General features: G+C 41.1%; 4 protein-coding genes across 5 annotated transcripts in view; all 4 read right to left on the bottom strand.

The window, feature by feature from the left end:
- The window catches only part of gas1a (growth arrest-specific 1a), a 2,278-nt gene extending 847 nt beyond the window's left edge, over window positions 1-1,431 (bottom strand). The window contains exon 1 of the mRNA XM_070965505.1: window positions 1-1,431. This exon is cut by the window's left edge and continues 847 nt beyond it. Within this exon, the coding sequence (XP_070821606.1) occupies window positions 80-865 (786 nt within the window). The 5' untranslated portion in view covers window positions 866-1,431 and the 3' untranslated portion in view covers window positions 1-79.
- Window positions 1,432-63,055: 61,624 nt separating this feature from the next.
- LOC139332178 (serine/threonine-protein kinase pim-1-like) lies at window positions 63,056-64,198 on the bottom strand. The gene has a single exon (XM_070963910.1). The coding sequence runs from the start codon at window positions 64,196-64,198 to the stop codon at window positions 63,056-63,058; it is 1,143 nt and encodes a 380-aa protein (XP_070820011.1).
- Window positions 64,199-66,199: 2,001 nt separating this feature from the next.
- LOC139332179 (zinc finger protein Xfin-like) lies at window positions 66,200-103,963 on the bottom strand. Its single transcript, XM_070963911.1, is given in 13 exon segments — window positions 66,200-68,077; window positions 68,459-69,323; window positions 70,059-70,267; window positions 84,876-84,978; window positions 84,981-85,772; window positions 85,930-86,125; window positions 87,265-87,393; window positions 88,264-88,377; window positions 88,380-89,279; window positions 94,231-95,033; window positions 102,317-103,134; window positions 103,136-103,628; window positions 103,792-103,963. Coding segments are annotated over 13 exon segments (6,735 nt in total). The 3' UTR covers window positions 66,200-66,936.
- A 721-nt stretch (window positions 103,964-104,684) lies between these two features.
- Window positions 104,685-121,674, bottom strand: LOC139332032 (zinc finger protein 664-like). Of its 2 annotated transcripts, XM_070963710.1 has the most exons (4): window positions 121,382-121,674; window positions 120,325-121,218; window positions 120,157-120,240; window positions 104,685-105,707 (listed from the first exon to the last, which is right to left on the bottom strand). In XM_070963710.1, the coding sequence occupies exons 1-4, from the start codon at window positions 121,551-121,553 to the stop codon at window positions 105,655-105,657; spliced, it is 1,203 nt and encodes a 400-aa protein (XP_070819811.1). In that variant the 5' UTR covers window positions 121,554-121,674; the 3' UTR covers window positions 104,685-105,654. The 2 variants fall into 2 exon arrangements, with proteins under 2 accessions (XP_070819811.1, XP_070819810.1); XM_070963709.1 differs by lacking the exon at window positions 104,685-105,707 and having other exon boundaries at window positions 111,097-120,240.
- Between the last annotated feature and the right edge of the window lie 4,718 nt (window positions 121,675-126,392).

Genomic DNA, 126,392 nt, shown 5'->3' on the forward strand with positions numbered 1-126,392 from the left:
GAAGCAGGTCAATGGGTGACAAAAGTTTAGGTTGCCTTTTATCCGGACAATAGTCGGGGCAGATTATGAACCCGGCGACTTATGTGAGGAGCAATACAGCCAAAATGGATGCCAACAGGGTCAAAACACCGGGGGCTGGTGAGAGAAAGGCTCCGCTCTCCGGCTCCCCTGTACAGTCCGGATCCGCGGAGTCGTCATCTTCTGCATCTAGGTCGTCGTCGACCCCGCTGCCTTCCTCCGTCACGGGGGAGTCGAAGCACAGCGCCTTCATGCTGCTCTTGACAAACTCACAGATGGCCCTCTCCGTCCCGTCGCACATGCAAGTGTCCAGCTGCTGACCCTTGGGGATTTTACGCATGTTCGCGATCACATTCCGGCAGGCGTTCGTGCAGATCGCCCCGCTGAAAAGTTTCCCGCAGTGGTTCAAATAATCGTGCATGGCGGAGCTGCACTGCTGGTCCCTCTCGCATTGGCGCCGAGCTTCGGTGCAGCCGGTGCTCGTAGTCCTGGGCAGGCAGGGCTCGATGGCCCGTTTGGTGCTAGTGCACAGCGGATCGTGCGCGCAGCTGCAGTCCTCCAGGGCTGGCCCGTTTTTGGTGAGATTGAGCTGGACGAGCGAGGAGATGCAGTGGCTGGGACACTTCTTCCTCTCCCCGGTCAGCACGGGGCCGCATGCGCGCGTATAGTGTTCGTATGCGTAATTGCAATCGGGCTCGGCTTGGCAGTTCATGATGGCTTGCCAGCAAATGAGCCGCCGACCATGAGACGGCGAGGCCACGGATAAGTAGCCAAAAAACAAAAGCACGCAACCAAGAGGCAAAACAGATCTACAGACGCTCGGAGCCGATGCGCCAGAGCCTGCCATAGTTTTGGCTGCAAGAAACTGTAGAACTCACAACAGGGTCATATGTAAAACTTCAACACCACTTCCATGGATAGTGTCCTCACTGGAGAGTCTTTATTTATTCCGAGGCAGATGGTGTGTGATAGGCCCGTGTGTGGGCGTTCAACAGGCTGGCACTGCGCTGTGTAATCCCGGCTCCATAAACCCGTCAGCACTGATCCAGTTGAGCCGGATTCTTGAGCGAACCTCCCGTTATCCATACATAATGGGGGCGACCGCTACAATAGAAACTGATCGGAGTAAAAGAGACACCAAAGGAAAAGTTTTTCACAAGTTTCGGAGAGTTTCTGCAGTGGCTCATTCCATCGCAGCGGCTCTGAGTTCACGCAACAAACTGCCTCCAGCTCAGCGATTCCCTCTTGCGTCCTCCCTGCAAGCGGATCTCCACCAAAAAGCGAAGTCGGACAAGAGCCGACAGTCCTCTGCCGGACTGCGCTGGATCATTTAGAAGTCCTTGTGCGCACAGGAGTGCAAACAAATAGTGCATGGGGAAAAACAACAACCCTTGTGGGTCGCAAAGTGGTCCTCTACTCTCGTCCCTTTGAGCATTTGTCTTTCTGTTCCTCGGCCCCCTCTCCACACATTAGTGAGGTGCTTCTCATTGGTTGGCCACTTGTTGTGGGTTCGTACGTAGCGATGGGCGGGAGCTGAGGGAAGAAGATGGTCTTGAGAAATACAAGGTGAGGTGAGTGTGCCGGAGAGAAGATTTAATGGAGAGAAGTCCTCCCTGTATATTATCCGAGGAGCTGATTCTGTGAAGCTTGCTATGCTCACAGACCTTTTTAAAATCATATTGTACGCGTGATAGTGAGGTTTATTGTTCATATTTGTTTGTTATGATCACCAGTTTTGGTTCATAATTTTCATTTTCAATATTACTAAACACATTCCCATGACTTCTTTTGCCTTATGACATGTAGGATAACAGAAGCTGTGAAGGTTTATTTAAATACAACCATGTTTTTAATGTACAAATATTGTATTTATATTTATATGTTATGTTTATTTTTTGAGGAGTAGTCTATGGAATAAAGTGTTGGAGAGTAGTGAGCAGTCTCCCCTCTTTATTATCCAGAAAACTGGTTATATCCATGTTTTTGGCTACATTTCTTCATGTAAAAGTATGTAATAATATAGTTTTATGGGAAAATGGAAGGTTTTCATGAACCACGTCCGTACTAGATATTAGTTATTGATTCATAATGCTTAATTTACAATCATACAACAATCCCCATTACCTTGAAATATAAAAAAGAAGCTTTATAGGTCTTGGTATTTTGGGGGTATTTTTCTTTAGTCAAAGGTGGAGAGCTAACAGAAAATGGGTGGAGACGAAGGGGCAACAAACATTCCCGCGTGGAATCGAACTGGGGATGTCACAATCACAGCATGTGATGTATTTGAAACACGTTTTTCATGCTGTAATGTCCTGTAGATAATTGATAATGACACTGTGACTGCACTGCCGTAAAAAAATAAATTGAACCACACAACTTCCTGCCCGCAGTGCTAATGATCTGTGCTGCATCCTCACTGATAATTTAATCATCCACATCCTATTAACTCTTCCTCAGCAGAGCAGTTGAGTACAAATTAATTGTGCTGTAACAGGGCACTCAGTGAACATCACTTAATATAATCACTCATTAAGGCTAACTTGACTCATATTATTGCAGTACATCATACCCTGTCAAGTGTTAAGCCGGTGAATCAGAGCACTGGCACTTTCCTTTGCTTTAACATGTGGTCTGACATTAATCCTGCCCAGAGTAGTCATGTTAATGTCCATTTAACCCAAATGGGTTCAACCCCGGTTACAGTATATTGTTGACTCAGTGAGTTTTACTCTGATTTACTGATGACTTTCCACTTAACCAAATTTTCCTCAACCAGTTTGTGTTTTTTTCCATCTCCACTGTTAGCTTTCAACAGCTTAACAGTGTGAAACAAGTGTCAATATGTCAATAGTTAGTAAATGTGGGCTGACAGAGAGTGAAGCTGCAGTTTTTCCAGGATGTATTTCCCTCCGCATGAAAATCATGATATCTTGACACAGCCTTGCAGTCTGGTCACTTGTGGATATCTGTGGCAAAATTAGAAACTTCTGCGTCCTCTGATTTCTCACCGCATCAGTATTGAATAATTCTGCAAAGTTAGTTCTTCATGGGTTTAAGCAAATTGTCACAGAGCAGCAAATTGAGCCCAGGGAAGCAAACTCCTTTGCAAATGTCAGTTTTTGCAGTGTTAAAATAGCTTTACTATCATTTATAATGAAAGGAAAACACACATCTGTTGGTTGTGATTCAGCAAGTTCAGGTCATAAAACATAAACCGTAACTTTGTCTCTCACAGGTCTGAATCATAGTTTACTGGCGTCTGGTTTTGGGAGTGAGCATTTGCAGGTTTACTGGTTTTGACTGGACTGACTTCAACCACAGCAATGAAAAAAACACATTCTTAAAATCTCTTTCTGACTGCAACTAACAATTACTATTAATCAATTATTTGTATCTATAAAATGTCAGAAACTCATGAAAAGTGCTCATCATAGTTTGCTAAAGACCACGTTTATACTGTATTCAAATGTATTTGTTTCATCCTAACTGCCCAAAACTCAACAACATTCAGATGAGTGTCATCGAAAACTACAAAAAAACCCAGCAAATCTTCATTTTTGAGAAGCTGAAACCAGACATATTTTGATTTTTTTTAACAATTATCTGTATTATTCAGGCCAATCTACAGTGAATCTCATGTAAACATCCTTAATCACGGAGACAAGCTGAGCTTGTTGATGCTGCCAACATTAATCTGCCACTACAACCACAAACTTTCAATCTTAAAGTATGAAAAACTAGAATAGCGGACCAGGTTGCTGACAAACAAAGTTGAAGTCTTTATTTTTCTGATGCTTTTTCTCTGACCATCGAAAAGGTCAGTAAAAACACCTTGTTGGTTTTAGACACAGCTTTGACTTTACAGCTTCTTTCCAAGAGATTAGATACCTCCCTGGACCTCATCATCAAAATGACACATGAGCGTGTGTGTGTGGGTGTGAGTAAAATGATAGCCCACATGTTGACACATGAGCGAGAGGAGGCAGTTTAGTTCTTGAGGCTTGATGTGGATGAGGGAGTCAAGGGAAGAGAGCAGCGAGGGCACAAAGGCTGTTTGTGTTTCAAACAGCATTCTGAACTCAGGAATGTACCTTTAGGCCACAGCCGTGAGCTTCCCACTGCAAACAATGCACTCAATGTCAGTTACGGCTGGCTAGCACAGACGCTGCTGGCGCTACTCCAAGGTCCCAACTCGTCGAAAATGATGGATACAGGGAACTCAATACCTCAGGAGTCCCTCTCCTGCTTTCCCTCCAGCACAAAGAATGGAAACACTGTGTGCTGCAACAAAAAGATCTCCAAACACCAACATCTTCACTGTTTCAAGTGCTTTTAGCACAACTGTAATATGAAACAGAGGCAACATCATTCAAGTGAGGCATTCAGTCATTCATTCATCTTTTCATATGGGTGTGAATAAAGCAGCAACATTGCCTTTCAGTGTCCATAATAATTAGCATATTTTCAAAATGGATTAAGTCAAGACTTCTAGGAGAAAGAAAAGGCCCCCTCATCAACCACATAAAATATCTTTCATCCCAAACACTTAACAGAAAAAAAAAAGGGGGGGGGGAGATGATTGAATTATCCAACACTTTTGTCTTTGCCAACAGCTGTACGCTTAAACCAGATGTGCTGCACTGAGAGTGGAGTGTCGTTACTTTAAAGGGCTCAATTAAACCCCAGTTCTTGCCGCAACAGTCCAATTAAGGGACAAACATAATGATATTAAAACCATCTCCTGCTGGTGTTCAGGGAGCTTTTCCAGGTTCAGTAACGTTTAGTGGAGAGCATCTGACCCAGACATGGAGTGAAGCGGCTGAAACAAAAACTATATTTTGCCTAATCATTGCCAACAGGTATTACGTAAACTCTCCATTGTCGTGTTTTTTGTCTTTATTTTGACATGTGTCACGGTTTCATTATTGCATAAAACTAGTAAATTAAACAGACAAAAGCACTGCAAATTGATGTGTGTGAAAATCTTATCACATGTTCATTTAATAGAGACTGCACCATCAGCATGAAAGTGGCAAAAAATAAATAAATAAAAATCCTTCACACTGCCCATCACTTATACTCCCTTTTTTAAATTATGTTTTGGTATTTTACCTGCTGAAGGTCTGAGGATCCAAGCGTTTATACACTGAGTCCCAGTTATCAACAGGTTTGTTCCATTCTTTCACTTCAGAGTCTGACTTAAACGCACAGTATGTCATTTCTGCCTATAGGGGTCTCTGAAACAAAACGATGAAAACAGATGACATAATTTGATGATGTTGTGAAGTGGAGTGGGATCATGGGAGTTGTTGTCTTCATTGTTAAATAATCACTACTCTCAATGAAAATCTATGTGCTGGGACTCAGGCAGAAATGCTGGCGTTGAGAGAGTGTATTAAAGTCTTATTCACGTTCGTCAACGTCCTTCCTCCCTCTCTGCAGTATCATCTGATGTTTCCTGTGTTGCGATCAAATGAAATGCACGTTACCTTGAATAAAATGACAAATTTCTCTGAGTTTGAAGACAGCAAAATACATAACATAGGTTGAGTGGATATTAGCGTTACGTATTGTGCATTTAAAGTTTAAGTTTGTTATTTTAAGCGGTTGAAAACTGGATTATGACTTCTACAAAACACTAAATTACTGCCATTAAAAACCTTTCTGGAGATTTTTTCAGTGTAAAGAGGGCTGTGTTGTGAGGATTTCATCAGCAACTGAGCTGAATCCCAGCAGAGCGGGTCAGCGGCAGTGGGCCTGCACTGTGCTGTCCGAAAAAGGAAATATCGGGATACAGGAAATGAGTTGGCAGGAACTATCCATTCAAATTGCTTCCTCTTTGGGATTTCAGAGAAGCGATAATGGCAAGTGATAAGTTATTTGGAACAGAACCAAACAAGATTAAGCATTAATTTCCTTCCTTATGTCTGCCTATTAATTTGCCAGGGATTTGTGTTGATTTGTTCAGTTTGCAGCCGCAGAGTGATGCACAAGTGATTACAACCGTACAAGTTGCCAGATAATGGCAGAAAGCCATAAATAAACCACCTACTTTTAGCATTTCTAGAGTGCTATGGTTGTAATTCATGAATCCCTGGAAATACGGGACAGTATTAAAGGCAAAATCCCCTGCAGTACTAAACAAATAGTGTCCCCAAAGATGACAACATTGAGATAATGCAGTTTTCAGGGAATAAACACAATTTACTTTTCTTAAAAATAAATCAGTCACACAAACTGCTAGTTTCAGGGAGCAGTACGTTCAAACCTCCTTTCCTGTTGTGGTTTAAAGTAACTATACACAGTGGGTGGATCCCTTCTTCCAAATCCTGCTAAATGGGTAAAATGTTAAATTAAGTGTTATGGGGCGCATGTTCCTTTAATCAGTAAGATTAAAGTCATCCATCATGTCAAGGAGGCACCGATCCTGCTGATCCTTTTAGCATGGTCCACTGCACTGTAATTTCTACAAGATTCAACATGATCTGACCCACACATTTAGTCTACCACCAAAAGAGGAGATAAGCCGTGTCAAAATAATTATCATAAGTTTGGCCACTTCGGTCTGGTGCAGCCAGTCATAGTTTATATAAACCAGTAATTTGTGCTTCTCAGTAACACTTAATATGCATATGTAGCATTTTCTTGATGATATTATACAAAGTCACATCCATAAACTGAATTACTGAAAGAACGTATGAATCAGTGTAAAGATTCAAGAACTCAAACTGTGGATTTACAGACAAACTTTCATTTTTTTCATTTTAAAAGAAACTAAAACTGCAAAATCTCTAAAAGTGGTATAGAAGAAAAGACAGTCAATAATAACTAAACATGACAACCTCGAAAAGAAATGAGTTGCGATGTCTGGTGGCGCTGATCATGAACCACAACAACCCAGGTTAACTGAAGTTTTCTTTCCCTCGTGTTCTGCCATAAAACAGATTTTGCTTTTGGTGGCTCTAAATCGGCACCTTGAGGCCAGTGTGCAACAAGTAACTTTCATTTTTCCTGGATGACAACCTCCCCTGTCTGTTCCAGGTGTTTGCTGACAGAAGGATAGTTGTATTATTCCCTCCTGACATCTTCACACACCAGCCACACCACTAAGCTACAAACCAAGCAGCTGTTTGGGTGTTGGTGGTAGGGATCACAAATGGCAACAAGGGCTTTGACTGCTTTACACCGATCAGGCTCTCAGTGGTAAAGATGTTTCATCCTCTTCCCGTGTATGTCCTCTGTGGAACCCTGGGATTGTCAGGCCCATCATTTGAACCTCTGAAACAGGCAGACACCCTGACTATGAACCTCTCATCTTGGCCCTCATGTTCACTTCTAGTAAACCAACAGTGAAGTCCATTAGGGGTGGAGCATGTGCTTTTAGAACTGTAATTACATCCAGGTAACTTCTGCAGCATTCACCCCAACAGACCTCTATGAATCTCTCCACGGCTTACACACACCACATATCACACGAGCAGCTGTTGCAACACGTGCTGCTCAGCCATCAGCGTGCATGAGCGGCTGTTTATACAGGCCTGAAGGCCTTTCATATCACTGCAGACAAACACCAGCACATATGGACCGACCAATAAAGACCTAACCCCCGACACAGGCATATGACCTTAATCTCCCAAACATGGAATGCAGCAAGGAAGAATTTAACAATATAAAAACCCAACAAAGCAAATGTTCCCATAATCACTTTGACCACAAGTGCTAAACATTCCTGATCTGCTGCTGATGAAAGGTTCAGCTTCGTTATCGAGGGTGACAGAGACTTGTGACAGGCCACACTTTCTCAATGCAAACCAGTCATAATGGAAAGTTTCTTTTTGGCTATTTTGTCAGACAAATTACAAGAAATACTGATGGTATAATAATGGTTGGACTGAGTACTGTTTGCATTTTTTTCAATAGCACTGCAAATGCAGTTCTTGAGTTCTGGGTGAATACCAAAAGGATACCTTTTAAATATCTTAGTTTGAGGAATTGAAACACATTTTTCTACAACACCTTTTTTTTTCCCAGTAAACAAACTTCATGAACTTGTCATTGCATGAGCATTCAATGTTGCCGCAACACAAGCAGCTGTGCAAGAACTGAAGTAAGAACATTTCCAGAATTACACCAGGAGCTATCTGATAAAAGAATGACTGAAAAGACTAAATATCCGATCAAACATTCAACTTTCAAGTCTTGGCAACTCTTGAAACTTGATATTATGGGCCCATTTCAGTTGGTACTCAAGAAGTATTGGGGTTCAATACCCAGCCCTACATGACACGACAGCATTTATAGTGTTTTTACGTTGTGTTAAGCTATATCTTTATGACAGTCTCAGTATCCCACAAATTGTGTTCATACTAGACGATTCTACAGGTCACGATTTATGTTCGGTGCCAAAGTTCAGCGCCCTTGCAGGAAGTAACATGTCCCATATGTAGCAAGGCAGAAAGCAAGGCTGTGGAGGTTGGGGTGGTGGGTGTGCATATGGCACATTAGGCTTCATTCAGGAGACCAGTCTGTTTTCCACCCACAATTAATGTTAGCGTCAAAATTTCAATTTGTCCACTACTTTTGATACTTACTTATTCTGGTTTGTAAAACCAATGACATTCCCATCATCTTCAACAATAATTCACCTGCTAAACATCAGCATGTTAGCATTGTTCTTGTGAGCACAATGATGTCAGCACCACAGTGCCTAAATAACTGTGTGTGTGTGTGATCTTTCCATAATCGTAAACCTGCAGTATGAACTTTTGTAATTTAGGACACTAAATTGGAAATAAATAAAGGATACGCACTTCACTGAACTTCTCTGGAACATTTACGTTACCCTGCCTTTGAGTACACATTTGATTGGCTATGTAAACAACAGAATACACAGCAGAATGCCACCAGTCCATGGCTTTCAAACGGGTGTCCCAGAACCCCCTGCAGTGTTTTGGCATGCCTCCAAACCTTCGAGTACCAATTTAAGAGATTAGACCCAGAAAATGCACACAAGACCAAGACAAATGGTCACCACTAGATCTCCCCCCAGCCAACCTCTGGCATCACAGTCTGCTATAGAGACGTCAAGTAGTGCAGGAGGGAATGTGAAACCCTAGTATGTTCCTCCATTTGGCACGTTCCTGAGGCTCCAACACAGTTATGAGGCCACTTCATAGGAGTGTAAACTGTGTATTTAAAAAGCCGTCATTGTGGGACTAACACTGGCCCTGGTGTAGGCTGTTAGAATAACTGAATGACACAATGGTTTCTTTTCTAAATAAACAGATGTGGGTAGGCTGTTAAAACCTTCATTTTTTTCTCTTCCTCTTCATCTTCTTGTCCCCTCCTCCATCCCATCTGTAAGTGGCCTGACACACACACACACACACTCTTGCTCACTCTCACTGCCTCTCTCTCTCTTTCTCTCTCTCTCTCTCTCTCCCTCCCTCCCTCCGTCCACATGTCTAATAAAGGCAAAGGGCTGATTTCCTCCTGCAGCTGTTCAGTACAGATGGGCCTCTATTCCAGCCTCCACGGTGAAGTGATATTGGTCGTCTGCACAGGCTGATTAATTGCGTGTCATTCTTAACTCCTCCAAGACCACTGCCCCTCTGCAGTCCCCCAAAGCGCCCCCAGTCCCCCAGTCCCCCCCCTCCTCCTCCTCCTCCTCCCACGCTGCACATGGAGGAAATGAACTCACCACAGTCCTGCTGGCACTGGACTCCTATCAAATCTAATTCTCAATGAAAGATTGTTGTGGTATTTGAAAAAAGACTGAGGCCAGTCCAAATAATAATAACTCATAAGATCTGTGGAGAGCTAATAAAAATCAGCTCAACTCACAATTAGAGTAATAACGTGATGTATTTTTCACTTATCTCTGATCACTGAAGTTTCAGCATTGTGTGCGTTTGTTGATTTAAAAGGTTGGTCTCTAATCCTCTTGTAACCAAAAATAAATGTGCTTCATATTATTATAAGAAACAATCGTGGCTTGTTTGCTGTAAACAAATAACTACTTCTATAGTTTCAAAAGAAACACAATTTGCCACAGAAACTCAAATGTTATTAATAGAAATCTGATTAAATGACTTGTGGAGTATCGCTCAGTCTGTATGAATTAAGGTGATCCCAAGAACAGCAAGAGCATCACAACTTTGCATTAATATACTACCAAAAGGAGGCTAAAAGTGTTGACAGTGAACGTTACTGCGAATACTTCTTAAATGAGAGCCGTCTCCAGCAAAAGATCAGGAAGTAGAGGAGTTACAAACATGGAAACAACAAAGGTCTGGAGTTAGAAAAATTTGCTTTCATACCTCAGTAGATTAGTCAATTTAAGAGAAAATAATCATGTCAAGCATCACCGTAACCTGTGTCAAGACCACCACAGCAAACACAAAGATAAGGCCCATGTTGGGTTCTGAACTCTCCAACTAAATTGTGACTACAGTGTAGAATATCAAAGAATGAAAGCTAAAATATGGACAGAGTCTTACACCTTATTTCCTTATTTAGAAAAAAAGCTATTTTAGTGAAGGTGTTGGATTGTTTTTGTACATTTAAGTAAACTATCATACTGGAAGTGGTATTAAAATTTGGAGAATTTTTTGGGGATTGAGATTTTCATTATCTGAATGATAGAGGGTGTTGTTTGTTGTACAGATTATAAACAATTGTGATTTGGAATTTGGGGGTATATAAATTAAACCGATTCCCTTGACTTGATTTTTTTTACTAAGCAACACTTTGCTGTTGCTGCTGTCAATCAGCTGGTATCCAACATTTAAAACCAGTGGATGTGTAAGACTGACACAAAGCTTGCATTTGAGCAGTAAGCAATATCCAGTTCTGTCGTAGCACTTTATGGCCCGTTGAAAGCTATGGCCTCTGCTGTGGGGCCATTTTTAGAGAGTTTGAACAAAAGCAAAAAGACTTCAAATAAGAAGCTGGTGCTTTTAATGGAATAAAACTTTGTGAGGTCATTTTGTTTTGGAACTGGGGAAAATTTGGCTTTAATGGAAAAACACATTGTAAGCTTGAGAGCAAACTAAAATTTGATCAAGCCAACTAAATGTGCTTATGAAACCTAAGCTGGAAGAGTGTTTTTAAAACAATTCAACCACTGTTTGCCAATGTCCCCAACAAAGCAGTGCAGGAGTGCATTCCCAGCTGGTTCTGCTGTGCTGATAAGGCAGCGCGGCTGCCTGGTGACCAAATAAAAAGCACATGTCTGACATAGCATCAGAGATGCATCAATCCTCCATGAACTCTTGACTCCGAGAGGATTACTGTGGAAAAGAATGATGTGACCAATCCACGTTATGTACTTTGAAGAAACACAGGCGCCATTTTGGAGTGTCAGCTTCCAGAAAACGTTTTCAAAATGTGCATTTGCAGCTTTTCTATTCAAATGTATGTACATGCATAGGGTAGCATTTACCCTTTGTTTGAACTGTAAAACCACAAATATGTAATGTTTAAAGGTGCAATATCATATATATATATACTTGCTAATCCTTTCTGACAGATAAAGAGGTTGATTGGTAACAGGTGATAGTATCATGATTGGGTATGAAAGGAGCATCCTGGAAAGGCTCAGTCAGTCACAAGTAAGGATGGACAGAGGTTCACCACTTTGTGAACACACATGATTGTGAACACTTCATAAAACCGTTGTCAGTAAACACAGTTCATTTGTAAATGACTGCATTGATAACACAACTCTGCCTGTCTGTAATCTTGTGTCTACATGCCTGCATACATGTCACATTGTTCTTATCCACTCCCCCGTCCATTTGGTCAAAGCAGGCTTTTGAAGGCTGATCAATGCACTTTTGGTTGCATATTTTTTGCCGTGGGCACGGTCACTGCTGAGCTGAGTTGCGGCTATCTGAAGGAAGTCATAGCAACAACAAGAATATCAGAAAGCAGTAAAACATGAATGCTGAGCCAAACGTGTGAAGACAAGACCCGCTGAGCAAAAAACACCCTGAACACAAGGATTGCGTCTTCACCTTCACCTTCGGTCAGCTTTATGGATGCCAATCGCCTTTGCCTCAGGCTAGATGGTGTTTCAATGAAGACAGCACATCAAGTTGACAGACAAGTGTAATGGGCAAGAGCTGAGGGAGGGGAGAGCAGGATTAACTGAATCAAAAGGCAGAAAGTTGATGTGAACCAGAACTTCCAACACAACTTATTGTTCACTTTGGGGTCTGATTCTGAAAAAATTTGTACAGATATCAAGAAGTCTAAAATCTTAACTGAATCAATCAAGCGGAGCATTATTGTTTTGGCCTGAGGACACAAGTGATGATGTTTTTGTTAACGTGCCAGACATACAGTAACTGATCATCAAAAAAAGACGACAGTTTATTTGTCAGGGTGAACTATTCGCTGCCTGCCATAGAATAAGTGTGGCAGCCACTGTTAGGTCTCAAGAATATTAACAAACAAATCATAACACCAGACTCAGAGAAGATTATTTTCTCCCAAAGACCAAAATATATGTTAATAATATGTATTTACTGACTGAAAACTCTGCCAAACTTGGAACACATGGACTCTAATTGAAATAATTTGAAAATATAGTAATGAATGACGTGTCAAGTCATGGCTTCTACAATCAGTAGATTTTTAAAGAAGTATGTAATGTAATGTTCTTGGCAAACAGAGGTTTTAATATGACCCATTTGGTCCGCTCAAATGTGTGTCGCATGTGTGTGCAATGTGTTTCCAGTGTCTGAAATTAGCTTGTTAAATCATTTCACAAAGACAAGTTCATTGTCATCATTGTGCAATCAGGACAAAAATGATTCATGATAAGGTGCATTCACAGCTGCTACATCTCGATGACTGTGAATTTTTCTGCTCTTAGGACTCACTCATGGTTTTATCGCTCGGTGCAGGAAGGCAGGCTTTCCAACATTTTCCTCCTGAGTGAGAATCTGAAGTTGCAAATGTTAAACAAGAGCCGTCTCGGTGCTGATGTTTTGCCACAACATACCCCATCAGTGTCTGCTTTCAGCTGATAACAGCCAGGCAGTAACTCTAGTGGGGCCCCAGATGGTTTTGGACAGATTCATCACAACTAACACCCCGGGTCAGCCGCAGGTAATCCATCAGGGCGCTCAGCTAATTCAGCAGTGTAAGGTAGGAGCAAAATAAGTCTGCCCGACTTTTTCCTCCATCGGGGTTACGACTCCATTGACACAATTTCTGACTTCTTCCAAGTGTGTAGCTCTGTGTGCATCGTCAGAGCTGGACTGTGCACAGGCCGTGCACTGATATAACACGGATCATGAGAATCTGTGATACTCTCACCTTGAAGGTTGTGGTGCACAGGAGAGTACACACACACACGCACGCACGCACGCACGCACGCACGCACGCACGCACGCACGCACGCACGCACAGGATGACATGTTTCTCCGACATCCATTAACTCCTGGGAGGAAAAGCTCTCACTCCATGACTGTGCTGTCTGATGTGGAGCTCGACTTAAATCACAGGAGAAACTGATGTCAGTAAACCAGTCAAGGGTCTGATTACTAAGCACTCTGAGGAACTGTTACCATGGCAGCTCACAGCTAACTAAATACATTTACTCATGTACTCTGCTTGATTACAATTTTGAGGTACTTGAGCATTTTCATTTCATGCTACTTTATACTTTCACTTTCTCATATTTGAGAGGGAAATATTGTACTTTCTACTCCACTACATTTATCTAACAGCTTTAGTTACTGGTTACTTTTAAGATGAAGATATGGCACAATGGGTAATATAACAAGCTTTAAAAATACAACTCATTGTTAAAAATTCAACCAGCGGTGTACAACCTTCCTGGCTTCTGCTGTCTTACAAAAAGCAACGTGTAGTCTGGGTCACATTTCAGATGTTCGTGGGTTAACAAATTCACCAAATCCAAATTTTTTCCCCCTAAACCTCTCACATGGTTTCATTTCGATCAATGTTCAAATGATCCAATATCTCATCAAAAAACAAAATTTCAACAAAAGTCTAAAAACTGAAAACAGATTTGTGTATCAGAACTTTCTTCTCTTCCATTAATCATCTCATCTGCTGTCCCAGCGTAATAAAACTGAATAGGAAGTAATTTGAACAAGCTGCATGTCCAGCGAAACCAGTAACATGATGCTCACATATTGATGCTTCAGTATTAATAACCTCATTATGTCACATGTAATTATATATCAGTCAGAGGGACCAAACCTGTACTTTTACTTTAATATTTTAACCACATTTTGCAGCTTAAACCTATGTACTTTTACTTTAGTAGGATTTTGTGCTGTTCTTTTTTACTTGTAATGGAATACTTTTGCTGTCTTGGTATTTTTACTTACATAAAGGATCTGAATACTTCAGCACCACTGCTGCTGTCATACAAATCACACAGCATGCAATAACTTCTCGAAATAATTAGGCATCAGTCCAATCTAGGAAAAAGTGGCAGTGAACAGCCACTGGCATTGCTGGGACCTAATTACACTGATGTTAAAAAAAAAAAAAAAAGCTCTAACAAACCATATCAAAACTACTAAGAGGAAACTTTTGCTATGTCTTCGAAATGCACTCTGTAATGCTGCATTGCAAAGATATTGTTAACATAAACACAACATGTGGCTCATTATCCATCTCCTTCAAAACATCTGTAGGCCAAGAAAACGAATTACTTCATATCCCACATTGGCGCTTTGAGATTCTCATTAGAATAATTGCTACAATGGTTTATGTTTGTTTGGTTTACGCTGCATAAACAAGTAATAAGTCAAGTGGAATTCACCGCTAATTTAACATTGATCTGCAGGAAGGGGAAGCTCTGGATAGTGACGCTTGAAGAGTAGTTATTACAAATATTTCTTGGCCAATAATTTCCATGACCCTGAAACCAGTCAAGTCTGAATAAACATCTGATATTTATATATATTTCTGATATCAGTGATCAGTGATAAGTTTAAATTGCCATAAGTCAGTGGTCTGAATTTATGGTGCAGATTCGAGCTCTGCAGTCCTTAAACACCTGTTGCCTGTCAGCATGATTGTCCAACACTACGTTAATTCAGATGCATAATAATAAGCCTTGGTGGAGGTATGAGGGCTCTCAAGTTATTTCAAGTGTTGCAAATGGTTTGATTATTCAGCTTCAGTAAAATCCAGGCTTGTTTGATTAGGGAGTCAATACCTTTTATACACAAAAAGTGAACTGTTGCCCGTGTCTGGGGGGTAAAACACACTAGGTCTTAAAATTAAGTCAGTGAGCTCTTAAAATAACCATTAAGACTATTAAAAGTAAATCAAACACCACATAAAAGCTAAATTAGGAGTAAGGGAATGTGTTTAGTCTTCCTCAGAGAGTTGGAAACAATGTAGAAGGTTCTGGCTTCTTCACTGAAACAGAAGAACAGAGGGCATCAGTAGGCACCACTTGTTCACAATATTTGGGAATCTTCACTTCAGCTTGCACAAGCTTCAGTTTTCACAAGCCAAAGCTCCGACAAATTGAAGAAAATACGTTCAAAATGGTCATTTTTCTATATATCAACTGAACGTCATAAAATCTGGGCTCAAAAACTCTATTGAACTTTAGATAATGTCTCAGCACTGTGGCTTTCAGCTTCACAGAACCGAATAAATTGGTGCAAGCAAAATTCAACACACCTCACTTACAGATCATAAATAAAGTGAATTCAACTTGATTGCAACGTGAGAGGTATGTTGATCAGTTTCAGTCAATGCTCTGAGCTTGTCCCTCTTGGCTGTTTGGTTTTTGCTGATTCACTTCCAATCCAGGTGTGCACACGTGATTCCTCCCAGTGTCTCTTTGTGTTCAAAGGCGGGTGTGTCCGGCTGTGGGGGCCAAGAGTTTACAACCTTGTCTCCTGCCATTTTCTGTTGCCTCACACCGTTAGCCTATGGTAGGAATGTGAGCGTGGATGTGCTCTGGCTTGCCTTTTATGACCCCTGGGTGCCTGCTAACCCAATCACCTCTCCAAACCTAAGTGCAAATGTTTTGTAGGGAGATGTTCACTCTTTTAAACAAAGCAAAATTCCACTGTAGATATTAATGTCGGTCAAGAATGCCTATCCAGACAGATAGCAAAGAAAAATGTGTCTAATTTCAGAGATTGCACAATGGAGACAGAAAATAACTGTGAGGCCACATCTCCACTCTATTACATACCATATCCATCACCACAAGGGACATGGAGGCGAAGGGGACATTTGGCATAATCACGGTCATTTCCTGGATCCAGCCATGCACCCTGGCTGTCTCTGTATGGAGTCTGGCAGTCTGGGCCCATACAGACAGTGCAAACACAGGCAAACACACTCATCCATCCAGCACACAGCAGACCTCTGATCCATCTGCGACAGCAGCCGAACAATCTGCTCCTTCTTCTGGCCTTCCCTGTCCAGGCATACTTGCTGTGGCAGTCTGTCCGCCCCGAATGAAGATAAAGGAGAACACCAGAGCCCGATTTATCAGTCAACATTGAACTATCTGAAAGTCCCCTGCACAGATGGCTGGATAACGTCAACTTGAAGACCTTTCTCTCCCCCTGCTGATTTCTTTTATCTACCTCCTCCAGACCTGAGAATACTCAAGAGCTCTAATGATAAGCGTGGAGTTTCAAAGTTAGAACGCGATGACCAAAAAAGCGGGTCTCTGTGTCTCCTGTTATCACTGCAGTAAGGCTAACCATGCACATTTAGACTGCTGTAGAAGTTACGATAGCAACTGTAAAAATAAGAGGGCAGTTTCCATTTCGTAAAAGCTTGAAGCTTGTGACGCTGTGGAAAACATAAATAAAACAGAATGTGATAACGTGCTAAGGTTTGCTAAGGTTCAGTCATTCACGAGCAAGGATGGAGTGAGGCTCACCACTTTGACATGATTGTCTAAATGATATTAACATAATACAGTTCGTTTCAAAGCTGTTTTGGACTTGAGGCTGCTGATGCCTAAGACCGACCTTTGGCCTCAAAAATATCAGGCGCTCCAAAGCCAAGCTAGTAAAATTAGAGGGCAGAAACACAGCTGCTCTCTCAGCTAATAAAGTTATTAGCGACGTTTCGAACAAACCTGGCATTAGTCAGTGTGTTTGTTTGAAGATACCTTGACAAAGGTGTTGACGTCAGTTAGTCTTTGAGAATGTCAGTGAAAGTCACTTTACAAACTCATGCCATTTATGAGTTCTGTGACTTTCTTCTTAAGCTTGGATTTAAAGCAGTATTAATTATAGGATTTATTTAGAGTTGATCGATCCATCTACTTGTTGAGTACAACAAAAGCAGGCCAAAGGAAATTTGGTGACACCAGCACAACAACAGTGTGCAGAGACCCACTGACATGCAATCCAAACAGGATCTTACATAAAGGGTAAAATGACACCGCAAGACACAATGTCTATGGTTTGCGCTAGTTCTCATTGTCTTTTCAAATCCTCTACTCTCCTGCCAAGTTAAATGCTTTGCTGATCACATTAAGCATAAGTGCTTTTCTTGTCTGTCAGCACAGCTCAACCCACAAACACATGATAAAAAACATAAGTGATATTATCTGTAACTGGCATCAAATGTTCTTTCCAGAGGTGTTGTAATGTAACGTCTGAACCCCCTTCAACCTCAAACCTCAAACATGTTTTGACAAATCTGGCATGTAGCGACAGTTGTTGTTTTGTTTTTTAGAAGTATGCAGACGCTGATAACTGTCAAAACTTAATCAGTGTAATCTTCTTGATGAAATAAGCTAAGAAAAAACTAGGGGTGAAACGGGTGAAATGTCACTATGTCTCGATGGACAGCAGATGTAGAGTTCATGTGTGTTTGATTTGATTTAATGAATGCATGCTTACAGGGCAACTTTTTGGTCCACCAGCTTGCAAGAGAGCAGAACTGCACCATCCAAACGAATTTCCAGCATGCTTTGTCTGCATGTTTACCATAATGTTTGAAACAACTGCGGCTTTACTTCAGCTACACAGACTGACAGTTTCCTCCTCACACGGAAAAGTCTGGTCTTTGAATCTTTGATATCAAATTATCCAGCACACTCAGGTCTTATCATTAAAGCATTTTCTCGGGTTGAGTAAGCCTCTTCACAGAGGAAGAACGACACCCGGGCTATGCTTTGAACTTGAGATAACATGGCCTCCACATGGTGTGTGTTAAGGAAGTGCTTTTGTGTGCGTGTGAGTGAGTGTGTGTGCATTTGCATTTTCACATCAAAGTAAAATTAGGCATATTGAACATTTGGCCCTGAGAATCTGCAGAGTACTCTGACTTTCCTGAATGTTTTTCTCTTGCAGGCACCTTGGAACACAATTAAGAGGAGAGTATTTAAATGTTCAGCTACAGATGTTAAACATCAGCGCGCTCACATGACTAAAAATCTACAAAAACATTAACCAATTTACCACATCATGATACCATTTCTCTTGATTGCAAGACTCCACTCAGGCACAAATTTATTCCAGTTTCATGTTAGTTGTTCTTGTTGTACATGTTTAGGGCGTCCAGAGGACAAATTCTCCACAGCGAGGTCTGGAGAGTCCAGAGGATTCCTTCTAAGTGGCCTGATTTTTCCATCAGGCTCCACTCAAGTCTCTGATTGGAGTTTGGGGACAAGCAAGACCTGATTTACACATCCTCCAGTTCCCCCACCCACTCCCTCCTTTACCCGACAAGAGCAGCTGCACCTCATGACAGATAGGCCATGTCATCTCCAAAATTCCTGCAGCGCTGCCCTGCTCTCAGCATTTCTGTCAACACTCAATATGACGTTCTAATTTTACCAAGGCTGGCACGCCCATGCACCCTGAGTCGTATGTATATGCTCAGTTGTATAGCTAGGCTCTTGGCAACATGCACCAGTGGTAGAAAGTAAATAAGTAAATAAACTGTACTGTACTGAAGTGCCATCTTGAAGTACTTCAATATTAACATTTTCTTCTATTTCATGCATCTTATCCACTACATTTTAGAGGGAAATGCTGTACTTTTACTTCACTACATTTATTTGGAAACTACAGTTACAAGTTACTCTATAGATAAAGTTTTTCTGGACTATCTTCAGAATTTGATATACTGCTACTACTATGGAAAATACTGAATTTTGAATACAGTACTTTTACTTGTCCTTTTGAGTGTTTTTATACTGTGGTATTTCTACTTTTATCTATGTAAAAGATCTAAATACTTTTCCTTCTACTGCCACATATACACACAAACCAAAAATGGGTAAACTGATACAATCAGAACAAAAGAAAGGACTTGCTCTTATATGTGGATGGTGGAGGCAGTATATGCTGACAGAAAATATATATTTTGGTAAGAGACTGGTGTTGTAGCTCTCACTCTAAGTTGGGATCAGTCAGACACAGCATCCAATGCACAGCCATACACAAACCAATGCGGGCCCTCCAAGGTCTTGTTAAGGCCATGGAATGAGCTGCACAGGCCTCTGGGTAATGGACTGGGGATGTGCTGGAAGGAAACTCAAGCCTTCTTGCCATTCCAGGCAGAGCACAGCAGGCCATGCTCAGTATCAATGACAAAAGCAGACAGGCAGCAAGCACTGATGCATAAAACATGAGTCTGAGAAAGTTAGCACAACTGAGTCAATTATCATTTTTTGAGGAACATGGGATGCTGCAGCAGAACGTCTAAATTAGCATTTGGTAAACCACATAATAACCCCATATATATACACCAGTAAGTTGTCATTATTCGAGCAATGCTAATGTGAACATTCTCATCCTTCCTTTGGCTTAATGTGACATCACTGCGCACTCTAACTCTGATGGGAGACAAAGGTACACAGACAGCACTGAGCCAGACTCCATACAGTTTATCAATTAAAAAAATCACTGAGGAAAACCGAATTTCATACAATGTTATTTACTGAAAGATGACTTTCCAAAGGAGTGTTAACTCTAAGAAAAACACATCTAAATAAGCATGTAGTCAAACTACTGTGTAGTCCACAAAGATACAACAGTTTTGTATAAATTCAGACAAGGCCAAGGAGTTGTTTTGGTTGAAACCATATGGGACTCATTTGCGAGGGAACTTCTGGCATCGATTCTAGAGCCTGGTTTTGATGTTCAGATAGGCACCGTACACATTTCGGTCAACATGAAACTATTCCAAGATAAATGTGTCGCTGTCGCTGTAACCGTGAGGAAAATTCCAAACCTAAACCATACACGCATTTAAGTGACTTTTATTTCTTTTTTCCGTACTTCCACACAGAAATGCAGGGAGTTCGCCTGTTCCATATTTTCTAATAACTACAGGCTACGTCCATAAAAAACAAATGTCAGTTTCTTGTCTAGAAAGTCAAGCTCAGCTTTTTATGGAGAGATATTCCAGGAATTAGATTCCATTTAAAAAAAGTGTAAAAACAATAGCGTCCATAAAGTTACCGTAAACGTTTCTCAGTTCAGCTTTAACAGGCAGATTTGTGTCTGCTTTTCTCTCCTGCTTGGATCAAATTGGTTGAGGGGCCTGTTTAGGGAGAACTTGGGCTACAGCAGGGACCAACACAAGGTTCAACTCAAAAACTCTTCTGTTGCATCAGCTTTTCATGCAGTTGCATCAAATTCTGGAAAAAATAAGGTGCCTTGAGAGTGAGAAGCTTCCCAAAACAAGGAACGCTGGGATGTCTGGCTGAACTAACCTGCGACCTCTGAGACAGAGAGCCAAAAGAATATCTGTGAGAGCTCAATGGATTACAGTTTTCAGTCAAAAGTAAGAGTTCAGCTATTTGATTTAAATAGTCTTTTGGGACTGTATCATCTTAAAAAAATATATGTTCTCCTTCACACAACTTCAAGCATCAACTGCAATGAACAAGAGATGGACTGTTATCCCCCCAGCTCCTAATACTTTAAAAATAACCTGATAAATGAAAAACAACATACTGCTGCCATTGGTTGTTTAGTTTTTTTCTGTATGGGATTTTTTTTAACAATGTTCTCACAACGAAAACAAAAGCACAGTGTGGAGTATCGGTCCCTTGAGCAGCCAAATTTAGTGGTCGCCCAATCCGACTCCCACAGCTTAAATGTGTAGTACAACAAAATGTACAACATAAAGTACATGAAATTGCCGCTGATTACGGCTCAACTAATCATTCATATAATGCTGTTCTTTGACAGCAGTACAAAATGGTTGTGTTCTTGTGATCTGGTGTGTTGTCCTTGAAACATGAGTCAGGCCCTCGCCACGTTCGCCAAAATGTGATTACAATCTAAGCAACCATGAGAACAACATTTGCTTTAGATGCACAGTAAATTAAAAGCACACACACACACAGACACATATAGTAACATGCAGACACTGTGGCACCAAAACACAAAACGCTGCACCAGTATGTAGCTCACCCTTTCACCTCCAGCACCTCTGACACTACCAGTACGGCCCTGGCGTAGGAGACTGGAGAGGAAAACTAGATTAAGGATTGTACCATTCTCAAATTTCCACTGGCTGACTTTAAAGGCGGCAGCAGGCCACAACTACCTTTACCCTTCAGTAAGTGGTTTCTTGGCACACAAAGGGAAAGCCATTTTAGCCATCAGTTTAATCTGGTGGTTTTTCTGGAAACTAATGCATTGAACTTTACCTTTTAACGCTGTGGTTTGTCTGTGGATCTGTGTCCTAGATGATTAATCTACAAGTTTGCAAAATCATGCCATCCTGCAGTTGTGAGCATGTAACCGTCATCACCAAGACAGCAGCATCAGTAGTTAAAGGGGAACTGATTTTACACATCAAAGTGTGTTTACAGATCTTAGGGAGTGCTACGCATATGTGGGAAAATAAAAAAAGATGTATAAATCTTGTGAGGCTCCAGAGGGAGTTGCATGAAATCTGATCAATTGTGACTTCAGTCAGCATCGGCTGGGCTGGTTTGAAAATGAAATAAATGTGGTGGCGTGGAGTTAGAAAGAAGTGATCTTGTAGCCCGCTCCTCATCTCTGCTTAAGGCTCGCGGCTCCATTAGCTGCCACTTGCATAACACACCTGCATTTCTGACCGAACAGTCAGCAGTCGAGTTTTGGGTAATGTAAGCGCAGGTTGATGACACATTTTGAACTGTTCAGTAATAGTCTTTTTTATCATAATAAACAAAATGAGGTCTTCATTATTAATAAAAGATGATTTCATCTTTTCTTGTGAAACAGCTGACTGACATATAGTTTAGCATATAGCATAACAAATAACTGCAGATATCATGAAGAGGTTTTCACCAAGAACAGTCTATCACGTTTTATGAGAGAGAGCCCACAACCCCATGTTAGAAATAACAAGTTACAGTAAATGTAATAATAAATTGGCTTTGGAGCAGGAAATTTGAGAGTGCTTTCAAGTGCAGGTATTACATTTAATTCAGTGCTTGGAGACAGAAGAGCAGTTGAAAAGCCTGCTGGAATTTCTTCACCTCAGCTGAATTTGACAGACTCAAATCTCTCTCTTTCTTTTTACTTATGCAACCTGAAGACACCAGGAACAAGGCTTTTTCTTTGAACAGTAAGCATGCTCTAGCTTCTTCTCCTGCAGCTCTTGACTCTTTCAACCTGTCACTTCAGTCTACCAGCAGCTGCACGCCCGCATGGAGCCGCCTCCATGAGAGATCCACTGCCTGCATCCATCAGACAGACAGAAAGATTGAGGATGCGGTCCAGGGTGGAAGGAACCGCAGGTTAGGTTTCACATTCACATATTGATCAGAGGAGATATAGCAGAGGATCACTAACAGGCGCTGAGACCCCCACTTTTACAAACTCACACTACTCTATTAAAGAACGAGGCCAGAGTTATTCTGTTTTTGTTATCATTCTTCCGACTGAAGACCTAACTAGCAGGTCACAACTACATAATTGGATTTTTAATGCTATTGTATGTAGTTTTTACCAAACAATGGAGATCGCTGTAGAATAGGAAATGCACGCATGAATTTGTCTATCCTACAGGCTTCCATAGAGATGAATGGGAAGTGGAGCAAATACGTAAGGTGAGCATACCTTTACTATTAACAAAGAGAGGGACAAAATATCTATAGAGGAATATATGGTATCACTTCTTCTTGCGATTCTTTTACACTGCCAGCAAATTCCGATATTTTTAATAAAACATGCAGGCGCTCTAAACACACTCCCCTGCCAATCTGACTAAAGTTCCAGTCAGTGTGAGTGTGTGCATGTGTGTGTTTTTGTTTGTTACAGAGGCTCTAAGCTACACATATTGTTTCATCAGTTGTCAAATTTTGTGACATTGACACCACAGTGGAGTGAATAAATACATAATTCCTGCTTTCTGCCTTTTCGGGGATGTTCTTTCTTCCTGTTACACTGACATGATGTATAACAGATGATTGTCTTGCAGTGCATCAAGTATTGCAGGATTGCTTTAGTGTTGTTATCATGTGCAGTGTATCGTGAGGTACTCTGGGATTCCCACTCCTAACAACACCAGGATGGTTCACATGGGGTCAACTCAAAATAAACTTCGTCATGATGAAGGAACATGTCAGTCAGTGCAGCAGTGTGGCTCACTGATGTGTTTTTAATAGTTTCATGGACAACAGTGCAGCTCTATGGCACAGAGAAACAAAGTATCAGGCTTCGGCTACACAGCCAATTACAGAAACAATTCATCAGTGGTTTTGGTCTTTTCATGGGATTTGCTGACAACACGAAAACCATAGGCTGATGTGTTATTGTGTCTAAAACAACCAAAGTTCCCCTTTGTCTGTGGCCAATTTGCCTTTAGGGAGGTGAGAAGATGGAAGAATCTGTTGCACCTTTTATCATTTCACATTCATAATTTCAAAGTAAGAGCCAAATACTTGAAGGGAAATGGGATACCTTCACTTCTGGTGGTGACAGCTGGTCAGAGAGAGAGAGAGATCAGGGTGTGTGTGTGTGTGTGTGTGTGAGGGAGAGAGGATGCAGCTGCAGCATAGCTATATGATGGTAGGGGTCCAGAAGCAGATGGGGGCTTCAGAATGCACTGCAACACGATAGCCATTTTGAAATACCCACATATCTTTTAAAAATAAATAAATAAATAAAATCACCTTCTGTACCCAGAGTCTTGAACAAAACAACCAAAGAAAATACGCAAAGCCCTTATTTATTCAAGTTCTGGATCTGGTGTTTTTAAGCTCATACATCAGGAGGACATTTTCTCGCCTTTTAGAACCATTTCCTGCGCACAGTAAACATCTTTAACTTTAGAACTTTATCGCATCATGACAAGAAAAGATACAGATGTAGTTTGTGTCTTTCTGTAAAGAAATCTGAGCTTCCTGTGACTAGAGGCATCAGCTGATTATGGAGACCTGTAGTCCACGATTTGAATCCTGCTTTTGTCCAAAGGCTTCAGGTTTGAAATGACTGATGAGCTTTGGCATCTGAATGGAAGGAAACCTAATATTAGGAATGCCTCCCCCCTCCATAAAGCATCCCCCCTCCCCCTCTCTCTGCCCTGAGGACTTTTAGCCTATACCTCCTGAGGCCTCACTCTAATAATATAATATGTAATATCTACCAGTCATGGATTGTCAGTCTGTGAAGAGTGATCTGTAAGAGGTCGTTCCCTAATTACTAAAATCTGCTGTTGAGTCAAAGCTGAGCAGAAACTTTTGGAAGATTGGAATTTTATTTTTCAGCTATTCGATTATACTGGGTCTGCTATACTTATTATACCAGCTATTGAATTTACTAACACCACAAATCCAGGCAATTTCCATGAAGTCTGTAACAAGCATACTGAAACAATGCAACAGCACTAAAATCTTATGCATTTATAATTACACAATATTCTGAATTACAGAGTCTCAAATTGCCCTCTACAGCACCAGCACAGGCCTCAGTAGGGTTAAACAGATGTTACAGGCTGAAAGTGATAAAGGAGAAAGCTTTCTTGCTGCCCTGGATGTGACCAAGACCTGCTGTCCCCCGAGGAGGTCAAACCCATGAGGCCGGGACCCCAGAAACTCACAAGAATGCCATCAGTCTTCTGCCAAATCTGTTTGATTACTTCTCTACTGTTCTCATGTTTGTCTTGCGTGACAGCCCTGGGAAAAATGAAAACAACACTGACTGCATTATGATCCAGTGTGAAATATTGCAGGATTTCAGCTGACACGACACATCATCTGCAGCCCCACAGATCCTCAGGCCTAATAATCTAGTTACTTCATAGCATAGCAGTAATGCCAGGTTTTCAGCCAGCTCACCATGTGCTCAACTACACAGATACTGTCCAATTTTCTCACGTTCATGTTATCAGCTCAAGTTCAATTGCAATACTGGGTTGACAGCTCATAAACTCATAAACATAAAGTACAAATCAGTACTTTGGATAAGAACAAGCACCAATAGGAACATTAATCTTACTACCAAAGTGACCTCCAGCAATACCCCAACAAACCTGTACTCATCATTAGTCTTCATTGAACTACCTGAACATTTTATATCGAAGTACACATATTCAACCTTAGTATAATTGCTTTAGCACACATATTAGTAGCATATTGGCTCTTTATCAGTCATTGTAAAGCCGTTATTAATTCATATTTTACAAGTACTATTAAGAGTTTTCCCACAATAACCTAATTGATTGTGAGTAGGGAAGTTGTTGTATATGAATTGTGATTTTAATAACCTAACACTAACCCTTAAAAATCCTAACTCCTTAATTTCCAGAATAAGGAATTAGTAAGTACTTTATAATGACTAAAGAAGAGCTAATATGTTAGTGTATGAATCTAATGATGTTATGTGGTTCATGGACACTGCAAAGACATCTATTCAGAAGCAGGATTTGCATTTTTACTCTCTTCAGATGTTTTTTATTCAAAATTCCTATGTGTGTGAAAGAACATTACAAAACACACTCCAATTCATATATACTAAAGGATGTTTAAGCAAATAAACATATTTCTCAAAATGTCAAACAAAATGTAAATTTCAACATTTGTCAGCGGACAGTAGTTCTGGGCTCATGGACTCAATCGAGTCTCTGCTGGTTGCTTGGCAACCAAACAAGTTACGGTGCCTAATAATAATAATAATAATAACAATAATAATAATAATAATAACAATAATCCAGCTCGTCTCTAATAAAACCACAACTTATTGTTTTTATATCTTGATTCAAAGTGAGCTTTAGAGGTGCTGAAGACTGAGCCAGGCTAGCCATTTCCCCCAGCTTCAAGTCTTTATGCTAAGCTAAGCTAATCAGCAGCGGCTTTATATTCAACTGATATACATGAAAATGGTATCAATCTTCTCATCTAGCGATCAGCAAGAAAGCTAATAAGCTTCTTTTTTTTTTTAAAGTCATACTATTCCTTTAAATCAAATTTTCTAACATCTTATCTTTCTACAATCCCAAAACCTCCTTTAATGATGAAGAATATGAGCTAATAAATGCTTTCTTTACTTCACCTTACTCTCTGGTGCAACAGCATGTAAATCCTCCTATATGTTACCTGAGTCTGGACATGAGTTACAGCAGCTATAATGTGTTGGCTGTTTCACTTTTATCACTCCAATTATAGTTAAAAACATGACGCCTGCATAAGTGCCTGTTTGAATTTTCCCTGGTCAGGGGAAACGGAGCAGAGGGAGGAGGGCCGCAGAGGGAAAGGAACACTCTACATTGTGAAGTGAGGGTTTATGAAGAGCCTATCCCCCCAGCAGGAGATGTTTTATTAGTGGTGTTTAAATGACCAGCTTGTTAAACATCAAGCGGCAGGCGGGTAGCCAGGCGGCTGTGGCCTCAGGATCCGCTGCACTGCTACATCGCTGGCTATTTTCACCCTCTTCAGAGCTTTATTTGACATGCTAGTGTGCAGACAGGGTTGTTTCGAGACACAATAATCACTTTTAACTTGAGCTGAAACACTAGATCCCCACCTGTGAGTGGGAGTTAGGACTCGGGTGGTCCTGGGATATTCAGTGTCTCCACAATGTCAGAGAAAAAGGCAGACCAGGAAAGAGAGGTTAGATAAATAAGAAGGCCCTCCCGAAGTCTTGATGATATTAATACCTCGATGTGGCGGAGAATCAACCGAAAAACCCCTCATGGATGTTCATTTGCACAGAAAAAGCCAGAGATAAACGTTTTGGTTTTTTTTTATGATCAAATGAAAAGCCCATTTTTAAATTTAAATGTAAGACATGATGTGATTCCTTTGCTTGAAGGTCATGGGAGCACATGAACACTAAATGATCCCCGGAGATGAGGGCTGCAGTCATGGAAAATACGGGACATTAACTGTGCTCTTTGATGATGATGGCACAGATGGAACATGAGGAAATGGGAAAAGGCAAGCTATCGCCCTTAAATGTCGATTCATTTTAGGGTTATTGCTGATTACGTCCTCTCATTTCTCTCAGTTTAGATCCCTCCTGAAAACATTTAACGTCTGCACCATTTTAATTTCGATGCCAGAAAAAAAAAATAAAAAATTTCAAGGAAAGAAAAGCATCACGAACATTATTTATCATTAGCTTCAATTAAAATGAATTAGACAAACTTTGCAGCAATTAAAGCTTGGGAAAACTGGCCTGTAGGAAACTGTATTAGACATTCTTCACGATTTTCTGACAGTTTATCAACCAAATAATTAATAGATAAAACAACTAGGAGATTAACTGAAAATGACAACAATCCATTGTTGATGTTGAAGTCAATTTGATGAAATAATTATACATCATTTTCCGGTGATTTGCCCTCTTTTAGTTGAATTTTCTGCACTTCTGCTGAGGTCATGACCCTTCCTGCTGGCTATACCCACACAAGATCCCATGTATTCTATAGATGAGTCCAACATAACAGCATAAATGCTCATATTTTGACATGTGTGACAAATGCAGATTCCCTTGATTTATTTGCATACACATCCTCCTAAACTGCAGAGACAGTAAGGAGCATCAGAGGCTGTGCAACAGAGCATGTAAGGAGATTATTCTGCACTCTGTGCTGTCAGGGACTTGCCAGGAAAACAAAACTTATTGCAGTATCAAAGATGCTGCACCAAATCACTTCCCATCCCACTGACTGTCAGTCAGAAGAGGAGGATTCTGCTTGCATAAAAGGTGCTGAAGACAGAATATTTTCCAGGCTTTTTCTCTGTCTCAATTTCAAGTGTTATTCTTCAGTGATTGAATTATTCTACCCTCTGCAGGGCTGCTGGAGGGGTGAATGTGAGGACTTCTCTGGCTGAAGACAGAAAATTGGCCCAGGATCCAAATTTTAAGCTTAACTCAAACTAGAACACCTTCACCTTTTTGCTGTAGGTGTCAAATAAAAGTAGAATTCAGTCAGTAGTGCCCTGAGGGGTTAAGCTTGCTGACTTTCAGTCAAGTACAGCATCCCTTGCCCGCAATGAGGCAGCTTTAAATTCTCAAAGCAGGTGAACACATGCAATGAGAATGATTCAAGCTCTTATTCATCCCTCTCTACTTATTTTATTATTCTGATTCTCATATGACTCTCAGCAATAAAGCTGGAGTGTAATGCATCTGATGTCTGCAGTGACCACTTGTTGCCATCAATGTATCTATGTTTAAAAGGTGACCTGGAGAATGAGGCTATGAAGAAAAGGTCAGTGGTTTATCAGTCTGATATAAAGTACTCATACAACATTCACACAGACAAGAATAGCATTGCCATTCTGTTGATAAGTACACAAGCAATAGACCTCGAAGCTTTTCCAGAAACAGACCACTCAAACTCACAGAAGACAACTTATCTCTGCAGTAACTCAAACAACACACTAGATTTAGAAACCTTATTATCAAATCCACCTGCAACAGTCTAAATAAACCTCCGTATTGGATTGTTGGTGCGCCAAGCACGCTTGCAGGTCCTTTGGGCCCTGGTTACACTAAACAGAGGTGAACTGTTCGTCAAAACTGTTATTGATATATTATCACCGTTTTCCACGTCCCAGCATGCAGTAACTCCAGGTTTTATTCTTTGAATGTATTATGAATTGTCTTCACCTGAGCTTTCTCCTGACTTTCTCTGTGGTATACAAATAAAGGAAGAGTTTGACCCGAGTAAATAACCACAGTGTTGGGAAGAGCATGAGAGCAGAGACCACATTTCAATATGGCGGGTAATTGGTGACTATAAGGAGAAGTTAATCATTGAACTAAGTTGTTGGGTCAGTCATAACCCAGTCAGCTGCCAAAGGGTCTGCTCACCCAAGTTACAAAGGAAAAAAAAGTGGTTTCACATCTAACCTGTTACTTGCTACGGTTCAATCTGGTGTGTTTAGTCAGTTCATAAGTTTTGTTTGAGCTGGTGTGAATTTTGTCAGTCAAACCCTGACGAGGACTAAACAACTGGACCAAGACTACTGGAAAAGGAGGGTCTCTTATACAATTAAAAAATGTTTGACATGCAATCTGAACAAGATGTTGTACAAGATGCTCCTTTTTCGTCCCGTTTCTACATTCCCATCTCATTATTCATTAACACGCTGTTGGTTTGCAGTCTAATAATATTAATGATGCTCAGAAGTTGAAGGTTTGTGTGACAGCAGAGAACATATATACACACGTCACAAGCATTAAAATGCTGCATGACCAGCTGTCACCAGAATTTTTAAAAATACAGTTACAGGTTGGGAGATGTGTCCAAATGTCCAAAAGGTGTAAGTGCATTGATTTTAAGGAGGTGTTGTGTTTTGTTACAGGAGTCAGGTGTACTACACTTAAAAGCAGTTCAGACCGAGCTTGCGCACTGTGAAGCAGAGCATGCCTGATGAAGGCCATCTGAGACACAAAGCAGATCTAAGAGGTAAAATGCTGAATTTCCAGGAAAGATTTCATGGCTAAAATGATGCCAGTGATCACAGTTCTCTTGGAGAGAATGCCACCCAAACCTAAGATATAAAATACAATAATCATCACCGGCACATGTAGCCTTACTTTACATGCCACTGACACTGGAGTTCCTTTAGTTCTGAAAAACATTATAGTTATTATCAAAGTCCAGCTAAAACCTGCTTCTGAGGTCCTGCTTTCCCTCCCTTTCTGATCTTCCTATAATTTGTCTTTTTCTTACAACAATGATGTGACTTTTTCTTTTACAGGAACATAAGCAGGCTTTTATCAGGCTCTCGCTGACCCGTCCACTTGATAGATTTGATTTTGATCCTGCAAGAATTGTCCGGCGTGGTTGTCCAGACTGCCTGTGATTTATCTGGTGTCTCTAGATTAAACAGTGTACACTCCTGGAAGCCTTAGAGACAAGCTGTGCTCTGAACAATTTCAAATGTAAATACAACCTGACTATGAAAATCTATCTTTGAGCTTCAAGGGTTCATTTTGTTCTCACAGCAAACAAGGGCAGGGAGCAGAAGTCAGATGATTGACTGCAGGGAATCAAGCGAAAAACTTAGATAGGAGTTTGAGAAAGTTTTGCAAGCCTGAAAAAAACTGGGCTTCAAACCAGGAGAGTGTGCAAAATGCACAATTATGCAAACAAAAGCATATACGATAATCGGATAATTCAAACAGTGTGAAAAGAGAGCAAACAACTGGTTCAACGTGGAGTCTAAACAGAACAAGCTGAACAAATTCTCCTGTACTGTGATTATATTCTATTAACCCCAGCCTGTTTTCTCTGTAAGAGACAGCGTTGAGAGCAAATGCTGGCAGCACAGACACACTGCTGTATTAATGATCCACTGGGGAGTGGTTTGAGTCCAGAACATATTTCATGAGCTAGAAGAATGAGTGCTGAGGTTTCTGGTTTGGGGTCATCTGAAGAGTCAAGACCAAACATCCCTCGCAGAGTCCCCACAGGAAGTCATCGCTAGGAGTTCAATTAGGGAGAGGAAGCCCCAGTTTTTGCTCTGAGAGTCTTCCTGTCCAAAAGATAGCATTAGCATCTCTATCTTGGGTGAGAATGTCAAACGACATCTGGTTGATTCGGTGACATGAGCTGGAAAACAGTGGTGAAGCTGACAATAGACGCGTAGTCCCGAGAGTCAGACTGAAAATGTGCTTTACATGGTCTGTGAACATGAAGATAACAACAGAGCTGCTGTGCCAACACAACATCTGAGTTTTAGCAGTGATACCACAATTACATATTTTTTGATACCTCACAGGGGAATAAAAGATTGTCTTTTATTCAGCAAAATAAGTCAAACTTCTCAAATGCATCATGTAAGAACTTTGCCAGAAACACAGAAATCAGGATAAGGGAAAAGTTGATCCATTGATAAATGCAAACAAAGTGCAGCGGAAACAGACAAATCAATCGTGAAGTAAAGCACGAGACTTAAGCGTCCATTGGTGAGATGAGAAATGGGGACAGACAAAAACCTCAGGTCTGTCTGGAGCGATGAGGAGACTGGAACATTCCTTAAATTAATACATGAAACAAACAAATGCCACACTTCCATCATGTTTTCCATACTGTTTTTGTTCAATTGCGCCACTGACTGTTTATCTCAATACGCCCACCTCCTCTATCCGCATGACAGTAGTGAATGGAAATGCATGTCTTGCATTTTCTGTTCGAGATTTTCTGGAAATTGGGTTAAAATTTGTGCCTGGATACACACGTCGGTCCATGGGTTATTTTGAATGGACACACAGTGTGATGCACTCTGGTGTAGTAGAGGGCAAGGAATTTAAAGAGCCAGTTGGGTACCTCAACCCCGACTACATTATACCATCGAGGGCCACTGTGACTGAACACACTGAAAAACACTTTGAGGAGAAGGACGAGCTTCAAGTCAAGATTGCCAAGAGAGGCAGCCCAGCTCTGATCACCGACTGCTGTCACTTCATCAGTGCTGACTGGGAGCAAGGTTTATATTGGTAATCCTGGTAATTAACATTTTTTACCTGGAAAATCATCATAGTTTGACATATTAAGTCCCTGTAGTCAGAATGTCCAGCACAAATAAATCCAGAATTAGATGAAAATATTCTGGCTCTACACGCCGTTTCTAATTCCCCTGCTGCTTCTCTCTCGCTCTTCGCCTGATTTGGTGAATCAAAGGTTTCTTTTGACCAAACCAGAGATGGTGGTGATGGCTAGAATAGTGTTTCTGTTGACTTTTACAAAGATAAAATTACTGTTTCTGCAAATGGAGTCTGGTGGCTTTGGCGAGAGCGATATAGCGACTGTTTCTGGCTTAACAAAAAGGATCTTACTCTTTAACTAACGGTCTATCTCCGCAGCACCTATTTTCCATAATGTTGTCTGACACTTATTATAACAATCTGAGCCTGTCAATGACAAAAACAAACACTTTTGGTGGACGGACATTGATGGTGTGCAATCATTGGAGGGATTACATTGCAGCCCATTTTGCGGCTGCTGGCTGCAGTGCTCTCAATACTGGATGAATTTCAAAACTTGTTGTCCCCATTAGTCACTTGGACTTAAAAACATGGGAAAATATGGTCCATAAAGACAAATAACATTTGATGAGAATTTCTCCCATTTGTACGGAACATTTGTCCAGGACTCATGGCCAGGCAACGGAAACCCTGATTGGGAGATGCAGTCCAGCCTGCTGCTCAGCTCAAAATGAACTGGTTGGTCACCAGTTAATGGGTGTGGGGCTACTGAAAGCAAAATTAACCAGAACTGACATTCCTGGTTCCAACATTATCGACGATCAATGGAGGTGACGTAATTCGAAAGCATCTCAACGTTATCAGCCTGTTCCTAAGGGCTCACAGTGACACTTTATAACAGGCGTCTCAAACTCATTCCACAAAGGGCCGTGTGGCTGCAGGTTTGTCCTCCAACCAATCAAGAGCATGCAGTCTGACCAATCAGCTGTCTAAAGACTGAGATCAGCTAATGAAATGAGTCAAGTTTGGTGTGCTGCTGCTTGGTTGGAAAGAAAACCTCCAGCCACTCGGCCCTCTGTGGAATGAGTTTGAGACCTGTGCTTTATAACTACTAAACACCGTTCTGAAACAGATCACAACTTTTAAATATAACTTTCCAAGTCTGTGTGTCTCCAACTGTGATGACTTTTACGTGACCGCTTACTCACAAAGCTGAGAGATGTATGTTTACATGTTGAGGAGTTTGGCGTTAGCACCAAGCGGGCTCCTGCTCCAGCTGACTGTTTATGATCACTCTGGAGACCAACCACCTTCGACCGACATCAATTCAGGCAAGAGAGACACAACCACCATGTGTGAGTGTTCTCTTACTGTAAATATTTCCTTAGCTGTCGGCTGCCCTCCCTGCCCACACTCCCATGTTGAATAGGTGTGGGCTCAGACAGATTTAGACATTGCAGGTTTAACTTGTCAGTTAGAGAGTAAGTGCTTGCTCAGCAAAAGTATGTCTTTATACAGGAGGAGAAGTTCATCTGGCAAAAAAACGTGTGCTTTTATAACCCCGATTCAGCAAAAGTTAGAACGTCTAAATGTAAATAAAAACAGAATGCAGTCATTTGCAAATGTACTATGTTCAGCAACAACGGTTTTACAAAGTGTTCCTGAGCCCATGTAGTAATCTCCTTTGTACAATCATGTGTTCACAAAGTGGTGAACCTCGCTCCTATCTTGTGAACAACTGAGCCTTTCCAGGATGCTCCTTTCATCCCCAATCATGATACTATCACCTGTTACCAGCGAGCCTGTTTACCTGTGAAATGTTCCAAACAGGTGTTTTTGGAGGATTGCACAACTTTCTCAGTCTTTTGTTGCTTTGTTTGAAACATGTTGCTCCATCAAATTCAGAATAAGTAGACATTTACAAAAATCAAACATCAAATATATTGTCTTTGTACTGTTTTCAGTTGAAAAACAGCACAAAAAAGGATTAGCAAACTATCACATTGTGTTTCATTTATGTTTTACACAACATCCCAACTTGTACGTTCAGACTCGAGTCAACTTTGGCAAAAACCTGCAACCATTCTGATAATCAAGTCTTCGACAAAACAAAACATTTTAAGTACATAAACAATCACCAGTTGCAGTCCTCAAGGCTTCAATTCATTTCCCTTTATGTGTTTTTAGTACTAGATGCTTAAGAAATAGTTTCTGCGTTTGCCTCAAAGCCCCATTTACAGCAGTAATATGAGAACACATGACATGATTTATGCTGAATTGTAGGAGGGAGGATACATTGAAAAAACTTCTCTGGAAAATACAGAAAAATTGTCCAAGATATTCATTATCAGATCACTGACTCATGGTTTTCTCTCAAATGTGATGATAGCAGTTTAAACTTTAAGGACACAGTCATGTTATGGGGTCTGGAGCTGGTTTACTGGATCAAATTAAGAGTACCAGAATGGGATGGGTGAGCGTCCCCAGAATCGAATGTTTCCTGTGTTTCATTTCATTTCACAAAAGCAAACACAAGCATGACTAATCACAGGGCAGCCTCACTTTTCTCTTTTTCTTTTTCCACACATTTGGAGACTTTGTGCGATTTATCTTCCAAAACTGTGACGGTGTGACAAAAACACTATTTCTTCTTCCCATCCAGAAAATAATGAGTGACCATAACACATTCATTGGGTTCAGAAATGGATTTTTTCACAATAAATAATTAGTTGCTATGGCTATGCTGAAGGGAAAATATGATGTTGCTCCATTGGAATGTCTCCTCCATGTCCTGCCAAATCTGAGCTGGAAACACTTAGTAGGGAACCTGTGTGTACTAGGAACCGCTAATAATTTGCTTAAGGGAACCCACATCTGGTCAGATGGCTGAGGCAGAGGTTAAGAGTGTCGAAACTGGGCTGCTGCTCCTTGCCAGTTGCAGGCTGAGAGTAGGGCTTAATGTTAAACAAAAATCTTAACTACAGGAAATAGGCCTGTTATCATAATATAACCATTTGCCTTGGCTGACAACCAGGCTAAAATTGCTCCTTGTTTACTATTTTTGAGTAGGGCCAAAAGTTTATGGACAGATAAATGATAAATCCTTAGCAGAGCAACTGCAGTCGCTGAGCTGTTTGTTTTTAGTATCATGGCCAAAAAGTTGTACAAATACATGGAACAAGTGCGAAAAAAGGCAAGTTTGTTTACACAGCGATCAGCTTTGTTTGAGGGCTTAGATGATAATCCGAAGGGTTCCGCCCTTTGAGCTACTGAACACTGACGAGTGCTCAGACACCTCACAACCTCTTGCAACAGCAAGAAAGAGAAGAAAACACAGAAAAGTGCTTAGACGTTACAATCTGGCTGGAAGACGACTGAAAGTAATTAAACAACATGAGGATGGAGATGTTTTTCAGTCTCCAGAGGTTGTTTGTTGGGGTTTTAAGGTAAAGGTGTCACTCATTTTTTCCACCTATCTACATGAATAACTGATAAAGAAGACAAGAGGAGATGAACAGATGATCAAAAGAGAAGGGATTCTTGGCAAGGAATTTGTATTTTAGCATCCTGGATGAAAGCCGGTGTGAATTTTGGCCTCGAGGGTCTCACCTGTGCTCTCCAGACTCTGTTAAACTTTGCCGATGCAGCATTCCTGCCACTCGCATAACCTTCAAGTCTTTTAAGCAATATATTAACTCACAGCGACAGCATTGCACACTTTGACTTAACGTGAAAACGACTTCTATAATCCCCTCTGAAAGACCCTTTCAGACGATGGCAGCAGGACCTGAGCAGCTCACTGGCGACCAGGAACAAGCCTCAAATCAGTGCAGTGTTTTGGCAGCACGCCCTGCCCTGCGCTGATGGAATCAGTGTTTTGGTTCCTGCGTCAGGGTGTAGTTTTCCATGAGAAATAGGGTGAACCACATCCATATGAATTGCCGCATATTTGAGGTTATTAAAGGAGGAGCTTAGCGGGCTGTGCTGGCACGCTGCTCCTCTGCTCTGCGTATGATAAAGTTTTAGGACCCCGGGACAGCACGGCACCCTTGTTACAGCAGCAGACCCGCTGAGAGAGGCCTAAAGTAAAAAGAAAAGAGCAGCTGGGAACACTTAAAATCAAAGCTAGCATATTTAGTTTTTCCAACAGCAAAGTAAAGGTCTTTTCACTTCTATCGTTATAATATCAGCTTTTTTATGCTCTTCTTAAATGTGAGCAGTGGTTGGTTCACTCACTTTGTTTTGTGTTTCGCCTGCCAAGGAAAAGTTATTTTCATGAAGTCCCACAGAAATTTAAAGGTAATGAGTTTGGAGCGGGACTGATAGGAAATAAGAAACACAATTTACTGTCACGAGAATAAAAACCTCTCAGAAAGAGCACATGGACAAACGATGGCCAAAATTCCTCCTGATTTAGCCATTTGTATAGTCAGCACGGTTTTGAAGCAACTTGGTTTAGATTCTTTCAAAACCTAAAGTGTGATTATGTAGCTTTTGTAGCTTCCTCTTATGTTATGACCAGTTGCTTATGGTGGCTAAAGCTAGCTAACGTTAGCAAACTTTTGATTTCCCTATTCTTTACTCAGATCCCCGTTAGCTTGGTTGCTAGTCTCCCTGGGGTTCACACAAAAAGAGAGCAATATAAAGATAGCAATCAAAGCTGTGTAGATGTGAATTATTATAATATCTTTAGTGCAATGGCGATCTTTCAGTGAGAGACTCATCTCATCCCACCAAACTGCAAGACTGAACGCCACAGGAAATCATTCCTGCCTGTGGCCATCAGACTGCACAACTCCTCCCTCTGACTTTTTCACTGCCTGTTAGATCACTCACAGTTCACTGTTGATCATATTCAATTTACAAAGCACATCCTTCTGTATATACTCTGTTTATTTGTCACAACAGATCACAACTTGTATGTGAAAGGGGATGCTCGTAGTGACAAAACCTCAGATAATTATTACCCAACTCTGCAGTTCCCTGCAGCTCTGCGCAGTTTTAGCATCTTTTAGCTCATTTTCATTTTCCAGGTCACAAGTTTATTATTTTGTTTCACTCACATTAAAGAAAATTTTGCTTGCAGAAGGCAGCTGTTTTCAGAGGAAAAGCTGATGACTAAGCTACCTGCTAAAGTTAATGACTGGCTGCATAACAAAAAGAGAAAAAAGAGCCATATATCTCAGGAAATGGTGGAGACCAAAATCAGAGCTAAAAGGAGAGTGAACATTGGACAGAAACTCCAAACATAGCAAATGTTTCTGTATTTTTTGGATGTGAGAGCAGGCAGCTGTACATTAACAAGCTCCCTATATCAACTTAAATCGTAACAATTATGTCAATGATGTTATCACAGCTTGTTTCTACTGGCCCCAAATGGTCAAAAATTCAGTTATTGTTGTAACTCAACTAGTGGCCTCGACAGCAAGTTCAGCAAAAGATACATTTTCATCAAACAAGATGTGAACTACACAGAAACGCAGCATAAATCTTCAAGAGAAAAGCAAGAGCATAAAAGAAAAAGCGGGTATTGTATGCAGTGTTTTGCCTTCCTATCAATTACATCAACACACTGTGTAGACAACTCCAGAGGGATATAATTAATGTCTCGGGCCAACAAAAAACAGATGTAATTCTGTTCATAAAGAGGCCAACATGCAACCTTTACCAGTGTATTACTGTGAAACTATTTGCTTCAGGCACTGCAACATGCTTATTTTCTTTTAACAAGGATTTCTGGGCTCATGAGTCTCTCATATCTAAGCAGTGAAACACAAAGGGGAGAAAACTAGACCGACAATGAAGAAAGGTGACATTTACTATAAAAGCTGGGACACTACAGGTATGAAAGGAAAGTTGGACCTTCACTTGTAGGAAAGACCTGATTCTCGTCATTTTGCTGGATTTGGAGCTGGCGTGTTTCAGCAGAAAAACAAGATGAAAAAAAAGTGAAAGAGAGAGGAGAGGCAATCATGAGGACAAACCTTTGACATAAATGTCAGGCCATGCATACCCTAGAAGTGTTTCATTTGAGCACCATTAAAAAAAGTTCTTTGTGAAAACAGAAGAGTCAACAAGCGACAACACAATTTGCACCTAATGAAGGCAGGAGTTCCTCTTTTGGGTCCTCTGACTTTTGTTTACAGCAGCAGCTTATCAAACTAAGTAGAGTGTGTTACATTTTGTTAGGATCTCATTAATACCCAGCTATCTATTAAAACTAGAGTAAATGTTATAAAGCACAGTGCTGTGAAGGCAAAAAGATTAGACTATGGAGCCAGGCACACATAAAATTCATAGTATTACAGTTTTAAAAAACTACTTTTGTGATAATGAGCACATTAATACGTTCTAAGATTATACATCAACGCATGCAATCAGTTTTTTGCCATTGCATGCAGCTTTTGCCACCAGATTTACCAATCATGGTCAGATGTCTCTTGGGTTTATAGACTAAGCATGTCTGTCTCAGCAACATTACGCTCAAGTGTGCTCTGCATTTCCCAAACACAAAAATGACCACTGACTTCTGCAGGGTTGACAGCCAGCTTTCCAGCTTTTTGTTTCTGGTCACTCTGACTAACTTGATGAGTCACTTTTAAATAGGAAAATCTAGCAGTTCTCTTTGAGGTTTACAATCATTTTTAATGAGAAAGCTGTTGTGAAGTCAAAAGTTATTGAAACTAATTCTCCAGTACAAACTCCTTTATATGGGGTCATTGCATGCAAAGACAGGATTTTATGTGGGACAAACCAAGGAAACGGCATCATTATGGAATAAATCTGTGCTAACTTTACTTGATTCTATACGTTGCTTTTAATGTTTTAACAGACAGGCTTGTCCAGGTGTCTGTAGTTACTGCATTTTGTTGATATTTTAAAGCTATAAAAGCATTTTTTATGCTAAAATTGGTTCCACTTTTATCACAACAAAGTAATATTTTGTTTTCAGGGTGGGACAGGTACAAGTCTGCGTGAGACAAACCAGTAGGTTTTTGTCTGCAGGCCTATCTTAACCATCTGAGGGAACCTAAAGCAGGGGGCCGTACCCAAATCTACAGACTCTTGTCGGAGTTCATTTCCCCTAAACCTCCTCCTCTCAATGAAGTCCAGATGTTGTGCAGAAGAAAGTGAATTTTAAGGGGTGGAGGGGCGCTGGCAGTTGGGGAAGGTTTTTTTTTTTTTTTTTGCACAGTATGTGTAATGTAAGTATGTCGCCTACCTAAAAAGCTGCATAGGCCCCTTACATTTGGCAAGACGCCAAGGTCTTGCTGAGACATTTTGTCCTTAATGTTTTAAACAAATAGTAAAATTCACAATTCAGCTGTAAAACCAGCTGAATTATTTACATTTACAATAAACGCAAAAGTAGAATATACAGTCGATACAGCTAAAATAGCTGTAACCAAGAGCAAGTCTACACATATTATACGATTGCCAATACAGTTCAAGTAACAGCCAGCATCGAAACTATTCCAAGTCTAATGAAGTCCTGACTTGCACATCTTTGGCACAGAAAGTCCACAATTCTCAGAACCCTCAAATTCAAATAGTAGGTCATGCAAACAAGCAGAGGAGGTGTTTCAGATCTAGCGACTGTGTGTGGTCCGCCTCACTGGAATAACCTGAGGTAATGAAGTCACGACTGGAAGAAATATTCTCCTCTCTATTTTTAATAAATATCAAATCCTTCTTGCCTGAGGGCCAGATGAAAAGAAGCCTCAACCTAGTGTTCCTCTTGGCTCGGAATATAGTGGCAGCCCCCATGCAAGATTCTCACACGCAGGGAATCAAACGAAAAAATGCATGAAATGCGATTACTGTTGCTGCAGTTTCTACGAAGTCTGCATGCAAATGTATCTAAAAGTAAAGCACACTGAGATGTTTCTACTCTTGCACACAAGTCAACTCAAAGTGTGCACTTGGTCATTACATTACTCCATCATCTGTTAAGTATGTTTTTGCTTTCAGCTACTTGTGGTTTGTTTTTCTTTCAAATATGAATGAGGCTGATGTGAGAAATTAGTGTTTTACCATGAACTTCCCTGACCCCTCATCAGATCTATTAAGGCATCCCTCAAACTGCTCTAAGCACCGCTATCCCCAAACCAGTCTGACTCCTAGCTGCAAATCATGGTTTCATGCTCACCACTCTTTAGCCTGACTCACTCGACCAGGACTGCAGACTCATTGTTTGCTTTCCTTCCTGGTAGCGGCACACGTCGGCTACCGCGCATGACATTGGCAGCAGATGTGGCGGGGCCCAGAAAAAATAAACTGGCCGACGATGATGCCATCCGCAGAAGCTAAATATTGACTTAGCGACCTGTAATCAGATTCACACACATGACAGAATGGAAATAAACAGCAACATTTGCCCGTGTCGCCTCTGCCGACCCTCCCACCACAACACAGGAACCCCAGCTCGCTGGGAAAAACCAGCCGCCTGAGGCTCTCAGCTCAGCCGATCTGGTAATGAGAACTTGCCTGTGACGCCAAGGGGTGGGAATAAGAAAATAGGAGACATATTATGATGTATAATTAGTTGTGTGACAGGCCTACCAGCTCTAAAATCAAGCTTTGGAGTGAAAGCTTTGGAGTGGGCTCCCCTTGGGCTCCTAAATTTCTTCTCAAAATAGAATTTAACTTAAAAACTCAACTTGGGATTTTAAGGAAAAGGCTGACTTTTGAAGATGAAGTGATCGAGTCCACAATCATGCTGTGCACTGCAGCTTGATTTTGACATTTTAATGCGCAACAACAAATGAGACAAACCAGTTTTCATATTGGATGCAGTTGGAGTTTAGATCCTAGGTTTCTATATTTGACTGAAATTAATGTAGGCCGTTTAAGCGATAACCTTTCTCCACATCTGTTTATAAGATCAATGTTAATCCAAGCATCTGTTTATCTGCCCGAGTCACAGTGATGGCTCATCTTCTACAGAGAGAGAAAACATTAAGCCTGCATTCTCTGAGCTCTATAAATTAAGGCTCCAAATAAAAGACCTTCATGTGGTTGGAATCTGGAGATTAGACAATGGTCGTAAATCAGGCACATCTGGGGTGCAATAAATCTGTCGTTCTATCTTTGGGCTCATCTCACTCGGGGTCCCGTTTACCAGGATTTGAAGAGCTCACAGTGCAGATAGAGGGATCACTTTGGGAGGGGATTTTCTCGTGCAGTTGTTGTATTGTTCATCCATGAAAATCACTTTTTGCTATGGATCAGCATGTACTTGGAATCAAATTGTCCATGAATTTCATTACTTAGATACTTACATTTGGTTCCAAGGATTATTTTGGCTCACAACAAGGGTTTTGCTTTTCACTGATCTGCAAAAAGGCACATGATTGATTCAGTGGTGACTCATGCAGCTTCATAGTTTGAACTGAAAACTTCTAGAAAGTCCCACCTTGTGTGTTGTATCTTAGAGTTATATCCCAAAATTTTCGTGACTCTGAATTATGAGTGCACCCGCCGCCATAGTTGCAGGACATGGTTATCATACTCAGTCATTTATGTGTGAAAATTGTGTTTTACAGGATTTTTAAAACATGCAACACTATCACGTTTAAGACATGAGTCATTTCTCAACACACACAACCACTCCCTTCTTTATGCATTGAAATATGTAATCCCTTCATTATCATAAAATGATGTGTTTTATCTTGGATTCAGAATACTATTGAATACATTATTGTATCATTATGTTGCTGAAGACAAAGCTTTGATCAAGCCGTAGTCACATCTATATTTGAGTTCCACGCATAATTATAATTTCTCTCCATGTCTCCCTGGCTTATTTGCAGCAGATGTTTGGGAATTGATTCTGTATTATACACCAAACCATCTGTTATTCATTCACTCTATACTTGTTTTGTTTTCTATGAATTGAACACGCTCAAAATGAATGTTCAGAATCTTTTATCACTTGCCAGTGGACCAAGCTAATGAGGGATATGAAAGCTTTTGCCGAGTTTCATGTTTTGGAGCACTAAAGCCTTCAGCCACATGCTTTTGTAGCCTTATATGTAAATATATATATATATATATATATATATACACACACACACACATATATATATACATATATGTATCTGAAGTCATCAAGCTGAAGTACTGGAGGAGGATAAATCAATGCTGAAGTCAAAAAGATGTCCATTTTTACCGCATAAAAGAGTTGGCGGCATGAGACCACACCAAACTGGTGTGGAGTTTTTCCAATCCAAACCATACTTTTTCACACAAGTTTGAAACGCTCCTTGTTCCAACCGTCTCACAAGCACTTGAATATACCGGGAACCACAGTCTGCAAATTCAAGCAACAACTCCAACTACATCAAAAAGAATACATGGCGTCCACTGTGATGTTTTATGTATCTCAAGCAAGTTTCAAGTCTCTGCAAGTGGATTTGGATTCTGTGCAGACATGAACTGAAGCTATTGGCTGCCCTTTTCTGTAAGATGCTCACGGTATACAGGCTTGTTTTAGATGCTGTGTTTCAGACAAGACGTGGCTTGTAAAGCTGTGTAGCCTTAGCATCCAGTATTGTTCTCACGGTATTTGTGCAGAGGGAAAACAAGTGGCCATTTTTTAATTTTGACTCAGACAGTTCAGGGTTATGATCTGAATCATCAAACTCAAGGGGGCAGCCGTAACGAAACACTACACCAGCATGCAACAGGCATAAGTCATGGAAACGCCCAAAATGTCTATTGCCAAGGTAAAACTCACACACATTCAGACTTGTGGGCAATTTAGGGTCATTCATTCTAATACTGTACATCCGCTGATAGTGGGAGGAAACCGGATGAAATTCATAACAGACAAGGAGAAAATTCTGCATGAAGAAAATACAAAGATTGTGATCAGACAGATATAAGCATGGGCATGAGACCACTGCATTGGAGCAGCAGTGGTGCCAATTATTTGTACTATTTGTACATTTTTAAAGAAGTAACATGCAAAAGCTATCTCACTAGCATTGTAACAAACTTAATGGTGATCAGCTACAGCTTAAACTTACTATGGAAATATATCGTAAAGTACTGCAGATGTTACTTTTCCCAAATAGTCAAAATAGCAGGTTTTGAACCAGACCCAGGTAAGATGGCTGCCATATGGCCCCATTTGTGTGTGGGAATGTGTTTTGACATTTGTTCTCTATTGTTAAGATCTAAATGGACTATCCAAACGTTGCCTTTTATTTCAGTAGGAGTCTGTAATTGTCGGATGCCTGGATAAACTGTCAGCTTAGACCAATTTCTTCCCCAGCCATCTGGACCATTCACGATTTGGCCCATTAGTCCCCCTTCAATGACTGCACATTTTTGGCCTCCCTACACAGGAGAGGAGATAGCGGCTCGGATGACGCCGAAGGTAATCACAGGAACTCGAATGAGCCCCTGCCATTGGTGCACGGAGCAGACTGATAAGTTGAACAAAATGCACATTGGAGGTTGAGGAGGAGATTTTATTCAAGGCCAGGCTAATTGCGGCTGATTGCCAGGCGGATTGGTGGATCGCTGGCTAATCAAGATGGCAGCAAATTGATTAAACCCTGGCCAGTCCTTTGAATGAGGGCCTGTCCCCTCCAAGTTACAATACTCTATCATGGAAAAAAAAAATCAGCAATCAGGATAGAAACTCAATTGTTTCATGAGAAATGTGTGTCATGTTTGTATACATGCATCTTTTTGGTCTGTTTTGTGATAGCAAAGCATATAGAGGACACGCTTTGAACAAAAAACACAAGAAAATATTGAGTGAAATGACTAACGGACATAACGGATTTATATCAATACAATATTTAGTATGGATCACATGGTAATAATCCATACTGAATATTGTATTGCTATGGTTTCATAGGCCATGATGCATAAGAAATGTAGCACTACATAACAAAAGTATCCTATTTTATACACCTGTATATGACACTTTATCAGACAATAACTATTTAAATCTAATCCTACAGATATCTCCGCATTCCTGCATGGTATGATTGCATTCAGTCTGTAAAACAACAAGGTTTTCCCTGCTAGAGATGCAGTTCACAAGAAGTGCTATTGTGTCATCTACACTGTGTAATATGAACTGTGCAAAATGTCTTAAAACATTTTCATCACCAGCCTTGAATGAAAACTGCACGTGGGAACAGTCCCTCTTTTTCAGCTACTTCATGCTTCCTCGACACCCTGAAGTTGTTGCCTATGATAACTTTTGAGGATGTTAGATGGTTTATGTGCTTCAGCTCTTCCTGGCTTTCCTGCTGGTTTGTCACCAGCCGGGTGCGTAAAGGCAGCTGTGGGGAAGCGGAGGTGAAATCCACAAGTCATAAATCCTCCTCAGTTCACTTGCTGTTTGCTTAGTGACACTTCTTCAAAGAGAACCCCTGTCTTCAAATGAACATGTCAAATTCACTAACACAGGTTTGGCTTATCCAGCTGTTTAAAGTGTTAAAGTGTTACTTTATTAATGATTAATGAAATGACAAAACAGTGGACTCATACAGTTATCAGTATTGAATCCTGTAATTCTGATTGCTGAAAATCAGCCAGAGAATGTCATAGGCACCTTGTCTACATTTGCCATCTCATCTAACTCATTTCCTACGGAGCTTTACTCAAATGAAACTCTCCACTTGCCTCTGGCAGAGGGAATAACGCGGAGTAGTTTATGTTGGCTACTGCAGAATGCAACCGTAACAAGGAATCACCAGAACGTTCAAACACAATAAACAACAGCATTTATAGGTATTTTGGTAATTATAGCTATTGTCTAGCTAAACGAATTCAGCAACAGCAATTAACTTCTGTTTATTTGAACAAAAAAAATATCTGAAATCTGAAAAAGTAGAAGAAACACCCCCTGGAGTTGAGAAGAACTGTAGAGATGGGTGACAATTCTCTGTGGGTTCATAACTATGAGTGACACCTTTCACATTTGCTGCTGTCTCCATTGTTAATATTAATACGAAGGGGCTTTTTTCCTTTCTGCTGACCCAAACACCTTACTGTAGGGCAAAGGGGTTTCGGTTCCTGAAAGAAGACAGATGGGGAAGCAGAGACAGAGCAGTGGCCTTTTGAAAATTACATCTAGATGTCACATAAACAGATTTCAGCTCCAACCGCTCCATTGTCTCTCATAGCTGCACTCCAGTCAACACTTGTGGTGATTTTTGTGGATTTTATCCCTCATTTTCACAATGAAGCCATACAGTTGAATAAATTCAATAATGCATCTAACGGAGATTTGTCTTGGGTGAATTTAAATCCACCCTATTTCCATTTGGACAGAACTGTCAGAGATACAATAGCGTCAGAGATGAGCGATGGCAAACTGTTGTTTACTCTTTAGTTTTCTTCAAGGCACTAAGAAAATGCCAACAAGGTTTCTATTGTGAAAGAACAGACGTCCTTTGTGTGCCCTGCCACTGAGTTCTGTGTTTCCATAGCCCTGTGCTCTCCACCCTCTAAATCATATAATATTCCTAAATTACAATGACATGTGCTGGATAGGGTTTCTCCTCTTTCAGACATTTCTGTCAGAGCATCTTAAAGTTCTGTCTTAGTCAGGAAATCTGAGCCCTGCTCCACAGGCAGCTCAACACTGAAGACAATGGCTTTTAGTAATTTGCTGGTTTGAAGAGGCCTAGTATAAAAGCCATAGAAAACTTAGGTCTCACAGAAAAGGGACACTTGCATTTGATTTTTGAATTTGGTATATTTCTGGTGCTGGCAGCATCCAACATTGATTTAATCAGTCAACCAGAATAACAAGACAAAGAGTCTGCAGCCATTGAGGCTATACTTTTGGACAGCAGTGCTTTGATGTGACTGCTATTGTCAGCATGCTGCTATGTTCACAATAACAATGCTAACATGCTGAGGTTCGACAGCTGTAATGTTTACCACCATCTTAGTTTAGCATGCCACCATTTGCTAACAAGCACAAAACACAAATTCCAGCTGGCACTGATGGGAATGACATTGGTTTTGCAAGTATTTAAACCAACACAGTAGAAAAATTAAGAGTTTAACCTGATGATGCCGGTACAGGGAAAATGTAGATATGACAATCCATCAAATAGCTGTTGAGACATTTCATTCAAAACCACAGATGCTAACCTCATAGGGACGCTGGGGAAAAAGTCTGGAGATCACCAAAGTCAGTAAGATTTATCATGTGGGCACCATGAATGTCTGTACCAAACATTATGGGAACCCATGCCATAGTTAGATATTTCAGTTGACCAATAGGAGGACATTGCTCACGAACTAACATGGCTGAAATGAGAATGAATGTCTACAAGTTGCCAGAACACAATATTTTCATGTGCACATTTGTGGGTTTTACTTGCCTGCAATTCCTGTGCATTAATATCTCGACAGAAATGCAGTCTGTTGTAATTCCCTCCCTCCTTCTTTTACTCTTCCCTCTGCAGCTCTGCCTTCCCCCCTCTCCTCCTCTCCTATTGGTTGTCAGAGACATGTCTGTGGTTCTGTGGGATCCTCCCATGTAAACAGGCATGTTTTACCGCCAGCAGACTGCCAAAACCCCTCAATTTGTCACTTCCCCAAGTCAGTTAGTGTTTTGCGGCTTGCAAGGTGCTAGGAAAGGTACTTCAAGGGGAAACCTCAGGCAAAGTGAGGCCAGAGATGGAAGAGATGTGGTCGGTGGCTTGTGCTGTTTTGTAGGTGTGCTGAAAGTATAAACCACCAGAGTGCCTCCAACAGAAACCAATACAACCTTCATCTGTTTACACTTCAGACTATGTTTTAGCTTGACAGATGTTAGTTCTTAGCGAATTAGACCATCAGGTCGTCATATTACTTGCAGTGCAGCTAAACTGTGTAACCGATGGTCACTGGCAGGCTCTGCACATCCAGAACTTGGCATCTGCCTGGTCTGAACCACAAGCCCTCCATTCATTAACAGCACGTGGCCGTGGAAGGTTAATATGCAAGGTGCAGAGGTTGAACAGTGAAGACTGGTACTTCATGTGCTTCAGTATCAAAGTCACAGAGTCAAGAGTGTAAAAAAGTGTCAGAGAAACACACACAACATCAGTCTCATACTACAGTCCTACAAAATGAAGGAACTTATGTCAACATGTTCCTTCTGTAATACATTTTCCTTCCAAATGTCATCCGTCAACACTCGCTTCAGTCAACATTATTCACTGCTACTTCAGTGAGGATCCTGGTGGATAAAATACCTGTTCTGTACACTTTGTCTTCAAAGATGATCAGTCATAGGGCCACAACATAATAGCAGTAGATCAGTCATTTCATTATTTATCTATAATGACTTTAACAGAAGAGGTCCCTTTTGACATGGGAGCTAATGGCAATGTCGATGTTTTCTACTGAGCTGAAACCAATCAGCTGAATCAGAATCTGAATCAGAATCAGAATTCCTTTATTGATCCCTGAGGGGAAATTGTTTTTGTTGCAGGTGCTCCTTACAAGAATAGAATTAGAATAAACAAAGTATTTATACTGAGAATATATCTAGAAAACAAAATATACAACAAAATATTATCAATAATAATATCAGTATAAACATGTGTGATATAGCAGGCAGTGAAAAGTCCAAGGGCCATTCAGAGGGAGGAGTTGTAAAGTCTGATGGCCACAGGCAGGAATGATTTCCTGTGGCGTTTAGTCTTGCATTTTGGTGGGATGAGTCTCTGACTGAAAGTACTCTTGTGTCCGACCAGCACATCATGAAGTGGGTGTGAGACATTGTCCAAGACAGTCCATAGCTTAGTCAGCATCCTCCTCTCTGACTCCACCGTCAGAGGGTCACACTCCAGTCCCACAACATCACCGGCCTTGCGGATCAGTTTGTTGAGTCTGTTGGCGTCTGCCAATGACAGAAAATGAACTTGCAAGAATTGCAATATTCAAATGATGGTCATTTTTTTAAGCGAAAACTTCAAAACATCACTGGTTTCAAGTTTAAAATGTGCCTATTCGGTCTTCTGTGAGAGTAAAATGAATATATTTTGGTTTTGGACTGTTGGTCAGACAAAAGCCTTTCTGGAAAAGTTGTGATAGGCATTATTCTTGCTATTTCTCATATTTCTGGAACAATGAATCTGTTTATCATCTTTGCTTTAACATTAAACTCTCAAAGCTGAACATATTTGAATATACTTGTATTCTTTTTATGGAATAAAAACTGCAAGATTAACATTAAAAACAACTCTTAGATAAGTGTTTGTACGCTGCATAACAACATGTAGCTGGCAGCAGTTGAACAGCTGGGGGAAATGATTGGGAATCAACACTTGCTGACTTTATTATAATGAAGTTTAGCAAAAGCCATATTTGTACCATCTGGATGCATTTATTGGTACTGTAAGTAGGGAAATGGTGCAATAGCATTTTAAAATTTCAAATTCAATATCCAATCCACTTACACTCCAAATCCTGAGGAATGTGTTATAGAATCGCATGACCTTTATTTTACAGCAGTTGCATGTAGCTCAAGGCTAAAACAGCTACAACTCAAAGATGTCTAATGACCTCTTATTGGGCAATATTAGACATATGACATAAGAAAAACAGTTTGGTACATATAGAGAACACTAACTAGAGCTGGACGATATGGTTGAAATCAATCATGCTTCCTACATACATGAAAACAGAAGGTAGGCACAGGTACAGAAGGGCAAAAATGAGATAAATCACATGTAACTCGATTAAGTCTGCAGCTAACAATTATTTTCCTTATGAATAAATCTGTTGATTGTTGATCATTTTATCTATAAAGTGTCCGAAAAAGTAAAACATGTCCTTCAGCTCTCCAGAATTTTGGCATTCTGGCATTTTTGCTCATCAGTCAACAAGCTGTTTCAGCTCTAACTGAATAAACGGCCAACTGGAGATATAAGGTTACGGCCCAAAGAGCATGAGAGCAAAACAGAGGGAGAGAGAGAGAGAAAGCAGTTTGCAACAGTTCGGAGCGTACCAAAAAGGAAAAAGCGGGGAGGAAACACAAGGCGATAGAGCAGAGGGCAGATGGTATGTGTGACTGTGAGAAAGAGTGTGTGTGAAGAGACGGGAGTGAAGCAAGTGAGGAGACCTGTACTGGTCTCATGGCTAACACAGATATCAGCAGGAGGCCAGCACGTGTTTTCTTCAGCTTGGCTACTCCCCCTCCTCTTTCTTCCTCCCCCTCGGTGTCCCCTTGACCCCTCCACTCCTTCACCTTGCAGGTGTTAATCATCTGACACACACTCCTCTCTTTCTCTCCCCTGCTATCTCTATCGTCTTTTACTTCTTCGCTCCTCTGTGGTTCAGTCTCTCTCTCTCTCTCTCTCTCTCTCTCTCTCTCTCTCTCTCCCTCTCTCCCTCTCTCTCTGTGTGTCTTTGTCACTCATCTGTTTCTTGGTGCATCTGGCAAACATGCTCTGTGGAAAGGCAACAGACAAGTAATGGGAGAAATGTGTGTGTGTGTGTGTGTGTGTGTGTGTGTGTGTGTGTGTGTGTGTGTGTGTGTGTGTGTGTTGTGCGGGGGCGGCTGTGCACATCTGCATGCGTGCGCACATGCACAAATGACAAAGACAACTGTGCGTCTTCGTCAACTAAATCCCATCTGAGAGTATTTTCATATGAGCTTTTGGTTCTGTACCGACACTGAACTGACAGCCACAAAACCACTGACAGTTGAGTCTCTAAGCTGTCCAACGAGGACTGCTGAAATCTCTCAATATGCACCAACATACACATAATATCATGGACATACTCTGCATTTCAAAAGCTCGCAAAGACGCCTGGTGGTTAGAGAGGCTGTAATGTGATGATCACAAATTTGATCCCCTTGACAGAAAGTGTACCCATCTGTCTCACCATCATAATGGTTTATAAGATTAGCTTTTCACATTTCATATCTTATGCTGCTCATCTCATTTTCAGGTTGCAGGCGCAGGTTGGAGTGTTTCTGCCAACACAAACGTCCGTATTCGATGACCTGGGACTGAGAACAGGTCGCATGTGTCCTCGTCCGCTGTGCCTGAAAACGTGTCCAACTTCGCTTCCCTTCCACACAGTGTTCCACAGGGGCACAGGGTCAAACCAGAACACAGAAAAAGCCCAGGAGCCTCCTGGAGATATCTGGAGAATGCCGAACATGGCCGACAAATGAAGACACAGCTGCACTCGTCTGAGAGCTCCCAGTCTCTCAGGAACGTGGAGTTATGAGGCCGCTCACACACGACTCTGTTTGCTTAGTCTCTGACACGGAAAGACAACCAACACGAGAGATGGGAAGACAGCGAGAGAGAGAGAGAGAGAGAGAGAGAGAGAGAAAGGAGGAAAAGAGAGGAGAGGGGTGGGATGAGAGTGGGTGGGAGAAAGGCTGATGGTAATGTGGAGAGATCAAAGTTAGCACAAAGACAGATCCCATAAAGAAACGCTAATACCAGGAAGATATTGGAAGGACGTTGCTGTTACTGGAATACTCCAACACCCCGCAGGCTCCCGAACACATGATCAGTCTGGACTGGTTTCACGACAACTGGAAGTCAGACACTGTCAATGTGATGCGTCCCTTCAGAGAAACATTAACAAACACAAAAATCAGCCACTTTATTCATTATAATCTGTGGCCACAAGGGTGTTTGGGCTTCTTTCTTGTGATTGCAAACAGAGTCATTTGTCTCTTAAAAGAAAGCAAAGCGCAGTCCTATTCCAAGACCAACAACAATATGCATTTTGAGAAGGAAAACCATTTCACAAATTCTTGCGAACTTTCTTGAGAAAATGCCTGTTTCAAAAATTTCTTTTCAGATTGATTCGGTCCAAACTCCTCCATGTTTTACAGCTGAAGCTTTTCCTTTCAGCGGCCAATTCCAGTCTTTCATGAGATGTCAGAGCTCATGCTGCAGCCCTTTTTAGATATTATTTTGTGTTTTTCCAGTGGGTGTAACTCACTTGGAAACAAAATGGCACAAAAATGTGATCCCATCGCCACATTTTATTATATAATTTGATGCATTTTATTGTTCTGCTCTCTGACGAGATTCCAAACTTGGTTTTTGTCTGTGAACTGTAAGATTCAAGCAGTGTTTTGCTTGTTTGACTCATTCACTGCAAAGTACATATACTTTCGCTGCCGGTGACCTTGTGTGCTGTAGTATTTTAGATATCTTTTCTTCCACAACAGCAGCCCCTATAATTGCATCAACATGCTGAGGTGAAGTCACTTTGGCAACAATAAATGCACGCATGACACCAACAGTGACAATTAACTCAAGTAGGGCTGCAGCTCACAATTACTTTCAATCTTGGATAATCTTCAGATTGTTATCTCAGTCAATTCACTGTTCAGTCACTGAAATTTCACAAACTCGTAAAAAGGCCCTCTACGCTTCCAACAGTCCAGGTCTGACTGAAGATATTCAGTTTCCTGTCCTATATCACAAGGAAAAGCTGCAAATTCAGATATTTGACAAGCTGGAATCAGCAAATGTTTGGCATTTTTTGCTTGAAAAATACTTGATGTTTGATTAATCAATTAATTTTCCGTCAATCAACTAATCATGGCTCTCAAATAAGTTGATTTTCATATTGTAAAGGACACAAATGGCTTCCTGGAAGATATAAAAATTACATTAAAAAAAATCAAAAACAACAGAAGGCTTAAGAAAATGACCAAGATTAATGTATACATGTGGATTTATATTAGATTAGTATTATTTACAGAAAGGTGCAGGTGTAACATACTACTACAGCATAAGTGATGCTAAATCTTACAGAATGAACAGTGTTGTTGACAGTGGAGAGCAGTGATTGTTATATATGTATCTATGTGTACAGTATGTATATGCACAATACAACATCAAAGATGAGATACACAGGTGAAGTGGGCAGAGATGGAAAGGGAGTGCATATATATAGATATAGATATAGATAGATAGATAGATAGATAGATAGATAGATAGATAGATAGATAGATAGATAGATAGATAGATAGATAGATAGATAGATAGATATAGATATAGATATAGATAGATAGAATATATACAGTTGGTTATTTGTACATATAAGGAAGAGCAAACATGAAAAGTGCTGAGACAGTGGAGAAATGATCCCAATAATGTGCAGCGCTAATGACACATACGTGCATGCACGCACACACACACACACACACACACACACACACACACACACACACACACACACACACACACACACACACACACACACACACACACACACACACACACACACACACACACACAGTTGAAACAGCTGGCCAAGCTAAACCTGTATCAGTGAAGGCAACAAGTTCATATGAAGACAGGGGTTCTCTTTGAAGTCGTGTCACTCGATCAGTGAGCCAACACCATTGTGAGGAGAGGAAGATTTATGACCCCTCCAGCTCACCTCTGCTTTCCCACAGCTGCTTTAACACTATCTGCAGGAGCCCAGCCAGACCAGCTCATCCAAAGAACACTACTTTTTAAAGCAGTAAGTGGGATGCGTTACACAATCATTAAAAATGATGCGTATGAGTACTGAATCAAGTTTTGTGTCGCTTGTATGTTTCTTCATATCTGTACATGGTAAATCTAGAATAATCAGCTTTCTTTGATGCTTTTTTTTCCTCATGCAGGTATGCTTTGAGTATAAAACCCGAACTTAACTTGTTCTGAGTTTGAATCCTGATCCTGGTGACAAACTGACCACATGCCGTATGGGGAAACTTGAGCTTTAGATTCAGGGTGAGGCAGTTATGGCCCAATCAGCCAGTGAACTGGTGCCCCCTGCTGGATATGAGCAGCTACTCGTTATTGGCAGCTACAACTGTGTTCACAACTGAGATTTTGATAATTTCTGGTACGACTGGAAGTTATCACCCACAATCTACATCAAGACCAACCATAATGTTTCCCCTGATAAGTATAAATGTAACAACGATCATTGTCTCATACATCAGTTTATGCGTTTTCTATGTCTTGTTGGTCTCATGTTTGCTTTTTATTCACAGTATGACTTAAATATAGTGGACTGTTGACTGGTTGAACTAATTTATATGTCATTAGTTGTTGTATTCATTTGTCATGGACATTTGTAGAAAATTGCCATAAGAGTTCAATTAGGCCAGAAAGAGATTCATTATCTGATTAATTGAATTTATTATCTAGTTCTGCTCTCTGTGTCATATTTTTTGCCTTGTGCTCCTTCTCAACTCTCTGATGGAGGAATAACTGTCCTGCTGTGATCAGAACAGAACAGCACTTGCTTCCTTCCTACGAGGTCATCTTTTCAACTATTACCTCGTGTCACGTCATGTCAAAAGTTTCCATAAAACTCCCCTCTCACAGTTCTTAAAATATTATGCTGAGGTCATGGGAATATTGTGAGAGAAATATTGCCTTTGCAACTGTACTCCTTTTAATACTTCGGCTGTAAATTTGGCAAAGCAGCAACAAAAGCCTGTCCTGTTGTTGTGCTGATTATGAGGTGGTCCGGATAACGGCATCAGTTTAAAGCCTGAAGCGTAAAAGCACTGGAGGTCTGTGAAGCAGACCGAGAAATAGAGTGAATTCAAGGACCATCACATGTATGCATAACCCCATTAAATAAAGGCAGAATTACATAGGTAGAGAAGGCCTTTGACATGTAAAAAATAGAAAATCTGAAACACCTCTCAATAGTATGTTGCCCAGTAAAGCATCACCTTTAACTATGACCTCAGTAATGAACATAATTTAGTTTGCACATTTCCAGCAATGTCATCAAAAACCGAACATTGTGTGCTTCGTAAAGACAGATGTTATGGCAGAACAGCTGTATTAAATTGCATTAGATTGTTCCAAGTGGTCAAATTACCCAATCCTAACTCCACACAAAAGGCCTCAGTCGGAGCTAGGGCTGCAAAATGCCAAGAATATTCAAGGTGGAAACTTTTCCGGGGAATGAACAGGAACTTATGAGAAATAAGAGGAAATAACATGAATAAAATGGAAATACTGGGGTTGTTTGCTCAGGCTGTATTAACCATGTGATATGCAGATATCAACAAACCTTTTTAAGCAGTCATAATTAAAAACATTTCTCGCATAAACTAATAAAACAACAATTGAGTTGAGTTGAACTTCAACTGAGTTGACACATTTAACAAGAATGAATGGAAAGAGAATACTTATAATTCCTCAGTTAGCATCCTACATCAAGCTACATCCCACATAATAACAGCTAGTTAGCAAAAAGTAGCAGAGGATGTTAGCTAAGCTAAGTTACAAACAAAGCACTTTGCTTTAAGCTTCTATCTGGTGGTTAATCATAAAAAAATGTAAAATATTTTCACTCCAGTAATAAAATCAAGTTTGATTGACAGCCTGTAGTCCTGTGGCTCAGACAGTGCAGCAGTGTTGGCAGCGCTGTGGGCTGCGCACGTGGTGGAAGAATGCACTGTGCATGCAGAGGCTTGTGATTTTACTGAATTTCTATTTAATGGGATCTTGACATTTGTATTAATTGTACATGTGATGAAAGAGTGCACTGCTGAATTCAGCGCATGGTTAGAGTTTAATTAAATGGGCACACTTTTATCCAAAACATGCCTAGTATTTCTTGTTTTTTGTGTATTTTCCCAAAAACTAAGCTCAAAATTACAGAATTATCAAACTTAATTTCCCTTGCAAATTTTCTGGTTCTTCAAATTTCACTCTGCAACCCTAGTCAGAGCATGTAGAGCCATTTATTGTGGCTCAAACAAAGTAGATTTCTCCCCAGATATGAGGACATGCATTTCTGGTGTGTGTTAGAGTGAGACTTTTCTTTTCTTTTGCACAGTTTAAAATGCAGCACTGGTTCAGAACACGATACAGCCAACAGTGTATGATCGATCGTTTCAGGCATATGAATCATCAAACCTCCTGCCAACATCCACTGCACACCTGTCTCTCCACATTCACGTGCTTTTTAGACACAAAAGGCAACATGTACCCAAAAAAATCCCACATCCTGTGATAATTAGAGCTCAGTTTTTCAAAACACGCATAACTTCTTACACAAAAACACAAACAAACAAAGCCAAAGCAAAACTGGGGTCTCAAAATTGCTACGTTTGTAACCATTAAATTACAAAGTAACATTATAGTTTATACAGCTATAAAAACATAATTATGCACTGTGGCTTTATGAATACTGCGGTTTTCCAAATTAGGTCTCTTAGAAAAGCTAAATACCTTTCTGTTAATTTGTTCCCTTTTCTCATGCCTTTGATTTGGCCACTGCGGTGAGATAAACGTTTATAAATCACGGGGTTAGCAAGTGAGACACTTTCTGTGAGCACACAAGCGTGTCGGGCCAGAACGAATATGGTTTTGATTTGCAGTGCAAGCCAGTGCTCCAGCCAATGCTAATCACCAGGGAAAGCTTGTGAAAACCATGATGGATTTCACAGACAGGGTTTTTGAGCTCAGGGTTTCATCACAAATCCATTTAAGCTTTTATGTAATTTGGTTAAATATACAGAATCCTTTTTATCTTTTTATGTGTCCATTTCAGACCCACTAGCCTGTTGGAAAGTATGATATAGATGGGGAAATTCCCATTGAAATAGACCTATTTTATGCAACCTAAACTCTGCTGTGTGTGTATCTACATGTGTGTGTGAATAAGAGAAAGAGTGAGGCTGATGCTGACTGACAGAGTGGACAGAAGGTAAAGGTAAAGCTAGGCAATGTCTGAGTTTAGCACTGCAGTGTTTGCTTTAAGGGGCTCTGCTGGCACCAGTGAGACAACGCCTCTGCTTTTAATCCTTACCGCTGCCCAATTCTATTTCCACAGTGTTAACCAGAAAAAATAATTTGCTGAAAAACAGATCGTCAGCCAGACAATATGCATAGTGACAGGCCGCTCCAGCCTGCTGAGCTTAATGAGAACGGAGATGGAGAGACTGATGTTGTTAATGAGACCAAGGAGTCACGTTTTCTGACCTGATGCCTGAAGATTTGGGCTCTAATCCATCACATTCACACCTTGCTGATCAATCCCAATTTGTCACTCACATCTGAAGATGTAGAGAAGAATATGCCACTGAGTTCTGACTAAACTGAAGCATTTGCTCTATGCTACAGAAAGATCATGGCTGTAGTCTCAGCTGCTGTCATTTAGGCTTGAAACTTGATGTCTTGGTGCATTATGGAGGATACGCCTTTTTCTGGAAGATCTTCCCTAAATATCATACTCATAATCTATTAATAGGAAACTTTACAAGCAAGAGGCACAAAGAGCTTTACGGTGTCACAATGAAATGACTTAACATGTGATGTCGGCTTTTAAGACAAGTGCATCAGATAAAAGCAGCACAATTATACAAACATAGTAAAGAAATATGAAATAGAATTAAAACATTTATACGCAACCGAAGCAAAAGCCAAAAGACTGAAATGTGTGAAAGGATGAAAAGCCATTCTGAGATAAGACATAGAGACAGTGTCTCTATGGCTGCAGGCCAGCAGATAAAAGATAATAATCCCCCCTCAAAGGGAACATAGACGCACAGACTACAGGTGCGTGCTGGTGTAATGCTTTCACAGCAGCAGGAGCAGCAGGTGTTTGCAGCAGTGTTACATCACAGCGCACACAGGAGCAGAGCAGCAACGGAACCAAACATAAAGAAATGTGAAGTAAGCGTGCAGCAGCAGATCAGAACATACGAGCAGCAAACAATGATCAACATGCACATTCAAACTCACATGAAATCACAGCACGTGGAAGGCAATGTCCTCTCATTTAAGTGCATGAAGAAGTCGAGAGTGGCTGAATGTAACAGCAGCGTAGCAGAAGATTGAGGTTATTATATGAAGTGTGGCTACCCATCCAGTGTGTAAGAACAGCCATGTTTACTTTCCTCTGAAGTCAATATTAAAGGGAAGTAATTCTGTGAATGCATTGTGTGCGAGGAAAATCATATTTGTTAAAACCAAAATTAGAGGCCTAAAAGCCTATACACACCCAGGTTTGCAGTGAGACAGTGGGTAAGCCCCAAAAATCAGCATGGGAGGAAACATTCCACAAAACCAAACAGCATCTACTCTCTGAACAGCTTATCCTACAATCCTACATACTCCGACATGTGGATTCACCACTATGTCAATCAACAGCATGAAAGCACCATCCAGTTGCCAAATAACAACCAAAGTAAGAACAATCTCACCCCAAGAAATTCGTTCCCATAAATAAATACACAGCCACTGAACATACAGGCAGCAGACAGGCGGCAGCCTTAAAGCAGCAGATGCCCAGAAAGTGAACATAATCAAGTTTGCATTACACATCCTACAGCATGAGCAGCCCCATACTGTAGTTTACAATACTGTCACGTCAAGGCCACAAAAAGTGGCTGAACAGAGCCAGGCCACGGACTCAGTACCTGCATATGAACACACAAGCAAACCCTTACCTTGGAGAAGTGAAGCAGCTGCTCTTTAGCATCTCAGCAGAACGAGGGGAGTGTGATCCAAAGCTGCTGCAGGTGAGGAGACTCGGCTTGCACTGCACCTGTGTGGCTGACACGATGCATAGTCAACGAACAGCGCGAGGAACGCGGTGCACATACATTACTTCTCCACAAAGCCTACGGTAAACGGTGTCAAACTGTTGATAGGTTAGCCTGCTCATGAAATCCTGCTTATTGATACTTCTTGCGTAAAAGTTTACAAATGTGCAAACAGCAGCGTAATGGTGCACGCACTGGGAGCGCAAGTAGGCCGCCGTGCAAAGGTGAACAACGTAGTCTTCCCCTTGAACAGCTTATCACGTCTTGATCATTAATTTAAAAACTTTTACTGAAGCACAAATGATCAGAAAGTTGATTTCGTGTTTTCAACCACAGGAAATTTTGATAAATCTAAAGGGTTGATTGAAGAGTGGAGTGAAAATAAAAGTATATTAGGCGGAGTGAAAACAATCAAATATGACCTGCGCTACATACTTCCACCCGTGTACAAGATACCGAGAAAAATGATGTAAAGTCACGAGCTCACCTGCGTGTCTGCAGCAGCAGTCTGCCAGACTGGGGAGGAAGCTGTAGCGCCGCCTGGTGGTAATGGGCTTAAAACTGTAGGATTTCATACCAGGGTGGGGTCAGTAGCCTGTAAGAGGGATGGAAACAGTCCTCCAAGATACTGTTTGTATTTCACAAACATCTCTGGAAGATAAAAAATTAGCGGGGGGAGGGCTTGGTAGATAAATGGTGCCTGGTTGTACAGTTCAGAGGGGAAATGTATTTTAATGTACTGTACATTAGTTTGTTTGATTTTTAGTTGCCTCCCATAGGCATGCTCAGGCTTACTCCGTCAATCACATGATGAATTTTTTTACAAAGTAAGACGAGTCATACGGAATGAGCACAAATATTTGCCTATTTGAAATCTATAAGGTGGTCAAGGCAGAAGTCTGCAGAGAGGAGGGTTGCAACCAGCTGTGCAAACACAATACAGATGATTTATGAACCCACCTGCGAGGTGCTAATGGTCCAAAATGACACTGGAGCTGCTGCAGGTCTGGAACCACAGCCCACTGATTAACCAGTGCAACACAGACTGATAAATGTGCAGTAGGTGGGTAGGTGGTCTGACAGACAGAGACAGCTCCTGCAGTTTTCTTCCATTTTAATCATCTATTATCACTTCTTATCTCTTTGTATATCCACATGAAACTACAGCTGTACACATGCCTGCTTCTGGCATCTCTGCACTATAATAATATTTTTCAAGGAGTGAGCCTTTGATTATGTGTGTATATGTAACAGAGATGAGGAGGATATAGATAAGGTGTGTGTGTGTGTGTGTGTGTGTGTGTGTGTGTGTGTGTGTGTGTGTGTGTGTGTGTGTGTGTGTGTGTGTGTGTGTGTGTGTGTGTGTGAATAAATGGAGTAACACTTTAATGCACACTATAGGGCCAAAATCATTTGGACACCGAAGTTCATGTGCATGAGCATGCATGTGTATGAGACTCTACAGAGTTGTGATCAAGTCCTGAAAGCAACAGCAGAGACAGTAGCATCAGCCATCAGCACCAGCAAACACCAGCGCCTAAAGAAGACCATCACCTTTGTCAGGGCCGCCGAGAAACACGCCCCAAACATGCAAGGGCCTCCTCACCTCAGCTGCTGACTGGAAGCTGAAAGTCAACCTGGGCGAGCAATGGAGGTTTCCTGGGCACATCATCAACAACACTCCACCCAGACATGATCATCTTGTCTCTCACTACAAAACATGTGATCATGTTTGAGCTCACTGTACCCTGGGAAGAGCACATGGATGAAGCGCACAAGCACAAATGTGCCAAGTAGCACAAGCTGGCGGAGCAATTTACGAGGCAGGGCTGGAAAACCTCCAGAGAACCCATTGAGGTTCAATTAAATTGCAAAGTCATTCTTGATAAGATCATTGAAAATCATAGAGGACAGCAGCACATTGAACTTGACCCTTCTTATGAAATCAGGTCCCCTGAAGATGGTTTGCATTTTAAAGAAAACTTCTTCTTGAATGCAGAGGAATTACGAATATCACTGCATCTGTAGGTGGACAATTTTGAGACCTGTAATCCCTTAGGCACATCTCGTAAGAAACACAAGCTTTGTGGTGTTTGCTGGGTTCTAGGTAATCTGCCACCTGGCTCACACTCATCTTTATCATCTATTTATCTTGCAGTACTTTGCAAGTGTTGATGTAAAAATATATTGTTATGACAAAGTGTTGGAACCTCTTCTGCAAGATCTTAAAACTGGAGGACCATGGTGTGTATGTCCCTTTATTAGGTACGTCTCTTAAAGGTACAGTGCATAGTGTTGTGGCTGATAACTTGGGAGCGCACGGTATTGCAGGCTTCACTGAAAGTTTTTCAGGTGATTTCTTTTGCCGGTTTTGCACAGCAAAAAGTTGTGATATTAAATCTGACTGTGTTGCATCTGGTGTTTTCCGCCAGAGAACTAAAGAAGTGCAGTGTCACTAAGCTGTGGATGCTCACAGGGACTGCATAGTCTCCAGCTCCGTCCTTGAAATGAAACAAAGGAGACATCATGGGGGGAATTTCACATCCAGTCTTTATAGCTGCCACAAGACCAGTGAAAGAGTTACAAGCAATACACACCAGAGACTATTACAAGATATTCTTTGATTTAGAGGCATTATCTCTGTCTCAACAGTGCTGAACAATCAGTGCGGCATTGCATGCTTTTTAAAAACCATGTTGACCATGCTGTAGTTACAGGCAAACTGAAAAATTGGCAAAAACATATCCGGTAACTTTTCATAATATATTTTAACATACTGTATTGATTGAAATATATTTGATATTGTAATTGATTGATATTGTAAAGATGAAAACAAGTGTTTTAATATTAACTTCCAAGAAGTCAAGATTCAAAAATACTTGATCATCTTAGGAAAGCTGGGCTCCTCAGCACAAATCCCCATGCTGCTGTTTTCTTTCTTTTTATGTGGTATTTTGCAGGTTAACTCTCTAAAATTCTGAAACTGTTTTGCTGAGGCTGTTTCAATCCTCTAAAAACACAGCTGTATTAGGAAACGAGGCTAAGGCTCTAGAACGGGGGTCGGCAACCCGCAGCTCTGCCTCCTTTGCCCCTCTCAAGTGGCTCTCTGTGGCTTTGACACAAAAGAAAGAAAAAAAAACAAAAAAACAGTGGGTGGACAGATTCGTTTGCATTCACCACCAACTTGATCTGTGGTAAGAAATTAGAAATTAAGAACAAAAAATAAAAAAATAATAATGCAGAAAAACATTTTGTGAACAAGCACACTGCATTTGCTGAAAAGTATCCAGCTGGAGACGAGAGGAGAGCGATTTTGGAGTTGCTGCGGAAAGCAGAGCAGAGTGCACTTTGAAAAAATGGATCAACTCTCCAAACTCCACTACCGCTGCAAATTTTGTGGCAGCTTGGGAGATTGTAAGGTGTGGAAAGCCGTTCACGGATGGGGATTACATGAAGGAAACTTGGCGACTTTTTATTTGATTTTTTTTTTATTTTTATTTTTATTTTTTTTTTCATTCTACGTAAGCTTGCACTTTACAACTAGTCTACTCTACTTAAAAGTAGACCTGTATGTTCAGGTTTGTGTTTTGTTGGCAATAGCATCCCCAATAAAGTAACAAAAATGTAATCTGTTTTCTTTATTGTAGTTCTATTTAAATTTCATAAATACAACAAAACATGGTATTATTGGGTTGCAAATGCAAAGTCAAAGCAGCAAATTAATTTAGGCTACTCAAGTGCATTAATTGGTAAATAAAGATGATGGAATTGTTTATTTAACTGTTTCATCTGAAAGACTGAATGACTTTGTTCCCATGATTTGTTGGGACAGGAATTGTCACTGTCAGTACTTTGTTGTGATTCAAACCTGCAGGCCAGTTTGTTAGGATGGACTGAGACTGAATGGCAGAAGTGGAGGAGTCATCTCTACTAAAAACAGAGACAGTTTTAATGAGGGCTTGTTACAACCCAGCTCGCTAGGGGTAGGAAAGTAACAAAAAACAACCGGTGGAAGTGGTTGAAAAGAAGTTATTTATTCAAATCAAAGTATTCAAAATTGTTTTAAATCACAAAAGGCAAAAGGCCAAGACAACGAAAAGAGCGAGTGGGAGCTTTTCAAACAAATGAAATAATCAAAACCAAAAGAGAACTCTCCTAAAATGAGAGCTTAACAAACTATAACTAAAAGAGAGCTCTTCAAAAGAAAGAGCTGAAGTATTACTAACCAAACGAGAACTCTCTAAAAATGAGAGCTACCTAAATCCCACACCAAACAAAATGGAAAACAAAACCCTCCTAAATGAGGCCTACTAGTCAAATGGAAACAAAACGAGAACCAAAATGCAAGGGGGAAAAACCACCCCTAAGCCTATTGAAGATAACAAATCAAAACTAAGTGTATGGAAAAATCAGTCAATCAGTCACCCCCTCTAAACCTAGCTCTTTCGAGTCTGGTTAACAACAACATAACAAAAACACCCATCCATCCATTTTCTATGCCGCTTATCCCTTTCAGGGTCGCGGTCAACAGGCGGGAGGCGGGGTACACCCTGGACCGGTCGCCAGCCGATCGCAGGGCAACATATACAGACATACAACCATTCACACTCACACTCACACCTAGGGGCAATTTTCCTAAATTAACCTAATGAGCATGTTTTTGGTCTGTGGGAGGAAGCCGGAGCGCCCGGAGAGAACCCACGCATGCACGGGAAGAACAAACTCACACAGAAAGGCCTGACCCGGGAATCGAACCGGCGACCTTCTTGCTGTGAGGCACACGCACTACCTGCTGCGCCACCATAACAAAAACACACTTTTGACATATCTGTCACACACTAAGTGGATCTCAATAAGTGGATCAGCAATGTGTTTGCTAATGTCAAATGGTTTTTGCGAAGTGGTAGAAGAAGGAGACATACCTGAGGCAGCAGCAGATGCTCTCAGCGCAGCGGCGTCTCTATGAGCCTCGAGCTCTAGCTGGCATAGCCGCATGGCTTTGTCATCCTCGATTTCCAGCCGTTTAATCTCCAGCTGGAGCTCTCTCTCCTGTGCCCTCTCCTGAGCTTCCATCTGGAGACGCGCAAGCCATACTTTCAGCTTGGCATCACCTCTGGAGCCAGTACTGGTGGACAGGGGCTCGTACCGAGGCAGCGTGAACAGCGTTTGTGGCCGCTCAGCCACTCCAGTCTCTGCCCCTGAGACTGTTTGAGCACCAGGAGGAGCATCTTCCGCTAGCCCTGACTGCACCGGCACTCCGATGATCTCCAATTCTACCAGCTTATCTAGAATAAGAGCTTTAAGCTCCCTTTTCAGAATTTGTTTCTGGAACGAGAGACTGAAATAGTTTGCAATCTGGGCCAGATCATCTTTGCGGCAGCCGTCCAATTTGTCCAACGAGGGACTGGCCAAAAACTGTTGCAAATCGAACCACATGTTTGCATTACCACACACACAGTTACTAACACAAAACAATTTTAAACACACTGGTCCAAACAATAACTTATCTTTGGAAATCTTTTAACAGATATCCCGTACGAGCCCCCCACTTTTTAAATAAAACACTGAATAAGAAAAATGGGGAAGAAGGTCGCCAACCATGCAGTATAAGACAAATGGTGAACTGACTTTATGTCAGCCATGGGTGAAACCGGAGCTCATCCAGAGAAGGACGCTGCATAGGATCGACAGACAGACACTGGCACAACATGTCCTGGCAATTCTGAGAGAACTCCTCGCTGATTTGGAGTTCTTGGCTCAGGAACTGTGTTGTGTCAAATGCTATGTCTCTGTGCAGCATTTCATACAGGACCACTCCCAGCTGCCACACTGTAGTGGGACCAGCACTGTAGGTCCCATGCTGTATCCACTCTGGTGGGATGTGGGCTGGGGTACCGTAGAAGATCCTGTACTTTGACGTCTTGTTTGTGAAGCAGCTGAGGCCAAAGTCAATGAGCCTCAAGCGTGGGACGTCTGTGCCGGTCTGAAGCAAGATGTTTTCCACCTTGATGTCCCGGTGGAAGACGTTTTTAGATTGAAGCTCTCTGGCTGCTTCTACCAGCTGCTTCATAAGCACTTTGGCCTCCTCCTCTAGCAGGAATCCGCCGTTCTCTTGGATGTACTCAAAGAGGTCAACAGAAGGGACTGGACGTTCCATGACGAGGACGAGTTCTTGGTCAAGATTATAATAATCCAGCAGAGAAATGGCTGCGGATTTCCCTACTAATCCTTCTTCTCCACTGGCCACCCTTCTCATGACAGCCACCTCAAGAGGGAGCGTCACCCCTTTCTTAGTGACGCCTTTACAGATGACATTGGACCTGGGAATGTGCTTTATTGCCACAGGGAAGTCATCTGATGTCCTGCAACCAGCATGGACCGAGCCGAAGCCTCCTTCACCCAGAGGCCACAGCTGCTCATATTTCTCTTCGAGCTCCTCTCGGCTGGTTTTCACTGAGGTGGATGTGGTGGTGGTGGTGTCCTTCGTGGGTGTTTCAGCCTCCACCCTCTTTCTCTTTCTTGGTCTGTCCTCAATTTCTGTGACCTTCCTCTTGGAGACGCTGAACCTGGGTTCAGGCTCAGCGATCCTCTGCCTCTTCCTGGAGTCATCTCTCTCTCTGGAGGCTTTCCGTTTTCTGGACTCAATGCTTTCCAAGGCCGACTCAGAGACACTGATCTTTTGTGGTGTGTCTCCAGCAGCACTGGCCTTTCTCTTTCCACTTCTGGGCTCTGAGATGCTCTTACTTTCTATGAAGAAGAAAATCAAAATCATTTCAGTACAGGGACAGACCAGATACTTTCTCAATATTTTTTAAATAGACTAACTAGTACTAACTTTCAACATGGACACTGCTTGATAAATTCTAATGATAACTAACTACTGGTGGAAAGTAATTAAGTACATTTCTTTATGTACAGTGCTCAGTTACAATTGTAGTTATGAAGGAAGGAATGGAGACTACAATTTTCATTGACTAAAACTAGACTAAAATGTCATCAGTTTTCGTCGACTAAAACTAGACGAAAATAGTCACAGATAATTCTGACTAAAACAAGACTAAAATGCTCAGACTTTTAGTCGACTGAAACTTGACTAGACTAAAAAGAGTATGAACGTGACTAAAACTAATAAAAACTAAAATGACAGCTTGACACAAAGACTAGACTAAGACTAAAATCAAAACAGGCCGCCAAAAACAACACTAGTTACAACTGTGAGATCAGAGGGGAATATTCTAGTTTTTACTCTCCTATTTATATGATAGCTGCAAGATTTTTCCAGGATTTCTTACTTACCTTTGTTCCCAGAAGCTGCAGGATCAAGAGTTTTAAATTCCTGTGGTGTAAAACGATCCATTTTCCTGTTTATGGCGGTGTAAACACAATAAACACAAAGCGACAAAGTGACAAAGCGAAGATAAGAGTGAACCAACACACTTGTAACCTGCGTAAGTCTTGAGTGCTCTATGTGCTATTTATTAAAACTGAGCTATATATATAGAAACAGACCGAAGCATCAAAGCCAAGGTTCTAGAACTCTAGAATTCTAGAGCCTTGGTGGTGCTAATTCTACAGTGTGTGTGCGTGTGTGCGTGTGTGTGTGCGTATGTGCGTTTGCGTGTGCGCGCACGCAGGTACAACAGAAAGGGTGCAAATCCACTGCTGGAATAAAATTTGAATTTATCTTATTAATGGCTGCCTGTCTGTCTGGGGGTCGTTTCAAGAGCAGAGGATGTAAGTAAGTTTGGGAACTTAAAAACGTAATTTTGTCTAGAAATTCAGTTGAAGTCTGATATAAAATATCTGGTGAAATTTTATCTGCCAATCACGAACACGGCTCACTGAATTATTTAACAGTGAATGTTTATGTTACAGATTCAAAACTGTATCAGAGAGCTGACTTTACAATTGGGAGGAAGAAAATGGAAGGAAAAAATAAACAATTTGTATAAAGATATCCATACGTAGCCTATAAAAATGTTAGATTTCAGTGGTGCAAGTGCATAAATGCCTACTAAAGGGCAGAATGGTTTTATAATTGGCTCAGTGCTGCTGGAGAGTTTCTCTATAACATGAAACAGATGAGCAGCAGGAGTTGTTTCTTAAAATAGATAATATTGAACAAGTTAATGTGCAGATTTCCAATTTAAGTGCAGTACCGACAAATATATCAGCTGATGTTTGACACTTCCCAAAGAAACACTGAAACAAAGTTCACTTACTACAACAAATGAATTCACAATGAATACCAATGGAAATAGTGCACAGTGGAGCTGACAGCAGCATGAAAGCAAAAATGTGCAGCCTCAATTCAATGGTGCAAATAAATAAATGGCCACATGATGGCAGAATGGGACCAGGAGTGAGTCTATGCTGCTCGAAGTTTTCAGCAACTGACATTAAATGTAACCAGTTGATCATGGAGCGTTTTAGACTCCAGTTATACCCCAGACAGCAGCTGGCTCTGTGTCCAACACATCTGTCTCTGAAATCGCAGTTTGTGCTATTTGTGAACTCTTCTCCACGGCATTTGTGTGGTCTCTCACAATGTGTTTTGGAGAAAAGTTGTTTCCACAAGTAACACTGTGAATCTCTTCCTACATTGAGGGCATTTATAAGACTTCTCCCCTGTATGCATTCGTAGGTGATTCTTCAGTTTCAAGGGATCTGTGAACACCTTCCCGTAATTGCTGCAGGTGTAAGGCCACCTGTGTGAATCCTAAAGTTACTGACAATAAGATGAGATCGAGCTTTATTGAACCTGAGGCACATTATTCTTTATTTCCTTAATGCACACAACTCATGTCTGTGTATCAGCTGCCCAAAGTATAAACTCCAAGCATCAGCAACCACACTGTTCAAGGAAAAAAGCTAATCAAAAAGTGTTCAGTAAAACATTCACAATAAGAGGTTTATGCATCTATAACACAGAGTGTTTCTTCACCTCATTTGCCAAAAACAGTCTATAACATGAACTTTGATTAACACGTTAATTATGTGTACAGCATGTGACTCGTGAAACTGATATTATGGTCCATGTAGCTTGGCTCAGTGTCTACATGCTTCAGGAAAATGTAAATCCCAGTGTACAAAAATATATACAGGTTTTATGAACGTCTTTATTCCAGCTACATTCTGGTTAATACAATGAACTCCGGCAGCTAAAACAAAGAATCCTAATCTTTATTCACAATCAAAAGCTAGACTGAATGCCCATCCTCAGGTTACACTGCGTTACAAACCAACATGAACCCTGCCATTTTAGCCATGCAGCCCTATCAGCTGACTGGACTCTGCCCAAACGGAGAGCTCGGACCACCAGGGGATTGAAACGAGTGAGTGGAATCCAGCAAACTTGCATGCAGCTCCAGAGCTCATACTGGACTGTCGCCTTCTGAGGTACTAATTGGTGTTATTATGAGACAGGATGGGTGGCATTTAGCTGATTTGCATGTTAGCTTCAGCAGATACTTCTGCAACACAATATGCATACAACCCAAGTTCTGTGTATCAAATGGAGACTAGTTTTTCAGCAGAGGGGCTCTGTGCATCGCTTGTGTGGACCTGCTTGTGTTTGTGGAGCTTTAACCAGTTGGAGAACTGACTTCCACAGGTACTGCATTGGTAAGGCTTCTCCCCGGTGTGCATCCTCAAGTGTCCTTTCAGTTCTGTTCTATGACCAAACACCTTGTCACACACACTGCACTGATACGGCTTTTCACCTGTGTGTGTTCTGGTGTGTCTTTTCAAAGTCGTCCCGGTGGCAAATACCTTCTTGCACAGCGAACACTGAAAGGGCTTTTCCCCCGAATGCACTCGCAGGTGGTTTTTAAAAGCTGAGGAATCTGCAAACTCCTTCCCGCAGTCGCTGCAGGTGTACGGCTTCTCACCTGTGTGAATTCTCGCGTGCTTCTTCATGTTGGCACGCGAGCTGAAGCTTTTGTCACAGGTGTCGCATTTGAACGGCTTTTCTCCGGTGTGAACCCGAGCATGCAAGTCGAGATTATAACGTCGGTTGAACTCCTTTCCGCAAACTTTGCATTTGAAAGGCTTCTTGACAGAGTGAATTATTATGTGTTTCTTTAAATCCCAACTCTCCCTAAACATTGTCCCACAAGTGTCACATTTGTAAGCCTTTTCAACAGTGTGGGATTTCATATGAAATCTGTAGTTTTTCACGTTAGTCATGACTTTACCGCACTTGTCACACTTGTAAGGGTTATCATCATCCTGGATGAGACCACCTGAAGTGATCCCATCTTTCTTATTTGGTGGTGGGTTAGTGCTTCCATTTGATGATGTGCTCTCACAATTCTCACTTTGTGTTCGCTTTGTACGTCTGGCCAATGTTGTATTCTCATCCTTAGGTCTCTTAATTGCTCTTGTGTTAGTACTTACATTTGAAGTTGTGCTCCCATCGTTTGGTCTCTTACGAGGTGTTGACTCCTTGCTTCTTGTGGAGACTGTGCTTCCATTGTTAGCTTTCTTATTTGGTACTTCACTTTTGGTATTTTGTGTTAACACATTTGTAGCTGATGTTGTTTTCCCATCTCTGGGTTTCTTGGGTGGTGTTGGTAAGGTGCTTATGGCGGATTTTGTGTTCTCACTGATACATTTCTTATTTGGTGTTGTCTCAACACTTCCAGTTGAGGTTGATCTCCTGTCTTGGCTTTTCCTGCTCAGTGTTGGCTCACTACTCCCTTCTGATGTTGGGTTGTCATCATTACATTTCTCATTTGGGGTTAGTTTGGTGCCTCCATTTGATGCTGTGTTCTTGTTGTTAGATCTGTTAGTGGGTGCTTGTTCAGTACTTTCTGTTGTGTTCTCAACATTTTGTTTCTTATAAGCTGTCAGCTCAGCTCTTCTTGATAATATTTTATTCCCATCACTGTTTTTCTCATTTGCTGTTGGAACAGTTTCTCCATTTGGTGTTGTGTTCTCATTGTTACATTTCTTACATGGTGTTGTTCTTGTACTGATGGCTGATATCTTCTCATCACATCCTTTCTTTGGTGTTGGCTCAACAGGTGAGGTCGGTCTCCCATCTGCAGCCTTCTTATTTGGTGCTGGCTCACTATTTTCCTTTGATGATGTGGTCTTGTCTTTACATTTCTTCCGTCGTGGTGGCTCAGATGTTGCGTTATCATCATTATGTTTCTTACCTAACAAAGACTCACTATTTCCATGTGATGTTGGGTCATTGTTACATTTCTTCTTTGGTGTGAGCTCAGTACTTGTAGCTGATGTGTTCTCATCTTGGCCTTTCTTATTTGGTGTTGACTCACCATTTGCTTCTGATGTTGGGTTTTCATCATTATGTCTCTCTTTTGTTGATAGCACAGTGCTGCTAGTTGATGCAGTGGTCTTTATGTTACATTTGTTATTTTCTATCGGCTCAGTATTTGTTCCTGATGTGCAATAATTAGTTTTGATACCCAACATCTGCTCTGTTCTTGTAGCTGATGTATTCTCGCCATTGCTTTTCTTATGTGTTGTTGACTCAGTGTGTCCTGTTGATGTTGCACCTCTATGGGTACCAGTTATGTGATCTTGGCTCTCAGCTACCAATACTGCAGAACTTTCCCTGCCAGATCCAGATAATATTCCTTTGTTTGAGATGTTAGATTGAGGATCTTCACCCGGTGTTTGGTCAGGGTCCAAAGCCTGAGGATGACCACTGTGGAGACTTTTCTCACAAGCTGGAGTCAACTTAGAGGCATCAGTCTGCTGCTGCTGTGCAGCCTGCTGTTGTTCCTGATTGACACACCTTTCCTCGTGTTCCTCTTTAATCTGTGAAAGATCTGACAGGACCAAAATGGAGTTTGTCTCTCGTTTACAGTGCTGCTGCTGGTTCAGGACAGCCTCGTCATCCCCACGGACAGATGTCTGCGTGAGCTCTAAAAGGGAGAGACAAAGGAATGGGACAATGATGAGATGATGCACATATATTTAACAGCTGTGATTAAGAAGGTCTATAACAAACAGTGCAAACTGGAGCACAGGAGTTCACCTACAAAGGAATGAGCATTCAAGACACACTGATAACCACAGTTTTTGTACCTGCTTGTTTGTTAAGAGTTGAAATTTGTAGCTAAAATAATATATCTGGGTTCGAGTAACCTCTGGCTTATAGATACTTCTGTATTTTTTACATTCATGACCCAATGCTTTCCATGAATGCACTACATTGTGCCAGAGACAAAATCTGTAACTATGACACATCACTGCACACATAAAATTAAACATCCGGTTTGTAGTAAAAGGCTCACTGTCTGTGGTGTCAGTCGTTTACTATTTGAACTTAAGTTTGGGGGTAAATATTACTGCTGCATTCATGTGTATGTCGCATTTTACTGCTGAAGATGTTTAAGGTTGAGCTAATTTTAGCTAGCTTATATACTGTTGGGTAGTTCAGTCTAACCAGATATTCTAGAAAGTCGGTTGCAGAGAGCCTCGAGGCATTAACAGCGCATAGGTGAGTCGGGACATTTTAAAAAGGTGGCGACCTAGGGCCACACAGTCAGCAGTAAGCTACAGCTGTGTGTACGCTAACAGCAACCCACAACCCCTGCTTCGTCTACCTTTAACACGAAAGCGGCTTCATTACAAGAGAACGAGGGGATTTTTCCAACCTGTTTCCTGTAACTTTGTCTCAGTTGCGCAAACGGAGTCCAACACTCTGCGTTGGCGAGCGATTTCTGTCTCGTAATCTTCAATTTTCTTTTCAAAGGCTCCCAGTATTTCTTGAGCAGCCGCAGTTAATCGATCACAGACAAACTGTCTCATACTTTGGACTGAAGACATAGTCGAATTTTGACTGAGATATCTTTTCCTGCTGAAGTGTCGTCAAACTTTTTGAACTGGTAGACATGCGTTCAGTTTTCTGTTTACTTCCGCATGAGACGTGAGACGTCACAAACACTGTCGATAGCTCATACTGCCACCTACCGTCCGGGAGAAGTATTATAGTACAAATTACATACACACACACACACACACACACACACACACACACACACACACACACACACACACACACACACACACACACACACAGTTGTACTGCAGGTACAGATGTTTAAGGACACCCAGGATTTACTCATCTCTAATAACTCAAAAACAAGGAAATAATTTGTGCAGATTTTGCAACATTTTATTGTTTATTTGTTTTAACATTTTATTCAAGACCATGAAATCATTCAGTAACAGCCCACACTATTTGAAAGTTGCTTTCAGTTTACAATATAGTCACAGCTTCTAACTTGTCTGTTACCTCCAGCTTTAGTGAGCAGGTCCATGTGCTTCTTCAGGTTTGAGCAGGCGGTGAAAGCTCTTTCACAAGTCTTACATTTGTATGTATTTCACCCGTGTGGATTCTGTGGTGGAGCTTCAATGCCGTGCTGACGTATTATCTTTTCCCATACATTCATAAGGCCTCTCCCCCGTGTGCACTCGGAGATGCCTCAACACGGATGAGCTGAAGGCAAACTCCTTCCTGCAGTACTTGCTGTGGTAAGACTTCTCGCCAATGTCAAATTTCATGTGCAGTTTCAAGTCTGTCCTAATTTTGAAACTTTTTCCGCAAACGGTGCACATGTACTGCATCTCGCCTGCTCAAGCATGCTGGCCGCGATCGCTCTTCAGTCCTCTGACTGCAGAGTGTTTTCTGTCAGATTCAGATTCCATCCATTCAGCTAAAATGTTGGACTGGACCCTGGACCGGTCGCAGGGCACAAACAACAAACCATTCACATACACACTCACACCTAGGGGCAATTATTTATTTATTTTTTTACAGTCACCAATTAACCTAATGAGCATGTTTTTTGGTCTGTGGGAGGAAACCGGAGTACCCTTAGAGAACCCACGTGTGCACAGGAAGAACATGCAAACTTCACACAGAAAGGCCCGACTCGGAAATCAAACCGGCAACCTTGTTGCTGTGAGGCACGCGCACTGCAGGACAGCCAGATCTGGGCATGTTGGCAGTTGTTTTGAATGTTCTCCACTTGTACACTATTTTCCGGACAGTGGAATGGCTGATTTCAAAATCTTTTGAGATCTTTTTAAATCCCTTACCAAACTCATACGCTGCAACAATCTTCTTTCTGAAAGCCTCAGACAGGTCTTTTGATGGTGTTCACTCTCACGTCAACAGTCAGGAGGCTCCACCAAACTAGATGACTGAGGTTTAAACAGGGCAAGTCTCCTTCAAAATGCTGGGTGACAATGTCGTAATCATGTGCACCTGGTGTGATACACCTGTGTGTGATTCCAGCCAATTTAAGAGGGAAAAAATGTGAGGGTGTCCTAATTTATTATTCAACAGAAATTGCATTTTTATTTTATTACATTTTACAGAAGGTTTCAAAAACATTTTCTTCAGTTTTCCTTGTTTAGTTATATTACTTGAATCTTTCAGTATTGTTAAAATATATATTAAATATTCATACGTTTAAATTTCACGTTTTCATAGGGTGTTCTACTTTTTTCACATGACTGTAGGTCTCACTCACAGCATTGTCATGGACTGTGTGAACTGTGCAACCGCACAGGACCTTGCACCACTAGGGGGCCTCGCGCCTGCAATTCTGCTTTTTTTTTTTTTTTTTTTTTCCTTTTTTTTCCCTTTCTAATAAACACATTAGTTATATATGATTTCGTCTGTGTCTGTCAAGGTCACATTAAAAACAAACAAATAAATAAAAAACGAATCCAACAAATTAAGCTGGTTTTTCATTGTCGCTATGTCATTAGGCCTCAGTGACTACGTTTATATGCAGTCAAGTAACCCTTTCATAACCGGAATATCAGCAATAACCCGGTTGCGCACGGCCATGTAAACACCAGTGACCTTTTTGGAAAAACCCGAATATGACTCCTGGGTTACTCCTTTTCTAACCCGAATATTTGGTCATGTATATGCCTATCGGAATATTCCCATGAACGGAACATATTGCGCATGTTCTATTCGCAAGGAATCTTGGTCTTTTGAGTGCAGGGCGAGCGAAAAAAACAAACAAAACAAAACTATTTGTGCACCTCCATGTCACAGGACAGACTGTGTGGGTTTGCCCTGCTATCAGTTGAAAAGAACATTGCATGCAAACTGGATTATAAAGATCTTATTGCTGAGTTTGCGCCCAAAAAGGCAAGAAGTGACTCTGACATGATCAGTTTCTGCGCAATTTATGCATGGTGAGTCCGTCTCATTTGTTAGAGTTACAGTGCAGTAAATACGGTGTGTATAGTTGAAAATGAAAATGAACGAATATTATGAATGAAAAGTGTCCTAACCTACGTCTTTAAAATGTCAAGATGCCAAAAATGAAGTGGCTGAGCTGACGTAAAGCCACTCGTTACACAGTTGATCCCCCCCCCCCCCCCCCCCCCCCCTTTGAAATACATAGCAAAAAGTCATGAGAATATGTGTATGATTAGGCTGTACTTGATAAAAAAAAAAAAGTATTGCAGCGGGATTATGCGTGCAGCAGAACTAGAATAGCTGTGTCCCTGTGACTGTTATTCATGCGCAATTGCGCATCCATGTCAAAGAGCAGGGCCTCGCATCATATGTCCAAGGCAAGTTTGAAATATGTAGGGTGTTCACGCGGTAAAATCACCAAAAGGGTCGTGGATTTTGTGCTGTGGTGGCATCACCTTTACGAAAAAGAAGTATACTTCAAGTTCATTTTAGTAAGTATAGTACACTTTATGTAACCAGTATACTAATATCACTGTACTAGTAGTATTTGTAAGTGTACTACTTCAATACTACTTGGGACTAAATTGGCCCACTTTTAGTTTATGAAAAGTATACTTTAAGTGTAAAAGAAGTCTAGGTTTTATTTTATTTATACTGCAACTGTACTGTGAACTATACTACAAGTGAACTTAGGTATACTGTTAGTTTACTAGTTATATACTTCTAGCCCACTTAATAAGTCATGAAAGTTCACTTTAAAGTATACTACAAGTCTAAATTTAGTCGACTAGTAGTACTAGTCTACTACTAAGCTACTAGTTTAGTAGTTTTTATACTTCAAGTATACTTGTAAGTTTTCTATAAGTGAACTTAACATCATACTTATAGTTTACTATCTATATATTATTTTCACACTTTAAAATATACTACTAGGTTACTTTAAGGTATTATTTTCTATTTGAAATATAACAGCTGTATTTTAAGTAGACTTGACGCTAACTAATGTACTCTACTCGTGTACTCTACTTTGCTGGTTTATGTATTACATAGAGACTCCTTTTGCTATTTGACTTGATGTTTGTTGGTGAGATTTAAAAATGTGTCTTTTAATAGCAGCCAGTATGAATCAAGTCTGTTACAATACCCTCACACCTTGGAAGAATTGTCAATTTTATTTTCAAATAAAATGAGCCAAATGATTATCTGTCTCTGTGTGGGTTAATAACACTGTGTACATAAAAGATCAGTTTCAGTTCCACCCATGCACTATTTACTCTAACCTATTCCTCCCCAGAACTGACTTTTTACTGTAAACTTATATGGAACATGTACGTTTATAAGATAGTATAACATGCTGGAGTACAACTTCAAAGAAGCCAATAAGTGTGAAAAAAAATAGGCTACTCCATCAAAAGAGTAAGCACAACTACAAACCATCTATACTTAAACTTTCTGTATAAGGCAAGAATGCTTCATTATACTTTTCTTAAGTATATCTTGATCAAAAGATTAAGTACAAGTATAAGCCAAATATACTTAGACTTCTCTTTATACTTTTAAGTATACTTAAGTATATTTTTGTTAAGTATATCTCTGATAAGTACATAAAAAGTAAACTGAAAGCATACTCTCTCATTTTTAGTTTAAAAAAAGTATACTGATAGCACACTTGAATAAACTTCTTTTTTGTAAGGGCACTTCTCACCGCCATCACATGGACATGAATCATCTTTTGATATATGCAATAATGTTGATTAGATTGAGGATGTACTGAATGTGGAGGACATTTGCAGCATCAAAAGCATCTGGCTTTTCCATTTTTTCCCCCCCAAAATGTTGCTGTTGATGTATATTTCCAATAATGTTCTCATTGTCACAAAATGGTTCTAATACACATTTTCAACATCTTCTATATATAGTGCTAATCATGCATATTTTCATTGATTATTGATTGCTTGTTTGCCCATAACTGATCTAATCTGTATTTGATTTGTGTTTGTAATTGTTTTTACAGAAGAACAGACTTTAGTTGGTTGGTTATTTGAAATATGGTCAAACAATAAATCCTGTATCAGAGGGCCCAACACAGGAGGAGTATGACCATGTGGATGTAAATGTGTGGATCAATACTTGAGACCAACAGTGTTGGGAAAGTTCACTTTCTACATGAACCTACATGAACTTTTCCCACATGTTTTGCAAGAGAACGGTTTCTCGCTGGACAACATGGTGGCGCAAGCAGGTAGTGCGTGTGCCTCACAGCAAGAAGGTTGCCGGTTCGATCCCCGGGCGGGGCCTTTCTGGATGAAGTTTGCATGTTCTTCCCGTGCATGCATGGGTTCTCTCCGGGTACTCTGGCTTCCTCCCACAGACCAAAAACATGCTCATTAGGTTCATTGGAGACTCTAAATTGCCCCTAGGTGTGAGTGTGAATGGTTGTCTGTCATTGATGATAGGCGGTATAGAAAATGAGTGGATGGATGGACGCTTTCTCGCTGGTGTGGATTCGTCCATGAATGTTCAGTATTGCAGAATCTTTTTCCACAGGTGGTGCAAGAAAACGTGTGCCACCTGCATGGCTGCTCTGATGTCTCTGCAATTTTGACGTATACTTAAAAGCTTTGCCGCAAACCTCACATTCACGCTCACGCCCCCAGTGCATTTATTTATACGGAGGAAGGTGTATGTCCAACTACAATAATCATAACTTTTTACCCGATTTTCACACGGTTTGGTTTGTTACAAATGGCAGAGATGTAGTTATGACACAGGACGCTGTCACACATTAAAAACACGTGCTTGATGCTGAAATACTTTGTTAAAGAGCAGAATACAGACATATGGTATGGCATATGAATAAATGTATAAATTAATTAATTTTATATTTTAATAAAGAAACAGTTTGATTGTTCATTTGAATTTATTTCACTCTCTCTCTCTCTCTCACTCACACACACACACACACACACACACACACACACACACACACACACACACACACACACACACACACACACAAAATCATGACCCTTCAGTACACACCAATAACACAAGAATTTCTTCATTGTTGTTTTTGCACGCTGAGTATTTTTAATGTAAAGTTAGGCACAGGCACATGCACACGTGCGCGCACACACAACACACACACAAAAACCAGACATCTCACATAACCTGCTGACATGCGTATTAAACTTTGAGTAAGTTTTTTTACTCAGTTGTGTTGGAATAAAACTTCACCAAAACAAACTGTCGAAACGAGGAAGGTTTTTTTCTTTTTGGCCAACTCATCAGTCCACTGCTGTTCTCTATTTGTTTTATTTTGTATGGGGCAGCAATCTCTCCACATAATTGGCTGTTCAAGGTCAATTATAGGTAGGGTTGCCACCCGTCCCATAAAATACAGAATCGTCCTTTAATTGACAATTAAATGTTGGGACGCAACTTGTTCCGTATTTTCACAAATGTCCAATACACGTCTGTCACACACACACACACACACACACACACACACACACACACACACATCAACACTAAATCTTACAATAATGAACAAAATAAAACACAGGAAATACTAAGGCCAGCAAAATTGTCGTGAGGGGATCTACGCAGGACCCCGGTCGTGTGTCTGTGCCTCGCTGCCTGCGTGTGTTGCTGTCACAGTTGCCTAGAGACAGACATCACACACCGGCGCTGCTCACAACACCCGCGCCTTTTAAAAATGTCCACTACACCCGATACTCCACCACGTCCTCAACAGCGAAAACGCTTGCAAAAGTACAGACGTGAATGGGAAGAGGCACATCCTTGGCTGCACAGCGTCAGTGGAGATGATTACTATTAGACTATTGTGGTTTGATTGATTGTTTAGGATGTTGAGTTTTTAAAGTCGGATGAATGATCATTTATTTAACATAAAGCAGTATCAACCAATATAAATGGCCATTTAACGAACAAATCACACGAATGGATTAACAGTTAATAAATAAATATTGTTAAGAAAAAACGTTTATTTTTAAAATATATATACATTTCCAAAGAGCTGGAGGGAAATCTGAGATATAAAAAGTGTAAAAATATTAAACATTCCGACTCAATGTGCTGTTTCCCCCGCTGCTTCTCTGACGTCAGCCAGCTCTCTCGCTCCTGTCAACCATTCGGTGAATTGAAAGTTTATTTCAACCAATCCAGAGTTAGTAATTGTAGCCGAAACATTAAAAAGATGATCCAAGAAGGTTTTTGTCGAGTTTTATTTTGTTTTTGATACATTTGAAGAAGTTTTTTTTTAAATGCTTAAATTACTGTTTTTTTTAATGGAGTCTGGTGGCTTTGACAACAGCGCTACAACAGCTGTTTCTGCTTCAGCAAAACAGATCTTACTCATCAACAAAGAAGTATCTCTGTATGGATTCTTTCCATAATAATGTCAGACACTTATTTGTAGGGTAGCACGGTTGCACAAGTGGTCACACTTGTCGCCTCACAGCTAGAAGGTCCCCGGCATCTCGCTGTGGGCGCTGGTGGCGTGTCCTCCACCACGCCTTCGGTGCCTGCTGCTCGAGGAAAAAGGCCTTTCTGTGTGGAGTTTGCATGAACCTAAGGTTTCCTCCTTAAATAACTCCCACTGGAAACATCACCAAGAAGATCACCAAAGGAAGGAGAACCGAAGCACCGAAGGAGAACTGGTCCCCGGGCGCCGGCGTCGGCTGGCGGCTGGCAGCTGGCAGCTGGCAGCCCACCGCTCCTGGTCTGCCGCGGAGGATCGACAGACCGAGGATGGGATAAATGCGGAGAAAATAATTTCACGGGAAGCATGCACTGTAAGAAAAAAAAAAAAAAAAAGATTAGGTGACCCGACTTAACTATATCAAGTCATCTTGTTGCTTTGACTGAGTTAATTTGAGTCAACTTATAGTGTCAAGTTTTTTACACTTCAAAACATGAGTTCATGCAACATAGTCTGTTGACTCAACTTCCTGTATCAAGAAAGTTGAACTTAAAAGTATTATTTGAGATAACTTTAAGAGATGTTGGTTGAATTTATTTTTATCAAGTTCCTACAACTGTGGATCAAGTTGGCTCAACATGGAATACATAATTGCTATAACTTGCGATTTGTTGACTCAACTTTCTGTATCAAGTAATGTGGACTGGAAAACATTACTTAAGAGAACTAAAAAAGATGTTGGTTGAACTTATTTTATCAAGTTAGGGCAACATTGTTATTTTTTCTCATGCTTTATTGCCAAGTTACTTGAGTTTACAGAAATTGCTAGATTTCAAAATTTTAAGCAAAATAATATCCACAAAGAATCTCCATGAGAATTAGACAAACTAAACATTAACACAAGAAAAAATAGCTGAACAGACAATTCAATAAGGACCTTTATTTAACCCCCAAGTCCAACTTCAACCAGCCTTGCTTCAAAATAAGTGTCAATGGATGTCAAGACATCAAAAAAGACCTTCCTTGGGTTATATTAAAAAAATAGCCCTTACACCCTCTAACACACTTTTGCTTGGGACTGCTCACAGACTGAAATTACAGTATACTGTCCCACACATAAATAATAATAATAATAATATTAATAATAATAATAATAATGATAATACATAAAAAGAAGAGCACCCATCCTTTGGGGAAAAACAATAACTCTCCGAGTTCAACAGAGTTCTTTCTGAGTGAATGTTCAGAGTTGCTGCAGTAAATTCAGTTCAATTCAATTCAATATACCTTTATTTGTCCCGCAAGGGCAAATTCCAATGTACAGCAGCACCAGTAAAAGATAGAGTTAGGTAAAAAACAGCAAGTATATACAAAAGAGTGTAATAAAAATAAGCATTATATAAAAATAAGCATTGTTAAATTATAAATTGTATTTGCAGACTGTTAGGTACAGGATGAATTGCACAGATTATTGAACCAGTTATTGCCCAGATTATTGTACAGGTAATTTACAGATGATTTACAGGTAAATTATCAAAAAATTACTTTCAGCAGTTCTTGTTGTGTAGTCTGACAGCTGCAGGAAGGAATGACCTGCGATACCGCTCCTTCACACACTTTGGATGTAGCATCCTATCACTGATGGAGCTCCTCAGTGCAGTGAGTGTATGTTGGAGTGGATGGGAGTCATTGTCTGTCATGGAGGACAGCTTGGCTGTCATCCTCCTCTCCCCGCCAAATTGCAAAGATTCATAAAAACAAACAAAAAAATGTATCTGAGAAACTTGCTCAAAATGTTGAAAATGAAAACATTCAAACATTACTGAAATGTCCTGTCTCTTGACAATTTCTCTATAACATCACATGGATTAGTGTTCCTCCAAACAGAGCAATAGAAAAAAGTCAGAAAATGAAAACAAGGTGGACATATAGTGGACAATTAGTGTGCGTTGGTTCGGCGAGGAGAAACACTTGCAGGACCACCTCATTGAGGGGCAGTTGCCCCAAACAGCACAGCCTACACTGAAGTAACCCTGTACAGAAAGAAAGAAAGAAAGAAAGAAAGAAAGAAAGAAAGAAAGAAAGAAAGAAAGAAAGAAAGAAATACAACCATTATCAGCACAAAACACACTAAGTTCAGTTTCCTTAATGTGTATGTGTATTTTTAGATGTGCAAAATACTGTGCATTGTCACAAATCTCTGAAAAATTGCACAGTTCACAATTTAAAGCTTCCAGATTTTAATGTATCCTAACATGAAATAAACACGACTTTATTATAAAGTGGACACACTTGGCCATGTCACTCATTTGAATGGTAAGTGATTACATTGTAAAAACAGAAGCCACATGGCACAGCACTGACAAGACAGCGAGACAAGAGAGCTTCTCATGAGTGATGTGTGTACCGTTACATTTTGTATCCATGGCAACGCACAGCGGTGGCAGCCATAGACATAACATACGTAGACGACTCATTACGTGCTGGAGCGTAATCCAGCATCGCCGCCATATTGGGTGGGTCTCTGCTAGCACCAGAGCCAACCAAAGCCAACGTAAAGAGAGCAACTATGCCCCTATTTTATTTATTTGTTTTATTTTATTTAGCTTCCCAGCCCCAGTTGCAAGCTTAACAGGGTAGTGTAAGACGCTGGAATGACCTGGAATTTTAAAGCTTACTTTTCCAGGCCTTAAAAATAATTAAAGAAGGAAAAAAATGTACTGACCAGGTATATATGGGAGCTTTATATGTATGTATGTATATGTGTTAAAATCAGTGTATATCACAAACATCAGCAGTTTCAGTCCAGGCTATTGTGGAATCTTTGTCATCCTAAAGCTGTGAACAGTTGTTTAAATTTAGACATGTCAGGCCAGAAGGTGTGTGTTTGCGTACGTGTGTGTGTTTGAAAACAGCAGTGGACTGTGGGCCGACACATGATGTGTTGGCTAAAAAGAAAAAACCTTCCTCGTTTTGACAGTTTGTTTTGGTGAAGTTTTATTCCAACACAACTGAGTAAAAAAACTTACTCAAAGTTTAATACACATGTCAACAGGTTATGTGAGATGTCTGGTTTTTGTGTGTGTGTGTGTGTGTGTTGTGTGTGCGCGCACGCGTGCATGTGCCTAACTTAAACATTGAATATATATAAAACAAAAATAAAGAAATTCTTGTGTTATTGGTGTGTACAGAAGGGTCATGATTTTGTGTGTGAGAGAGAGAAACAAATTCAAATGAACAATCAAACTGTTTCTTTATTAAAATATAAAATTAATTAATTTATACATTTATTCATATGCCATACCATATGTCTGTATTCTGCTCTTTAACAAAGTATTTCAGCATCAAGCACGTGTTTTTAATGTGTGACAGCGTCCTGTGTCAAAACTACATCTCTGCCATTTGTAACAAACCAAACCGTGTGAAAATCGGGTAAAAAGTTATGATTATTGTAGTTGGACATACACCTTCCTCCGTAGAAATAAATGCACTGGGGGCGCATGGGAGACCCATCCAAGATGGCGGCCGCGCTGAGCGTCAGTTCCAATAGGAAGCGTCAGTCAATGAGGTGTGTACGTACATTATGTCTATGGTGGCAGCTTCCAGCTGGAGATCAGACCCGGGTTTTTTTGGTCATTAGGAAAGGAACTATATGCCGATCGTTATTTCATTGGAGGAGCGGCTCATAGTTACCGGGCTGACACGTTTTTTTTTGTTTTGTTTTTTTTTTTCGTTAAACACGGTCGACCCGCTTTCAAACGGCATAGGGCTCCTTTCCCACTGTCCAAAAAACCCACACGCAGCCGGTGGGCCGTTCACCCCCACTGCTGTGCGTTGCCATGGATACAGAGTGTAACGGCACACCTGAAAACAATCACCTATCACTACGTGTTTATACAGCACCTAACTCTACATGAAAAAAATATCCATACACTACGGCGGTGGTCAGTGTTTTTCCACTCCTCTTCCTGGTGGAACATAAGTTGCTCTGTTATTTCGCTGCCTTGTCAATCCTGTACCAGGTTGTTTGAGTGCGAGAAAAGCCTCTTGTAAAAGTCGCAACGTCACGTATATTAGCGGGTTGATCTAGGTATAATATTCCCACAGTTGACACATTTTTCCGTAATAATAAAGACAAGTTTCGCACTGTTTCACTCCTATAAGAGTACATTGTCGGCGCCGAATACTTGTTACAGTCGAATATGAGGCTCAACCCTACATTAACTTGCTGTTTCACTCTACATGCTAAAGTATTTCCGAAAAAGAACGAACATGAAATATTCATCACAGGTTTAATATCTTGACGGATCATTTGAGATGGAGAGACATTAGACGACCAATGCACATTACCAACAGATGAACTAACTAAGCTAAAAATAATTTTAAATGTACTTACTGGATGGCTCGGCTCCCAGGTAAAAAGATGGCGGTCGGCTCGGAATTAAAGTTCAACACTGCGCGTGACGTCACATTGCGGGCGCATGCGTGTTGGTTGAAATACCCACCTATTTTCTGAAGTTAACTGAATGGATTATCATGGGTTTTTAATGAGTTTCCGCGCTTTTTTCAAGTTGAAGTTGTTTGAACTCTTCTTACTTTGTTGTAATGGGCAGAGTTCTCTCAGCTTGACAGCAATAGTCCTTCTGACTAAAAGCCCAAATCCCTTTTAACAGTGTAGTTCCACTGTGTCCCGCTCTGAGCTCACGCAGAAACCTGAAATTTGACCAAAAAGTGTTCCTCGATACCGGTCGGTGAATCTTCTTTCACACATGCACACGGACAGTCAATCTGGTTGTATGTGAACGTGCAGGATAGCAGACCTCCACCTGCCCAGCAAGATCACGGTGCGGGGCTCGCCGAACCGCAGTCAAAAATCCACAAATTTAAAGTTATCTCGCTTTTTCTCCAAAATCTGCGTCGGTCTGCGTATTTCGATCTGGGAAAGTAATCAGTATGCTCTGCTGAGTAATTCGGCTTAAAGAATTGACCACGAGAAGGTTTTTAAAGTGTTTTTTCAGTGCTTCATCAATTGCTTATTAGATCAGGCGAATTGAACTGCGTTCGTCTATGGCTCATCGAAGCTATGGCTTGTTGGGTGCTTCCTGACATAAACGGATCATTAATGTAGCGTCTTAGCTGACATATTTCTGTTCTATATTTGTTTTATTTTGTATGGGGCAGCAATCTCTCCACATAATTGGCTGTTCAAGGTCAATTATAGGTAGGGTTGCCACCCGTCCCGTAAAATACGGAATCGTCCTTTTAACTGACAATTAAATGTCCCGTATTGAACTAATACGGGACGCGATTTGTTCCGTATTTTCACAAATGTCCAATACACATGTTTGTCACACACACATCAATACTAAATCTAACAATAATAAACAAACTAAAACACAGGAAATACTAAGGCCAGCAAAATTGTCGTGAGGGGATCCACGCAGGACCCCGGTCGTGCGTCTGTGGCTGTGTCCCAATTCAGGGGCTGCATCCTTCGGAGGACCCTTCCTACGCGGTTCACAGAGGACTCGGCCCACGGAGGACGCGGAGGCACTTCCGTCGGCCGCATCAACCATCGGTAAATGGGACCATACGTAGACGCCTCATTGACTGCCGCTTCCTATTGGAGCTGACGTTCAGCGCGGCCGCCATCTTGGATGGGTCTCCCATACGCCTCCAGTGCATTTATTTCTACGGAGGAAAATGTATGCCCAGCTATTATATTCATCACAACTCCTCTAATTTTTACCCGATTTTCACACGGTTTGGTTTGTTACAAACGTCAGAGATGTAGTTATGATACAGGACGCTGTCACACATTAAAAACAAATGCTTCCATGCTGAAATACTTTGTCTTTGTTAAAGAGCATAATACAGACATATGGTATGGCATATTAATAAATGTATTAATGAATTAATTTTAGATTTGAATAAAGAAACAGTTTGATTGTTCATTTGATTTCTCTCTCTCTCTCTCTCTCTCTCTCTCTGTGTGTGTGTGTGTGTGTGTGTGTGTGTGTGTGTGTGTGTGTGTGTGTGTGTGTGTGTGTGTGTGTGTGTGAGGGAGGGAGAGAGAGAGAGAGAGAGAGAGAGAGAGAGAGAGAGAGAGAGAGTAGTCAGCCTTGGAGTGTTGGAATCCTGTCAGAAAGGAGTAAAGCAGTCCAGTTTACCGCAGGTTTTACTGCATGTCCCTGTTCAATGTCGCCACCACCACTGTCATCGGCCACGGGAGCTGATGAAGGCCCTGACGTGGCAAACATAGCAGAAATTTTGCGCATCTGGCAGCGTTGGCTTCTTCTTGTCTCGCAGTTTCTCTGCACCTCCTTTTCGTTTTCTCTCCATTTTCTAAGATCCTAACAGATTGCGTTACCGACATAAAAGAGGGGAAGTGTTTCATGATATGATTGGGCGAGATGAGTCCCGTCAAGTGTCAGTGAAGAAAATAACCTATAGGCCGCAGACCAGCGTGTGTCGAGGTGTTCAGTTTCTTGTGTCGTACATTTTTCATGACACCCATCTGACGTAGTTGACATGATGTTACAATCAAAGTACAGTTTATGCAAATCCGCCAAAGAATTTTCGATTTTCAATCCTACCACTTTCGTCTCGTTGCATCCACTTCCACTTGCTGCATCTCTTGATGTTTCCCCACTTTCCCAGCCGGCCTGTAGCACTTGTTTGGTTGGGTGTCGATCTGCATGACTTCTTAAATGTGAGTAAACCCAGAGGCACGTCTCTTGTCTCAGATTGAAGGATAACTTTTTTTGCCCTTAGCCAAAATACTTGCTTGTGAATTGTTTCTCAAACATAATACAGTAGAAGTATATGGACATACAAATATGGATATGAAAGCAATTGAAGAAAAACTACCTCAAAATCTGATTTTTTTTTTATGAAACTGTTCAAGACTTTATATCTGTGAAATTTATATGCTACCTTGCCCATCTGAGGGCAATCAGTGTTGTAAATATAAGTACAGCACTCAAGTACATGGAGTTACATTCCACCACCGCACACATGCACATTCAAAATGAGGCAGGCCCAAGAATCAAATGACCAAATGGGATTTAATCACACGTTTACTGAACATATCCTTTATACAATCATGTGTTCACAAAGTGGTGAACCTCTCTCCGTCCTTGCTTGTGACCGACTGAGCCTTTCCAGGATGGCGCTTTCATACCCAATAATGATACTATCACCTGTTACCAATCAGTCTGTTTACCTGTGGAATGATCCAAACAGGTGTTTTTGGAGCATTCCACAACTTTCAGTCTTTAGTTGCTCCTGTCCCAACTTGTTTGAAACATGTTGCTGTCATTAAATTTAGGAAAAGCAGATATTTAAAAAAGTCAATGAAGCAGATGAAGTAAAACATTAAATATATTGTCTTTGTATGAACAAAGCTTTATTGTTAAAATACATGCATGCAATGAAAAAACAAACACAATTTGTGACCTATTTTCCTTTAATGGTATGCAATGCTAGCACTTGGGTTGAGGAACCTGGTCAAATGAAGGAGAAGGTCATTGAAAATGTGCTTCATCACACAAACATACTGTGACCTCTTCTCATTGGGAAATTGTCTACTTTCAATCAGTCATAACTATTTAAAAAGTGTATTTCATGCAGTAGGTGTCCACAGGACTTTCAGCTCCATGGTTTCTCCTGTGTATATTGATCCTCCAGTGTTCATTCCAGCAGGTGATTTGAGTAAAACTTGTCTCTACTGCAATCATGTGGCCCCTCACTTCTTTTAGTTCTTGTATGTTTTGACCATGAATGACAAAAACAAAGTACGGTCTCTCACCTGTCTGCTTTCTCATGTGAACTTTCAACTCACTGGCACACCTGAAATCTTTTCCACACATTTTGCAAGAATACAGCTTCCCCCTTTTGTGTGGGTCCTCATATGAGTATTCAGTCCTGATGTCTGCCTGAATCTTTTCCAACAGGTGTTGCATGAATAAGGCTTCTCACCTGTGTGGATCCTCATATGAGCATTCAAAACTGATGTCTGATTGAATCTTTTCCCACAGGTGCTGCATGAATAAGGCTTCTCACCTGTGTGGATCCTCATATGAGTATTCAATGCTGATGTCTGACTGAATCTTTTCCCACAGGTGTTGCACAAATACGGCTTCTCCCCTGTGTGGGTCCTCATGTGGACTTTCATGAGATCGCTGGATCTGAAATCTTTGCCACATGTTTGGCATGAATATGGCTTCTCACCTGTGTGGACGCTCAGGTGTCTCTTGAGTCTGGACTTGTGCTTAAAAGCTTTTCCACAAGTGTCACATTTGTGAGACTTTTTAACTGTGTGAGGATTACTGTGAACCTCTGACAAGTTTGGGTTGTATATATTGTCACAGTGACTTTTGCTTTCTTTTGGCTTTAGGTCTGCGTCTCTACATGATCCTGAGTCTCCATGCTCACCTCCTCTCTGATCTTGGCTCTCAGCTACATGAGAGCTGTTGGAGACGAGCTGGTCACTTTCCTCATGAGCAGGGGTCAACCTGAAGGCTTCAGTCTCCTCCTTCAGTACAAGCTGCTCTCCCTCCTGACTGGTACAAAGTTCCTCCTCTTCCTCTTTAATCTGAGGAGGTTCTGGCTCCTCTTGGTCCAGACTAAAGATCCTCTCCTGGTCACAAAGACCCTCCTCCTCCTCCTTCTGACGGACATGTTGCTTTGGGAGCTCTTCAGGGACAGACAATAAAACGCTACTGTGATGACAGAGATAAAATGCAGTTGTGCTAGCAAACTACCACCATATGTTTAAACAACTGGGGTAGAACACATACGAAATTCCTCTGTCTTATAACAATAATAATAAGAAGAATAAATTTTTACACACCTATTCTGTGTAACTTTATTTCAGGTTTCCAGACGACATCCAGCAGTCTGCGCTGACGGTCGATCTCTTCTTCATACTGGACGACAGTTTTTTCAACAACTCTGAATATTTCCTCGGCAGCAGCAGTCAGTCGCTCGTTGACAAACTCTCTCAAGTGATGAACTGAAGACATTGTTGCTTCATTAAGATGAGATACCTACGATACAATGTTGCTTTACAGCTAACTCCGTGCAGATACGTCTTGCTTCTGCTTCTTCTTCTTCTTCTTCTTCTTCCTCTTCTTCGTTGAAGGGTAACGGCAGCTTACATCCTTTGTGTCGCATTACTGCCCTCTTCTGGTGATAATTAGCTACAACAGTGTCTTGAATGAGCTCCAAATCTCCCAACACTGTTTCCAGTGGCCACAAAGGGATTACAGGACATATCACAGGTGGACAAATCTCCTTTCAACAGACTCACGAGTCTCTTCTTGCTGCATCTCCTGATGTTTCCCCATTTTTCCAGCTGGCCTATAGCACTTGTTTGGTTAACACACTGCTTGGACTTCCTTTTGAAAAAACAGACTGTGCTTTTGTAAAAAAAAACAAAAAAAAAACAGGTAAAACAGACTCGTGTGTGTATTTTAATAGCTATCCTTTACGTGTTTATCCTTTATGTGTTCACAAAGTGGTGAACCTCTCTTCATCCTTGCTTGTACCCAACTGAGCCTTTCGAGGAAGGCCCTTTAATACCCAATCATGATACTATCACCTGTTACCAATCAACCTGTTTACCTGTGGAATGATCCAAACAGGTGTTTCTGGAGCATTCCACAACTATCACTCTTTAGTTGCTCCTGTCCCAACTTGTTTGAAACATGTTGCTGTCAATGAATTCAGAAAAAGCAGATATTTACAAAAGTCAATGAAGCAGGTAAAACATTAAATATATTATCTTTGTTTAAACAAAGCTTTATTGTTAAAATACATGCATGCAATGAAAACACAAACACAATTTGTAACCTATTTTCCTTTAGGAACTCATCATGATATGCAATTGTAGGGGAATCAGTTCATTAAACCTCTAAGTTTAAACTTGGGCACTAACCTTCCTCAGCTCAGAAGGATTTTATTTATTATTTCAAAATAATAGCAGAATGAGTTTGGCAATAGTGAGAAGTAGTTTTGGGGGAAAATGGGGATGGAGACGTAATGTTAATTACTTGAATGAATGACTAAGCGAGTCTCAGGAGAATTGAGAGTTTTATAACCCTACGGCATCAACTCATCATTCAAAACTGTATAAGCATGCCTACTTAGCCAGCGACGCTCCGGCGGATGTCTGCTTGAAACTGACATGAAGGGGCTCCAGGCATTGTGTTCTGTCTCCGGTCTGCTCGGCAGTCCACTGGGGGAACCAGTGGAACCACGGGGCTGAGCCGATCTTGGACAGAAATGTTTCAGGGGTTTGGACCTCCGGCATCGGCTGCAGGCGCAGAGCGTCTTCTGATGGTTATTTAAACCAGACAGATGGGTTGAGGCTGGCTACAGGTCTTTGGTGTGGAGACTTGGCGGCCGTATGGCAAAAACTAGGTTCATAATAAAAAGTTATGTGGCTTAACGTGGCGAGCAAAAATTAAAGTTTCACAAAGACTGAAAAACTAGAAATAGAAGGTTTTTCTGAATAAAAGAAGTCAAACAACTAGACCTAACTATGAACAACAACTGAAGAACTGAGAGGAAAAACAAGACTGAAGAGCAAACTAAAAGAAGACTAGACTAGACTGAAAAACAAGAATGTGGGATGATTTGCAGGCAAATGCTGTGATTTCATCTTATAGAGAGAAAATCTTAACTGATGATTCATGCGAGGGACTCATCTGCTTCTCACTATGGTCAATCACATATATTCTTAATGATCAATTTTCAATGGCATTTCCACATCGTTCACAACATGTGTCAGACACCTTTTGATGAATAATGACAACATTCTTCATACTCATTCTAACACATATGTTGACTAATAGAACAAAAAGGAAAGGCAGACTATATTTGCCAAAATGAGCACCACTATGATTACTACTGATTACAGTTGTCTCATGTCAAGTATCCAAACCTAGCCGCTACCAACCTCTAGGTTGCTTATCACATTCCAAGGACAAGATGTGGACAGTAGTTGGGCTGTCCACGTCCTGGTAACTGGCCAATTACATTCGGTCGCACAAGTCCAACTTCTGTACGGGGCTGTCTTAAGCCCAAGAAGATAAATGTGAAGTTTTATCAGAAATCTGTGCTCATTCTGAGGGAGGTCCTGTGAGAACTCTGTGGTTCTGAATCCAGTGCTGCTATACTTCACCTGTGACCTCAATAAATACTTCAGCTGTGATCTGAAGATTTCTCTGGTCTGTTCTTGGGCTTCCAACAAAAGAATCGGGGCTAACAGGCACACCTGAAATCTTTTCCACACGTTTTGCAAGAACACGGCTTCTCGCCTGTGTGGATCCTCATATGAAGATTCAAACCTGATGCATGACGAAATCTTTCCCCACAGGTGTTGCATGAATAAGGCTTCTCACCTGTGTGGATCTTCATATGATTGTTCAATGCTGTTGTCTGCTTGAATGTTTTCCCACAGGTGTTGCACGAATAAGGCCTCTCACCTGTGTGGATCCTCATATGAGCATTCAATACTGATGTCTGATTGAATCTTTTCCCGCAGGTGTTGCATGAATAAGGCTTCTCACCTGTGTGGATCCTCATATGAACATTCAATATTGTTGCCTGCCTAAAACTTTTCCCACAGGTGTTGCATGAATACGGCGTCTCCCCTGTGTGGATCATCATATGAATCTTCAATCCTGATGCATGACGAAATCTTTTCCCACACGTGTTGCATGAATACGGCTTCTCACCTGTGTGGATCCTCATATGAAGATTCAATGAATCTGCCTTACAGAATCTTTTCCCACAGGTGTTGCATGAATAAGGCTTCTCCCCTGTGTGGACCCTCATATGAGTATTCAATGCTGCTGCGTTACTAAAACTTTTCCCACAGGTGTTGCATGAATACGGCTTCTCACCTGTGTGGATCCTCATATGAGCATTCAATGCTGTTGTCTGCTTGAATCTTTTCCCACAGGTGTTGCATGAATAAGGCCTCTCACCTGTGTGGATCCTCATATGATTATTCAATGCTGATGTCTGACGGAATCTTTTCCCACAGGTGTTGCACAAATATGGCTTCTCCCCTGTGTGGGTTCTCATGTGGACTTTAATGAGATCGCTTGATGTGAAACTTTTGCCACATGTTTGGCATGAATACGGCTTCTCACCAGTGTGGATCCTCAGGTGTCTCTGAAGTTGTGACTTAAACTTAAAATCTTTTCCACAAGTGTCACATTTGTGAGACTTTTTAACTGTGTGAGGATTACAGTGAACCTCTGACAAGTTTGGGTTGTATATATTGTCATAGTGACTTTCGCTTTCCTTTGGCTTTAGGTCTGCATCTCTACTTGATCCTGAGTCTCCATGCTCACCTCCTCTCTGATCTTGGCTCTCAGCTACATGAGAGCTGTTAGAGAGGAGCTGCTGGTCACTTTCCTCACGAGCAGGAGTCAACATGAAGGCTTCAGTCTCCTCCTTCAGTACAAGCTGCTCTCCCTCCTGTCTGGTGCAGAGTTCCTCCTCTTCCTCTTTAATCTGAGGAGGTTCTGACTCCTCTTGGTCCAGACTAGAGATCCTCTCCTGGTCACAGAGAACCTCCTCCTCCTCCTCCTTCTGACGGACATGTTGCTGTGGGAGCTCTTCAGGGACAGACAATAAAACGCTGCTGTGATGACAGAGATAAAATGCAGTCGTGGTAGCAAACTACCACCATTATATATTCAAACACCTGGGGTTGTACGCATACAGAGTTCCTCTGTCTTGTTATAATAATAACAAGAATAATAATTTATTTTTACACACCTATTCTGTGTAACTTTATTTCAGGTTTCCAGACGACATCCAGCAGTCTGCGCTGACGGTCGATCTCTTCTTCGTACTCGACGACAGTTTTTTCAACAACTCTGAATATTTCCTCGGCAGCAGCAGTCAGTCGCTCGTTGACAAACTCTCTCAAGTATTTAACTGCAGACATTGTTGCTTCATTAAATTGACATACCTATGATACAGTGTTGCTATCAAGCTAACTCCGTACAGCTACGTCTTGCTGTTGCTGCTGCTGCTCCTGCTCCTGCTCCTGCTTCTTCTTCGTTGATGGGTAATGGCAATTTACATCCTTTGTGACGCATTACTGCCCTCTTCTGGTGATAATTGGCTACAACAGTGTCTTGAATGAGCTCCAAATCTCCCAACACTGTTTCCAGTGGCCACAAACGGATTACAGGACATATCACAGTTGGACAAATCTCCTTTCCACAGACTCACGAGTCTCTTCTTGCTGCATCTCTTGATGTTTCCCCACTTTCCCAGCCGGCCTGTAGCTCTTGTTTGGTTGGGTGTCGATCTGCATGACTTCTTAAATGTGAGTAAACCCAGAGGCGCTTCTCTTGTCTCAGATTGAAGGGTAACTTTTTTGCCCTTAGCCAAAATACTTGCTTGTGAATTGTTTCTCAAACATAATACAGTAAAAGTATATGGACATACAAATATGGATATGAACACAAATGAAGAAAAACTACATCAAAATCTGATTTTTTATGAAACTGTTCAAGACTTTATATCTGTGAAATTTATATGCTACCTTGCCCATCTGAGGGCAATCAGTGTTGTAAATATAAGTACAGCACTCAAGTAAATGGAGTTACATTCCACCACTGCACACATGCACATTCAGTATGAGGCAGGCCCAAGAATCAAATGACCAAATGGGATTTAATCACACTTTTACTGAACATATCCTTTATACAATCATGTGTTCACAAAGTGGTGAACCTCTCTCCATCCTCATTTGTGACCAACTGAGCCTTTCCAGGAAGGCCCTTTCATCCCCAATCATGATACTGTCACCTGTTACCAATCAACCTGTTTAACTGTGGAATGATCCAAACAGGTGTTTTTGGAGCATTCCACAACTTTCAGTCTTTAGTTGCTCCTGTCCCAACTTGTTTGAAACATGTTGCTGTCATTGAATTCAGAAAAAGCAGATATTTACAAAAGTCAATGAAGCAGGAGAAATGTTAAATATATTGTCTTTGTATAAACAAAGCTTTATTGTTAAAATACATGCATGCAATGAAAAAACAAACACAATTTGTGACCTATTTTCCTTTAGGAACTCATCATGATATGCAATTGTAGGGGAATCAGTTCATTGAACCTCTAAGTTTAATGTTGAACTCATTAATAAAACTGGGGCACTAACCTTCCTCAGCTCAGAAGGATTTTATTTATTATTTCTTGTAATGCTGATTTAATAATAACAAATGAACTGATGTTAGACCAGTCGGATAATCTGAAGCGTAAATTCTCGATACAGGGATTGTTTATTTCCAGCTCAAAAGGACACAATCTGACAATGACGAATGAAAAGCATTATTTATTAACACAATAATGGGAATGAATATGAATAGTGAATAATATGACAACTAATATGGATGATATGAGGTAACAAACGACTGAATGAAAAACTTATAGCAAAATAATAGTAGAATGAGTTTGGCAATAGTGAGAAGTAGTTTTGGGGAAAAATGGGGATGGAGACGTAATGTTAACTTCTTGAATGAATGACTAAGCGAGTCTCAGGAGAATTGAGAGTTTTATAACCCTACGGCATCAACTCATCATTCAAAACTGTATAAGCATGCCTACTTAGCCAGCGACGCTCCGGCAGATGTCTGCTCTCAACTGACACTAGGGCTGGGCGATATGGCTTAAAACTCTATTGCAATATAAGTGTTTTATATCAGTTGATATCAATAATTATTGATATTTTTTATGACCTATTTAAAATAAGGACCAGGAGAAAAATACATTCAATTTAAACATTTTTATTTTAAATGTAACCTTCCTCTGATTATAATCCCCTCAGCTATCAAGGCAGAAAGGAAAGGAAATGTCAACACAACCATGGAAAACACTCAAATAATAAATGTAAAAAAAAGTGTAAAAATGTAAACAGAGAGAAACCTGAGAACTTTTTTTCTGCAGGTTTAGTGCAGTAAGTTCACAAGCTGATTCACCCTCTGGTGAATAAAATGTTTTCAAATATGTGCAGTGTTTTGTAAACATAGCAGAAACTGAGGTAGACTTGACATCTGTAACATACAAACAAACAAACAAACATGATAGACAGTACAGTAACACTGACTGAACTATAAAACCAGCCTAGACATATGAATAACTTCAGTCACTCTTCTTACTCTAAACATACATGAACTATTCAATTATATTTTTATTGTGAGTGTGTTTAAGAAAAAAAAAAAAAACTACGTGTAAGAGATGTTTATAACCTGGCTTCTCCACAGTGCTCAGTGAAGCATGTCTTTAGCTTTATGATATGCCGCTGCCTCCGTTACGTCTTCGTGCCTTTTAGATGATTTGTCATCAGGCAATGAAGCAGATACCTCTGCATGGTGGTCAGCTGCTTGTGCGGTGGTGCTGCGGTTGGCGGACGTTGGCGAACATGGCTGCACTTCAAAGAGTGAGCGCGGCTACGGTAGTTAAATAAGTTTGTGGTGTTAGCGGTCTTGGTGGGGACGAAAGTCTTGCATAAGTTGCAGACCACATTGGTCTGACTACGGTCCGACTTGTAAAATCTAAAAAACTCCGTACTGGTGAGCTGACTTTCCCTGTTCTATCGACGATTTCTTCGCTCGCTGCAGCGCTCACTTTCTATTTCTCATCTCACTCCTCACGAAGCATCAAACACATGACAACGTGATGGCGCAACCGAACGTGATAATGTTACATGATTGGCGTGTTAGCGTGTCTCTTTCACTGATTAGCGATTACTCCCTACGTTGCTCGGTTACCTGAGAGCGAGTGCCTTTATTAATGCAACCAAACTCGCTTCGTAACTTCAGGTTTCTTCCGACGAAGAAAAAAATATCGAATGTTTCATCGAACGCATTTTATATTGATATTGATATTGATGACGTGTCTATCGCGAGACATATCGCTATCATTCTATCGGCCCAGCCCTAACTGACACGATGGGGCTCCAGGCATTGTGTTCTGTCTCCGGTCTGCTCGGCAGTCCACTGGGGGAACCAGTGGAACCACGGGGCTGAACCGATCTTGGACAGAAATGTTTCAGGGGTTTGGACCTCCGGCATCGGCTGCAGGCGCAGAGCGTCTTCTGATGGTTATTTAAACCAGACAGATGGGTTGAGGCTGGCTACAGGTCTTTGGTGTGGAGACTTGGCGGCCGTATGGCAAAAACTAGGTTCATAATAAAAAGTTATGTGGCTTAACGTGGCGAGCAAAAATTAAAGTTTCACAAAGACTGAAAAACTAGAAATAGAAGGTTTTTCTGAATAAAAGAAGTCAAACAACTAGACCTAACTATGAACAACAACTGAAGAACTGAGAGGAAAAACAAGACTGAAGAGCAAACTAAAAGAAGACTAGACTAGACTGAAAAACAAGAATGTGGGATGATTTGCAGGCAAATGCTGTGATTTCATCTTATAGAGAGAAAATCTTAACTGATGATTCATGCGAGGGACTCATCTGCTTCTCACTATGGTCAATCACATATATTCTTAATGATCAATTTTCAATGGCATTTCCACATCGTTCACAACATGTGTCAGACACCTTTTGATGAATAATGACAACATTCTTCATACTCATTCTAACACATATGTTGACTAATAGAACAAAAAGGAAAGGCAGACTATATTTGCCAAAATGAGCACCACTATGATTACTACTGATTACAGTTGTCTCATGTCAAGTATCCAAACCTAGCCGCTACCAACCTCTAGGTTGCTTATCACATTCCAAGGACAAGATGTGGACAGTAGTTGGGCTGTCCACGTCCTGGTAACTGGCCAATTACATTCGGTCGCACAAGTCCAACTTCTGTACGGGGCTGTCTTAAGCCCAAGAAGATAAATGTGAAGTTTTATCAGAAATCTGTGCTCATTCTGAGGGAGGTCCTGTGAGAACTCTGTGGTTCTGAATCCAGTGCTGCTATACTTCACCTGTGACCTCAATAAATACTTCAGCTGTGATCTGAAGATTTCTCTGGTCTGTTCTTGGGCTTCCAACAAAAGAATCGGGGCTAACAGGCACACCTGAAATCTTTTCCACACGTTTTGCAAGAACACGGCTTCTCGCCTGTGTGGATCCTCATATGAAGATTCAAACCTGATGCATGACGAAATCTTTCCCCACAGGTGTTGCATGAATAAGGCTTCTCACCTGTGTGGATCTTCATATGATTGTTCAATGCTGTTGTCTGCTTGAATGTTTTCCCACAGGTGTTGCACAAATAAGGCCTCTCACCTGTGTGGATCCTCATATGAGCATTCAATACTGATGTCTGATTGAATCTTTTCCCGCAGGTGTTGCATGAATAAGGCTTCTCACCTGTGTGGATCCTCATATGAACATTCAATATTGTTGCCTGTCTAAAACTTTTCCCACAGGTGTTGCATGAATATGGTGTCTCCCCTGTGTGGATCATCATATGAATCTTCAATCCTGATTTATGACGAAATCTTTTCCCGCATGTGTTGCATGAATAAGGCTTCTCACCTGTGTGGATCCTCATATGAAGATTCAATGAATCTGCCTTACAGAATCTTTTCCCACAGGTGTTGCATGAAAAAGGCTTCTCCCCTGTGTGGATCCTCAAATGAGTATTCAATGCTGCTGCGTTACGAAAACTTTTCCCACAGGTGTTGCATGAATATGGCGTCTCCCCTGTGTGGATCCTCATATGAATCTTCAATCCTGATGCATGACGAAATCTTTTCCCACACGTGTTACACAAATACGGCTTCTCCCCTGTGTGGATCCTCATGTGGACTTTCATAAGATCGCTTGATGTGAAACTTTTGCCACATGTTTGGCATGAATACGGCTTCTCACCTGTGTGGATCCTCAGGTGTCTCTGAAGTTGTGACTTAAACTTAAAAGCTTTTCCACAAGTGTCACATTTGTGAGACTTTTTAACTGTGTGAGGATTACCGTGAACCTCTGACAAGTTTGGGTTGTATATATTGTCACAGTGACTTTCGCTTTCCTTTGGCTTTAGATCTGCGTCTCTACATGATCCTGAGTCTCCATGCTCACCTCCTCTCTGATCTTGGCTCTCAGCTACATGAGAGCTGTTGGAGACGAGCTGCTGGTCACTTTCCTCATGAGCAGGAGTCAACCTGAAGGCTTCAGTCTCCTCCTTCAGTACAAGCTGCTCTCCCTCCTGTCTGGTGCAGAGTTCCTCCTCTTCCTCTTTAATCTGAGGAGGTTCTGACTCCTCTTGGTCCAGACTGGAGATCCTCTCCTGGTCACAGAAACCCTCCTCCTCCTCCTCCTCCTTCTGACGGACATGTTGCTGTGGGAGCTCTTCAGGGACAGACAATAAAACGCTACTGTGATGACAGAGATAAAATGCAGTCGTGCTAGCAAACTACCACCATTATATATTCAGACACCTGGGGTTGGACGCATACGGAATTCATCTGTCTTGTTATAATAATAACAAGAATAATAATTTATTTTTACACACCTATTCTGTGTAACTTTACTTCAGGTTTCCAGACGACATCCAGCAGTCTGCGCTGACGGTCGATCTCTTCTTCGTACTGGACGACAGTTTTTTGAACAACTCTGAATATTTCCTCGGCAGCAGCAGTCAGTCGCTCGTTGACAAACTCTCTCAAGTGATGAACTGAAGACATTGTTGCTTCATTAAAATGAGATACCTATGATACAATGTTGCTTTCCAGCTTACTCCGTGCAGATACGTCTTTCTTCTTCTTCTTCTTCTTCTTCTTCTTCTTCTTCTTCTTCTTCTTCTTCTTCTTCTTCTTCTTCGTTGAAGGGTAACGGCAGCTTACATCCTTTGCGTCGCATTACTGCCCTCTTCTGGTGATAATTTGCTACAACAGTGTCCTGAATGAGCTCCAAATCTCCCAACACTGTTTCCAGTGGTCACAAAGGGATTACAGGACATATCACAGGTAGACAAAACTCCCTTTCACAGACTCCCGAGACTCTTGTTGCTGCATCTCCTAATGTTTCCCCACTTTTCCAGCTGGCCTATAGCACTTGTTTGGTTAAGGCGCTTGGACTTCCTTTTGAAAAAACAGACCGTGCTTTTGTAAAACAAAACAAAACAAAACAAAACAAAACAAAACAAAACAAAACAAAACAAAACAAAACAAAACAGATATGTGTGTGTGTGTGTGTGTGTGTGTGTGTGTGTGTGTGTGTGTGTGTGTGTGTGTGTGTGTGTGTGTGTGTGTATGTGTGTGTGTGTGTGTATGACCTCTTTTCCTTTAGGAACTCATCATGATATGCAATTGTAGGGGAATCAGTTCATTGAACCTCTAAGTTTAATGTTGCACTCATTAATAAAACTGGGGCACTAACCTTCCTCAGCTCAGAAGGATTTTATTTATTATTTCTTGTAATGCTGATTTAATAATAACAAATGAACTGATGGTCGACCAGTCGGATAATGAAACAACGACGAATGAAAAGCATCATTTATTTAACACAATAATGGGAATGAATATGAATAGTGAATAATATGACAACTAATATGGATGATATGAGGTAACAAATGACTGAATGAAAAACTTATAGCAAAATAATAGCAGAATGAGTTTGGCAATAGTGAGAAGTAGTTTTGGGGAAAAATGGGGATGGAGACGTAATGTTAATTACTTGAATGAATGACTAAGCGAGTCTCAGGAGAATTGAGAGTTTTATAACCCTACGGCATCAACTCATCATTCAAAACTGTATAAGCATGCCTACTTAGCCAGCGACGCTCCAGCGGATGTCTGCTTGAAACTGACATGAAGGGGCTCCAGGCATTGTGTTCTGTCTCCGGTCTGCTCGGCAGTCCACTGGGGGAACCAGTGGAACCACGGGGCTGAGCCGATCTTGGACAGAAATGTTTCAGGGGTTTGGACCTCCGGCGTCGGCCGCAGGCGCAGAGCGTCTTCTGATGGTTATTTAAACCAGACAGATGGGTTGAGGCTGGCTACAGGCGGCCGTATGGCAAAAACTAGGTTCATAATAAAAAGTTATGTGGCTTAACGTGGCGAGCAAAAATTAAAGTTTCACAAAGACTGAAAAACTAGAAATAGAAGGTTTTTCTGAATAAAAGAAGTCAAACAACTAGACCTAACTATGAACAACAACTGAAGAACTGAGAGGAAAAACAAGACTGAAGAGCAAACTAAAAGAAGACTAGACTAGACTGAAAAACAAGAATGTGGGATGATTTGCAGGCAAATGCTGTGATTTCATCTTATAGAGAGAAAATCTTAACTGATGATTCATGCGAGGGACTCATCTGCTTCTCACTATGGTCAATCACATATATTCTTAATGATCAATTTTCAATGGCATTTCCACATCGTTCACAACATGCGTCAGACACCTTTTGATGAATAATGACAACATTCTTCATACTCATTCTAACACATATGTTGACTAATAGTATACTAACTAATAGAACAAAGAGATAAGGAACGGCAGACTATACTTGCCGAAATGAGCACTACTATGATTACTGCTGATTACAATTGTCTCATGTCAAGTATCCAAAACCTAGCCGCTACCAATCTCTAGATGGCAGTATGGTTCCATGGTAGAAACTCGAACTAAAATCACAGTTTTGTCATTTTATAAACTAGAAACACAGGAAAAGCATTGATATCATACAGATTATGAGTTTAGTACTGTAAGAACATCCTAAGTTAACTCAAACATATCGATTACATTATCCTAGTGTGATACAAAAGAAGGCACACAGACATGCAAAAACAATTTGCTACAGGAATGTCTAATTTATAACCTATCAGCATTATCTGATTTCGGAGATTCCTCTGACTCGGTTTGTGGATTCAGTTGAAGCCTGGCCTTTGTTCTTCCCAGCCGGCTTTACTATATTGAGCCCTTAGGGCTATTGGGGGAGTAATCAGCATTGAGTGGGACATCCTGGGTAGAAGATAGGCGTTGACCTTTTGGCTCTCCTTTTTCAACATGTGAGAAGAGTACTTTACTGAGCCAGACATCCTGTTTCTCTTCGTAATCACATTTCATTATGAGCATTCTAGATGGTCTATAGTTCAATCAGTTAGATTGGTTTACAACTCCGTTTCTCATGAGAAGTCAGAGAGGGTAAGAGAAGGTCAGTTAGAGGCTAGTTCTGCTACAAAAGCAAAATTAGCATCTCCACGGCAACCTTTGAAGTTGAACTGTCTGTGCTTTCCGCTTCCCTGAAACAATGGGGGAAGGTGTTTCTGAGCCGGACTCTCTATTCACATACAGTCCTCTGCACAACCAAAACATCAAATGCCAGTTAAGACCAGACCTCCAGAGACACAATGTACTGAGCCAACGATAACACAACCTGGCCAAAACATCAAATGAAAAAGCTTTCGTTGACATTAAAACTGCTCAGCCTTTTCATTTGGATGTTGATGATGCATTCACACTATCAGCACATAGGATCCAAGGCCTACAACAGCTGCTTAACAAACCTCACATTCATTTCATTCATGCAGGAGCTAATATGGCCCTACAGATGGATACCAAACAAGATCATGACTGTGTAGCAGAAACTAATAAGGAACTGCAACTACACTACACTCTGCACAAGGAACCAATCGACAATGTTCAAATGATATTATATTGTGATGGACTCAGTCATCATAAACCGACTAGCACATTAGTGACATCATATGCTGTTGTAGAGGAAACATCAGATGAATTAGAGACAAACACAGATAGTCTCTCAACCAGCATCAGCTCAAATGGCAGAATTAGTTGCGATAACAGAAACATGCAAATTAGCAAAAGGAAAGACTGTAACTATCTACACTGATTCGGCTTTTGCAGTCCAAGCTGTACACATGGTCATGTGTCATTGGAGAAGGAAAGGTTTTGTGACCTGTAATGGCAATTTCAGTTACTTGTACTTCATCTACTTGAGACACCCCACATCCCATTTCCTCACCAGGATATCAGGTCCTTTTGTGTTTTAAATTCTGATGTCTAGAGCTCTTAACATCTACATACAAAGTCCTGCAGGATGCCTCCAGTGTGAACCACCCCCTAGGGAGTTGGCTCCGACACCTCCAGCAGACCTAAAGGTGTGTATTCACACCTTTGAGTAGGGGAGGTGCTCCTAAGGTATAATGTTTAGCTCTCCCCATGCTTGGGGTCTTTCTTCGTTCTACCGCTCATGTGATGTTTGATCTTTTCTTTGCAAAGACAATAAAAACCTGGTCGGTTGGCAGAAGTCTCTATTTCATTCTTCACCCGCAGAATTTCCACAACAGACCTCTGCTGGCACACCTGTTAAACATCTGAATCAGCTACTTGATCTCTATTATGCCCTGCTTGAACCAGATCAGGTTGCTATAGTCAAGTGCAGAGGACATCAAAAAGGAGATGGCAGAGTAGCAAGAGGCGATAATGCAGCAGATACGGCAGCAAGAGCAATAGCAGGGTACAATGTATATAAACGAATGTCTCAAAAGACACCTGATGACAAACCACATAGAGATCTATCTGTACATAGCATCAAGGAACTCCAAGAAGCAGCGGCTCCGTCCAAAAAACAGGCATGGAAAGAAAAAGGAGCCACAAAAGATTCTACAGGGCTCTGGAGAAATCACAAAGGCAAAATAGTAGCTGGACTACTAAACTTACTATGCCAAGAAACACACAATAGGGGTCACTGTTCTAGCTCAAAACTAACAGCTCTCATTTCACAACATTGGTGGCATCCCCACCTCAAAGATATCACTAAATATTTTATGCAATCTTGTGAGATATGCAATCAATTTAATCCAAAGGTCTCACTCAAGGCTGGACTGGATAGCTTCCCAGCACCTGATGCCCCATGGAAAGAAATAATAATAGACTTTACTGATATGGGAGCACACCACAGAACCGAAGGTAATATTCTAGTTTGTGTAGATCCATTCTCTAGGTGGGTAGAATCCACACCTACCAAAACTCTCCAACCTAGGTGGTGTGTGTGCTGTTTTCCCAGGACCGTTGTGTTTTCATCCCAAACAATGCTGCTCCAGATGGCTCCGTCACCTGAGCTCTTCCTGGCCTTACACCACTGTCTGAAGAACTGGAAGAACACGAAGGGACTGAGAGCCCACTAGCTAATTGGCTTGATAGAACGCTTGGCAAATGGAAGACACTAATTGCTTCTGTATTTATCTCACTGATTTCAGCAGTGACTATTTTCACCCATGGGGTTGTTGCTGCATACCATGCATCAGGCACCTCTGTCTGAAGTGTATCACTACGGCTATTAACGATATTTCCTCCACCACCTCCTTATCAATTAGTACAACATCCTGGTGAGACGATTCCTCTGGTCTCCCTCTCTGAGAGGAAGAGACTGAAGCGGAACCCGATACGGAAGGCAAAGAAGACTGATGTTTGTATTCCTGAGCCCCTGCATACCTATGCTATTTGCTAATGTTTAACACATTTCTACATATAGTTTTTGCATACATATAGAGGCGTGATACTTATAGTTTTCCTGGTTTTTATAATCATTGTAGAATTGTGATCAATTGAGCGATGAAGTTGAAATCTCCTGGGAAAGAAGTTCCTTTCCCAGTATCATGATTAATACTCTTGATATAGAAATAATGCATTAGACTTGTTTTATTATTTCCACATGCCAGTGCAATGAAAACCGCTTGCTGCTGATAAATGCAAAGAAGAACAGCTTACACATAGTCGCTCACATATGGGCTGCTGGACGTGTGGTGTATTGAAACGGAAGTTCCAAGCCACGTGGACCAAAAATCAAAGTTTCAACTGGGTTCAATTCCTCTTGTGTTCAGTAAAAATCAGCAGGAGGCAGAAGTCTGGAAGCAAAGACTTTAATGTCGACAGAAAAGGAAAACATGTTTGAGTGCATATGAGATGCACCAGAAGTGTTGGTTTGAGATGATCTGGGCGTTGTCTTTTATTCAGTTTTTTTTTTTACCATGCCTCTGGAACGTCCTCTTAAGTATTGTCCAATAGTTATGATTTTATACACCATTAGGTGATCTTCTGGCAGCTGTCCAACCTTGGTTTCCCCTTTTTTTTTCCTTATCTCAATGCTGACACATACCTTTTTTCCCTTTCTCTTTCTTCTCCCAGATTTCACCATGATGTTTCTGCTCCGGGTTTTAAAAAGAATAATAAAGCAATATAAAGAGTAATAACTTTAGGGTTATATCAAAACCAAGGTGAGATTATAAGAATAATCAATTCATTGGTAATTATAGTAAAACACACAAGTATGAGTTATAAGAAAATATATGCTTAGACAGTAAGGCCATATAACATTTGCCAGGGTTAACGTCACAGCACAGAGAAACAGCTGCAGAGACACCTGCGTATGAGTCATAGGAAAGTCCCTGAAAACCCCTGATAACAAATGCACATGAGCCTAACATGCCTCTGCTCATTGCTCAGCACAAATGCTTACTACAGCTGCTTCTCAAGTCATCACATATCTGATTTATACCACAGATGCAATGAAGACTGCTTACACATAATAGCTGTACATTTGAAATTTTGTTGATACAATAAATTATATCAAAAGGGGGATGTCAAAATCTCCAGTCTGGTTGTGTTGCTTCTTAAGGTAGGTGGTCACTTGCAGTTTGGGGGGCTGCAGAGTTGACTGCCGCTAACAGGGGTAACACAATACAGCACAATACAGTAATGATGTTCCCACCTCATTTTAATGGAACCGAATGAATGTCCTTGTACCGTTCAGAGTTGCATTAGATACGCGCCTAAATAACATTCACACACAGGTTGCTAATCACATTCCAAGGACAAGATGTGGACAGTAGTTGGGCTGTCCACGTCCTGGTAACTGGCCAATTACATTCGGTCGCACAAGTCCAACTTCTGTGCGGGGCTGCCCAAGAAGATAAATGTGAAGTTTTATCAGAAATCTGTGCTCATTCTGACGGAGGTCCTGTAAGAACTCTGTGGTTCTGAACCCAGCGCTGCTATACTTCACCTGTGACCTCAATAAATACTTCAGCTGTGATCTGAAGATTTCTCTGGTCTGTTCTTGGGCTTCCAACAAAATAATCGGGGCTAACAGACACACCTGAAATCTTCTCCACATGTTTTGCAAGAACACGGCTTCTCGCCTGTGTGGATCCTCATATGAACATTCAATCCTGATGCATGACGAAATCTTTCCCCACAGGTGTTGCATGAATAAGGCTTCTCACCTGTGTGGATCCTCATGTGAACATTCAATGCTGTGGTGTTACTTAAACTTTTCCCACAGGTGTTGCACGAATATGGCGTCTCCCCTGTGTGGATCCTCATATGAGTATTCAATGCTGCTGCGTAAATAAATCTTTTCCTGCAGGTGTTGCATGAATAAGGCTTCTCCCCTGTGTGGATCCTCATATGATTATTCAATGCTGTTCTCTGACGAAAACTTTTCCCACAGGTGCTGCATGAATAAGGCCTCTCACCTGTGTGGATCCTCATATGAACATTCAATGCTGATGCGTTATTAAAACTTTTCCCACAGGTGTTGCATGAATAAGGCTTCTCCCCTGTGTGGATCCTCATATGAGCATTCAATGTTGCTGCGTTACTAAAACTTTTCCCACAGGTGTTGCATGAATAAGGCTTCTCACCTGTGTGGATCCTCATGTGATTATTCAGTGCTGATGTCTGCCTGAATCTTTTCCCACAGGTGTTGCATGAATAAGGCTTCTCACCTGTGTGGATCCTCATATGAGCATTCAATGTTGCTGCATTACTAAAACTTTTCCCACAGGTGCTGCATGAATAAGGCTTCTCACCTGTGTGGATCCTCATGTGATTATTCAATGCTGTTGTCTGACTGAATCTTTTCCCGCAGGTGTTGCACAAATGTGGTTTCTCCCCTGTGTGGATCCTCATGTGGACTTTCATGAGATCGCTGGATCTGAAACTTTTGCTACATGTTTGGCATGAATACGGCTTCTCACCTGTGTGGATCTTCATGTGGACTTTCATGAGATTGCTGGATCTGAAACTTTTGCCACGTTTGGCATGAATACGGCTTCTCACCTGTGTGGATCCTCAGGTGTCTCTGAAGTCGTGACTTAAACTTAAAAGCTTTTCCACAAGTGTCACATTTGTGAGACTTTTTAACTGTGTGAGGATTACAGTGAACCTCTGACAAGTTTGGGTTGTATATATTGTCACAGTGACTTTCGCTTTCCTTTGGCTTTAGGTCTGTGTCTCCACATGATCCTGAGTCTCCATGCTCACCTCCTCTCTGATCTTGGCTCTCAGCTACATGAGAGCTGTTAGAGAGGAGCTGCTGGTCACTTTCCTCATGAGCAGGAGTCAACATGAAGGCTTCAGTCTCCTCCTTCAGTACAAGCTGCTCTCCCTCCTGTCTGGTGCAGAGTTCCTCCTCTTCCTCTTTAATCTGAGGAGGTTCTGACTCATCTTGGTCCAGACTGGAGATCCTCTCCTGGTCACAGAGAGTCTCCTCCTCCTCCTCCTCCTTCTGACGGACATGTTGCTGTGGGAGCTCTTCAGGGACAGACAATAAAACGCTGCTGTGATGACAGAGATAAAATGCAGTCGTGCTAGCAAACTACCACCATTATATATTCAAACACCTGGGGTTGGACGCATACAGAGTTCCTCTGTCTTGTTATAATAATAACAAGAATAATAATTTATTTTTACACACCTATTCTGTGTAACTTTATTTCAGGTTTCCAGACGACATCCAGCAGTCTGCGCTGACGGTCGATCTCTTCTTCGTACTCGACGACAGTTTTTTCAACAACTCTGAATATTTCCTCGGCAGCAGCAGTCAGTCGCTCGTTGACAAACTCTCTCAAGTATTTAACTGCAGACATTATTGCTTCATTAAAATGAGATACCTACGATACAATGTTGCTTTCCAGCTAACTCAGTGCAGATGCGTCTTTCTTCTTCTTCTTCTTCTTCTTCTTCTTCTTCTTCTTCTTCTTCTTCGTTGAAGGGTAACGGCAGCTTACATCCTTTGTGTCGCATTACTGCCCTCTTCTGGTGATAATTAGCTACAACAGTGTCTTGAATGAGCTCCAAATCTCCCAACACTGTTTCCAGTGGCCACAAACAGGACATATCACAGTTGGACAAATCTCCTTTAAACAGACACACGAGTCTCTCGTTGCTGCATCTCTTGATGTTTCCCCACTTTTCCAGCCGACCAGTAGCACTTGTTTGGTTGGGTGTCGATCTGCATGACTTCTTAAATGTGAGTAAACCCAGAGGCACGTCTCTTGTCTCAGATTGAAGGATAACTTTTTTTGCCCTTAGCCAAAATACTTGCTTGTGAATTGTTTCTCAAACATAATGCAGTAGAAGTATATGGACAAACAAATATGGATATCAAAGCAATTGAAGAAAAACTACCTCAAAATCTGATTTTTTTTTTAATGAAACTGTTCAAGACTTTATATCTGTGAAATTTATATGCAACCTTGCCCATCTGAGGGCAATCAGTGTTGTAAATATAAGTACAGCACTCAAGTAAATGGGGTCACATTCCACCACTGCACACATGCACATTCAAAATGAGGCAGGCCCAAGAATCAAATGACCAAATGGGATTTAATCACACTTTTACTGAACATATCCTTTATACAATCATGTGTTCACAAAGTGGTGAACCTCTCTCCGTCCTTGCTTGTGACCGACTGAGCCTTTCCAGGAAGGCCCTTTCATACCCAATAATGATACTATCACCTGTTACCAATCAACCTGTTTACCTGTGGAATGATCCAAACAGGTGTTTTTGGAGCATTCCACAACTTTCAGTCTTTAGTTGCTCCTGTCCCAACTTGTTTGAAACATGTTGCTGTCATTGAATTCAGAAAAAGCAGATATTTACAAAAATCAATGAAGCAGATAAAATGTTAAATATATTGTCTTTGTATAAACAAAGCTTTATTGTTAAAATACATGCATGCAATGAAAAAACAAACACAATTTGTGACCTATTTTCCTTTAGGAACTCCTCATAATATGCACTTGTAGGGGAACCAGTTCATTAAACCTCTAAGTTTAAACTGGGGCACTAACCTTCCTCAGCTCAGAAGGATTTTATTTATTATTTCTTGTAATGCTGATTTATTAATAACGAATGAACTGAAGGTAGACCAGTCGGATAATCTGAAGTGTACTGCCTACTGATTCCAATTGTCTCATGTCAAGTATCCAAAACCTAGCAGCTACCAACCTCTAGATGGCAGTATGGTTCCATGGTAGAAACTCGAACTAAAATCACAGTTTTGTCATTTTATAAACTAGAAACACAGGAAAAGCATTGATATCATACAGGTTATGAGTTTAGTACTGTAACAACATCCTAAGTTAACTCAAACATATCGATTACATTATCCTAGTGCGATACAAAAAAAGGCACACAGACATGCAAAAACAGTTTGCTACAGGAATGTCTAATTTATAACCTATCAGCATTATCTGATTTCAGAGATTCCTCTGAGGCCTTGTACTTATCCATTCAGGCGGTGTTGTTGTCCTTATCGGCTGTAAAGCAAAATTAGCATCTCCATGGCAACCTTTGAAGTTGAACTGTCTGTGCTTCCCGCTTCCCTGAAACAATGGGGGAAGGTGTTTCTGAGCCAGACTCTCTATTCACATACAGTCCTCTGCACAACCAAAACATCAAATGCCAGTTAAGACCAGACCTCCAGAGACACAATGTACTGAGCCAACGATAACACAACCTGGCCAAAACATCAAATGACAAAGCTTTCGTGGACATTAAAACTGCTCAGCCTTTTCATTTGGATGTTGATGAAAAGAATGTTTTTGTGAATGTCGTTCCTTTTCAAAAGGGGGAGAGTAGTAAGATGTTGATACACGTAGCAGTTACGGGAAAAGCAGTAAAACAAAAACAAAACAAAAAAAACAATTTAAAAAATCTCACATCACCATGAGTAACCAGACTACTGTGCACACTTCACATGGAGTAAAAGCCTTTCTTGACTCCAGTGCATTCACACTATCAGCACATAGGATCCAAGGCCTACAACAGCTGCTTAACAAACCTCACATTCATTTCATTCATGCAGGAGCTAATATGGCCCTACAGATGGATACCAAACAAGATCATGACTGTGTAGCAGAAACTAATAAGGAACTGCAACTACACTACACTCTGCACAAGGAACCAATCAACAATGTTCAAATGATATTATATTGTGATGGACTCAGTCATCATAAACCAACTGACACATTAGTGACATCATATGCTGTTGTAGAGGAAACATCAGCTGAATTAGAGACAAACACAGATAGTCTCTCAACCAGCATCAGCTCAAATGGCAGAATTAGTTGCGATAACAGAAGCATGCAAATTAGCAAAAGGAAAGACTGTAACTATCCACACTGATTCAGCTTTTGCAGTCCAAGCTGTACACATGGTCATGTGTCATTGGAGAAGGAAAGGTTTTGTGACCTGTAATGGCAATTTCAGTTCCTTGTACTTCATCTACTTGAGACACCCCACATCCCATTTCCTCACCAGGATATCAGGTCCTTTTGTGTTTTAAATTCTGATGTCTAGATCTCTTAACATCTACATACAAAGTCCTGCAGGATGCCTCCAGTGTGAGCCACCCCCTAGGGAGTTAGCTCTCAGCAGACCTAAAGGTGTGTTTTCACACCTTTGGGTAGGGGAGGCGCTCCTGTTAGCTTTGAAGCTCGGTTCTTTTTTGGAAGCTCAAGAATGGTCCAAAGAAGTCTTCAGTTCACAGCCAAAGTATTTATTGGAGGTAGGGCTGGGCCGATAGAACGATAGCGATATGTCTCGCAATAGACACGCCATCAATATCAATATAAAATGCATTCGATAAAACATTCGATAATTTTTTTTTCTTCGTCGGAAGAAACCTGAAGTTGCGAAGCGAGTTTGGTTGCATGAATAAAGGCACTCGCTCTCAGGTAACCAAGCAACGCAGGGAGTAATCGCTAATCAGTGAAAGAGACACGCTAACACGCCAATCATGTAACATGTAACAACATTATCACGTTCGGTTGCGCCATCTTGTTGTCACGTGTTTGTTGCTCCGCGAGGAGTGAGATGAGAAATAGAAAGTGAGCGCTGCAGCGAGCGAAGAAATCGTCGATAGAGCAGGGAAAGTCAGCTCGCCAGTATTTTGGATTTTATAAGTCGGACCGTAGTCAGACCAATGTGGTCTGTAACTTATGCAAGACTTTCGTCCCCACCAAGACCGCTAACACCACAAACTTATTTAACTACCGTAGCCGCGCTCACTCTTTGAAGCGCAGCCGTATTCGCCAACGCCCGCCAACCGCAGCACCACCGCATAAGCAGCTGACCACCATGCAGAGGTATCTGCTTCATTGCCTGATGACAAATCATCTAAAAGGCACGAAGACGTAATGGAGGCAGCGGCATATCATAAAGCTAAAGACATGCTTCACTGAGCACTGTGGAGAAGCCAGGTTATATCTCTAACACGTACTTTTTTTTTTCTTAAACACACTTGCAATAAAAACATAATTGAATAGTTCATGTATGTTTAGAGTAAGAAGAGTGACTGAAGTTGTTCATATGTCTAGGCTGGTTTTATAGTTCAGTCAGTGTTACTGTACTGTCTATCATGTTTGTTTGTATGTTACAGATGTCAAGTCTACCTCAGTTTCTGCTATGTTTCCAAAACACTGCACATATTTGAAAACATTTTATTCACCAGAGGGTGAATCAGCTTGTGAACTTACTGCACTAAACCTTCAGAAAAAAAGTTCTCAGGTTTCTCTCTGTTTACATTTTTACACTTTTTTTACATTTATTATTTGAGTGTTTTCCATGGTTGTGTTGACATTTCCTTTCTGCCTTGATAGCTGAGGGGATTATAATCAGAGGAAGGTTACATTTAAAATAAAAATGTTTAAATTGAATGTATTTTTCTCCTGATCCTTATTTTAAATAGGGCATAAAAAATATCAATAATTATCGATATCGGCCAATATAAAACACTTATATCACAATAGAGTTTTCAGCCATATCGCCCAGCCCTAATTGGAGGTCACATGTAAAGCAATGCAGCGCTGGTCTCAGACTGACAGAGTTCCCTCAGGATTTCAGCCAGAATGAGCACCGTTGTCAGACAATAGTTCATATTTATAGAGTTGAGATTGACCAACCCTGTACATTAATCAGATGGACATTACAGAACATTACTAGACATCTTCCAAGTACTGGGCACAACATATCTTGTTCTCTTGTTCTGAACATGTGATAAATAATCTATATGTGTGTGTATGTGTGTTGTCGTCAGGCTTGAGGATAATATTACGAACGCCATAAATAAGGAGGAGAGGTGCCATGAGCATCTTGTTATCAGCACTGATTGTCTCCGGGGACCTGATATTTATGACTCAAGGCTAAGAGTCAGATTCTTGTAGACATGCAAGGATTCTATCAAAGTGACAAGATGTTTTCGTGTATCAGAGTGTTCAACAAGATGTTCATGTAACAATTCCCCCTTTTGACATGATTTTATCATGTCAACACAAACAACAGAAGTATAAATGGATAGGTAAAAAACATCAAAAAGATAAAAACCAGTGATCTTAACAGTAATACAAGCAACAAAAATGAAATCAATGAAAAATGAAAAGGTAAAACACAAAAACAAATGAACACACAAAATGCAATAACCAAACCCAGTGAGCACAGCAAATAAACTCAAATTACAAACTTCAAAAACAAGGAATAACAATCTTTGAAATAGTAAAAAATCCAGACCAAAATGGAATAATAAGGAACAAAAAACACAGTGACAAGATGTCATAACGTAGTAAAAACAAAATAACATAATTCAGTAATAAAACATAGGAATATGAAATCATGACATAGTATAAACAAAATAATATAATGCAGTATAACCCATGGAACAAGAAGAACAAAAGTTGAATGAAACGGGCAAAATAATAATAATGAAATGGAATGTAATAGGGCTGCATGGTGGCGCAGCAGGTAGTGCGCGCAAGAAAGTTGCCGGTTCGATCCCCGGGTCAGGCGGGGCCTTTCTGTGTGAAGTTTGCATGTTCTTCCCGTGCATGCGTGGGTTCTCTCCGGGTACTCCAGCTTCCTCCCACAGATGAAAAAACATGCTCATTAGGTTACTTGATGACTCTAAATTGTCCGTAGGTGTGAGTGTGAGTGTGAATGGTTGTTTGTCCTTACATGTGGCCCTGCAATCGGCTGGCGACCGGTTCAGGGTGTACCCCGCCTCTCGCCCATTGTAGCTGGGATAGGCTCCAGCCCCCCGCAACCCCGAAAGGGATAGGCGGTATAGATAATGGATGGATGGATGGAATGTAATAAGAAAAAACATAAGAAAACATAATATAACAAAAGTAAAACCACAAAAATAAAACCAAATACCCATAACAAATTCTGAATCCACTAAAAATAAAATCTTAAACAACAAAAAATAAAAATTCTAAAATAAAAAAAATAAATGAATAAAACAGAAATAAATAAATATATATATTTTTTTAATGCTTAAGCAGGTCTAATGCAACATGAGCGGATCAGAGTCCACAACATGAAAGTCAATTCAAAAGCAGCATGAAAGAGGCCTTGTCAGCGTCGCTCCTACAAAGGGCTGTCCTGAACTGCCATGAGTGGGTCCCAGTCAGTCTGAGCGGAATTGCACCACAGTGAAACCAGGAGAACCAGAATGACCGTAGCAGACTTCCGAAGTAGGACAGACTTGCGTGTTTATCTGGGCCGTCAGGTGTCGGTAACAGCAAAGGAGCGCGCATTAGGATGGTTATGCAACCCAATTGAATGTTTAAGGCCAGCTGCAGGACTCCGATCCATCTCAGTTGCACGAGAAGAATAGAAAAACATATCATAATTAATAGGAGGTTTGACTGTGACTGTGAGAGGGTATATAAGTAACTGAGAGTAAAACATAAAAATTAAAAATGATTAAAATATAAAATGAAGATTAAAACATAAAATGATGATTAAAATAAAAATTAAACTGCAATTTGTAGTGCGTATGTGTTTGGCATCCTATATGTGAGCAATAATGTGTAAGCTGTTCTTCATTGCATTAACAGGCAGCAAGCATTTCTTCTTTGCACAAGCATGTGGAAAAAGTAAAACATGTGGAAACAATAAAACAAGTGGATAAGAAAAGCAGTCAAATAATAATACTGTGTTCATTGGAAAACCTGTTGTGTGTTCAAAATAATGAAAAGACATTTAAAACAATAAAAATGAAATAATAAAAATAACATAATATCAATATAGGTAAATTCTTAGAACTAAGTAAAAAATAGTAAAAGAAAACATCCCAAAAGGCACCATATCAAAAACAATAATAATGAAAAGAGATTATACAGGAGTTCTTAGTCTCATCTCTGAAGTAGAGCATTGTTCATTAAGAATTACCAGCAATAATAGATTAAATACAATCCACGCCTCTATGTGTATACAAGAGCTATATGTAGGAGTGTGTTAACCATTAGCGAGTCGCATGTGTATTCATGATGTCAAATGTACAAGCAGCGATTGTCTCCATCTTCCTCCATGTTGAAGTCCAGTTCAGCTTCAGCTTCTTCCTGTTCAAACTCAGAGGGGGAGGGGGAGAGCATGGAAACTGCCTCACCAGGACATTGTACTAATTGATAATGAGGTGGTGGTGGAAATTTATCATTAATGGCCGTGGTAATACATTTTAGACAGAGGTGCCTGATGCAAGACAGTGTAGTGTAACTAGGGGACTACCTTAATTTGATGTTGCATTCGTTGATAAAATAACGGGGCACCACCTTCCTCAGCTAAGGAGGACTGCAGAAATTAACTGCTATCGCTGATAAATACTAACGAATGAACTAACAGTAAACCAGTCTGATAATCTGAAGTGTAAACTCTGGATACAGGGATCGTATATATTCAGTTCAAAAGGACACCATCTAACCAGGACTTATATCAAAATATCATTTATTAAACAGAATTATGGATAATGAGTGATGTATCAGGGATAATAAGACAGAAGATGGGAGGTGATATGACAGAACACACAAGAAACTTACGGCAACATAATGGTAAATAAATTGGCGATAGTGAGAGGTAGTTGAAAGGGAATAATGGGGACGCGAACGTAAAGTTAGGGAATTAATGAGTAGTTGAGAGAATTTGGATAAATTAGCAGTATCTTAACCTCACGGACCAACTCTTATTCAAACCCGCTTAGCATGCCTACTTGACTGATGGCGTCCCGTTGTGCTCTGCTCCGAACTAACTCGAAGATGCCCAGATGGTTGTCCTTGGCTCGATCTACTCAGTGGTCTGGTGAAGGCCAAGCGCACCAAGGTGACGAGCTGATGTTGGACGGTGACGTCTCTGGAACTGGTTCTTCGGTGTCGGTTACAGATGAGGGGCGGCTCCGGATGGTCGTTAGTCGGACCAAGGATCAACAGCTGGCTGCAGGGTTTGGTTCGGTTGAGTCTGTGACGGATTATTTTAGACTGACAGTATAAATTAAGAGTCTCTTCGGTGGCTGGTCGAAAAAGGCTACAAAATTATTACTATCCGACTAAATTTACTGATGTTAAAACAAAACGTTTGGCTAAATAAAAAAAATTAACTTGAAAGCTTGCGGCAAGTTATAGAAACACGTCTTCTGAAAAATAAATCACGCTACTCGGTATGGCTTTTGAGTAGCTTGAAGACGGGAAAAACTTAAAGAGCAAAAACGACTGTGCAAAACTTAAGACAAAGAACTAAAAGACAAAACTAAACATAACATAAACAAAACTGAGTAACGCGCACTCTGAGTGACGTGCGCACTGCGGGTAACGCGCGCACTGTGAGTAACGTGCGCACTGTGAGTAACGAGCGCACGCACTGAATTCATGCTGCAGCTGCAGACATTTAAATCTCGCTCCGGGGCGTGTCTAATGGGCAGGCCGTCGAACATGTGAGACGCTTTGTGACGCGCAATCGCCTCAAGGAGCTGAATTAATCAATGACTCATACGAGGGGCTCATCTGCTTCTCACTATGGTCAATCACATATAATTTCAATAACAAATTTTCAATGACATTTCAACATTGTTCACAGCATGCATCAGGCACTTCCTATGGTTGGATGACAACATTAAATGATAATCTTGGTACAGTTTCATCCCAACTTGAATAATTACTCAATGTATAACTAATACAAAAACAAAAGAAAAAGAAAGAAATAACGAAATAAAGAAATGCAGACTATATTTGCTAAAATGATTATCATCCTTATGATTATTCCTTAATAAAAGTCTCATAAAGCACAATCAACTTCGAACCCTACAAACCCTTAGATGGTAGGAAAGGCTCCATAGCAGAGCCTCAGGCAAATCCTAAAACAAAGTTAGATTCACAGCTTGTCATGGGACATGGGAAAACATGGGCAGCATACAGATCATGGGTTTAGTCATGTGAATATGTCCAGTGTTGAGTTGTACAGAGATGCAATTGTCAGGTATACCAAGAAACAAAGTCCTCAGGCTTACAAACAGTTCATTTTAAGGTTGGCTACTTTGCAACCCATCAGCAGACTCTGTTTGTGGATTCAGTTGAAGCCTGGCCTTTGTTCTTCCCAGCCGGCTTTACTATATCCAGTCCTTAGGGCTATTGGGGGACCATTAGCATTGACATGGGACATCCTGTTTCTCTTCGAAATCACACTTCATTATGAGCATTCTAGATGGTCTATAGTTCAATCAGTTAGACTGGTTTACAACTCCGTTTCTCATGAGAAGTCAGAGAGGGTAAGAGAAGGTCAGTTAGAGGCTAGTTCTGCTACAACAGTTACTGCTGCAATGAGTGACATCAAAATGGAAGCAACTAGTGTCCTCCACTTGCCAAAAGTAGCATCAAACAAAGTAGTCAGTGTATTATCAATTCCAGAGTCTTCCGCTAGTTCAAAAGATAGTGTCCTGAGGCCAGTGAGGGCTCCGATTACAGAGCCATCTGGAGCTGTGTTGTTAAGGATGAACACACAGCAGTCTTGGGCAAAGAGAGCCCACACAGCACCTTTTTCAGCTAGGAGAAAATCAAGGGCCAATCTGTTTTGATACGTCATCACAGAAGTAGCAGCCTGTTGTTCATGCAGGCCTGCTACAGCATCTCTAGTCACGTTATTCAATCTTTGGATATTAAAATGGACACAATTAATATGAGGAACATATTTATTTATGGTCACCGACCAGAAGAGGGAAGATTTAAAACCTGCCGCAACTTGATTAACTAGTTTTTATTCATCAGGCATACCTCTGGTGACTCCAATTGCATCTACGTAGGTCCGAGTGTTATGGTATAAATCAAATACACTACATTTATGTCTGTGGGGAATGAATGTAGACTGAAAGGCTGCAGACTGCCAAGAGACAATTTCTGATGCTGTATGCATCTTTGATTCTAGGTTTTGGTGTAGAGTGGGGGTGTATAAGGGTTGCAGAGGGGACGTGTCGAATCATTGTTTCTCTTCTGGACAGATAAAGCTTCAAGCTGCCGACTGTCCCACCACAGGATGGGCAATATGGTCGGCACTACTAATGTGGTTAATATAGCGACAGTGAGTCAGGTTCCAAATCCAAATCTCCAGAGTGGAGTCTTTTAGAAGACGTGATCCGCTGAGGTTGGTCTAAGTTACCATAGCTTTTCAATTTCAGCATGTCAATCGTCATTGTTAGTAGATGAGGCCTCTAAGTCAGTGCGAACCTCAGTCAATGTTCTTTCAGTGGGGTCCTGAGTAAGTGTACAGTGTGTTTTATGGATCCAATTACTCAGCCTGTCGTCTGTCAAGCAGACTTTCACACAATGTGATGTAGTTTCTGCTACCTTGTATGGTCCTTTCCACCTAGCCTTGAGAGGCTGGGTGGTAAACTGCGCCGAACTTATGCCGGATCCCAAACATCTTTTCCACTTGTCTTAGATCCTCATTAGAGAAATGAGGGACATTGTCAGATCTTATGACTTCTGGGATTCCAAATCTGGGTATAATTTCTCTTTTCAGCCAATTAATCACTTCTTTTTCTTTTTCTGTTTTGGTAGGTGTGGCTTCCACCCATCGAGAAAATGGATCTACACAGAATAGAAGATATCTTTTACCTTCAGTTCTGTGCTCTGCCCCGTATCAGTAAAATCAATTACTATTTCTTTCCATGGGGCATCAGGAACTGGGTAGCTGCCTAACCCAGCTTTGAGTGAGATCTTTGGATTGAACTGACTGCATATCTCACAAGACTGCACAAAATATGTGGTGATGTCTTTAAGATGGGGATACCTCTGCTGTGTGCTTCTTGACACAGCATATTTAGTAGTTCCTTCCTTCATGATTTCTCCAGAGCCCTAGAGAATCTTTTGTGGCTTCTTTTTCTCTCCATGTCCGTTTTTCAGATGGAGCAGCAGCTTCTTGATGTTTTGCACACATAGATCTCTATGTGGCTTGTCATCAGGAGCCTTCTGAGACACATATTGTACCCTGCTATCTCTTTTGCTGCCATATCTGCAGCATTGTTGCCTCTTACAATTTTGCCATTTCCTTTTTGATGTCCTCTGCACTAGATTATAGCAACCTGTTCTGGCTCTAGCAGGGCATAATAAAGGTCAAGTAACTGATTCAGATGTTTAACAGGAGTGCCAGCTGAGGTCATAAAACCTTTCCTCCTCCAATGACACATGTCCACATGCACAGCTTGAACCGCATAAGCCAAATCAGTATAGATGTTTACAGTCTTGCCTTTCGCTAATTTGCATGCTTCGGTTATCGCAATTAATTCCGCCTTCTGAGCTGAAGCTGGTTGTGGAACGATTTGCACTTGTTTTGTCTGTAAACCAGCTGTCGTTTCTTCTACAACGGCGTATGACGTCATTAAAGTGCCTGTCGGAGTGTGATGACTATGACCGTCGCAGAACAATATCATTTGAGCATTCTCAATCGGTTCTTTGTGTAGAGAGGAGTGTAGTTGCATCTCCTTGTCAGTTTCTGCCACAGAATCATGATCTTGTACAGTATCCATCTGTAGAGCCATGTTAGTGCCTTCACTAGTGAAGTGAATGTGAGGCTTGTTAAGCATCTGTTGCAGGCCTAAAATTCAGTGTGCTGATAGTTAGAGTCGAGAAATGCTTTTATGCCATGTGTAGTGTGCTCTACAGTCTGGTTGCTCATGGTGACGTGAGATGTTTTTTGTACTGCTTTCTCTATTGCTGCTACATGTCTGATGCATGTAGGATGTCCTCTTTCCACATTAACCAATTTGGAAACATCAAAATTTTTCTGTCTGTTGCACTCCTACTCTCCCTCTTTTCGGAATCGGAACGGCATTAACAAAGCCGTTCTTTTCATCAACATCCAAATGGAAAGGCTCTGAGTAGTTCAGAGAGTGTAGAGAGCAAGCATTAGACAATGCGGCCTTGACATCTACAAAGGCCTTATCAGCCTCTGCTGTCCACTGCAAGGGAGAGTTGTAGTTTGTGTATCCAGCCTGTGTGATCAGTGCCCTTAAAGGTGCCACCAGACCAGAAAAATCAGGGATAAAGTTCTTGCTGTACGTTACTAACCCCAGAAATTGCATCATAGATTTAACAGTGGTTGGTTTGGAATGACTCAAAATGTAATGTTTTCTGGGCAGTTGTCATGTTTAGAACGGAGGAACTAACCACACGGCCCAAAAATGTGACCTTAGGTCTCCCGATCTGGAGTTTAGACTTCGAGACTTTGAAGCCACAGTGCGCAAGATGGCGTAGAAGTGTTTCAGTGGCCTTCATGATAGAATCAGAGTTTAACAAAAGGCTCAAGAAACAAGTCATGTAAACACAGAGAGTCACCAGGTGTTAACCCTGGGCAGCCCTATTGTGGAGGGGCTCTAGGTTCAGGAGGGGGAGGATACATGGAATGAGTATAGGGAGGAGTTCCTCCCTGTGAGCGTGAGTGCTGAACAGAACAGAACAGTCACGGGCCCAATGACCTAAGCCACCGCATATTAAACAGTGATTAAAAGACAGTGGAGCTACGCCAAATCGATCGATGCGTTTCAGCCCTCGCCTGTTGTTATTACGCTTTAAGGCAACAGGTCGGTACGAGTAGGGAGGAGGGTCGGGATAAGGGTCATATGGAAGGGGTGGGGCAAAGGGCAAGGGGTGAGGAATGGGCTGAGATGGTAGCTGCTGAGGCAACTGTTTAGCAGCAGCCTTGTTGAGATTTACATCATCTCTCATTTTCTTCACTTTTGATTTTAGCAGTTGAGCCTGAAGGGAGGCCAAATCGTTATCTTCCTGACATTGATGCTCGAGGTCATTATCAATGTATTGGATAACATGAGCAGCCCACACAGTGTGCGTCATGCTCGGCAAACCAACCAAGAATGCTTTGATCCACTGAGGATCCCTTTGTCTATGTCTGGCAGGCCAGATTTAATCAGCGCGGTATCTTGCAGGGAGAACGGAGTGTACGCGTCCACGGTGCATCCACCAGCGGCGGTTGCTGACGTCAGCGGCATCTGAAACTGACGACGACGGGTGTCTGAGCAAGCATGGATGTTACCAGGAGCGGAGTCGCGCGTGATGGAGTGAGACAGATTAAGAAAGCTTGATTGGTCAGTGCGGTCTTTCCAATTGTGAAGGCCATGTTGCTCAAAAGCAGAGGTTAGAGCGTGAATGGAGGGATCAACGCATTCAGACTCCGAAGCGTTCTGACTGTTCATGTGGGTCAGTTCGGATGCTAGAGCACAGGATCGGGTTTGCAAGAGCGTCGGCGTTCTGAGTGATTGATCAATGTTCACGCGCACAGTTTCATTCAAATATCTCTCTGCCTGTCTTTGTGATTCTTCATTGCCTGGATATGGGGCGGTTTGTAACAGACCATTTTAATCATGACTAACAGAGACATCATTGTGTTTTGATTTGAGAGTGTATCTGAGCCGATTGAGGATGTAGTTTGTGTCTTTATCGGCGCTGCAGGGCTCGTATACTCGGCTTGAGGCATCTGATGCTGAAAAGCATCCATCATTGCCCGTGCCTCAGTGTAAGGCACTGACTGTTTAGACAAGAGTGAATCATCTTTTGGTTCTGTGCACTGTGTGTCTGGAGGTAAGGTCGCGGCTGGCACTTGATGTTTTGGTTGTGCAGAGGACAGAGACAGAATGGAGAATTTAAATTCTCCCATTAAACAGAGGCAATCTGTCAAAAATGTCTCAGCTCTTTTTTCTTCTTTCTCCGCTTTGCCTCTGTCCAGTATTCCTGCATCTTGCACTAAAGCTCTGGCCTGATCTCTACTCCCTGTAGCCAGATTCAGAAATATACTGAAATCGCTCGGCTTTGGCGGAGCGTTTTCACAGTCTCCAAACATGCCTCTCATCTGCATTTCCTTCACCCAATTCACAAATCTATCCCTGCCATTATCTTTTTCCTCAGGCAGGACTTTTTTCTGCCATCTGGTCAATGTTTCAAACAACACCAACCCCAATGAGCCGGGTTTACATTCCTGCCACTTGTCAACAACTGATTGTGACATTTTTCAAAAGTTTTCACACGTGTTTTTCAGAGAAGGAGAATGGCGTAATGCCCGAATGAGGACCCGATCAAGAAGCTTCTGCACAAAGTCTAGTCCTATGTGCGCTTGATCGCTGGGGGTTTTCCAGTCTATTCACTCGTTTTAATTCACCAATCTCGGTAACACCTTAACTGAAAATCCCCTTTAACCTATTCCAGTGCTCCCCTTTTCAAAACTACTTGAGATCTGTGTCAGTACAGGAATTCTCGATCAGTCTGTACTGCTCGATACGCTGTCACTCACACAGTAAAATATCAATCAAGTAGGAAACCACCGCACATTTATATGAAAAATAATAAACTTATCCCTGTGTCCTTATGAACAGTTTAACTCTACAGCTCACAACTCAACAGGAGAATTCTCGTATTTCTATCTATTTTTTTTTTTTTTTTTTTATACTTATGCCCAGCACACGGTCATAGTCTGCTTATAGACCGGGGCCAGCTACACGCATCGATAGTCTGCCTATAGACTGGAGGTGATTCTCTTGTTTGGCTTCAGCACCCCACTCAGGGCCAAAGCTATTCTCTTACAGCTCCACGTGCCTCCCAGGGCCAGAACTGTCTTCTGTTGCTATCATGCACCTCTCTGGGCCGGAGCTTACCTTTGTCGCTACCACGTCCTAATGATGGAGCTTACCTTTCTAAATAATCTATGTGTTTATACTTAACATGTGACCATTCATTTAATAAACAAGTTTTTTCTTTAAGCATCAAATTATTTAGTTTTTAGCGATCAGTGGATGGCATTTAGTCAGACAATTGTAATTTAATATGTCCAATGTGCAGAAGTTTCTGATAGAAAAGAGGTTTCTGCATACCTTTGATTTAGGTGCCTAGAATTGTCTGAAAAAAGTCCTCCTCTGATCAACTCAGGTGGTCATCAATAGGACACGGCCTCGGAGTCAGCCAAGCCGAGTCATGGCACCAATTTGTTAGCTTTGAAGCTCGGCTCTTTATTGGAAGCTCAAGAATGGTCCGGAAGTATTTATTGGAGGTCACAGGTAAAGCAATGCAGCGCTGGTCTCAGAGTGTCAGAGTTCCCTCAGGATCTCAGCCAAAATGAGTACCGTTGTCAGGCAAAAGTTCATATTTATGGTGCCAACCCCGTACAATAATCAGATATACGTTACAGAACATAACTGGACAGTTTCCAAGTACTGGGCACAACATATCTTGTTCTGAACATCTGATAAACAATCTGTATGTGTGTGTTTGTGTGTTGTCATCAGGCGTGGGGATAATATTCCAAACGTCATAAATAAGGAGGAGAGGTGCCATGAGCATCTTGTTATCAGCACTGATTGTCTCCAGGGACCTAATATTTATGACTCAAGGCTAAGAGTCAAGTTCTTCAAGACATGCAAGGATTCTATCAAAGTGAGAAGATGTTTTCATGTATCAGAGTGTTCAACAAGATGTTCTATGTAACAAGTGCACTTAAGGGTTATATCAAAACCACGGTGAGATTATAAGAATAATCAATTCATTGGTAATTATAGTAAAACACACAAGTATGAGTTATAAGAAAATATATGCTTAGACAGTAAGTCCATACAACATTTGCCAGGGTTAACGTCACAGCACAGAGAAACAGCTGCAGATTTGGCTGATACAATAAATTATATCAAAAGGGGGATGTCAAAATCTCCAGTCTGGTTGTGTTGCTTCTTAAGGTAGGTGGTCACTTGCAGTTTGGGGGGCTGCAGAGTTGACTGCCGCTAACAGGGGTAACACAATACAGCACAATACAGTAATGATGTTCCCACCTCATTTTAATGGAACCGAATGAATGTCCTTGTACCGTTCAGAGTTGCATTAGATACGCGCCTAAATAACATTCACACACAGGTTGCTAATCACATTCCAAGGACAAGATGTGGACGGTAGTTGGGCTGTCCACGTCCTGGTAACTGGCCAATTACATTCGGTCGCGCAAGTCCAACTTCTGTACGGGGCTGTCTTAAGCCCAAGAAGATAAATGTGAACTTTAATCAGAAATCTGTGCTCATTCTGACGGAGGTCCTGCGAGAACTCTGTCATTCTGAACCCAGCACTGCTATACTTCACCTGTGACCTCAATAAATACTTCAGCTGTGATCTGAAGATTTCTCCGGTCTGTTCTTGGGCTTCCAACAAAAGAATCAGGGCTAACAGACACACCTGAAATCTTTTCCACACGTTTTGCAAGAACATGGCTTCTCACCTGTGTGGATCCTCATATGAACATTCAATCCTGATGCATGACGAAATCTTTCCCCACAGGTGTTGCATGAATAAGGCTTCTCACCTGTGTGGATCCTCATGTGAACATTCAATGCTGTGGTGTTACTAAAACTTTTCCCACAGGTGTTGCATGAATATGGCTTCTCACCTGTGTGGATCCTCATATGAACATTCAATGGTGTTGTGCGACGAAATCTTTTCCCACAGGTGCTGCATGAATAAGGCTTCTCACCTGTGTGGATCCTCATATGAACATTCATTGCTGATGCGTCATTAAAACTTTTCCCACAGGTGCTGCATGAACATGGCTTCTCCCCTGTGTGGATTATCATATGAGCATTTAATATTGCTGCATTACTAAAACTTTTCCCACAGGTGTTGCACAAAAATGGCTTCTCACCTGTGTGGCTCCTCATATGAACATTCAATGGCGTTGTGTAACGAAATCTTTTCCCACAGATGCTGCATGAATAAGGCTTCTCCCCTGTGTGGATCCTCATATGAACATTCATTGCTGATGCGTCATTAAAACGTTTCCCACAGGTGCTGCATGAATATGGCTTCTCCCCTGAGTGGATCCTCATATGAGCATTTAATATTGCTGCATTACTAAAACTTTTCCCACAGGTGTTGCACAAATATGGCTTCTCCCGTGTGTGGATCCTCATATGATTAATCCATGCTGTTGTATGCCTGAATCTTTTCCCACAGGTGCTGCATGAAAATGGCTTCTCCCCTGTGTGGGTCCTCATATGAGTATTCAATGATGATTTCTGACTGAATCTTTTCTCACAGGTGTTGCACGAATACGGCTTCTCACCTGTGTGGATCCTCAGGTGTCTCTGAAGTCGTGACTTAAACTTAAAATCTGTTCCACAAGTGTCACATTTGTGAGACTTTTTAACTCTGTGAGGATTACAGTGAACCTCTGACAAGTTTGGGTTGTATATATTGTCACAGTGACTTTCGCTTTCCTTTGGCTTTAGGTCTGCGTCTCTACTTGATCCTGAGTCTCCATGCTCACCTCCTCTCTGATCTTGGCTCTCAGCTACATGAGAGCTGTTGGAGACGAGCTGCTGGTCACTTTCCTCATGAGCAGGAGTCAACATGAAGGCTTCAGTCTCCTCCTTCAGTACAAACTGCTCTCCCTCCTGTCTGGTGTAGAGTTCCTCCTCTTCCTCTTTAATCTGAGGAGGTTCTGACTCCTCTTGGTCCAGACTGGAGATCCTCTCCTGGTCACAGAGAACCTCCTCCTCCTCCTCCTCCTTCTGACGGACATGTTGCTGTGGGAGCTCTTCAGGGACAGACAATAAAACGCTGCTGTGATGACAGAGATAAAATGCAGTCGTGCTAGCAAACTACCACCATTATATATTCAAACACCTGGGGTTGTACGCATACGGAATTCCTCTGTCTTGTTATAATAATAACAAGAATAATAATTTATTTTTACACACCTATTCTGTGTAACTTTATTTCAGGTTTCCAGACGACATCCAGCAGTCTGCGCTGACGGTCGATCTCTTCTTCGTACTCGACGACAGTTTTTTCAACAACTCTGAATATTTCCTCGGCAGCAGCAGTCAGTCGCTCGTTGACAAACTCTCTCAAGTATTTAACTGCAGACATTGTTGCTTCATTAAAATGAGATACCTACGATACAATGTTGCTTTCCAGCTAACTCAGTGCAGATGCGTCTTTCTTCTTCTTCTTCTTCTTCTTCTTCTTCGTCTTCTTCTTCTTCTTCTTCTTCTTCTTCTTCTTCTTCTTCTTCTTCTTCTTCTTCTTCTTCTTCTTCTTCTTCTTCTTCGTTGACGGGTAACGGCGGCTTACATCCTTTGTGTCGCATTACTGCCCTCTTCTGGTGATAATTAGCTACAACAGTGTCTTGAATGAGCTCCAAATCTCCCAACACTGTTTCCAGTGGCCACAAACAGGACATATCACAGTTGGACAAATCTCCTTTAAACAGACACACGAGTCTCTTCTTGCTGCATCTCCTGATGTTTCCCCACTTTTCCAGCCGACCAGTAGCATTTGTTTGGTTGGGTGTCGATCTGCATGACTTCTTAAATGTGAGTAAACCCAGAGGCACGTCTTTTGTCTCAGATTGAAGGATAACTTTTTTTGCCCTTAGCCAAAATTCTTGCTTGTGAATTGTTTCTCAAACATAATACAGTAGAAGTATATGGACATACAAATATGGATATCAAAGCAATTGAAGAAAAACTCCCTCAAAATTAGATTTATTTTTAAATGAAACTGTTCAAGACTTTATATCTGTGAAATTTATATGCAACCTTGCCCATCTGAGGGCAATCAGTGTTGTAAATATAAGTACAGCACTCAAGTACATGGAGTTACATTCCACCACTGCACACATGCACATTCAAAATGAGGCAGGCCCAAGAATCAAATGACCAAATGGGATTTAATCACACTTTTACTGAACATATCCTTTATACAATCATGTGTTCACAAAGTGGTGAACCTCTCTCCATCCTCGCTTGTGACCAACTGAGCCTTTCCAGGAAGGCCCTTTCATACCCAATAATGATACTATCACCTGTTACCAATCAACCTGTTTACCTGTGGAATGATCCAAACAGGTGTTTTTGGAGCATTCCACAACTTTCAGTCTTTAGTTGCTCCTGTCCCAACTTGTTTGAAACATGTTGCTGTCATTAAATTCAGAAAAAGCAGATATTTACAAAAATCAATGAAGCAGATAAAATGTTAAATATATTGTCTTTGTATAAACAAAGCTTTATTGTTAAAATACATGCATGCAATGAAAAAACAAACACAATTTGTGACCTATTTTCCTTTAGGAACTCCTCATAATATGCACTTGTAGGGGAACCAGTTCATTAAACCTCTAAGTTTAAACTGGGGCACTAACCTTCCTCAGCTCAGAAGGATTTTATTTATTATTTCTTGTAATGCTGATTTATTAATAACGAATGAACTGAAGGTAGACCAGTCGGATAATCTGAAGTGTACTGCCTACTGATTCCAATTGTCTCATGTCAAGTATCCAAAACCTAGCAGCTACCAACCTCTAGATGGCAGTATGGTTCCATGGTAGAAACTCGAACTAAAATCACAGTTTTGTCATTTTATAAACTAGAAACACAGGAAAAGCATTGATATCATACAGATTATGAGTTTAGTACTGTAAGAACATCCTAAGTTAACTCAAACATATCGATTACATTATCCTAGTGCGATACAAAAAAAGGCACACAGACATGCAAAAACAGTTTGCTACAGGAATGTCTAATTTATAACCTATCAGCATTATCTGATTTCGGAGATTCCTCTGAGTCCTGGTACTTATCCATTCAGGCGGTGTTGTTGTCCTTATCGGCTGTAAAGCAAAATTAGCATCTCCATGGCAACCTTTGAAGTTGAACTGTCTGTGCTTCCCGCTTCCCTGAAACAATGGGGGAAGGTGTTTCTGAGCCAGACTCTCTATTCACATACAGTCCTCTGCACAACCAAAACATCAAATGCCAGTTAAGACCAGACCTCCAGAGACACAATGTACTGAGCCAACGATAACACAACCTGGCCAAAACATCAAATGACAAAGCTTTCGTGGACATTAAAACTGCTCAGCCTTTTCATTTGGATGTTGATGAAAAGAATGTTTTTGTGAATGTCGTTCCTTTTCAAAAGGGGGAGAGTAGTAAGATGTTGATACACGTAGCAGTTACGGGAAAAGCAGTAAAACAAAAAAAACAATTTAAAAAATCTCACATCACCATGAGTAACCAGACTACTGTGCACACTTCACATGGAGTAAAAGCCTTTCTTGACTCCAGTGCATTCACACTATCAGCACATAGGATCCAAGGCCTACAACAGCTGCTTAACAAACCTCACATTCATTTCATTCATGCAGGAGCTAATATGGCCCTACAGATGGATACCAAACAAGATCATGACTGTGTAGCAGAAACTAATAAGGAACTGCAACTACACTACACTCTGCACAAGGAACCAATCGACAATGTTCAAATGATATTATATTGTGATGGACTCAGTCATCATAAACCGACTAGCACATTAGTGACATCATATGCTGTTGTAGAGGAAACATCAGCTGAATTAGAGACAAACACAGATAGTCTCTCAACCAGCATCAGCTCAAATGGCAGAATTAGTTGCGATAACAGAAACATGCAAATTAGCAAAAGGAAAGACTGTAACTATCTACACTGATTCGGCTTTTGCAGTCCAAGCTGTACACATGGTCATGTGTCATTGGAGAAGGAAAGGTTTTGTGACCTGTAATGGCAATTTCAGTTCCTTGTACTTCATCTACTTGAGACACCCCACATCCCATTTCCTCACCAGGATATCAGGTCCTTTTGTGTTTTAAATTCTGATGTCTAGATCTCTTAACATCTACATACAAAGTCCTGCAGGATGCCTCCAGTGTGAGCCACCCCCTAGGGAGTTAGCTCTCAGCAGACCTAAAGGTGTGTTTTCACACCTTTGGGTAGGGGAGGCGCTCCTGTTAGCTTTGAAGCTCGGTTCTTTTTTGGAAGCTCAAGAATGGTCCAAAGAAGTCTTCAGTTCACAGCCAAAGTATTTATTGGAGGTAGGGCTGGGCCGATAGAACGATAGCGATATGTCTCGCAATAGACACGCCATCAATATCAATATAAAATGCGTTCGATAAAACATTCGATAATTTTTTTTTTCTTCGTCGGAAGAAACCTGAAGTTGCGAAGAGTTTGGTTGCATGAATAAAGGCACTCGCTCTCAGGTAACCGAGCAACGCAGGGAGTAATCGCTAATCAGTGAAAGAGACACGCTAACACGCCAATCATGTAACATTATCACGTTCGGTTGCGCCATCTTGTTGTCACGTGTTTGTTGCTCCGCGAGGAGTGAGATGAGAAATAGAAAGTGAGCACTGCAGCGAGCGAAGAAATCGTCGATAGAGCAGGGAAAGTCAGCTCGCCAGTATTTTGGATTTTATAAGTCGGACCGTAGTCAGACCAATGTGGTCTGTAACTTATGCAAGACTTTCGTCCCCACCAAGACCGCTAACACCACAAACTTATTTAACCACCTTAGCCGCGCTCACTCTTTGAAGCGCAGCCGTATTCGCCAACGCCCGCCAACCGCAGCACCACCGCATAAGCAGCTGACCACCATGCAGAGGTATCTGCTTCATTGCCTGATGACAAATCATCTAAAAGGCACGAAGACGTAACGGAGGCAGCGGCATATCATAAAGCTAAAGACATGCTTCACTGAGCACTGTGGAGAAGCCAGGTTATATCTCTAACACGTACTTTTTTTTTTTCTTAAACACACTTGCAATAAAAACATAATTGAATAGTTCATGTATATTTAGAGTAAGAAGAGTGACTGAAGTTGTTCATATGTCTAGGCTGGTTTTATAGTTCAGTCAGTGTTACTGTACTGTCTATCATGTTTGTTTGTATGTTACAGATGTCAAGTCTACCTCAGTTTCTGCTATGTTTCCAAAACACTGCACATATTTGAAAACATTTTATTCACCAGAGGGTGAATCAGCTTGTGAACTTACTGCACCAAACCTGCAGAAAAAAAGTTCTCAGGTTTCTCTCGGTTTACATTTTTACACTTTTTTTTACATTTATTATTTGAGTGTTTTCCATGGTTGTGTTGACATTTCCTTTCTACCTTGATAGCTGAGGGGATTATAATCAGAGGAAGGTTACATTTAAAATAAAAATGTTTAAATTGAATGTATTTTTCTCCTGATCCTTATTTTAAATAGGTCATAAAAAATATCAATAATTATCGATATCGGCCAATATAAAACACTTATATCACAATAGAGTTTTCAGCCATATCGCCCAGCCCTAATTGGAGGTCACATGTAAAGCAATGCAGCGCTGGTCTCAGACTGACAGAGTTCCCTCAGGATCTCAGCCAGAATGAGCACCGTTGTCAGACAATGAAGCTACTCCTCCGAGCCATATTAATACTCACATTCCTCGAGGCAGCGGCAGAGGAGGTGGAGTTGCAGCCATTTTTGACTCAAGCCTTTTGATCAACCCTAAACCTAAACTCGACTACAACTCATTTGAAAGCCTTGTTCTCACTCTTTCTCATGAGAAATGGAAAACAGTGCAGCCACTTTTATTTGTTGTAGTATACCGCTCTCCTGGTCCTTACTCCGAATTTATAGCTGAGTTCTCGGAGTTTCTATCAAGCTTAGTTCTTGAAGCAGATAAAGTAATTATTGTAGGTGACTTTAATGTACATGTCGACGTTGATAATGACAGCCTTAGCACTGCGTTTATCTCAGTATTAGACTCAGTTGGCTTCCGCCAGAATGTACATGAACCGACTCACTGTTTTAACCACACCCTCGACCTTGTTCTGACATATGGCATTGAAATCGAAGACTTAATAGTCTCCTCACAGAATCCTCTTTTATCAGACCATCATTTAATAACT

The sequence above is a fragment of the Chaetodon trifascialis genome, chromosome 6, assembly GCF_039877785.1.
Source record: "Chaetodon trifascialis isolate fChaTrf1 chromosome 6, fChaTrf1.hap1, whole genome shotgun sequence".
Lineage (NCBI taxonomy): Eukaryota > Metazoa > Chordata > Actinopteri > Chaetodontiformes > Chaetodontidae > Chaetodon > Chaetodon trifascialis.

Excerpts from the sequence above, each read along its gene's own strand:
- LOC139332178 (XM_070963910.1), bottom strand. The coding sequence starts at position 64,198 with ATGATTTTGATTTTCTTCTTCATAGAAAGTAAGAGCATCTCAGAGCCC.
- LOC139332032 (XM_070963709.1), bottom strand. The coding sequence starts at position 121,553 with ATGTCTGCAGTTAAATACTTGAGAGAGTTTGTCAACGAGCGACTGACT. Across the intron at positions 121,219-121,381 it reads AATAAAGTTACACAGAATAG|AGCTCCCACAGCAACATGTC; the intron begins GTGTGTAAAAAT and ends CTGTCCCTGAAG. Across the intron at positions 120,241-120,324 it reads TCATATGAGGAGCCACACAG|GGGAGAAGCCATGTTCATGC; the intron begins GTGAGAAGCCAT and ends TAATCCACACAG.